This window comes from Grampus griseus, assembly GCF_964374135.1.
Source record: "Grampus griseus genome assembly, chromosome: 15".
NCBI classification, from domain to species: Eukaryota; Metazoa; Chordata; class Mammalia; order Artiodactyla; family Delphinidae; genus Grampus; species Grampus griseus.
In genome coordinates this window covers 14,476,425-14,598,320 of record NC_139009.1, presented here as the reverse complement: position 1 = coordinate 14,598,320, position 121,896 = coordinate 14,476,425, and the positions used below count along the sequence as shown (strand labels likewise).

The window sequence follows — 121,896 nt, the reverse complement described above, 5'->3', positions numbered from 1 at the left end:
ATTCATTTGAAAACAAACAAATTATCTGAATGGGATTGGGCTTAAGTTTGGGAAGGATTTCTCAGGGAGACCTGATGTGTGCGTTTGGCTAGGCGCAATTGGCCAAGGAAGCAGGAACATCATAGGATATATAAAATGACCTTGGAAGCACACAGGAATAGTGGGATTAAAAAAAGCATACTGGCTTGCTTAAAGTGGGGGCACCAAAGTAAAAACATTTTAAGACGGAAGGAAGATCTGATTTTAGCTTGGGTTTAGATTTAATAGGAAAGGCTAGTATCATTGTCAATTTTCGAGTATGCTGGGTGAGGCAAGAGACTTGGGTCAAAGGATTTGAACGTTATTTGCCTGAGATGGGGAAAGACTATAGGTGGGGAAATTAGCTACCGTTGCATAAAGTACACACTAGATTATACAAATCAACAGGCGTAGCCGCAAATATGGTAAAAGGTAAAACCAGAGACAAATTAAAAAAACAGATGAGACTGAATAATTTCATAGGAGTTTCTGCGCTATGTCTAAAATTGTGGTGGTGTGTAACTCTCCAAGCATTCAGAAAGGACAAGGAGAATTGAAGAAAGAAATAAGGTAGAAAAAGAATACAGTGGACCACAGGCAAGAAAATACTAAACACCTCAAGTACTTAAAAATGGGAGGCTATGCCCCAATGGCAATTATATGCTGTAACAGCCCACAGCTCACACATACTTTTTCCTTTTTAAAAATTAAAAAAAAAATTGAAGTGTAGGTAATTTACAGTGTTGTGTTAGTTTCAAGTGTACACACATTCTTTTTATAAGGACCCTTGGGCTGCAGTAACAGCTTAAACAAGTTGTTAAAAAGTACTAAAACAAACAGAATTAACAAAATCTCCTACCCCCAAATTGCTCCAGGGGGCTCTCCCATCCCCAAAGGCACAAAGGACGGTTTGCATGCTCTGAAAATGCACGTTTGTACCTTCATTTGGCCAACGGCGCCAGTCTACCAAATACAGTAAATAACTTTTTCCTTTCACAATATTGGGACTTCGGGGCTTACAGAACACCTCATCTTTACGACCTCATTTTAATGGGCGCCCTTACTGACTTGATACTGACACCTCAGTCGAGTTCCGCCGCGACCATCCGAGGTGTGGCCGGTCCTCGAAGCCCGCCCAGTCGGAGGGCAGCTGAGGCTACGAGCCAGGGCGCTGGGCAGAAAAGCCCAGAAGCAATGCAACCAGGTCCTACCCGCGACACCGGGTCTACCAGCCCCGCGGCGTCCGCGCAGGCGTACGACGCCCGGCGAGACGAGGTCGACGCCGGAAGTGTCCCTCGGCGCCCCGGATGCGACCCAGCGGCGGCGGTTGCCAGGGCGACCGGAGCTTCCAAGAGCCGCGGGTACTAGCGATTGGCGGCTTAGAAGAAGTTTCCTGTGTCGGGCTTTATCTGCTGGCGTCGTCCTCTCGGGGTTCCCAGAATGTTCTTTTACTTGAGCAAGAAAGTGAGTTTCCCGGGTTTCCCGGAGCCGTCGCTCCTCCTCTGGTCTCTCGACCTGCGGGCGATTCCCGCATCCTGCCGGAAGGGCCATGAGTGGTGATCCCGGCTTCGACGTCCCTCCGCCCACCTTCCTGCATGGTCCAGCCTCGAACCTCCGCCTGATGGTCTCCAAGACCCAAATAATCCTTGGCGGAGACAGCAGCCCTCTCGCATGATTCTTTCCCATTCCTGCCCCTGGTTAGGTCCTTTTGGGGGGCCTGCAGGGCTGATCACTTCGTGCTTCCCTATCTTTCCTCCTTCACCTGTTGCTTATCCAGGTGATTTAAACTCTTTGGATCATCACAGGCCTCTGGGCAGGAGAAAAGTAATAAAAAGGTAGCCAAAGTGTATGCAGAAAGGGAATATGAATTGATGATAATAGATTTATACTTCCGTTATCCCTACCCCCTTTTATTTATTTTTTTAAAAAATATTTATTTGGCTGCACAGGGTCTCAGTTGCAGCACGCGGGATCTTCATTGATGCCTGCGGGATCTTTTGGTTGCGGCATGCGGGATCTTTAGTGTGGCATGTGGGATCTAGTTCCTTGTCCAGGGATTGAACTCAGGTCCCCTGAATTGGGAGCGGGGAGTCTTAACCACTGGATCACCAGGGAAGTCCCCCTCCCCCCTTTTAAAAATCCATCAGGTCACTCCCCATTGGGTTCCTTTGCAGTCACTGCCCTTCTCTTTGTGGGCAGTCCTTTCTTTCTTTCCCAAATGGGCCCAGGGCAGTTCAGGGGACTATGCTCATTTTCATAACGGCTCACATTTCTGCAAGCCTGGCCGTTTTTCTTCTTCAGGCTTCGTGTCCTGTAGACTCATTCCCAACCCCTTGGTGAAAAGCTGTGAGAGTGGGTGTGGTTGCTTTTCAGATTGCCATTCCCAATAATGTGAAGCTGAAATGTATATCTTGGAACAAGGACCAAGGATTCATAGCATGTGGTGGTGAAGATGGATTACTGAAGGTTTTGAAATTAGAGACACAGACAGGTAAATGAATGCAAGCCCAAATGTTTGAACTTGATGGAAAATCATTTGGTCAGAGAGATTTGCCCATGGTATTTGTCAGTATGCAATTCTAATTCTTTCAAAAGGAAAAAGAACAAAACCCCAAATATTTTGGGGTGTTCTTCTAGAGTATTTTTGTAACAAAGTTCAGAAAATATTGAATGTAAACATCAGATGGCTTTTGCTGAAATTATTGATGGCAAATGAAAATGAATGAAGAATGAAAACTAAGTCATTATGTTGTTTTATGCTATGTGTATTGGTTGTGCTATATAAATAGGAGTCTAAAATAAATAAAAATAAAAATGATGTGAATCAGCATTTCAGTAAGGTCACAAAAATCTCACGTTTTGGTAGATTATTTACAGGCCTATGTTGTCCTTTCCACTTTTCAGATGTGTTAATAATTATGCACCTAGTTCCCAGGAACAGAAAATGGGATTAAAAAAACCATTTTTAGTAATAAGTCTCTTGTGTTTTACAGCTTGATTTCTCTTTTTCTAGTTCTCTGGGATCATAGCAAACAGTTTCCCATTTCTTTATTATCTAGTATTGCTCTAGGTCGGAGAGCTAGACAATTTCCAGTCTAAATTGGAGATTTAGATAAGGAGATTGGAGTTGGAACCTCAGCTCTGCCATAAGACTTCTGAATGTCTTTCAGCAAGTTGCTGAGTATATCTGGGTTTTAGTTCAGTCTTTTGTAAAATTTGAACTAAATTACATTTTGGATTCCTTACAGCATTGCTTCTCAAGCTTTATCAGGCATAAGAATCATCTGAAGAGTTTGTTGAAACAGATTTCTGGACCCAAGCCCCAGAGCAGATCTGGAATTCGGTCTGAGAATTTGCATTTCTAGTGATGCTGGTGTTGCTGAATCTCAGACCGCACTTTGAGTAACACTGCTCTACAGCTTTGAAGTGGTAGTTATAAATATTTATTGAGCACTTTCTATGTCTGGGGTGTTTAACCTTCACTATCTAATTTGACTTCACAATAATCTTGAGAGGTAGGTATTCCAGATGAGAAAACTAGGTGCTGATCAGTTAATAACTTGCCCAAGGTCACACAGGAAATAAGTGACACAGCTAAGATTTGAAGTAATAGGAATAGAAAAGAATTTTATTTGAGCCAAACTGAGGACTATAGCTGGGGAGGCAGCCTCTCAGACAGCTCTGAGGAACTATTCCGAAGAAGATGGTTTTCAGCATGGTTTTATCTCTTGTCAGAGCAAAGAACATCAAACACGACAGGGGTACACTCCTTCAAGGAATATATTTGCTTCCTACACAGCAAGTCAGTATGGCTTTGGCACCTGGGAAGGGAGCCTTATCATCGAAGGAGTACAAGCATTGAGGTCCCAGGAAGGGAGGCATTGATCTCTGTCTCCAGAATGGACATTCTTTACTTCTGGACAATGCACACTTTTCTTTAATGGTTAAAGCACATATACAAGATATGTGTGATAGGCTAAAAAACAGACTGTTCTAATTAGCATAAAGTTTAAGCTAAATAATATGTAAGCCAGAATGACTTCCCCATACCTCAATATGTGAACATTTCTTCCATCAAAACTTAGTTTGTTTCACTTTCAAAGCCTCGTTTTTACCCACTATGTGGAGGGCTCATGGCAGCCTAAGCAAAGAGAGAATAATTGTTTTGATGTGCTAGATTAACTATATGAAATAAAAGGCAAATTTGGAAGGTAGATACTTATGTACCAATCAGAGTTTGGCTTCTGATGTTTAGTAATTTAATCTCTCAACACTTTAGTTTTCTTAACTGTGTTGAAAGAAAATTTTTGTCTCTGTTATATTTCTCAAATATATGTAAGTATATGTACATATACATATTTTTTTGCCTTAAAACATGTGGGAAGTTTTAGTTACGTTAAGAAATGCATTATGTTTAATATTGAAGGCTTTTCAAGAAAAAAATTACTTCATTTCCTGTTCTGCACTTAAAAATATATATATGTGCTTTTTAAATTGGTATTTTATTTATTTATTTATTTGGTTGCACCAGGTCTTAGCCGCAGCAGGCGGGCTTCTTAGTTGTGGCTCGCAGTCTCCTTAGTTGTGGCTCGCTGGGTCCTTAGTTGCAGCATGCGGGCTCCTTAGTTGTGGCACGCGAACTCTTTGTTGCGGCATGCATGTGGGATCTAGTTCCCTGACCAGGGATCGAACCCTGGCCCCGTGCACTGGGAACACATAGTCTTATCCACCGCACCACCAGGGAAGTCCCTGTTCTGCATTTTTGATGAAGTGTGGTTAGAATATTCTTTGAAATTAGTGAGCAAGATGGAAAATAGTTTCTTGAGAGCCTTGGAATATGGAGTAAATTATTTGTTTTGGTATTTAATGAGTGTAAGTCATGTTGAAAGAGATAAATATGAGAAATATTGTTGGATGATTCTTAAAAGGTCAGTCTATTGTATTTAATAATAATAGTTGTGATGCAACAGATCCCTCCAGTAACAATCACCAGATACTGCATATGCCGAGTACATTTGAAGCACTACTTTGCATCCCCTGTGGTGGCATTCCCAGTTTTCACTCCCTTGCCTTATAAGGAAAGGAACTAGAATCAGCATTTGCCCCAGCTTCTTACATCAGGTTAAGATGGGGAGGCAGTATCCTTCTTCTCTCACAGGCCAACTTCCACAGGTTTTGCTGGAGCCCACCTCCTCTCACCTTCTCAGGGACCTCATCACTTTTTTATCCTCTCTCTATTCGTGGAATATCAGTCTGCTTTCTCCCTCTTTTTTCTCCCTCACCAGTGACTTTCATTTTCCAAATCTCATGGACAGCTTTTTTGGGTTCTTATCAGAATTTGACCTTTCCTTCTGTCTTGAACCATTATTTTTCAAGACAAAAGGAGAATAGAAATGTTTTAAATTATTGTTATATTTATACATATGGCTTTCCCCTCCTTTCCTTTCTGGTAAGTTCTCAGTCTCTTTACTAGATTCTCCTCTAACTGTACGAATTCCTGAGAACTTGGTTCTGGGCTGTCTTCGTTTTACTTTCTCTTTAGACTTGTTCTTTCATTCCCTTAGCTTTAAATGCCATCTATGGGGTGACGATTCCTAAATATATATCTGTAGCCCAGTTCTGATTTTTCAGACTTGGACATCTCCGCAAGAATCTTTCACAGGCATCTCATACTTACTTTGTTTAAAACTGAACTCTTGACCTTCTCCCATATATCTTCTTTCATTTCTCTCCATTTCAGTAAATATCTTAAATTTCACCCATTTGCTCAGGGTAGAAGCCCCTTTCTTCCCACTTAACATCACCTTCATCAACAACCCTATGCTTCTATCTCCAAAGAGTATCTGAATCCATCCTTTTCCTTTGTCCCGTGCTACCTCTCTAGTCCCAGCCACTATCAGCTCTCACCTAGACTGCTGTGAGAATCAGCCTCCCTCCCTTCATTGTTTCTTGCCTCTTTCTAGTCTATTCTTCACACTCCAGCTATTGTGATCTTAAAAAAAAAAAAGGAACCAGATCATGTTATTTCCCTGCTAAAAGTCTCTAAAGGGCTGCCAGCTTGGGCCAGAGTTGCTTGTGGTGGGGTTTGAGGGCAATGGCCCTGACTAAAGATGGCATCTCTTGCTCTTTCTGCCACTGCTGCAGAGGGTGCAGTCTACTCATCTTCATTAGAGGAGGTATCACCCTAAAGCAAACATTCGGGTCAGAGAAAAAGTGTTCCAAGACCATACAAGCCAACCGTAGCCACCTGCATAGTCCTTCAGGAACTGCAGGCAGTGGGAGTGCCTTGGCCTTCCGACGTGCCCATGTAGCGAGACGGACGTGGGAAGCTTCTTGCCTTTGTTCTAGAGATGTCCATAAACCACACCAACTCCGTACCTAAAGAATGTGCTGAAAACCCAAGCTCCAGAAATACCAGGTCAGATGTCCATAGCTGTACCCATGGATGTGCACATAGTCACTTGTAGCCCATCACGCAGAGAAGCAAGGCAGTCAGGTGATCCTGCCAGCGAGTCTGGAGAACCCATAGCAGCTCCTTCTCAGAACCCCACCCTCTCTTCAAGTGTTACCAAAATGTCTTCCATATATTTTGATCCTGCTTGTCAAACTTACTATGCAGCACATAACAGGAATTTCTCTTGGAGTTGGGCTGCTAACAACTTTTATGGATGCAAATAAAAGCTAACAAGTTTTATGAATGCAAAATGTAAAAACAGATATTTATGAACGTCAGCCGGGTTTTCCTAAGATAAAGGTGCTCAGAGATTTAGTGTGCGTGGTTACTGGTGTTCTGAGCAGGGTCTTCTGTTCTCCTTTGTTGTATCTCTCATTCTCAGTCACTTTATGACAGTTTAATCTTTTTTTTTTTTTTTTTTTTTTTTTTTTGCGATACTTGGGCCTCTCACTGCTGTGGCCTCTCCCGTTGCGGAGCACAGGCTCCGGACGTGCAGGCTCAGCGGCCATGGCTCATGGGCCCAGCCGCTCCGCGACATGTGGGATCTTCCCAGACCAGGGCACGAACCCGTGTCCCCTGCATCAGCAGGCGGACTCTCAACCACTGCGCCACCAGGGAAGCCCCCAGTTTAATCTTTTTAAATCCTTTGGACTTTTTGAGCTTCTGCGGGATACTTTGGATGGTTGGAATTACTGATTTCATTCTGAAATCCCTCTTCATGGGTTTCAAATGCCTTGTTTTTCTGGTGCCTCCTTTCATCATGCCTTTTAATTCCAAGGGTTATCGTTATGTGCTTTTAGAAGCACATACCATGCCAGTTTGGTTTGTTTATTGGCCATGGGGAGTTTAATGTAACTCAGTAGAGTCTTGGGATCTTGGTGGCTTTACTCCACCTCATTGAAAACTTTTGACTTTTTTTTTTGGACATCAGAACTTCCAGGTAGGTTTTGCAGATATTTTCTGCACGATCAAGTTCTGGAGTTGCTGCCAGCAAAAGACAGAGTTCAGATGTGGATGCATGTTTGTTCACCATGTCAAGTAGAATTTCAAAAACTTATTGTCATTTGTCAGAATATATTTTGTCAAGAGTCCTGTACTTTGTGGTTTAACAAAGAGAAAACATACCTGCCATGCAGAATTGTGAATTCAGACCATATAAACAAGTGGAAAGATGGAACTACTTCCTCACACTTTCACATATGTTAGGTCCTGCAAACCCTTGGAATCACATATCACTAATTTTACTTGGTTACAGTGACTATGACTATAGGCATTAGAATGGATTTTCAGTGCTATAAGTTAAGAAGAATGTTTGTATCAAATTTTTTTTAGAAGAGTAAATAAGGCTTAAGTGTGTAGTACAATCTTTAAAAGAGTCAATGAGTGAAAGAACCCTCTGTTAAAAGAATAATGTTCAACCTAACATGTATGTCAACAACATTTATTCTATCCTAATTGTTTGACAGATGATTGTGATGTTATATATGTGTATTATTGTTAATGTTACCAAGACAGTAACTGGATAATTAGAACTAATGGTTTTAGAGGAACTCAGGTATTTTTTTTTCCCTGAGATTGTTTTCAGAATAAAGAATATTTTTCATAATTTTTTAAGATACATGTTATCTGAAAGGAGAATTTTCTTCAGCATCAACTTTTATAATTCCCACTCTCACAAATTCTTAAGATTTTCATAAATTTGTATTTTTAAATGAATGTTTTAAATGTTATATTTTACATGTAACAATCAGATTTTCTAAGTGAAGATTCATTTACTGAGATGACATTTTATATTATTGTATTCTTCTCTATAGTATGATTAGTAATCAAGGAGAATAAGTCACTTCAAATAAAAAACAGTCTTTAAAGGCTTACATTGCACTTTGGATAAAATCTAAAATTTTTATCACTTCCTGCAAAGACTTTATCATTTTTTCTGTGCCTATCACTTCTGCCTTATCTTATGTCATTCTCCACTAATTCAACCACAAAGCCTTCTTTCAGTTTGCCAAAGGCTCTATACTTCTACCCAGGGGCCTTTGCACTTGCTGTTTCCTAGCCTGGAATACTTTCCCCCCTACCTGGCTTGGCTTTTCCCAGTTTCTCCTTCAGTCTCAGTTTAGATATCGTTTCTTCAGAAATCCTTCCCTGGTTCTCCCTTCAGTCTAAATTAATCCCCTTCTGTTACTGTCTCCTATTATGCCTTTACTTCCCCAGTTTATAATTTTATATATATGCATATATATTTTTGTGGGTGTGTGTGTATTTAATATCTGTCCCCTTAGTAGACTACAAGCTCTCTGAGGGCAGAGGGCTTTTGTTCATCATTTATTTTCAGAGTCTTCCACAGTGCATAGAAGAGTGTAGACATTCAATAAATATTTGTTGAATGAATGAATGAATGAATGAATATAAGATTCTGCAAAATCTAGTAAAAACTAGTTTCCAGGCTTCGGACGCACAGGCTCAGCGGCCATGGCTCACGGGCCCAGCCGCTCCGCGGCACATGGGATCTTCCCGGACCGGGGCACGAACCCGTATCCCCTGCATCGGCAGGTGGACTCTCAACCACTGCGCCACCAGGGAAACCCCGAAGTCTTTGCTTTTTGATCCCTCTTATGCTTTAGAATTCTCAATCTATATGTCATAAATACTTCTTTTTGTTATCTTTTGGCAAGGAATAAGTAGCAATAATAATTACTAATATATTCAGTATACTGAATAAACAGTGTTCTTTTATACATTTTGCTTTATTTTGCCAGAATAACATCTTTGCAAGGTGGTAGGTATTATTGTCCATGTTGAGAAAAACAGATCAGGATAAAGCATGCTTTAAAAAAATCTTTCTAGGGGCTTCTCTGGTGGCGCAGTGGTTGAGAGTCCGCCTGCCAATGCAGGGGACACGGGTTCGTGCCCCGGTCCGGGAAGATCCCACATGCCGCGGAGCGGTTGGGCCCGTGAGCCCTGGCTGAGCCTGCGCGTCCGGAGCCTGTGCTCCACAACGGGAGAGGCCACAGCAGTGAGAGGCCCGTGTACCGAAAAAAAAAAACAAAAAACTTTCTAATATTGTCCAGGAATAGGAACTCCTTTCAAAAAAAGCAAGAAATATCAAAATCTTATAATCTGTCACTTTTATATATTTTCCATAGTATTTTTTGTTTTTGTTTTTGTTCTAGATGATGCAAAATTGAGGGGTCTTGCAGCCCCTAGTAACCTTTCTATGAATCAGACTCTTGAAGGTCATAGTGGTGAGTCATGTAAATTTTTAAATCATATTTGAATAGTATTATCTTTAGGTATTTAGAAACCATCTACTTAATGCAAAAATGTCATCATTTTAAATGATGGTAATATTTAAAGTAATCATTTCTATTTAGCCATAATTAACACAGCCTAGAATCATTCAACAACTTTCACGTGATTAAGTAACATCTTCAATAGTTATGAAAAAAAGTAGCTGTAATTTTAAATATTAAAAATACTGTTACCTGTCTATGGATAGGATATAATCCTTTTTTAGAGTCTGTTTTATAGTCCCAGATAAAGGTAGACTAAAGAGACCTGACAACTGAACGTACTAGATGATCCTAGACTGGATCTTGAAATGAGAAAACCAAGTATCTATAAAGGACATTATTTGGACAATTGATAAAACTTAAATGTGGACTGTGGGTTGGAGATAATATTGTATCAGTGTTAAAATTTCTAATTTGTAAAATAGTTTTGAAAGAGAATGTCCTTGTTCTTAGGAAATATACAATAAAGTATTTAAGGATTAAAAAAACTAAAAAAAACACATTTGTTCCTATAACCCAGAGGTTTAAGAGCTGCTCAAGAGTGTGTTACTACTAGAAAGGAAAACAAGGTGTGGTGCAGGAGGCGAGATTAGGGGACATATTAATGACAAACAAATACCACCTCCCCCCAAAAACAAGTACTTAGATGATGTCCTTTGGGCATAATAATCTTGGGGAGTCAGGCAAATTGGGTAAATCTTACTTACATTTGTTTCGGTCATCAGATATATGGCAGCTCTTGCAGCTGATCATAATTGGTACCTTAGCTGGCATGAAATAGGAATAAACATGAAAATTAGTATTATGCATTATTGTAGAAATGAGTGACAATAGTAACTGCATCCTATGAACATTTCTGAGTAATATTAAAGACTCTTAATTGCTGTTTGTTGCCCAGGAACAGTATTGATTTTAACATGCTCTTGGTGTTTATTATAAAAATATAAATTTGAAATTAATTGTAGCTCTTTTTTAGTTTCTAAATTGTCTTATAATTTTTTAGGTTCTGTTCAAGTTGTAACATGGAATGAACAATATCAGAAGTTGACTACCAGTGATCAAAATGGTCTTATCATTGTTTGGATGTTATATAAAGGTATCTTAGGAGAGCTTATTTAATCTTTCCCAAATTGGAGTTTGGATTACAGTATTTGAATGGAGAAATAACATCTTTGAAACAGACCCTTTTTAACTGGCAGTAGGAGTTCACAGGGGTGATATTTCTGGGTTTATGGCTTCCTACTTCTCCCTTTAACCTTACTTCTTTTGAACGGTGACCTTGCATTAAGAAAGTGAATTATGTGACTGTTGGTTATCTTCAAACTGAACTTAGACTCTTGGCAGAATCGTTTCTGCTTGAGATAGCTCTTTTTTTCAGGTTTCCAGTAAGATTAGTTTCTCTGTGGTCAGTGGCTGGAGTTAGTTCAGCAGATAAAAACACATTTATGAAGGTGTCAAAGGCAATAATTAATTTCCTTTAATGAGTCAGTTAACTTCCTTTTCCTTCTTGGATATAGATTTTATCTCAACTCTGACTACTGGCTCACAATTTGTGTCTTTTGCCCACAAGAGAGAACAAGAGAGGGATTAATTTAGGTGCATCACTATTACCAGAAAAATAACTCATAAAACATGTTCTCTTGGGGCCTGTAGCCATCATCTTTAAAAGAACAGTGTACCTTAGTTTATGTGTTTTGTTTTAAAAACATTTACGGTGTATACCTTTTAAAAATTCTTAATTAAAACATGCTGTAGTACACAAACTCATTTATTTTTAAAGTTTATGTCTGTGTATATGTGTGTAGTGAGTAGAATGTGAAAATATAGGAGATTAAACTTTGTCTTTTTCCAGAGTAGGTCTTCTCTGAGCCTCAGTCTTGATGGATAATACCCTGCTCTGACTAGTTATTCCATGTTACATGATTACTTGCTTGGCTTCAGACCAGAATTCCCTGTACCAGAATGTAGTAAAGCCTTTTAAAAAACAAAAAGAAAACAGAATAGCCCTGTGATTTGCCTCACATTTGGTTACACCTTGAGACAAGTCACATCTCACTCCAACCCCATGTACAAGAACGTTTTTGTCACTCAGCATTAGTGATGTGATATCACTAATGTGATATGAACTGTTTAAAAATTTTTTCAAGCAGTTTTAGAGCTTTTACATAATATGCTTATATTTAATATGCCTATAATTAATCATTGGAGAGTTTGTGCATACTAATGAAGTAATTGTGGTTATTTTGTTCTTTCCTTGGTTATTATCTGAGGTGTACTCAAGTGGGAAAAGTCAGACTTTGAGAAAAATCAATTGTTTCGGCCTTCAGAAGCAAATGAAGTTTTGTTTTTTAATTGACAGAAAAGAAGGAAGAAAGAAAGAAAGCAAGAAAGAGAGAGAGAGAAGAAAAAAAGATGGGCATTTATTGTGTTTTCTGTGATAATCTTTGAAGCAATTATTAGTCAAGGCCCAAGTTTTTTTTTCATCTTGTTCTGTTGGATTTGAAGATTTCATAGTTAAATGTCTCAGGTTGTAGAAAGCTTTGCAGTTATTTATCCCACAGTGTATTTTATGGAATGTTTCAACTCTGAAGTACCATTTATTAGATGTGAAAGTTTTGACTTGTCATTTGCTTTTCTTTGTGAAAACAGGCTCTTGGTATGAGGAGATGATCAACAATAGAAATAAATCAGTGGTTCGAAGCATGAGCTGGAATGCTGATGGACAGAAGATCTGCATTGTATACGAGGATGGGGCTGTGATAGTTGGTTCAGTGGATGGTAATGCATTTTTGCACCCAGAGCTAAGATCAAGATTTAGCTGACATTTTTAATCTTTAGAGGTTTAAATTAATTATCATATGTTAGCATTCTGACAGAAGAATAAACATCAAAAGAGAAAATAGTTACTGTACAATTTGATGACATTTAAGAATTACTTATTTTTAAGTATATTCAAGTAAAAAATCTGTTAAAATTTTTTTTTCTACAGTAGGACTGGAAAAAAGTGAATTAATTTCTCAGAGTTATTTTAAATATGTCTACCTAATTATATGATTTATCTTTACACTTGTTAGACTGTATTGTAAATATGTAGATTTTAGTTTCAAAAAGTATATAGAGGGCTTCCCTGGTGGTGCAGTGGTTGAGAGTCCGCCTGCCGATGCAGGGGACACGGGTTCGAGACACGAGTTTGTGTCCTGGTCCGGGAAGATCCCACATGCCGCGGACCGGCTGGGCCCGTGAGCCATGGCCGCTGAGCCTGCACGTCCGGAGCCTGTGCTCCATAACGGGAGAGGCCACAACAGTGAGAGGCCCGTGTACAGCCAAAAAAAAAAAAAAAAAAAGTATATAGAGATCTATCACTTTTTAAAAATTGAGATAAAATTGACATATAACATTAGTTTCAGGTGTACAACATAATGATTCAGTATTTTTATTGTGAAATGAAATATTATTTCATTTCATATTGTGAAATGATCTAGTCTTTTTTTAGTAGAACTGAGCATGTCATTGTTTGTTGTGTTTTGTAACCTTCAAACCTATGTCTTTAAAATTCTAGTTCGTAGATAACACTGGGCCTTCTGAGAGTCTGTACCTTTGTTTTAGTGTGAAGTTCTCTCTATTAAAGAAATAATTTATTAAAAAATTTTCTTTGGTATGAAAAAATTCTGTTTCTGAGAGTCTGCAAAGTGACAGCTGTAGTTCTAGGCACTAGATACAACAAAAAAATATTCCAGATCTAGATCGGGAGAGATGGATAAGTAACCAAGCAATTACAATGCGTTGTGATAGGTACTAAGACAGGGAAAAGACAGCAACATGTGGAAGAATTATGTAACCTAGACTTAGAGGGACCAGGGAAGGCATCGTAAAGGAAATGATATCTGTGCTGAGGCATTAGCCACAAAGAAGGTTGGTGTGTAGAATGTCCTAGGCCTAAGAGATAGCATTTGAGGAGGTCCAGAGGAGTTGAACTTAGCCATGTTTTGGGATATTGAAACAATTTTGAGAATCAGTATAGTATAATGCTAAAGGAAGAAGAGCTGTATGTGATGAAATTAGAAAGATTAGCAGAAGGCAGATCATGCAGATTATAAGTTATACAAGGAGATTGGACTTAACTCTAAGAGCATTGGGAAGCCAATGAAAGGGTTTTTTTTGTTTTGTTTTTTGTCCAATGAAATGTTTTAAGAATGGGAGCAATGTGGTCAGATTTGTTCTTTAGGAACATCTCCATGTTTGCAATATGAAGAAAGGAGAAAGATAAGAAAGATGGGGGCAGGTGTACCAGTTAGGAAATTACTATGGTAATTCAGGTGATAGATCGTGGTGGATGGTAGCCTGAACCAGGGTGATGACAAAGAAGATGGAAGTAAGTAGACATATTCTAGAGATACTTAGGTAGTAGAACAGATAGGACCTTGTTATTGATTGGGTTGGGGATGAGAGGATGGAAGTGTCTAGACTGATATCCAGGTTCTTAGCTTTGCCACTGGATGGATGGTGGTACCTTTCATTGAAATAAGGGATGTGAGAAAAGACTGGTTTTGAGGGGAGATTTCAGTTTTCAACATGTTGATTTTGTCATCCCATAGGACATCCAAGTACATATGTCTAGACCACAGTTAGATATATACACCTGCAGCTTAGAAATATCTGGATTGAAGGCATAATTTTGGGAATCACCAGCATAGGGATGGTAATTTAAACCATTGGAATAGATGAAAAACCCAGGGGCCATCTGTAGAGTGAGAACCAGCACATTTAATGGATGGATAGGAGAAGAGAATTCCATAAAGGATACTGAAAAGTAGAAGTCTTGGAGATGTCATAGAAACCAAGAAGGAAGGAAGAGGTGGTCAAAACAATAAAAAAGACAGGGAGGGGGTGGGAGGGAGGCTCAAGAGAGAGGGGATATATGTACACATATAGCTGATTTACTTTGTTCTACAGCAGAAACTAACACAACATTGTAAAGCAATTAGACTCCAACAAAAAAAGTAAAAACATGAAATAAAATAATTTAAGTACTTAAAAAAAAAGGAAAGAAAAAGAAAAAAGCATCCATTGGATTTATCAAGAGGCCATCAGTGATCTCCACGAGGGCAGTTTCAGCTTCCCCACGGTGGAGTTATGGGGCAGAAGCCAGACTGTGTTGGGTTGAGGGTTGAGTGCGAGGTGAGGGAGCAAAGATTACAGTGTGGATAACTCTTTCAAGAAGTTTGGCTGGGAAAGGAATGGTAGAAATAGGGCGGTAGTTAGAAGGGAACTTAAGGTTGAAGGAAGAGTTTTTTGTTTGTTTGTTTTTATCTGAGGTGGTAGTTTTGAAGAGGAATAGACCTGAGTATGTTTAAATGCTTATAAGAAAGGGCCTGGAGAGAAGAGTTTAAAGAGAGAGAGAAGGGGAATTCCCTGGCGGTCCAGTGGTTAGGTCCGGGTGCTTTCACTGCCAGGCCTGGATTCAATCCCTGGTCGGGGAACTAAGATCCCACAAGCCGCGCTGCGAGGCCAAAAAAAACCCAAAACCAAAACCAAAAAAATACAGAGAGAGAGAGAAAATGTGAATAATCAGTAGAGGGAGATCTTTGCAAAGCTCAGAAGGGATTAGATCAGAGAATAGGTAGAGGGATTAGCTTTAGATTGGTGTCTGGTTGGGGACATACCTCTTCCTTTGTATTAGGGGGCAAAGCAGAAAGGATAAGTGTGGGTTCAGTTATGTTCTGAATGTTTGAAAGTGGGAATGGGGGATTTCTTTTTTGAAAGCTTTTATTTTCTTTCCAAAGTAAAAGATGAATTCATCTGCTATTTGGGAGTGAGGTCCTGAGTGAGAATTTAGAAGAGAAGGGAGAAAGTTGGAAACAGCTGCTATTTCAAATGCTTAGTGTGTGTTTGGCACATAGTAGGTGCTCAGTAAATATTTAATGACTGAATAAATTGAACAAATGCATGAATACTGTGAAGAATGTGAGAGCTCTTTAGGGAAACAGAGATTTCTAGAACAGTTGTTAGAGAATCATGACCTTGAACTTTTAAGGAAATAATTATGTTTTATGTTTGTTTTAGGGAATCGCATTTGGGGAAAAGACCTGAAGGGTATACAGTTATGTCATGTAGCATGGTCCGCAGATAGTAAAATCTTACTTTTTGGAATGGCAAATGGAGAAATACACATTTATGATAATCAAGGGAATTTTATAGTAAGTACATATATTCCTTACTTTTATTTACACAACTTTGTATGATTATTTTATATATCATTCATATATGTATACACATTCATTTATTATGATAGTTTGCGTAATCAAGAAAGTCTTCAATTCAGGGTTTTTTTTCCAGTTGTCTAAAAATTCATTTTATTAAAAAAAACCTTCTGGGTTGCTTCAAGGTAAATTAATGCTCTTAGTTCTGATTTCCTGGTAGCTGGGAAGGACAAGGCTTCAGTGTATTGAAGCTGAGGGATGATGGGTAGGATGATGTGCAGTTTGATCTTTGTGTCTTCAAATACCTGAAGCCAAAGGTGACATGAGATACCAAAGATATTTTTGTAGCAAGGTACTAGATTATAAAAAGGATGGAAGATTTAAACAGTAAGGGACAAAAATCAGGTCCTGGAAAGAAGGCAAAATAGAATAGGCTTAGGTAGCAGAATCTCAAGAAAAACTCTAGCTTTGTGAGATCTAGCTATGATAGATCTCTGATCTTACTTATGGGCCGGTTTTATTTTTAGTGAGGGTTAAGACGTCACATGAACCTATTCGTTGGTGGAAGTGATAGTAACCAACTTTTACATGACACTTTGCTATTTTCAGAGTAATTTTGTATACCTTTGATCATTTGAGTCTCATAAAAAGTCTATGAGCTTTTTTGAGATCCTCATTTTACAAATGGGGAAAACTGAAACTCAGGTGATTTGTCCATGGTTGGTAAAGCAGTAAGTGATGGAGCTTGTATTCAAAACCAGATTTTTAAATCCTATTTTCAGTGTCTTTCCATAATACTCTGTTCATACTAATCCCTGTTTTAAAATATGCAATACTAACTGATTTTATTTAGATGAAAATGAAACTGAATTGTTTGGTGAATGTCACTGGAGCAGTCAGTATCGCTGGAATTCACTGGTACCATGGCACAGAAGGCTACGTGGAGCCACACTGCCCCTGCCTTGCGATTTGTTTTGACAATGGCAGATGCCAAATAATGAGACATGAGAATGACCAAAGTATGTAATTTTTCTTTCTTTAATGTGGAGAATTAAAAAAAAATTTTAAATTATTCTTAAGATTATAAAGTTCTCTAGACTAAATATTTTACCACAGTTACTTTCTTTTTGTTGACTAGATCCTGTTTTAATTGATAGTGGCATGTATGTAGTAAGTATCCAGTGGAACCACACTGGCAGCGTGTTAGCTGTGGCAGGCTCCCAGAAGGCCATCACCCAGGACAAAGATGTAAACACCGTGCAATTTTACACTCCATTTGGTGAGGTAAATGTATTCAAGGTTTTGTCTTTCTTTCTTTCCATTTAAATATGCAGTGAATAAGGTAGGGGAAAGAAGAATGGAGGAAGGGGGTATAAACTTGTCACATTTTTTAAAACAGACATTTTAAGTAAAAATGATGAACTATCAGGTGTATGTCTTTGAATAATATCCTTATAAGCCTTCATTTTATCGTGGAATTTATTTTATAATCTTTACATTTAGAAAACCAGATGTTTCATATAAGAAATCATTAGGGAGTAGTTATTGAGAGTATTTTCTCTGTGATCTGAATATGCATCTCTTTACAGTTGATTTTTGAGTTGTTTTTAGTGTAATTTAGCTGTTTCAGATTAATCTGGGGGGGTTTTAATATGATAAATTAAATGTGCTGTCTATCCTTTTCCCAAACTTCTAATTGTTTCAATTTGTTGTGGAATAATAGATTATTTTAAGAAAATCTCTTTATAATTAATCTTAGGTGATGCTACATTAAAATATAAACATTTTTTCATAAATAACATATGGTATCCTTCTCAATAGTATTATTAATAAATTTAATTTTTGAAGAGAATTTTCTTGAAACAGCAGTGGAAAATATAAAATAGGAGAATTAACATGTTGTGCATTTTAAAAATTTAGAAAATGAGAACTTATTAGTAACTAAGCTTAATAATTTTTACCTATTTTATTTTCTTACTTTAGACTATATTCAGTCTCTTTTGAGTATCCTGTTGGTTTTTATAAATTCACCTTAGACTTCAATAATATTTATTTTTGGCTACACAAAAACCTATACCAGTTTCACTATGTTAATACTTTTTAATATATTTTAATAAATTCTGTTAGGGTAAGTAATGGTGTCAGCTGATGCTGAAAGTTACCCAGCAGAATGTGCTCTGGAGAGTATGTAGTCTCTGTACTTTGTCAACTAATAATATTTCTGGTAGATGTAAAAGCTAAGAAAAAACAAAAAGTATAGTTCTCAAGATTCCTAAATAATTAAAAATTTGAATTCTAGTTATCTCAATGTTTATAGCTTTCTTTTAAATTCATGTTCTTTATTCGTTATTTTTGTTTGTTGCCATTGGCTTATTTATCATTATATTATCTTATCAGCTTATTTTTGTTAGTTCAGTCTTCTCCAAGTATAAAAACATGCATTCAAAGGCCTATTTGCTTTATCTTGCAAATCAACTGTTATGTGTTAAATTGAAAACTGTAAGTGGTTTTTGGTATAGTTGTAATCAAAGGTATCTAGCATAGGTCCTCAGGGTATTTAGTCATAGTATTTTTTGAATGAGTGAATATATGGGGTATTTATTTTTGGATCTATGTTATTAGAAAGAACTTGGGAAGAAATTAACTAAAGATTGAAACTTAAGGAAAACCTCAGGGAAGAATTTACTTTTGGTTCTGAGGGCTGGGATCTTCTAGTTTTCTCAGTGTGGTCTTAGCCATGGGAGGGGATGACAGAGCATGGGGTTTGTAGTCTGGCTGACCTGACTTTGGCTTTGAATTCCGTTTCTACAGTGTGGTTTCACTTAGAGAAGTTATTTAACCTCTGAGACTCGGTTAACGTATTTCCTGAAATAAAGGTAACATCTCATGGCACTGTTGTAAAAATCAAAGGAGATAACTCTGGGGACATGTCTACAGTGTTCTTTCCCCGCTGCTGCCACCGCCTGGCGTGTTTCTCAGAGTTAGAAGATGGCCTTATTCTCCTCCTAGTATGGGTTGTCAGTACCAAGAGTGATGTTGTGAGACCCTGCTTTTTCCATCTGGTTTTGTACAGGCAGCAGGACAGATAGAGTGGACCCTCCTAGGTTACAACTTTTTTTTTCCCCTTTGGTTTCCCTGGCAAAGTGGAGTTTAATATATTAAATTTGATTTTAGAGCATAACTGCTTAAGAACGAGGGATACCAGTATAATTTATTAAAATTCTTGGGATTATACTGTTTTGTCAAATAAAACATAGATTAAAAATGTTTTCTTTCTTTGTCCACATTAAAAAAGTCTTTGTATTCATTTATTCACTTGCTAATTTAGCCATTAAATATACTGTTAGTATATGAAGAAATTCACTTGAAGGCATGATACATTTATTTACTTGATATTTTTTTGAGTACTTGTTTACCAAGGAATCTATTAAGGGATAGGGTAGTAAATGTGGACGTGATAAAGTTAGTGCTCTCAGGTAGCTCACTGTCTAAATTCTCCGGAACCGTAGAGGCGGGAAGAAGGCAGGAAGTAATATTTAAGTTGTTTCTTGACGGATGAATAGGAATACTCCTGCAGGACAAGGAGTAGTAGGATGAGGGAGTCTTGGGGAAAAGGAAAGGAGGATTTCAGGCAGAAGAGATATTATATGGGCCCAAGGAATGGAGGCACAGTAATTCCCTCATGAGGAGAGCACAGTAATTCCAGCTAACTCGTAAGGTGTTGAGCCACAGAGTTTTGGGCAAGTGGGGAAAGTCACTGTATACTATTCTAGAGAATGTACTGGTGGGGAGCTATTGATTTTTAAAAATTATTAAGCATTTTTTAAAAGCAGAGTAGGACATGATTAGATATGTCTTCTAGAATGATAATCATGGCAGTAGAGTGGAGATTGAATTGGAAGGGCAGGAATGAGAAAAGAGACAAAAGGGAAAAATTGCAGTTAGGAGGCTGTCACCATAGTTCAGTCAAGAAAGAAGGCAGTTGTAGTGGAGGATAGAAAGGAGTGAAAGCAAAATGCTTGGCATCTGGTTGGCTGTTGGGGGTGGGATGGGGCCTGAACGAGAGGAAAGACTTTAAGGATTGAGTTTATTACTCCAATATTTCATTGATTCTAAGAAGCACAATTCTTTACAACTCTAAATTGGGATGCATCTTAAAATCAAAGTTGTCCTATTTTTAGCTAGCAGTGTGTTTTTCTTTCCTAAGTTGTACATAAAAATAAAGATGCGTATTTAAATCTCTGGCATCTTAGATTTGATGAAATTTGATGTTGAATTCTTTGGCTATAGTTTGTAAATTTCTCCTCTCATATGTTTGCTTTACATTATAAAAATTGAAGGGAAATGATTTGAAGTTTGTAGCAACCTTTCATAAAATAATTTTTGTACCACTTTTGATCTCTGTGAAGTGATTGGTGGTATTTTATTTAATTGTGATACTTTAGGTTAAATATAATTACTTTTTTCAGCATCTGGGTACTTTGAAGATTCCTGGAAAGCAGATGTCTGCACTATCTTGGGAAGGAGGTGGACTGAAAATTGCACTAGCTGTTGATTCTTTTATATATTTTGCAAATATTCGACCCGATTATAAGGTGAGTATTAAGAGCAAATGTAAAAAAAAAATGTTTTTTATGATATAATTTTGTTATAGCTGAAAGTATAATGTGTGTTTCTTGCATATATTCATAGCCACATTGTTTTATAAACCAGTTGAAAGGAGGCTTTTTTCAGTGTGAAGGCCTTAGAACTGGTAAATGTTCCTGGAATACTATATTTAATTAGTAAAATTACTCCAACAGTGTCAGGGTCTCAGCAGGAAACAGATGGCAGAAAGGAGTAATTGAAGAGAGATTGATGAAGGGTTTATTACAGAGGGATGAGCAGAGTTAAGGGGACCAGAAAGGGATGACAAAGCAAGCACCCAGAGACTAGCAACAGTGAGCAAGAGAAGGAAGTATTGTTCCTGGAACCCACCAGCTCTGTGGCTACGCAAGAGGGTCTACTCCATAGGGGCACAGCCACTGCTAGCTGGCTGGGCAGAGACAGCCTTGGGGAGTAAATAATTCAGCCCATCTCACCACCTGCTGGTGCCTTCTGTTGGCCAAGCCCAACTGGAAAGCAGAAGGCAAGGTAGTCCTGGTAATGGATTTCATAGAAGTCAGCCTCCAGGGCACGGAGCAGGCCAGAGAATGGCGGAGAATGGATCAGAAGGGGAAAATGAGACTAAGCAGCATAATGACTAATCAATATTTTACCTTAAATTTAGCATTTGACCCATAACAAGCTGTGAAGTATGAGACTGAGCTGGTAAACTACTAAGGATAGTTGTTGTGAGAAGACTTATGTATCTAATTTTTAAAGGTCAAGCACCTTGGAGAAATGACTGATTCTAGGACTAGGGCAGGGAAAATGCAAGATAAGCCTGGAGCATCTTATAGTGCCAGAAAGTAAGGAAGTGCTCAAAAAACAAAAGGATGGGGTACGCCAAAGGGACAAGGGAGCCAGCCTGAAAGAGCTCCCGGTGGCCAAGGCTGGAACAATTGGAGCAACAAAATAAATGATGTAACATTGGATTGTAACCCAAATTATACAACAAATGTCCATGAGTACAAACTGATATCAATAAATTGTTTAAATAAACAAATGGGGGAGAAGAAACAAATCTTCCTTACAGAAGTATTCTAATTTACTAGACACCACCCTGCCAGCAGGTGGAGCAAAGTCCCCTACCTCGTTCCCCCAACTTGAGTGTGAGCTGCATTTAGTGACTTACTTCCAAAGAGTGGAGTATGGAAAAAAAGGGGGAAAAAAGAAAGTGACTTTACAGTGGAGAAACCTGGAGAACACCACCTTGTCCAGGCGATCGAGGTTAGCATCATCAGTGACGTCACATGGCTATCACTACCCCCTGATGTGATGTGATGAGAAGAGTTCTTCACCTGTGGGGTGATCTTCCTAAAAACTGGTAACCCCAGTCTAAGCCTGAGAAAAACATCAGACTAACATGAATTGAGGCACATTCTACATACTACCTGACCAGGACTCCTCAACACTGTCAATATCATCAAAAACCTGGAGAGACTGAGAAACCATCATAGCCCAGAGGAGCCTAAGGAGACGTGACGACTAAATATAATAATGTGTTCCAAAGGGGATTCTGGATTAGAAAAAGGACATTAGGGAAAAGCGAATGAAGTCCAAATTGAGTTTGGAGTTCTGTTAATAGTAATGTATCAGTGTTGGTTTCTTAGTTGTGACAAATGTACTGTGGTAATGTAAGATGTTAACAACAGGGGAAAATGAGTAAAGGGTTAGGGTACACTGTATTAGTTTTGCAACTTTTGTATAAATCTAAAATTATTTTAGAGTTAAAAAGTTTATTTTAGAAAGTAATCACCATATTACTTTGAATAGTAAACACTGGAGACTTCCCTGGTGGTCCAATGGTTGGGACTCTGCTTCCACTGTGGCAGGGCGTGGGTTCGATCCCTGGTCGGGGAACTGGGATCTCACAGCCCCACAGCACGGCCCCTGCCCCCCGCAAAAAAGAAGAGTAAACACAGTGTTAATAATGTAGACACTGAATATTGATTTATTCAAAATTACGTATAAATTTGTTGGGAGAGGGAAAGCTCTAAGTTCTGTAATCAATCCACATGTGATATGGAAATCAATACCAAAACAGTTACAGCTAAAATAGTTGGAAATGGCTACCCCAAGGAGGAAATTAGGCAGGGGGCTCCTGCATTTTGTTTTTGTGTTAAATAAGCCATGTAGAATTATTTGACTCTAAACTATGTGCATATGTTACTCTGATAAAAACAAATATAAAAAAACGTGGATGGGAGAAAAAAGGCAAAGCCGCTATTTCTGAATTTTGGCTTCAGGACTCAGAATTGAACTTTGGCAGGGATCTCTCTTGCTGTTGTCCCCCAAGCAACTGTTATTGGCTATTGAAAAATCTGAAATTTTCACCACTGAAGCTTAAATCTTACAAACTAAAATAAGGAAAGTTAAACCAAATTTATTTTTGTGGTACATTTTTTTAAACTGTCTTTATTACTTTTAGATTTGTTATTTTAGTGAGAAAAGAGATTAAGCTGAATATTCAGTCCTTCTCTCTTCCATTTCTAAAGAATTTATTTTGTCAGCACCGATAAACCACGTATCTGCAGTATTTCTAGAGGAAAAATATAAAAATATAATAATATGACTTTCCCAATGTTAATTGCTTGCTTTTTCTTTCTCCTTCCTTCCTTCCTTCCTTCCTTTCTTTCTTTCTTTCTCCCTTCCTTCCTTCCTTCCTTCCTTCCTAACTTACTTCCTCCCTCCCTCCCTTCCTTCCTTCCTTGCTTCCTTCCTTCCTGTCTCTCTCGTCCCTCCCTCCTTCTGTTCCCTCCCTTTCCTTCTTGCTTTCTTCCTAGTGGGGTTATTGCTCAAACACTGTAGTTTATGCTTATACCAGACCTGATCGTCCAGAGTACTGTGTTATATTTTGGGATACAAAAAACAACGAGAAATATGTTAAGTATGTGAAGAGTCTCATTTCTATTACTACTTGTGGAGATTTCTGCGTTTTGGCTACAAAAGCTGATGAAAATCATCCTCAGGTAGGTGTTCCTTGATATCTTAAAACTTAGAAGGGTTAACTACTTGGCAGAATTGGGCTATAGTTCTCTGTCTTTTCAAGCATGGCCTCTGTACTGGCAGGTATAGCAAAGTATTGGGTCTATTGGCCATGTCTGTCTAGACCTCTGTTTGGAAAGTTATATGACTCTATTGGTTCTGTGTCCCCTGATTTTTTTCTCCAATTAGTTAATCCATTGGCAGTTTATATTGACCTGTACTGAAGCTTTTTGTCTCTGAAATATATTTAAAATACCACAATTCTTTTCCAATTTAAAATTCCATAAGTAGAAATGAATAACCAGATGTCTAGTACAAATGCTCAAGAAATTATGTAACAATGGCCATTTATAACAATTTGGGTAGCTTTGACATTCAGAAATGTACTTTTATGTGGACTTATATTACTTTAAAAGACAGTGTCTCATAACATACAATAAATAAATAATGCCCTTTAAAAAAGTCTGTTAACAATTTAAATAGTTGCAGAAGTATGCAGATTTTTCAAGAAAGGACTACCAATGTCTTTGGCTGTGTTATAAATTATTTCATCCCGTTAAAAAGTATAGAATTTTTAGTTTAAGGTGACCATTGAACAGCCACATTTGGCTCTGTTCTCTCCTGAAACTGACTGAAACAACAGGAAAGGTATTTTTTAAAAAGCTATAAGCCCATAGGGATCAGAAAGGGAGAGGAAAAAGCAACATAATTTTGGAGTTTAGAGAGTAAGGAGGTTAGTGGTAATTACCTTAGCAGACCCAAGAAAATGGAACCCTCAGCCATCAGTGGAGAAAGGAAAGAAGCAATGAGTTTACGTCACAGAATCCCAGAAACATAGGACTTGGTGGTGGTACCTGGTAGGAGAAAGAATTGAACAGAAAAGGGATTTGGAAGTACCAGAGATTATGCAGGCAGGAGAATACTTTGGGAAAAAGAAAAAGGGTCATATAAAGGAGCAGATTTCTAGATCCCTTCCCACTACTGAGTCTGTGGGCAGCTGCCCTTCTAACCACGAGGGAGACTGGTTTACCCTCCAGAGAGGATACGGAGTCCCTGCACTGAAGGGCACCAAGCACAGGGAAGGGTGGTGGAACTCTTGCTGAAAACAGGGCAGTTAGATTAATGTTACCGCAGTCTTCATTTCCCACTTGGTTCCAGAACAGATTTCATGGGATCAGGTATCATAATGGCATTTGACTTGTCAACCTCAATACTTTGGAGAATTGCTTTCAAAATTCTGAGGGAAAATGATTTCCCACCTTGAATTCCATACCTTAAGCAAACTACTCATTAAATATGAGGGTAGAATAAAGACATTTTTAGATGTACGAGATCACCAAAAATTTATCTTCCGAGCTTTCTTAACTTAGGAGGTTACTTTGGGATATGGTTTACCAAAACGAAGAATAAACTAAGAAAGAGGAAGAAACCAGGTAACCTGACAACAGTGGTGTGGAGTGGTACCAGCTGGCAGTTGTGCACACGCCTAGGGAGTGAGTCATCAAATGAGAGCAGCCCAGGTGGCTCCAAAAGAAATTCAAGATGAAATTAGTAGAATAGTTAATGTGGTTGACCTCCTGAGGGGACACATAGATAACTGGGAGACAACTGGGGACTTGAGTTAGTAATAAACACAGAGAAAACTAAGCAAAGAGAAAAAAATAAAGGCAATTATCCACGCCAGGGAAAGCTTTAAAACATGCTTGAAAGGAAAACAAATCATGTTATACTTGCCTCAGCTTAACTGAATAGCATTTAGAGTCAAAATGATGTATTCACTAGATTTTTTAAAAAATTAAAATTGTTTAAAAATTGAACTATAATAACATTTTAAAACTTAAATTCTGATTTAACAAGACTGTAGTGGAAAGATGAAGTGATGGGAGTGTGCTCCTGTGTAATGGGAGGCTGGGAAGGAGGGGTGAAAGTAATGGTTACATGATGTCCTGAATTGAAACAAAATAGAACAAGAAGTAGCATTGTAAACATGTTACTTACATTTGTGGAGGTAAATAGCAAAAGAATGAATTACAGGAGCTGAAAGTAATTACTTTAGGGAGCAAGAAATGGGAAGTTGGGGGACTTCTGTTTTTAGTAAGATGTCTCATTTGATTCTTTAAGCTATGAGCATGTGAATAATAAGTATGTAAAACATTTATATTTTGTGGCAGTAAATAAGCTTGTTTTAAGTAGTGGAAGAGTAAATTATGATATTTTACTGTATTTTTTTATCATTTAGTTTACGTTTATGAAATTAAACAAGTTTTACTTGAGATACTGAGAAAAGAAGTCTGTGTAAATAGTACATTGAGAATTGGTTTATTTGAAATTATTATTCTAATCAAGAAAACATCTATGTAAAATATTATTCTTAGTACTAGATATAGAGAAGGTGACTAACAGCAAAAAAATTGAAATTACCATTAGAATAATCTGATGTAAAGTGTGCATTATGTTCGATTATTTTTCCTAATATTAATCATTGATAATTGTGTATGTGTTAACCACTGAGCATTTTAAGTTATTTTCATTGGGTTGGGTTATGTTTTTTTCTGAATTAACTGAATTTTTCTGAATTTCTCATGTCATTTATATATTGCTTCAAAGGAGGAGAACGAGATGGAAACATTTGGTGCAACGGTAACAAATTGTTAGCTCTTACATAGCTGGTTATAGGATAAAAATGAGTTTTGAGGTTATAGCTGACCAGGAATTTTAGAAGTATAAAAATGAAAAGTAGCCAGTGTACTTGTGTTTCTTAATTGGTCTCTTGAAAACCAGTGTTCCTCTCTATTGAGAAATCAGCCTTAGTTTAATTTTAGTGCATATTTCTTTACTTTTGTGCTGTAGATTATCTTTGCTGTTCTTTGTATTTAATTTTATCAATTCTTTCCATGTTAGTGATACTTGAAAAAGAGATAAGCATGGTATGTTAAGCATTATTTCTTTTACAATACATAAGCAGGAGTTTTGATACTTTCTGTTTTATTTGTTCACAGTTTGTGCTAGTTCTTTGTAATTCTATTGGCACACCTCTGGATCCCAAATACATTGATCTTGGTAAGGAAATGTTAATATTTACTCCCTCTTTAATCAAGTCTTATTTGTAAACTAATTTTAAACTGTAACAATGGTATTATTATTAATTAGAACGGTATTCTCTAAAACAAGGATGAACATACTTCCTGGTTTGCCAGGTTCAGGTTCAGTACCAGTCTATGGCTGTTGTCATGGTAAAATTATTAGTAATGCCCCATTTCACTCTCAGAAGGATCCTGCTTCATACAATAACTTTTAAGTTCACTCTGTCTAAAATTCACAAGAATCTCACGACTGCTGTACTGCCATCATTTGCTTTAAATGGGAAATATAATTGTATGAGAATTGGTATCCAGTGTAATGATTAGTATGTAATACACTGAGGATTATAGAAAGAATTCTGCCATGAAACCACTTTTATTATTAATAAACTGCCAAGTACCTCTCTTCCATAAAAAACACTTTAGCTGCTTGTTAAAGTGAGTTTGCCCTGTCCAGATTTTTCTGATGAAATTAGTTTATTAATAGGGACAACTTAAAAAAATTCCTGACTTTTTTGTTTTCAGAAGACATTTGTTTCTTTAGATTTACCCTTCCCTCTATCTAATAGCTATGAAAGTAACCATAAAAAATTCCAAATCTTATTCTTAGTATTTTGTCAAAAATTGTTACCAAATATTTTGTTGCCAATTTCACTATAACTTCCAAAATAATGCTTTTCTTTTAAAGTGTACATTAGTTTATTGGATATGGTGTTAGAAAAAATAGTAGGTTTCAAAAACTGAAAACCCATTGAATTATCTTCTGAATCTGAGGACTAGTCTTTTTTGTTTTTAGATTTCACATTCAGCCTTAACAATTAAATGTTAAAGTGTGCCTTCTAAGTATTTTGCTAAGGTATTTGGGTGATACAAGCAAATGTGAAGAATACTTACTGGCCTCAAAGATTTTAAACTGTATGTTTAGGGTCTTGGTAACTCACTTTTAAACATTGAAACTTTTCAACTTCTTGTCTTATGTTCAGTGTTAGGTATGTTTATATGTTTCTCGCAATGTATTTATATATGTACATAAATGTTAGTGTTCTTTGTTAATGTTAATATTCCTTAGCTTAAAATTATTATACTTATCACATGAATATCTTCTTTTTATTGGAAATAGAATAGTCTTAAATCTAAGGGATGAATTCTGTCAGTCTTCAGATTATATGCTTTTTCTTTTAATATCAAAAGTTTTAACGTAATATCATAATGATGATAGGGTTAGCCTCAAAGTATTTTAATCACATGCAGTCTATGTTTTAATAAAGCCAGATGTAAATCCTTTACCTTCATAAAATGGCAAATGCTTGAGGGCCTGATTATTTGTATTTTTGAGTCTTGAAACTTTTTTTTTTGCGGTCTCACTGGCTGAAATTTTAACAAACAGTTCTTTCACTGGTCTGCAGTAAACTCAGCCAAAAATTCAACATTTTTGCTTCACACATATCCTGTGAAATTCCTTTTTTAAGTTTCTATGCCAATTTTCATGAGGACTGGAGGCTAAAGCAAAAAAAGTGTATAACTGATATTGTTCTAGGAAATGTGATTTGTCATCTGCTCTTCCTGAAAATCTCTAGAGAAACTTTTAAAAAGAACATTATGTATTATTACAGAAGTTTAGTTCGTGAGGCTCTGTTGTACTGTACGTGTAAGAGTTAGGTACCATTTTTGGGGCCTCTTCCTTTGAGCCCTCAGTATACCTTTGGTGTGCTTCTATCCAAAGTACTTACTCTGCACTGTGATTATTGATTTTCTTATCTACCTTCCCTCCAAGATTTTGAGCTTCTTAAAGATCTAACCATGTTTATTCATTTCTGTATCCCCACTGCCTAACGCTGTGCTTGCCCCATAACAAATGTTTATTGAATGCATGAAAATATTTAAAATAAAATCTATTTATTTAGCAAACCATCAATGAGTATATACTGTTTCAGGTACTGTACTGGGTACTGGAAGTGATAAGAAATTAACTCTGACATTTCCTGTAGAATGTCTAAACAGATAATTAAAATATAGTTAGTCTATTGAACAATGACATTTGCTCCCCTGCTGTGTGCTAGGTTTTGGTGCTAGGTGCTAGATAAGTAGATGTCGGTGCATAAGGATGTCAGGGACATTTTTTCTACTTAGAGAAGATTTCATTTGAGCTGAGTTCTGAAGGATAAGTATTTCTTCAGGTAACACTTATAAGGAGAGGAAACAACATTTGCAGAGGAATGAAGGCATGAAAAGTGCCTGAAAAGTACCAGGTGCCTGTGCTGCAGCCATTTTGTGGGGAGCATGTAGGAGCTTTCTAATGGTGGCCGGTAGCATTTGCACTAAGCCTTCTATATAGGCCAGAGAGAGGTGATTTGATGAAAACAGTTCAGTGCAATTTCAGTTTAGCAGCTCTTTAAAGGGCTGAGAAATAGGTAGAAAAGTAGGGGAACATTACAGATGTAGACATTTATTTCAGGCCTCAGCATTAAAATATTACAAGCAGGTTTTACTTATATGTGAATTCCTAGATTGTCCTAAATTATTTTACATCCTTGCTTAGCTAGTAACTATTACCTATTAGTGTTACAAATTTCAATTAATGGAAGCATAATTACTTTCTTTACAATTTTTTCCCAATGATCTTTCTAGATATTTCAAATTTTTTCTTTCTGGATACTGAATAGTTGAGAAGGACATGGACTGCTTTTTTCCTGATTATATTTTTTTCCTAAAATATTCAGTCTGTTAAAATTTGGTCTTCTAACTTTTCCCTAGAGGCTTAGTTCTAGCAAACTAAGAACTAAACCACCTGGATGGGATAGATAATAAATGATGATCTAGCATAATTTATTTGGATAGGATTATCTGCCCATATGAATTTGCCAAAATTACTGCCATGCTGATTCAAAAGAACATGTTTCATATATATTGTATTTGTTTTTTGTATTGACTAGTGAATTTATATATTGTTTTATTATAAAAAGCAAAAAATAATAGCAACCTCACCTAACAGTTATTAACCCTTAATGAGAAGCAGTCTGCCGTAGTGGTTAAGAGCACAGATTCTGGAACCAGATTGACTGTGTTTGTGTCCCAGCTTCTACCGCTTTCTAGCTGTGCAACTTCAGTGAGTTATTTAACCATTCCATCCTTCAGTTTCTTCATCTGCTAAATGGGGGTAATAATAGTGCCTGCCTTAAAAGGTAGGTGTGAGTTATGTATGTAATACATTAATTATGTATTAATATTATATATCATAACTATATAATTATATAAAAATGCCTGACATATAATTTTTAAAATTCAATAAATATTGGCATTTAAAATTATTATTATTAAGCATTTATTCTATGCCAGGCACTGTACTATGGTTTATATTTGTTATCTCTCTTAATCCTTAAAGTAGCTCTATAAGGTTGGTAATATTATTATTATCTTCAATTTACAGTAAGCAAACAGAGGTTCAGAGAGAATACTTAATTTATCTAAGGCCACGGAGTTAGCAAGTGCCTGTGATATAAATCCAAGAAGTCTGACTTGCTATGAACCACTTTTTAATTTTGAATTAATTAGGCTGATAATAAACTTGTGATTATTTAGGATGTATCAAAAAAAAGGAAACATGAGTATAATTTAAAATTGTAGCTAAACATTGGTTAGAAAAATGCTTTTATATGCTTAGGAAAAACTATTTTATTAGAAAGCAGTTAAGGTTTGTGAACTTACTTCACATCACACTAAAGGCATAATAGTTACCGGCATCAGACTACCTGTGGTAGAATTTACTGAACATTTAGCAAATGTCTTACGATTTAGTGCAGATGGGATCAGCAAAAGCTCAGCAAAGCCTAGGCCTGGCCTGCTCATGTGTCCCACTCAGGGCTGCCCCTGAATCGGGCTCTGCCACCATTCTCAGGACTGCCTTCCAACCAGCTGTTCCCTACAGGAAGGATTCTCACTCCCTCTAGAGTTTGGTAGTGGGACACATTTTGAATAGAGAAATCTTGACAACTGTAATTAAAAACAACTTTTTAATATGATTCAACTATACTGAGCTATTTATTTAGCATATAAAAATTCTTGCGTTTGAATCTCGACTTGTTAATCTGTTCAGTTAACACTATACCATCAATCTAGTTTCTAATTCTTTGTTTAGTTCCTAAGTCTCTTACTGCCCTAAATGTCCTTTATTTGGGCTGTGGCAAGAACTCCATAAACGGTAGCTGTTATTAACACTGTTCCTTTATTCTGACTGTATTAATGATTACTTTGTACAGTAGTTTTGAATAGAGCAATATGTTTTGTACCATTTTAATTGTGAATTTAGAAATTAGCTACTAAAATGATCTTTTATGAAAGAGTTTTTTGTTTTTCTATATTTTTGTGAATGTGTGTGTTTAATTTTGTATTGTTTGTTTGTGACCTTGGGCAAGTTATTTTACATCTTTAATCCTCTGTATCTGTAAGATGGATTTGATGAGACTACTTCATCAAAGGGTACACAGTAGGAATTTAATTAAATATTCTCTAAGAAATGGAACAGATGAAAAAAATGTTTAAGAGACTATATTCCTAAATTTGGAGAATTTCATTTACTAAATTAATGAGGAAATATAACACATATGAGATCAGAGGGAAGGATAAAGGCCTGAACCAAGCAGTAATGGTAGTGGGGATGGGAGGAAGGAGTGGGATTTTATTTATCCATTTGGACATTTGGGCTGTTTCTATTTTTTTGACTGTTATGAATGCTGTTATTAATATTTGTGTATGAGTTTTTTTGTTCGTTTGTTTGTTTTTGCTGTACGCGGGCCTCTCACTGCCGCTGCCTCTCCGGTTGCGGAGCACAGGCTCCGGACGCGCAGGCTCAGCGGCCATGGCTCACGGGCCCCGCCGCTCCGCGGCACGTGGGATCCTCCTGGTCCAGGGCACGAACCCGTGTCCCCTGCATCAGCAGGCGGACTCCCAACCACTGCGCCACCAGGGAGACCCCTGTGTATGAGTTTTTGTGTAGACATATGTTCTCATTTCTCTTGGATATATACCTAGGCGTGGAATTGCTAGGGCATGTGGTAATTCTACTGATACATTTAACATGTTGAAGAACTACCGAGCTATTTTTCAAAGTGGATGCACCACTTACATTCCTACCATTTCTCCACATTTTTTGCAAATACTCATTATTGTCTGACTTCTTGATTCTAGCCATGCTAGTAGGTGTGAAATGTTATCTCATTGTGATTTTGCTTTGCCTGGTGGCTAATAATGTTGAGCATCTTTTCATTTGCTTAGTAGCCATTTGTGTATCTTCATTGGAAAAATGTCTGCTCAGATGCTTTGCCCAATTTTAAATTGTGCTATTTGTCTTTTTATTATTGAGTTACAAGAGTTCTTTATACATTCTAGATGTAATTCCCTATCATGTATATGATTTTCAAATATTTTCTTCCATTTGTGGATTGTTTTTTCACTTTTTTGCGGGTGTCCTTTGAAGCACAAACATTTTTAATTTTGATGAAGTCCAGTTTATCTACTTTTTCTTTTCTTTTCTTTTCTTTTTTTTTTTTTTGCGGTACATGGCCTCTCACCGTTGTGGCCTCTTCCATTGCGGAGCACAGGCTCTGGACGCACAGGCTCAGCGGCCATGGCCCACGGGCCCAGCCGCTCCGTGGCATGTGGGATCTTCTCGGACCGGGGCACGAACCCGTGTCCCCTGCATCGGCAGGCGGACTCTCAACCACTGCGCCACCAGGGAAGCCCTACTTTTTCTTTTCTTGCTTGTGGTTTTGGTGTCATATTTAAGAAATCATTGCCTAACCCAATGTCCCATAGATTTACACATAAGTTTTCTTCTAAGAGTTCTATACTTATGTCTGATTCATTTTGAGTTGATATTTCTGTATGGTCCTACCAACTTTTGACTCTTCTGAGTTCTCAGACTGTTTTTAGGGTATACTGTCTATAAGATGCGAGGTTGGACTCAGTGATCACTGAAGTCTTTTGCAGCACATTTTGCGATTCTAATTGTAACCTAATTGCCTTAATGTTCTTTTTAATAGTACCATTGTTTGTTACAATGACCAAAACCCATGTGATAGCAGCTTCAAAAGAAGCATTTTATACCTGGCAGTATCGTGTGGCAAAGAAGCTCACAGCATTGGAAATTAATCAGATCACCCGGTCTCGAAAAGAAGGGAGAGAAAGGTATAACTTTTGATGAACATTTTTTAGTAGCTCAACCATATCACATTTAAATCGGACATAGCTATTTACAAATTGTCATGCTTGAGAACTGTAAATTGTTTTGATTACTAGAAATAATTTTCCATTAATTTGAATATCTTTCAGATTTATGTGTTTAAATTTATCAAAATAAAAGAGAAGTAGCATGGTGTAACAAAAGAAAAGCCTTTAGCGTTAAAGACTGGAAACCTGTGTTTTTATAAGGGATGGCTATTCTCACTTATCTACTCTCACCGTATTAGAGTTATAATGCTACACTGACATATGATTGTCTAACCAAAACTTCATTCCTATGGGTTAGAGGTAGAGGTCTTTCCAGGACGGTGGGGTGATTCTAGTATCATAATCGTCACAGGAGAGGCAGGTCCGTAGACACAGATATGGAGGAGGTCTCTAGGTGGGGAGAATTGGTCACTTGCCTTCTTTCTCTTGCCCTGGATTCCAGGGGTTTTGGGGTTGGAACTATTTCTGATAACTGGGGGTAAAGATGGCTCTACCATGTGGAGAAATTAGGAGCCAGGATGGAGGGATTCTTTCTAATAAGTATAGCAGTGCATTTACTGTGTTTTGTAAGTTATATTGTCTCTGTTAGTGATATTCCACGTTTGCTGCCCTTTTGTTGTTATCCTAAGGCTTTAAGCAAAGCATTTGGTTGAGTAATTTTAACCTAATGATTGTTAATGAGGGCACAGGCCTGTGTTGGTGGTGGTGGGCAGCGGGAAGTCATGTCAGAAATCTCAGGTTGCTTTTTTCAAACCATTTTCCTTCACACATACTTGAGATCTTAATGCAATCTTCCCTTCCCTTTAAGACTCACTCGTGTACTAAGGTAGGTGATATAACCCCAGTAAAAGTATTGTGGATACCTGAATTCATGTGGAAGCAGGAAAGAAAAGAAGTGGAAAAATACTATATCTTGTATTCTCTGTAGTTCTGAAAGACCCAGTGGGAAGAATCTTTGGCCTCTTTGTTACTAGCACTAGTAACAAGAGACCTGCAGTCTGTGGGGAGAAGGTGGCTCTTAGGACAAGGTTGGAGCAGAATAGTCTAGCCTCTCCATGGAGTGACTGTGCTTTGTGAACCAGCTAAAGAGATTCTGGCTTCTGTTTAAATAAAGAAGGCATCATTTCCTTATATTTCTGTCTGGGGTATACTTCCTAGTTTTAATGACTTTGGGCCAGTTCTCTCTGAACTTCAGTCTCGTCATCTGTAAAATACCGTTGGTGATGCTGATAGGAACCAGCATCGATGGAGTACTACTTCTTGTGTGCCAGACACTGGGAAGTCTAGTTAGTACTCGTATTATTCCTGTTTCACAGAGAGGAAACTGAGACACACAGCGTAAATTATTTGCCAGAGGTTCCCAGCTGATAAGAGGAGATGGCACACAATGCCAGGTTTATCTGGCTCTGAGCCACTTTCCTCAGATTGGCCTTTCTTGTAGTACCCTACTTGTTTTAAGAAAGGGATTTGGGTCAGATGATCTCTTGAGAGACCTCCTATTCTAACCTTTGACTTATATTTTGTGATAACTAAGTAGAAATATTGACTGTATGTACTTAATAAAAATGTATTAGAAAGCAGAAACATGGTACCTCTAAATTAGTATACCTTTCTGTTTTTAATACATTTCTTTAAAATTTATTTAACATTTGATCTCCTTATTATATTGGTGAAAGTACAAATATGACTTTAATTTAACAATGATAAACTTTCATGATATTTTAAAGATGGAAAATGGCTTAATTTTCCTGTGATTATATTGCAGCTGCAGTGTCTTGAACTCCTTTTATGTATCAGGCTCTGTGCACGTGTGCTTTACCAGCATCGTTTTATTTATGCCTCTCAAAAATCCTGCAAAGGGGGAATTGTTAGCCTTCTTTTACAGATGAAGAAATTGAGGCTCAGAGAAGTTAAATAACTTGCCCAGGGCCTCATAGCTACTCAATGATGTGTCTTCTCTGTTCACCTCCGTTCATTTCAATGTTTTCTTCAGCAGACATTATAGAGCGCCTGACAACGTGTGGCAGGCACTGGAGATGTAGTCTTTGCCTCTAGGAAAATCACCGTCTAGTGGGAGAGACAAGGAAACTAGCAGCAATACTGTGGTGTGAATAAGTGTTACAGTAAAGGTATCCGAGAGATGGTACACCAGAAGTGGTGCATCTTCATAACACAATAGGCATAGGGGAGGGTTCTTTACTTCAGAACAAGAATTCCATTAATTAGAGCTTCCCAAATGCACTTACGTTTTACCTTTATTAAGCATATCGTTAGAAGGGAAATTAGGGAGAAACAACAGAGAAACTTGATGCTTTAGAAGTTGTTCCTGACAGATGTTCATTGGGGGAGTAAGGGAAGATAGCTCTTGGGGCTTTTACCGAAATTCACTGGAAATATATGATTCAGTGTCCAAATATATTTTTGGCATAGCTCTCAGGAGCACGGCACTTGCATAACTAGTAAACACATGGTAGGTAGTTTCTGCCTTTGTAAGATTGAGCTGTGTCAAGAACTCTTTAAAATAATCAGGACAGTAATATTAAATAACAGTATTCATTGGTGTCATCCAATCCTTTAATTGTTCTAGAGATCATGAAATAGTATAAACCTTACTTATACTATCATTGAAATTAAATTTTTTTTTTCAGAATTTATCATGTTGATGATACTCCTTCTGGATCAGCGGATGGTGTGCTTGATTATAGCAAAGCCATTCAAGTAAGTGCCAGCAAATGTTAATATCCATAGATTTGGAAATACTGTAATTTTATTTTGAGAACTGAAAATAATTTGTTTCCAACGAATAGCATTTTATTCTAGTAATTCTTTTAAAAATTTCTATTCTAATTCAAATTTTTCTAGATTTGTTTTTTCTTCTTTTGATTTTGAAAAAAAGTTTATTTTGACATGATCATAGGCCCACAGGAAGTTGCAAAAATAGCACATAGAGCCTCTTTACCCAGCTTCCCTCAATGGTGACATCTTACATAACTATAGTGTAATATCAAAATCAGGGAATTGACATTGGTAATGATGCTGTGAACTAGACTACGACCCAATTCCTATTCAGTTTTCACTAGTTTTTACATGTAGTTTTATGTAACTTCATCACCATAAAGGAATTGCCTCGTGCTACTTCTTCATTTTCACACCCACTCTCCACCCCCATCCTTGTCCTCTGGCAATCACTCATCTGTTTCCATCTCTATAGTTTTGTCACTCTGAGAATGTTTTACGAATGGAGTCATACAGCATGTAATAGCATGTCATCTTTTGAGACTGGCTTAAAAAAATAATCCATCCAGGTTGTAGCAGTGCCATGCCATTTGCCCCCTTCTTTATTTTGGCACACGCTGGTCCTTTTGCTGAATGTTCATCTTCTACAGCTAAGCTCAAGTTTTTGTCTCTCTTCCCATTTTGGTATAAGTTTATGCTCTTCCCTCTGTGCACTTATAACTCCTGTGGTTTACCTCTACTGTGATCATACTGTGCTGTCATTAGGTGTTGGTTCCACTGCCTTTCCCAGTAGACTTCTGAGTAATCCCCGAGGGCAAAGATTTTATCCGAGTATCTCCAGTGCTTAGTTCAATGTCTGGCATATAGTAGGTGCTCAGTAAGTAAATGCTGGTTAAGTTAATAAATATAGAGTTACGGTATTCTTCTTAGTGAATTGTATACTACCTTGTACCAGATTAGCCAGTCAATGAATATTTGTTAAAGAGTAATGCTGATTTATTTTAGGGCACAAGGGATCCAATTTGTGCCATAACTGCATCTGATAAGACATTGATTGTGGTAAGTTGTTAAAAGAAAAACTTATTCTATGAATAATAATCGTTTAACTTGTTAAAAATAGAATAAAGCAACATGTTTTGGATTTGAATATCATCTTGCGGGCACCTCAAGTTTTACTAGGTCCAACAAAAGAAATAAGAAAGTTTTAAAGATTGCCTCACAAATTGTTAATCATTTGCCAAAAATAACTTTGTGAAAGCGGTAGAATCATGGCCAGCTGGGGAGAGTTTGAGGCTGGGTTGAACAAGCCCAATAAAGGTTGGCAGATGTGGAGCAGATGGACGGTGGTAGCAGGTCTTGGAAAGTTTCCTCCTCTGTGTGGACTGCTTTTTCATATTGGAGAAAGTGCTTCGGCTCAGCTACTTCCATAAGAATTAGAATGAAGAGGTAGTGTGCTTGGTAGCCAGTAAAATAAAGAAGCCTGTGGCAAAATTTTGGTGAATTTTTCAAATAAAATCAATGTATCAATGTTGTTGTGCCTTTTCTTGAGCTCTGACATTTGAAAATATTAATTTTAGAAATAAGTGTTTAATATAATAATGCTGGTAGAGTCATTAAATTCGAATTATGTAAATAGATCCTTGCGTGTGTATATTTCCAGTTCTAGTTACATTCTTTAGACATTAGCTAAGTTTATGGGGGAAAAAATCTTAAGAACATAGTATTCATTTTTCCTCACCAAATAAATTTGGTATATGTTTTAAGGCAGTTTGTCTTACAGTCAGGTCAGGTTTTCTTTTTAGATTCTTTGCTATACAGCAGGTTTTTGGTTGTGTTAGTTGTGTTTCTGACATTTGCAGGAAAAATAAAAAAAACATGCAAGTCAGATCAGTCACAAAAATTGACTTAATTCCTAAATGAGAGTCTACCTCTACACTCAAATAGTTTTAATATCAGCCAAAAATTTTAATGGAAAAGGTATCTTCTGCGTTTAAAACTTTCCACTGTTGAAATATAAACAGCTTTTAGAACCTTGCCTTTTTCAAACTTTTAAAGCCACAGGACCCACTTTTTCAAAAACAAAATCTTATTGTGTACTTCAGTATAATCTTTTAAAGCCTATACCTCCTTTTTGTACATTAAAAAATATCTGCCCTCCTCACCACTCTCTTGCCCTCCCCAGCCTTTCTGATAGGCCTCTGTGGAGAAGCATGCTGGGAGGGCAGAGCTGCTGCCATTAGAAACGGGACAGGGAGTGATGGGCTGAGTGCAGCCTTCTGCTTTTTTCCCCGTGGCTGTGGCCGGAGGCACAGCAGGGTTTGAAAATCACAGCTCTCTCCTGTCTGTTGCTCTAACTGTTGATCTGTCAGCCTTAAGGCTTGCACAGAGTTGCATAGAAACTTATATTCTGTTTTATTTTTAAGCACATTTAAACTAATACTCATTGTATCACTGCTTTCTGATCATCTCCCTTTGCCACAAACTGGTATCACATAGATGGCTATAGGATAAAAACATAGACTTTCAGTAACAACTGTTTCCTATGGTGATCTTATATTGATTTTTCACGTATACGAAATTTAGTTCAATAAGTGCTTTATATTTTAGCCTTTAATGTACCCCGAATGTTAACCTAGACAACTGTAAATAACCCTAGATACATCTTCCTTGTGATGTAAGACTTTATGTATTATTAAAGAGCTAGGTTTCTGACTTCTCTCTTGAATATTACATGAAAAAAAATTAGATCACCTTCAGCCACTTTAAAAAGGTTTTAATTAAATTATGAGGTAAATTTGTACTCAGAACACGATCAGGATCAGGACTGAGAATTCACTATGACACCATCACTTTGGTTTTGAAACAAATGTATGAACATATAGAGAGACCTGTAGTTGTGATTTAATATTATTATGGTAAATATGCTTTAGTAATCAAAAATACTTTCTGTAGAGTCGTGAATCTGGCACTATTCAGAGATACAGTCTTCCTAATGTTGGTTTGATTCAAAAATACTCCCTTGATTGTCGAGCCTACCAGTTATCCTTGAATTGCAACTCCAGGTAAGTCTGAAAACTTTCCTCGCGTACATGTTAGACTTAGAAGTCATCCATTGGGATTGTTGTAATTATGTAATAAATGCAAAGACTTGTGTTTGTTTTAAACTTGTCTTACAGTTCAGTGTGGTTTTACTGTAGTATATTTGTATTTAAATATTATATTTACTGTGTCTAGATGTTTTCTCTCATTGGGCAAAATATAGAAACTCTAGTGTAATTAAAAAAAAATTATTTGCATACCAGTTGCTTTAATCCTTTGGATACTTTTTTCACAAGGAAGCAAAATGGAAAGCAGCCCATGTCTTCTATCAAATTTATAAATGTTAGTTTAAAGCCAGTTATTTATTTAAAGCCATTTCTACCTCATTCCCGGGTTCTGATGAACTTATTTTGAAGAATGGTGATAAGTAATTATATTCATGAACGCAGATAGTACTTTTACAGTTTTTTTTCCCCTTCTCCAATTTCATTACTTGTAGTCGTCTTGCTATCATAGACATCTCAGGAGTTCTGACCTTCTTTGACTTGGATGCTCGGGTAACAGACAGCACAGGACAGCAAGTTATTGGCGAGTTGTTAAAATTGGAGCGAAAAGATGTCTGGGATATGAAGTGGGCCAAAGATAATCCTGATTTGTTTGCAATGATGGAGAAGACAAGAATGTATGTTTTCAGAAACTTGGATCCTGAGGTAAAAACAAGAAATAAGCATTAACAGTACATAAATAATGAGCCAAATGCCAAAACCTGGACATTTCCCCTTTGTTTCTTCAAGAAGTTTGTTGGTGTTGGCTGCATGAATTCTGAAAATAAATAGAAACATTTCTGTGGAATTTAAAAATATTTGGTCTTAAGTGGGATTAATATTTATCCTTTAAATATTCTCCACTTTCACTGAAAGGCACTTTCTAAGCATTTATCTATTCTTTTTAAAAGATGGAACCATGCTCACTAACTATATAGTCTTTATTTCTTTCCTTGTCAAAGTTTAAAACAAATAAAGTAGTCTTATTACCAAAATTGCTTAAAACCACCAGCCAAAAAAATGTGGTTTTGGAATTGCCTCGCCCTTTCGTTCTCTTTTGCCTGTTCTGTGCTTACCTTTGTCTTATGTATATTTACATGAACTTTGTCACCTAGTAATCCATGTTCTTTATCCTCCTGATAATCTTACGAACAGGCAAATGTGGACTGTGATTAATAATCTGCTCTCTCTGGGGTGTCAGAAAGCTGCTTTCTCACTGATTTTAAAGTTATATTTTTATTTTCTACTTGTGGCTCACATCAGCTAATTTTTAGGCTCAGAATTTTCCTGTCAGTCTGCTGTGTATCAACTGTTAGCTGTTGTGTTTGGGAATTCAAAATAATTTGAGTGGTAGCCTAATCAAAGCATCATTAAGAAGATAAATCTTTTAAACAATTTTCGAATTATCAGTGGATTTTCAATTTGGAATTTTCAATACTCCTGTTATACTCCACTAGTGGAAATAATAAGAGATGACTTGATAAGTGCTTTATGTCATTAATTGATGTTTGTTTGGACCTGTGGTTTCCTTCTTGGGAAGAAATTACATGCTGGGTCCCCTGAGCTACTGAAGATCTTCTGTAATTATTTAGTGGTAAACTAAACATCTTTAATACCCTAAATTATTTTTACATTTCCCCATTTGAGCCCTACTCAGGATCTTTGGGTTGGTCAATGACCTGATGTAAATTGTTCTCAAAGTCTTTGTTAAAGCTTTTAGGAGTCTTAAGGATCTTTGTAATTTTCAGGCCCTGAGTAATGGCTCAAAGGAAGGGCATTCAGGGCTGCTGCATTTGACCTATATAAGCATGGACTTCTTTCAAGGGTTCAAAGAAAATTTGACCCTTGGTACAAAACAAGTGTGGAAATTTGACAGGTAACCATGGGATAAACTTGAGGATGGAAGTAAAATACGTTTTGAGTGTTAGCGTCCTTTTTCCATCCTTGGCCCTACTTGTATTAATTCCAAAATCATATGCCTGGAGAAGTGAGAGGATTATGCCTGGCATAATGGTCACACATGGTCAGTCTAGCACCAAGGGAAATCTTTGCCTGGTGGAAAATGTTTCTTAAGTAGTTTTAAAAGAACAACCTTTTATTTATTTATTTTTGGAGTTTGTTGTCTGGCTTGGCAAGTACTTCAATTTCTATTAGATCTAGAGGCAGGTGAATTTCGTATAACATTACCATTGACTGGATTTCTTTACAAACCATGGTGTGCTGTTCTTTTCATTCATGAGGACCCTGCCTGTGGTCCCTGTTTGGTTAGTTACTCTGCTAGTCACTCCTCTAGCATGTGAGGTCATACTCTTCAAAACTGAACTTACTAGAACTCCTTTAGGACATAGTATTCTGTGTTATTATTAGGGAGATAAACTGTTGTTTGATGGTTAATACCGAATACATTTTTATACGTTTGAGTGTTATTATGAATTCTAGTTTCATACCTTTCCTTAAATTGTAGACCTTTCTTCAGATTATGTGTGAGAAAAGGGTGCCATTTGTGTGTAAAATTCTAATTCATTGATAAAGCATATTTTCCTTGAGAATTGGGAAGTGCGTATTTAATGTTGATATTCCCTGCTTGATCATTTTCATCTCCAGTGACCCTCTGAAGGTACTGATTCTTTGATTTCTTTGTTGACCCATTGATTTTTTTAGTTTAGTTTAGATGTTGTTTAGTTTCCATGTGTTTGTTTTATTTCCAGTTTTCTTACTATAATTGATTTCTAGTTTTATACTGTTGTGGTCAGAAAAGATGCTTGATATCTTTTCAGTCTTTTAAAATTTATTGAGATTTGTCTTATGGCCTGGCATGTGATCTATCCTGGAGAATGTTCCATGAGCACTTGAAAAGAATGTATATTCTGCTGTGTTTGTGTCCTGTAGATAGCTTTTAAGTCCATTTGGTCTAATATGTCATTTAAGGCCACTGTTTTCTAATTGATTTTCTGTCTGGATGATCTTTCCATTGATGTAAGTAGGGAATAAAGTTCCCTAATATTATTGTATTACTGTCAATTTCTCCCTTTATGTCTGTTAATACTTGCTTTATATATTTAGGTGATCCTATGTTAGGTGCATATATGTTTATGAATGTTATATCCTCTTCTTGGATTGACCCTTTTATCATTATATAATGCCCTTCCTTGTCTTTTATTATAGAACCCAGCACAGGTGGGGACTTCTCCCGGGGCTTTCTGGGGCTGCTGTCTTGGCAGAAGGTGGGGCTGGAGCCGGAAGGGCTACAGCCAGGGCCCAGCGCATGCTGCGTCTTCTCCCATGGTGCAGTGGTGGTTGCCACCTCTGTGGGGGATGCTAGAGCTGCAACCCAGTGCAGGCTGGGAGACTGTGCTGGTGCAGTCTTGGCAGGCAGGTCAGGGTTCCAGGCACTTTTCAATCTGCTGCCTCTGCAAGCAAGACTGTGCTTGCACCCTTTAAGAGCAGAGTCTCAGTTTCTTACAGCCCTCTGGTAAGCCCCACTGGTTTTAAAAATCAGCCAAGGGAGCTTGTCTTCCCAGTGCTGGACCCCAGGGCTGGGGTGCTCAGTGTGGGGTGTGAACCCCTTGCTCCTTAGGGAAGATCCCCATGCTTGTGATAAGCCCTTCCGTCTCTAGGTTGCCTGCTAGGGGTGTGGGTCTCGGCTAGATCACTTCCCCTCCCCTCCTACCAGACTCGGTGTGTTTTATCTTTCTGCAGCCTTGGTTGTAGAAGAGCCATTCTGCTAGTCTTCAAGTCATCCTCACAGAGAGCTGTTCTATATGTAGGTGTAGTTTTGGTGTGTTTGTGGGAGGAATTGAGCTCAGGGTCTCCCTGTGCCATCTTGGTGCTGCCCGATTTCTCTCCTTATCCTTCTATTTCTCCTTTTCTCTTTGCTTTTGGTATTATTTTTTATCCACAGATCATCTTTTATGACTTTATCTTTTGACCCTCTTGCTTTGTTAAATTATCTAGCTAAAAATAAAAAATTTTCTAGTGATTAACCTTTTTATAAGGGTACACTTAGTTTACATGTAGTACCAAAATAAAGTATATGAAAGGCCCCTATAATTTATAAGAAATATTTTGTTACATGTGCTTTTTTTGTGAATTAAATTTTATTCTGATTTTTTCGGTTCATAAAAGCATACTGTTTGCCTATATGTAATATAATTTTTTTGAGGAAATTTAGGGATTTTATAAAATTTTCTCATATAATTTTAGTCAATTTCTACTTTTTAAAGAAAATATACATTTAAAAACCCAATAAACACATATAATGTGCCTACAAGAGCCTCATTATTAAACTTAGACATATTAAATGCAAACTAAATATGATTCAATATTTACTTCTTATTTTCATCTTTTTAGTGTCTTACCATGATAATAATTTTTGTAGTTTCTATTATATATGAAGCACTAACTTTCAGAGTTATAAATTTGATATGTTATTTCATTTGGATTTAGGTTACTTTCTATTTCACTATGACATCACACACATATTTTAAAAAATTGCATTCTGGAGTTATGTTCATTATCAGACAACGTTATCCTATTCTTTTTACAGTGTTCTTGGAGGTATTAAGTATATTGGGAGTGTATTTCTTTTACTAGGGATTTAGGACAACTACTTTACATTATAATATGCATTTACCATACTTTATTTCTACAAGCCTGTATAACGCTAGGACAAGAAACAGACATATAGCAGGCTCATGTGTTTCCATGTTGGCAAATTAAATCTTGTTATATAGGAAATGAATCTATCAAGGATGCCCTCTGGCTAATGTTACAGAGGACTTACTTTTCAGTATGGTATGGGACTTTGATATATGTGCTTAGATACAAATATAGTGTTTGTCAGTTCATTAAGAATTAAATTTAATGTTGCATGGCATGAATAAGAATTATCAAACTGTATAAACCATTTTTGGATTAATTCAGAAAATTTGAACTGATACTGGATCCTATTAGGGAATTAATACTGATTATGTTAAGGTGTGATGATAGTAATGTGGCCATGTAAGAGAACATCCTTATGTTTTAGAGATATGAAATAGTTAGGGGTGAAATGTCATGTCTAAATTTACTTTACTTTAAAATACCTTAGCCAAAAAATTGACTGAAGCATATTTCTAAAATGTGAATAATTATTTAGATGATGTGTATATGGGTGTTAATGACATTCTCTCTCCTTTTTTGTTGTTTTGAAAATTTTGATAATAAAAGTTAAAATCATGATATGGTAAAGAAGGAAACTTTTGTACAGTTAAACATAACATTTGTTTTTGTCTTTAAAGGAACCCATTCAGACTTCTGGATATATTTGTAATTTTGAGGATTTAGAAATTAAATCTGTTCTTTTGGATGAGATATTAAAGGTAATTCTTATTAAAAAACAATTATATTTCTGTTGCTGGCTTGACTGGGACTCATTTTTGTACCAGGCAGTGTAGTGTCCTGGTTAGGAGTATGCAGTGAGGAGTTCCAGCCCTTCCCTGTCACTTATACAACCTTTAGACAGGTTCCTTCATCTTTTAAAGTTTCATTTTTCCCTTCCTGTTTATGAGCCTGTTTTTACCTCTATAAAATGTGGATAGTAATAGTACCTGTCTTACCGGATTGTTATTTTATAAGATAATGAGTGAAAAACAGCACAGTGCTATGATCAAGAGCTCATAAATGGTAGTTAGTTGTTTTCATTATTTTTATATTAATAACAGAGATACTGAAGAAATATTTGATAATTTTCTTTAGTCTTTCGCTTGTTCTAGGATATTTGAGTAACTTTTTTATTTGGAGGACCACTGTTCTCCTATTTTATTTTTCAGGTTTTATAAAATAATTCTAATTCCAGATAAAGAATTCCAGATAATTTTTGAATCCCTACTTTGGCCTTCATTGAATGTTCTTTGAAAATATTTTACTCTAAGAATGTATTGAAAGTTTACCTTCCTTTTATCCAAAATATTTATTTTTCTATGTACTACATATGTGTTTTGGAATAGTGGATTTTAAATTTCCAGAAGTTAGTTGCATTTTGTAACATGTTTTCATATTTTGGTTTGACATGTAAATTGCAACTCTTTTATTGGGAACCAGTTGTTTTCTATGTCATGACCACCCTGCCGCAGCAGGAATGGCCCCCACCCAAAATTTGGTTTGCGTGTAAAGAGTGATGACACCACAGATACACCAAAAGGGTGTAAAACGGTCTTACAAACTTAATGAGTTTTTAGGGGAGAAAGGATAGGCTTCCCAAGCTGCTCCAAAATTGGTTTGAGAGCAGAGAAAGGAGACTGGCTTGGGTTTTTTGGGCAGTTAGAGGGTGGGCCTAGGGTGAGGGTTCCCATGGGTAGGTAGAGATATGTGTGGTTTGAAACTCCTGCGTCACCAAAGGATGGAACACTTATGCTTTCTTATCATGTCCAGATGTGAGGCAGAAGGGGAAGGGGGAAGGGTGAGGCTTAAAAGCTATCAGCAGTCAAAGTCAAAAAGGAAGGTCTGAAGTTCTGTTACAATCTAGGTCTCTTAATGATTAACATTAGATAAACATCAGAACATTATTCTGTATAGCTGTAACCAGTATGTGGAAAGATAGATTTGATAGATTAGATAAATAAACAGAAGTAATTTTATAAAAATGACATCACTGTACAATCTACTTGTTTAGTGTTTAATTTTAATTCAGTAATGTGACAGTGAATCTGAAGGAATTGTAGAACATTAATATTTTTTCACCACAAATGATTACAGCTTTTCTGGGTTAAGAAAAAAACTGAAGAACTAAGAGGTTATTGCTTTTAAACTACATCTTAAGTTTTAATAGTATTGATTGTCACTCTAAAAGATGGTGTTTTTACATTTTCTCCCTTTCTCTCTTCTTTTTGTTAGGCACATTGTTATTTTTATGTTGTCAAGATTTAGAACATTTACATTTTATTTTGTAACCCTAATTTTCCACATATGTAGTCTTATATTTAAATGGAAGCTATTACCAGTCTTTTTCTACATTTTCTCTGTACATGAGTTCTTAATTTTGATTAATCTTTTAGTTGGCTGGATTTCTTCGTTATAATTCTTTTCAAGAAAGACTCATAGTTGCTGATTGCCTTAAATTCTGGAGTGCTTAAAAATGCCTGTGATGTGTTGCTCTGATGATTATATTGACTTTTATGAAGAATTTTTTAAAACACATATTTAAACTGGTTAGATGTACTTTAAAATTCTTGATACACATTTTATGCATATCTAATACTAGGATAAAGAAAGTCAGAAAGAGAAAGACAAATACCGTATGCTAACACATATATATGGAATCTAAGAAAAAAAAATGTCATGAAGAACCTAGGGGTAAGACGGGAATAAAGACACAGACCTACTAGAGAATGGACTTGAGGATATGGGGAGGGGGAAGGGTAAGCTGTGACAAAGCGAGAGAGTGGCATGGACATATATACACTGCCAAACGTAAGGTAGATAGCTAGTGGGAAGCAGCCGCATAGCACAGGGAGATCAGCTCGGTGCTTTGTGACCACCTGTGGAGTGGGGGGGATAGGGAGGGTGGGAGGGAGGGAGACGCCAGAGGGAAGAGATATGGGAACATATGTATATGTATAACTGATTCACTTTGTTATAAAGCAGAAACTAACATACCATTGTAAAGCAATTATACTCCAATAAAGATGTTAAAAAAAAAAAAAGAATAACTACAGTACTGTTGCCCGGTTTAGTGGCAGGCATTGTTAAACTGTGAGGGAAAACCAGGTTCTGTGTGACAATTTTGTTATCTGTCTGACTTACTACATAAAAAGCCGTAAAGAAAAGAATATTGTCATACCTTAGTTCCCTCTGAGGTCTTGTTGACCCAGGAAATATTTAGCTGAACTGTGGATTCCTTCAAGCATACAGTTTTAAGAAACAACATGAGTGTTGTACACCTAAAACTAATACAATGTTACATGCCAATTATATTTCAATAAAATAGGAAAAAGAAATAACATGAGAAATTTCTTGGAGGACTAGAGAAGGAGGAGTGCAGAAGGAAAAGGACGGGAATTAACAGTTCTCTAAACTTCCTTTGTATGAGATGTTTGTTTGTGATTACCCCTGTACCTGGTAGATATTACACAGACCTCATTTTTAGGTGAGGAAGGCTCTTAGTGGCTGAAAATGATTTATCCAAAGTTCATCTGTTCACTGACTCAGCAAATATTTATTGAGAACCAGTAAGACAGTTCCTGGCTTCAAGTAGAGGAGTTGGGGAGATAGACAAGAACTTCAGCAACTGGAAGAGGGGCAGGGGTGCTGTGGTTCAGTCAGTAGGTGTATCTCTTCAAAGGTCTGAAGCAAGAGAGCATTGGGTCAGTTCTGAGACTGTGAATAATGTGGATAACACGGCTAGGCATTGTGCTCAGTGTTTGATACGTGTTATCTCACTTAATCCTCCCAATGCTAGGAAGTAAGTTTGATTACTATTCCATTTTTTCAGAGGAAGAATCAGAGGCTTGGAGAAATAAGCTGATTTGCCAGTGATACCGGTTAGCAGTAGGCAAAAGCATGGTTTGACTCCAAGCTTTCTGGCTTCAAAGCTGGTGTGTGTAACTGTAGTGCTGGCAGAAATGAGGCTGGGGAGAGGTAATGGGGTAGGGGACCCAGGTCATAAGTGACCTCGTATGCCTTGCTGTGGAGTTTAGACTTGATCCTGGAGTCGGTGGCGGAGTAATGCAGGAGAATGATATGATTAGGTTTATATTTGGGGAAGATGGCCCTGGCTTCCTAGGTGGGTAGGGAGTGGGGTAGGGCAGGTTCTAGAAAGAGCTGCCACATAACCAGCAAGGGATGGAATTAGGATTTGAGCTAAGGACTGTTTGAGTCCAAACCTCATGCTCTTTCCATCCTACTTTGCACGGTAGTTCCCTAAGAACTTTTCAGTTTCTAGATACAGGGGTTCAGTTGCAGGGTGGGGAAGGGGTATGTGTGGCTCAGTTAACCTTTTCAGAGAACTCTGGTCCATGGGAGCCGTTACTCTTTTACACACGGGGGCTCTAATTTTCTTGTATGCTTCACTTTTTCGTTACTTAGAATATGTAGAATATCGGTGAGTTCGTTATAACTGTTTTCTTTCTCTGGCTGTTAGCTAGTTCTTTGCTGCAAGACTGGCCTTTAAATTTTTTTTTCTTTGTCAGGCTGCTAAATTATAAAAGGAAAGTAGTGATGAAAACCAGCCCTTTTTCTTTTTTTTTAAAAAAAATTTGTCTGCTGCCCAACAGCATGTGGGCAGCACTTAAATTCTATTTAGCATTTTACTATACTTACTGTGTCATATTTCTGTCCATCTGTCTATCTGCCCATTAATCAGTCCTGTTTTTTAATATATTTCAGAGTTAGTACATGTATACTTTAGCATGCATATCATTAATTAAAGTTCACTAATTCAAGTTCAGTATTTGCTTATAGTTTTCTTTCACTTGAAATAAAATTTGCATACAATGAAATGCACAGATCTTAAGTGTACCAGTCAGTGAGTTATGACAAATGCATACGGTTGTGCAATTCAAACCCCTGTCAAGATACAGAACATTACTATCATGCTAGAAAGTTCCCTCATGCCTCTTCCCAGTAAATCTGTCCATACCCACCCTCAGAGCAACTGCTATTTATAATTTTTTTTTTCAATAATAGAAAAAAAGAGTAGACTAAGGAGTGAGGGGTAGAGACCCTGCACATAGTGTTTTCTGCTCCAGTGGAGGCTGGCAGCACTTGGGACGGGAAGAGAGTAGCTCCTGGGGAAAGACATTTTGAGCCAAGGGAGACAAGGCTGCATGATTGTAAGGGACCCCTTTGACGACTGTCCCCTTTTCCCCTGATTGCCTCAGGAGGGACTTCACTTGTGGACTGTGGATGTTTTCCAGATAATTCAGAAGACCCACACATGGCAACTTCTCTTTTGCCAAGTTTTGCTGATAATATGATACAGTTGTTTATTTGTTTGCTGTTTTTACTGTAAAAAAAAAAAAAAATACAGGGCTTCCCTGGTGGCGCAGTGGTTGAGAGTCCGCCTGCTGATGCAGGGGATGCGGGTTCGTGCCCCGGTCCGGGAAGATCCCACATGCCGCGGAGCGGCTGGGCCCGTGAGCCATGGCCGCTGAGCCTGCGCGTCCGGAGCCTGTGCTCTGCAACGGGAGAGGCCACAACAGTGAGAAGCCCGCGTATCGCAAAAAAAAAAAAAACATACTCTAAAGGCAACTATTTGAATTTCTTTCTTTTCATCTTTACTTTTAGAATCCAGAATATCCAGACAAGGATTATATCATTAACTTTGAGATTCGGTCCCTGAGAGATAGCCGAGCACTGATTGAGAAGGTTGGAATTGAGGATGCATCTCAGTTCATAGAGGATAATCCACACCCCCGACTTTGGTATTTAAAAATAAATAAATAAAACCTCTCAAGTTTTCAGGTGTAAAGTCTCAGCTCTGTCGTCCCCTGCTCTCATACGAGGCTCCTGATGGGAATAGGCTTCTGTTCTTATTCTTTTTAGATTTAAAATATAGAAATTTATTTTAGATTCGGAAGTATTCAACATAAGCTTAATATTATATGAAACGTATACATGTGTTAAAATAATCACTTTCCACCATGTTTCACTAGAAACAGTAGGTGTAATAATTGAATTCTGATTCAAGACTTGTTTATCCTTAATTTGCCATTGGCTTTTCTGTTTCTCTTTTTAATAAAGGCGCCTACTGGCTGAAGCAGCTCTTCAGAAACTGGATTTGCACACTGCAGAGCAAGCGTTTGTGCGTTGCAAAGATTACCAAGGCATTAAGTTTGTGAAGCGCCTGGGTAACCTGCAGAGTGAGTCCATGAAGCAGGCGGAAGTGGCTGCCTACTTCGGCAGGTTCGAAGAGGCTGAAAGGATGTATCTTGATATGGACAGAAGGTAAGTGATAAAGGTGCAGGCATCCGGACTAATTCCAGAATTTGTGATTTTTTTTTTTTCACAAATGAGGATTGTAAAATAGACTAAATGTATCATACCATCTCTTTCAGAAAATAATTTGTTTGGATTACAACCTAGATAGTCTACATGACCTTCATTAATTTATGCTTTGTAATTTGGGGCAACTTTCTTCTCTGTTTTTATGTAATATTAATGACTGGCCATGGGAGACTTTTTTCACTTGGTAGGAAAAACATTCATATGACTGCAGAGACTGGAGGCTTTATCATTTATTATGCCACTCATTATTTGGGTTCTCTTTTTTGGTTTAGGCCATTATTTAATTTTCACTTGTCAAGGAGCATGAAATAAAAATCAAAGTAGGGATTGAGTTTTACTCTTTATATGTCATTTTTATTTATATAAAATACTGTATGAACTTCATTTCAACTGTGAACATTATATCTAATTTTTATTATTTGTACTTTCAGGAGGTTGCTAATACAACTCAAGCCCTGAAAAGAAATATAAAACCAAACATGTAAACATGAAATAAGTCTGATTATGTCTTCAGAAATTGATGAAAAGAAGTGATTATTATTTAAGTCATTATTTTGCCAAGTAAATTGAAAGTCTAGGATAATAAGAGGCAGGAAATTGTTTCCTCTTTCCTTTTGCAGGTTCTCTCCATTGCCTCTTACCTGGTGAGGCTAAATTTCTAAAATGTTTGGAGGTACCTTATCTGTCTCTTCACTGTTGTGTATTCTCAGTGCCCTAGAACTGAACCTAGCACATAGTAGGCGCTTGATAGATACTTGGTGAATGAATGAGTGAATGTCAATTTTTGTAGAGATCTGGCTATTGGCCTCCGGCTGAAGTTGGGAGATTGGTTTCGAGTACTCCAACTCCTGAAAACTGGATCTGGTGATGCGGATGACAGTCTCCTTGAACAAGCCCACAATGCCATCGGAGACTACTTTGCTGATCGGCAAAAGTGGTAGGTAACCTATCTGGACCCCCTCATCCGTTCATTTGGCACTTAAAATTGTAACTGCCTGAGTACTTCCCTATGAAATAATGCTAGGGAAATGAAGACCATCCTTCCAGATCCCAAAATTCACATAGCTCTGGATTCACATTGAGGAGCAAGAGATCCTTCAAGCACTGTAAGACTTTGGAGTTTCAAAACCCAGAAGACTTATACTGTAGTTCCAGGTAGCTTTCTACTGTTTGAGGCCACAGTTTATATTTTCTTTTGTTATTATAGATTATTTTCAGAAATCATTGACTTTTATTGTTAAGTTATTTTGATCAGTATGCTTATTTATTTATGTCAGTGTTTGGAAATACAACTGTATATCAGATTAAAACATATTTCTTAAGAACATTCAAAGAATGTTGTAACTAAAATATGCTATGCAGTCTTTAGTTTAGTTTTGCTTTTTGTTCAATTTATATGCTTCAAAGACATGCTGTAACTAAAGATGATTGGAATAATACTAGTGCTGGCATTCTAATGAAAGAACATTTTTAGTAAAAGTGCTTATTTATGAGGAGATTCACATTAGTTTTAAAAGGGTTTTTTTTCTTTCCATAGGTTGAATGCTGTACAATATTATGTACAAGGCCGGAACCAGGAACGCTTAGCTGAGTGTTATTATATGTTAGAGGATTATGAGGGATTGGAGAATCTTGCCAATTCACTTCCAGAAAACCACAAGTTGCTTCCAGTAGGTATTATAAATTTCAGTTTTTGGAGTTGTTAGGTTACTTTATAAGGTTTTTATGTCGTAGTCTGGAAATGTCCACTGCAATATAGAAAATTAAAAATTAACTAAAACTTTACAGTTTCTTAGGCATGGAATGATGCTTTAGTTATTAAAACAATTTACCAGTATTACAGAATGCTTGAAACTGGAGAGGAAGAAACCAGTCATATTCCTACTATTTTAACATGATCACAGTCTTGTGTAGGCTTGTCAGTTTTGTAAACTTGCTTTAAAAAATTAGCTGAACACGTGAAATATTTACAGATGAAATGACATGTCAGAGATTCGCTTCAAAATGATCTGGGGAGTAGTGTGTGCGTATGTATGTTTGAAATTTGCTATAAGAAAAGTTTAAGATAGCTTAAACTTTTATTAGGTTCACAATAAACTTTTATTAGGTTATATTAGCAATAAAAGTCAAGAGAGCTTGACTTTTATTAGGTTATATTAATAATAAAGGATTTAATGTTGAAAAAAAGAAACTAAAAGCAGAGCTCTCTATAACTTTGTTCTAAGTTTTCTTTTTAAGGCTCTTTAAATTAATTGTTGAATAATGTAAGTGAGCTTGTATTTTATTTGTTTTATCAGAAAGGTAAATCACTGAGTTGTACAAGACCTGGAGAGGTAGTAGCTCTCAACTGCAGGGTCTGGACGTATATCAGTTGTGGATTCTGCTACAAAATTTTGTCGGTTACTTAATAGATGAGTATAGAATTCTGTTAATTCAGTTCTTTTCTCTATTGTGAATTAGGGCAATTATCCCTGTAATAATGGCATTTTTACACACCCTTATTCTCAATCTTATATGTTCATTTGAGTAGGAAAACTGAAATTACTTACAACCCTGGGATTAGGGACTGTGTATCTGACATTATACTGTCATCTGTTAGGTGTGTCTGATGATGCAGAAAAAAATGTTGCTGTACGGTATCCAGAGCAGTAATATTACTGATTAAGTACTAAGTAATTATAGCTATAATAATTAAATATTTAAAATAATTAAAAAATTTCAGTAGTACTGCAAATTTTAAATCAAGTTTTGGAGGATTTTTTAATAATATGGGAAAATGTACAAAATATTTAAGTGAGGAACACAGGATACAAAACTATATATAATATGATTACGATATATTCACAAACACACATATACATATATATTCACAGGATACAGATATTAGGAAATTACACCAGAATAGAGAGAGAGGTTTCTTATGGGAATAAGATTATGTGTACCTTTATTTTTTCATATTTTCTAATTTTTTTTACCATAAGAATGTATTACTTTATAATCAGGAAAATATAAGCATTACTTTGAAAAAGATAGTTGGGTACAAAATTGTACTTTTATGATATATCCCAAAATATTTTAGGAGTAGGGATGGGGAGAGAAAACGCTGACCAATTACATATTAAGAAAGAAAAAAAAGTGATATTCTGAAGATGGGAAGTACAGCCCAAGGAGTGTGATCAGTGGTTGTTGTGGTTCTCCTCCTCTGTTTTTGGTCCAGCTTCCCGAACTGATGAATGGCCAACTTGTCTGGGGCATTGCTTTATAGAGGGATTTGAGAGCCCTCTGAGTGTCAGGTTTCCCTTAAACCTCTAATTAATGATCGACATTGAGTATAACATCAATTGCCTTAAAGGGTTTTTTTTACTTGCTAGCGTGGGGTTTGTTTTGGAGCTTGGTATTTCTGTAAGCTAGCTACTGCACTGAGAGAAGGTAAGAGTGCAGTATCTTCAAAACCTGGTTGAAAATAAGATCTGTGCTGTGAGCCAGTGAAGCCCAGATTTTATAAAAAGTGATGTTTTAGCATCTCTTCTGGTTTGTAGCCCCTGCCCCTACGTCCATTTAAAAGAAAAATTACTGTAGCCACCAGAAAATGTAATATTCTTATGTCCCTATGGAGTTTTATAAGTTAAAATATAAGTGATTTCCTTGTTCTATGAGATCGATAGTATTATTTTATCCACAGGAAGTAGCACAAATGTTTGTGAGAGCTGGAATGTGTGAACAAGCAGTGACTGCGTTTTTGAAATGTAATCAACCAAAGGCAGCAGTGGATACCTGTGTACATCTCAACCGAGTAAGGAACTGAAAATTAAAGTCACCCATAGTGATGCTTTAAAGACTGTTGCCTGTAAGGGTTGGAGAGCTTGAGATGGATTTTGTGAAGGGAGCCAGATAGTCTCTTACTTAGTTGAGGACTGAGAAAATGTTGGAATTTGCATTTACCTCTTGAAATGCTACCATTAAGGGAGACCCGCTCATAACTAACTCAGTATGGGAACCTGAACAAACCCTGTGCTTTTAGTCTGGCAAGTTTTTGTCTGGAAGTAATTTCATAATTTTCTGCATTTTATTAGGCTTGGGTTTTGTTTCCAAAGAAGGACCAGTTAATGGTCATTGCAAGAGGAAGGAATTGAGTTACTTTATCAGTATTTATTTTGGCAAATCTATTTTCCTTTCCCCTTATAGAAAACACATATTTGATACTTTTAAGAGCTGGAATTTAACTAAAATTAAAATGCAGAATTGTTGAAATTGTTGACTATCAATGTATTCTTTTAAGTATTTTCTTGAAGTATTTTATAAAGCTCCATTTGCTTTATAAAAATAACTTTTAAATGTTAAATCTGATAGGACATTTTCTTAACTGAAATTGTGTATTTTTTTCTATAAACAAATGTATCTTTTTCTTGCTCATAGTTTGTGCAAAATTAGAATTATAAGATTAATGTGATTATAAACTTTGATGCTTTCTTTTTCAGATGTACTTCTTAAGCAAATCAGTCTCAGATCATTTGATTATTTTGACATGTTTGACTCCTAAAATTTATAATTGCTCTGATTTTAAGTGATTTTTAAAAACATATACCAGTTTTTTATTTTGATATAGTGTTATTTATTATTATAAACTTAAAGCTTTATTGTATGTATTTTAAGACATATCTGACTATAAATGCTTGGGTAATTGTATGCTATATATATTTTTTCCCCAGTGGAACAAAGCTGTTGAATTGGCTAAAAGTCATAATATGAAAGAAATTGGTTCCCTGTTAGCGAGGTATGCATCTCATTTATTGGAAAAGAATAAAATTCTTGATGCCATAGAACTCTATCGGAAAGCCAGTTACTTTTATGATGCTGCTAAGCTGATGTTTAAGGTAATGTAATAATCTTGGTGAGTATTTGGCTTGTTCTAGTTACCAATGTTTTCTTATAACTCAAGGATACATTTTCCGTTTTTTGGAAACAAATATTTGTTATAGCAAAATCCCTCTCATTTATTACTGCTATAACTATGTGTTATCTTAGTATTATTACATTTTACTAAAAAGGCTGTTTATTACTTTTAGCACCTTATTGATGCTTAAGCAGTTTTATATTTACTTAATACCGAAGTTAACAGGGAATTATAGAATTTTCAGGGACCATAAAGTACAAATTCCCTTAACTGGAATTTAAATCCTGATGATAACAAAACTTTAAGTCCTTTTAAATGTGCAAGTTTTAAAGACATTACACTTTTTTTTTTATTTAAGAAAGATTTTATTATATATCACTTTTTTTTTATACAGCAGGTTCTTATTAGTTATCTATTTTATACATATTAGTGTATATATGTCAATCCCAATCTCGACGTTACACTTTTCATAGTATGCATTTGGAGGGAACGTGACTAGTAACAGTATTAATGTATGCAAATTTTACATTCTAGTCTATACTTTTCCCATTTGATTTAATGACAAAGGAAAAATTTCCCTCCGAATCATTTAAAAAAATTTAAATTTCTGAAGGATATACCATGTTAAAGCCATCTTATCTCTGGGTACTTGGAACATTATTTTAAAAATCTCTTTGTTATATAAAATACTAGCCACTCTATGAAAGCTTTCTTCATTTTGATTTAATTATTTATCAGCATCTGTTATTTTCTTAAATTGTTTTGAGTTATAACTCTAATGGCTAAATACTAAAGAAAGAACTAAGTACTTATCAGTACTATGGAAAAGAAAATGAGTGGTATTTATATTCCACCCTACTGACTTTCCTCCTGTTTTTAGAGAATCGTATTTCAGAAATGATAATATTTGTACAAGTATAGATTGAGAAATATTTTCCCCCAATTCTTTAAATGTTTAAAGATTGCAGATGAAGAGGCAAAGAAAAGAACTAAACCTTTACGTGTTAAGAAGCTCTATGTACTATCAGCTTTACTTATAGAGCAGTACCATGAGCAAATGAAAAATGCCCAGCGAGGAAAAGTTAAAGGAAAGAGCTCAGAGGTAAGGTAGAACATTAAGTAACATTAAGTCATCTGAAGTGTTTAAGGAAAAAAGAACTATCAAACTTCTCTTTATGGACAGGCCATTTAATTTACTTGTTTGCATTTATTTTCTTAAATGATATGAGGAAAAGGAATGACTGATTTGGAATTACTGCTCACATTTAGACATTTCAACTTGGAAATATTGAAAATTATATTTTTTTACTAATCTGTAATCTTTGCTTAAATTCCTTACTTGGTAAATCCTTTCTAATCAGTGAGTTTTAAAAACTTTCCTAGAATATATATATTATTTTAATGTACAGATAAGCCTTACATTAACTTAAAGTTTAATCAATTCTATTTAAAAATTTGATGTTACTATGGGGAGGAGAGTTCTTTCACAATGTACCCGTATACAAATCACCACGAAGTGCACTTTAAATATCTTACAATTTGATTTGTCAATTATACCCCAATAAAACTGAAGAAAAACTTTGATCATATCACTTTAACAAAATGTGAGTTATAATGGAGACATTAAGTCTGTAGTGACAGTTTTATAATGATAAAATCTGCTAACTGAGCTATTTTAATGTATTGATATACCAGTTTCAGAAATCATCTCTATTGGAAGGACCATTGTTAGGGTTGTGCTGACAGAAAAAGTGGGTCTGCTTTACTTGTAGGCCACTTCTGCTTTGGCTGGTTTGCTGGAAGAAGAAGTTCTGTCTACAACTAGTCGTTTCACAGATAATGCTTGGAGAGGGGCTGAGGCTTACCACTTCTTCATACTGGCGCAGAGGCAGCTCTACGAGGGCTATGTTGACAATGCATTGAAGACAGGTGGGCATATTACCTAATGTATATAACATGTCTCAAAAATCATAAATTGTAGATGAAGGGCTAGCTCCTTCAAGGTGCCCTTATATTGATTTCAAATAACACTTTTTTTCTGTGGATTTATTTTCATATATTTGAGATTTGCTGTTTATGATCTGTTTTTCACATTCCCTTTTGAAGTTCTTTTTATTTTTTAATACATGGAAAGCAATATATACGGTTCACAGAAAAACCAGAAGTTTGAGATAAGCAAAAAGAACATTTATAGCATTCACTATCACTTAAACACTTAATAGCCCAGTTCATATCCTTGTGTGTGTGTGTGTGTGTATGTGTGTGTGTATATATATATATAAAATATAAACTATAAATAGTTACATATTTAATATCTGTAATATGTATTACATTATGTATAATAATTATATAAAATATATATTTAAATAAAAATAAGTATATATATTTAGAAATAATTTGTTTTTTAAAATATTGAGAGTATAACAAACCATACTTTTGTGTACTTTTAAAAAAACATAATGATATGTTGTAAAATATTTCGATATTAGTAGATAGATTTCTATAGCATTTAACTGTATGTTAAATGTTTTTTATAAAATTGATACTTACATAACAATTTCAACCAAAACAGAAAAAAATCAAAAAAGGTAAAATAATCTTATAATTCAGAGATAATCATTGCTAACATTTGGGTGAACCTCCTTTTAGACATTTTTTCCAAGCCTATAAAATTGTATACAGTTTTATTTAAAATAATATCACACAATGTATGTTGCTCCTGAGTTTGATTTTTACCCTCAACAGTATATTGCAGTTATCTTTCTACATTGATAAATGTAGATCTATGTTGTCATTTTTAATACCTATATAATGTGCCATCGTATTTATGTACTATAATTTATAGAAGGTTATTTACATGTAGTATCAGGATCTTCATTTCTGGATTAACAATATCTTCAAGTTTAGATAGGTTAACTCCAAAAGAGCATAGTTATGAGAATTATGTTATAAACCAAAGCATATGAATGACTAAATCGTTACAGCGCTTTCAGATGGGCCATGACAGCATTGCCGGCACTGTCACCACCCACCCTGGGTCACATTGGTTGGGCCACTGTGAAATAGCCATCACCAGCACACATCATACCCCAATACATCATCAATCTATAGTACAATGGCATCATCTTTAAAAGAAACCTTCTTAGAGAAATTCTTTTATTTGAATGTTTCTGGAATTCTATAGTGATGACTTTTCTTTTTCTTTATTCATTTTTTTGTAAGAGCTCTTTAGAAATTATATATAGCAACCCTCTGTCATATCTGTTGATTTTCCCTGGCATTTATAAGTTACAATTACTTAACCTCTCTAAGCTTCAGTTTCTTTTTGTGAAAAGTAGGGTTAATAGGATCTTCTTCATAGGGTTGTTTTGAGGATTAAGTGAGAAATTTATGAAAAGAAAATTTACTTATTATAGTGCCTGGATATTGTGAGCCCTCGAGAAGTGGTAGTCATGATGATGATATTGACAGTGGCTTTTTACATAGTCCTATCAATCAGTCTTGATAGGGGTCATGCTCAGGAAGTCCTTTACTTCAAGGTTATTAAATATTGTATTTTATTTTAACTTCTTAGTTATTCCAAAACCATTTATTAAAAACTTATTCATCCCTCATGGATTTGAAATTCTACCTTTATGAAACTAAATTCACACATTTTGTTAATCTCTTCCTAGGCTGTTATTTTCTAGACATGGACCTCTGTGTCTGTACTTCCTCTTATTTACCTTACTTTTACATTTTAATATCTGGAATTTCTGTTATCCTTCATTCCTCTTCCTTTATGAAAAACATTTTGGGTATTTGCTTGCATTTGTTCGTTCAGATTAACTTTAGAATCTTTTTGAAGGTGGGAAGAGTTTCAGTGAAGTCCTAGTGGATTTTGAATTAGAATTGCATTAATTTAATGTATTAATATTGGGATCATTGATATATTTATAATATTGAGTTTTCTCATCCAGAAACATCAATTTTTAAAAACGTTTTGTATATCTGTGTTTCTCTCTAAAGTTCTATAGTTTTATTGTATTTTCTGTACATTTCTTTTGTAGCTGATTCCTGTTTTTGTCATTGTTAGCACTGGGGAATGTACCTTTTTTTTCTAATTGATTATCAGCTATACATAGGAATCATTTTTATTTTTGTATGTTTATAACTTACCTTCATTGAATTTTAACTGATTAATATGTGATATAAGTTATGCACTGTTTAAAATAGTTGTATTTTTTATAATTTATGCACAGTATCTAGACTTACTATATTACAAGATCAGTTGGACTTTTAACTTGAGATTCTTTACCTACTGGGTGAAGGTATCCATATGCTTTAATATGGTTGTCGTTCAGTGATAAAATGATCTGAAACAATGTGTACTCTGTAAATTATTTCCTGTGAGCCTGTGAAATTAGAGGGTATGTTTTATTGTAACTCAATGAATTTCCTTTTTGTAAATTTCTTCCACTGAACTTTGTTGTAAACACTTGACCCCAGCACCAGTTTATAGGAATCTAGTTGTAAAATACATGATTATGTTGTTTTAAATTGTTTTGTGAAATTTCCAATATCATACTATAACAAGATATTTTTAAGATTGCAAGGTCTAGAGAATAAAAAGATACAATTTGGTTACCAATCTGATATTAATTGTGCAGTACATTTTTAAGAAAGAGATTATATCTCCAGCATAGAAAAATTGAAAATAAGGTATGGTAGCTGGCAAAATAAATTGTCTGAACTGACAACTTACAGTCTCATTTTCACTTCTTTTTTTCTCAAAGTTCTATTGTTTCAGTAAGACAAACAAAAGCAATAATCTGTTCAAAGAAACACAAAGAGAAAACATATGATTTCATGCTTTGCTTTTTTAACAAAAAGAAACATGATATCTTGAGAATCCACAGAAATTCTAACATATTTATATGCAACAAAAGATGGGTGTTTTGACACCAATTATTTTTGGTCTGTGTATATATTTCTAAGTGGCACAGCCATGTGCATCATTCGATGATGGTTATTTTTATAGGCCCTGAGCTGTTAGCTGGAGTTACAGAATGTGGAGATCATGGAGCCTCCTTCCTCCTACTTGTTCTCTGGGCACCTACCATTGTTTTCTTTAAGCTTGCTAAAGTTCATGTAGGTTAAACTGAAACAGCTTAACGTAGATTTTTTCCCATGCACGTTCAAGATACCATGATTGCTTTAAAAAATCCAAATTGTCTTCTCTTTCCTAGCTCTTCACCTGAGAGACTATGAAGACATCATCCCTGCCATTGAGATCTACTCTCTGTTAGCACTCTGTGCGTGTGCCAGTAGGGCTTTTGGCACTTGTTCAAAAGCTTTTATTAAACTTGAGTCTTTAGAGACCCTCAGTTCGGAACAGAAACAGCAATATGAAAATCTTGCTCTAGAAATCTTCACCAAACATACTCCAAAAGATAACAGAAAAACTGAATTGGACAGCCTTCTTGAAGGGTAGGCTAAATGTAACTAGTAGATGTCATTCTATAACACCTTACTAGAAGCTTGGATTTTTATATCTAAATAGTGTAATATAATAATTAAAGCACTAAATTTTGAAGTAATCTACCTTAACATTATACCCTATTTAATTTACTCTTATAAGTGTATTAATACTTGATTTTCTCATTGTAAGGAAAGTTTTTTATTTGAAACTTATCTTGAAATGCTTTTCATTCTTCATTTTTTGTAGTGTAATGAAGTTTTGAGGAATTAGAAGTTTCAAAGTATAATTGTCCCCTCTTATTTTACAGAGGGGAAGGGAAGCTGCCGACATGTGTTGCCACAGGAAACCCGGTCACTGAATATCAATTCTGGACATGCAGTGTGTGCAAGCACTGTGTCCTGGCTCAGGAAATAAGTAACTATAACTTCTGTCCCTTATGCCATAGTGCAGTGGGATGAAGAAATGACAAACTGCATATATAATAGGAGTGTTTATATAACAATGTTGAATTTATGTAAATAAGCATCATTATTTCAGTTGTCTTTTTATAAAAAATTCTATATATATATAAAATACATAATATATACATATATAAAATTTTGTGTAAAAATACAACCATGAAATAATGATGCTGATTGTCATATAAATGTATGGCAATGGACCATATTATCTGCCTGTCTGTCTTATTTATCTATCTATCTATCTATTTATCTATCTTGTGATTGGTTATATGATACTATGGAAATATTCCAAATAAGAAAATTTTTCTCACAGTGTCACGGTTACTAGCAGGGAGGGGTGGGGGAAACATGGGAATGGGGCAAAGTTGAATTTAGGGAACTGACATAACCTGTATTAGACGGAGGTTAAACAGTTGTAATACCAAAATGAGCACTGTCTCTAGCTGTGTTTAATTAAATAAGCATTGAAAGTCTTCTCTATTTTATTTTCAGAAGTGAAGAGAAGGCATTTTAAGACATAGATTTTTACAATTTGAATTGTTTCTAATAGCTTAATTTTTACATAGCTTGTCCTTTTTAATCTACCCTTTTAGTTTCATCTAAGAGATGACATTTGGTACTTTACTCTTCATGTTATTGTGCCAAACACTTAGCTGAATTTATAATGATATACATTTATACAAAAACATCTAGTTTGTAGCTGCAGTTTTACTTGAAACATTGTCACCAAGCTGGATCCTTTCTTTAAACAACTCTTGGGTTGTGGGGAGTGATTCTCAATATGCATCTGTTTTGACTTACTGTCATTAATTAAAAAAAAAAAATTGTAATCAGTAATGGGTAATTTCTTACCTATTTTATATAGCTAATAATATTCTCCATTTCTCACGATCTTACTTCCTCTCATTTTATGGTTTCAGGCCAGACTTAAGCACTATTCCGTCAAGATTATTTGCTGAAGTTTGGTTGATATTTAGCAGAGGCAACAAAGAGAAATATGCAAGGTTGTTATTGCAGCTTCAATACTTAGGTTAGTTAACTCTCTCAATGTGATATGTTTCTGGTCCTATAGAGCCAAGTTAAGCCTGATGCAGATGGAGAATAGTGAGCTATGAGAAGAAGTTTAGAGCTTAAATGAGCTCATAATAGATAGCAGGCTCCTGTCACTAAATAAAATGAGAAGACCAGAAATCTTCGAAGTCTCTGACTGTGTTCACGTGCCTTGTGGGAAGTTGCCTTGATATAATGGTAGCCTCCAAATACACTACCAAGCAAGGCATTCCAGAGGTCACGGAACAGAAAGGGTTACAAGCTCAAATCACATGGTTTATTGAATCAACTTGAAATATACAGTGAAGAACAAGGAGAAAGTGATGGGATAGATTAACACTGTTAGTATAGGATGCCGGTCAGGTAGAGAGAGCACAGTTCCTGATGCCTGAGTTGTAATCTGTTCTTATGCCCTGACTCTTACTCTGCCTCATCGCCTTCCCCCTGATAGTGTGGCTAGGAAGAGGACCAGAGCTGAGATTTGAGCCGGGGAACCCGATCAATGGAGTGTGCCCGAGGCCAGTGAGGCACATTTGCTCAATAGAAAAGGCAGTTTTACCTGGTCATAGCTGTAGGTGCCAGTGAGCCTGCTGAGCAGTTGTGGATTCAGTTGTATTTCCTGGGCAGAGGACAGACCAGAATAAGAGTCATCAGTGGGTAATTGAATTAAGACCTCCCGCGTATTGAGCACTTGGTAAGTCTTATGCATACCTAGTGTGCCGTGAATATTCAGTGCCTTGGTTGCCTTTTGTATTTTTAGTGCCTTGTCAATATTAGGTATAGTCACACATATATGCTCTATTTACTTTGTCTAACATGTCTCATAAGTTTCTAACTTATCTAAGTTTAAGACAGTGAATTTCATCTATCTCATTTGTTTTTGTCTGTAACAGAATGCAGTATTCCCCCAAATCAGAAAACAACATCCTAACTAAGATCTCAGCCCTAGGGAATATATCTCCTGTTGAACTTAATTACATCTTCCCACAAGACTTTCTCTTTTCAGGAATGAAACTATTCTCTGCTTCATCAATGAGAGAGAGGTTTTCAGGGATATAGGTTTAGGAATTCCTGCAGGACTGCATGTTCAGAGTTGTGATTCTTGGTCCATGGTCTAATGCCTGAATATCTCTTCTTTCCCTTTCTCATCCCAGAAATCAGCTGAGAACTCAAAGTTAGATTGTCATTCTCTAGCCCTTACTGTTACTTATTGATTACACTCCCATTTGCTTCAATTCCAAAATCAGCTGTTGACTCCTCAGACTTTTCCTAACATATCTTATGGGAACTCTCTTCTGGAGCCTTCTCATTTGCCACTGATTCCTTGCTACCTGAGTGCTAGAATTTTTCCTCCAACTAATTATTTCAGATAGATCCCGAGTTGTTGTCACTACTTCTTGTTCAGTTTAATCAAGAAACCAAAATCTCTAAAAACAACCTCTCATACCTTGTAGACCTAGATTATCACATATGTATATGTATGTATGTATGTATATATACTTATACACATACATATATCCACATGCATATACACATATATATGTGTGTGTGTGTGTGTGTATATATATATATATATATGTACACACACAGACATATCTTTCCGACTACTGTAAAAGCTTATGACTATTTGGGATTTATATCTGTGAATGTTTTAGGGATCTGCCGTAATGTCTTGGGGACAGACCTTTGTCCTCCTTGAAAATTGGTTTTATTCAACATGAAGGAAATTTCAGGATAACGACACCAACAAATTCTCCCCTGATTAAAGGGGCAGTGAGAAGCAAAATTGTCTATATACAACAAATACTTGGAGAGAATTTGGATAGACAGAATGAGGCAGTATATTGAAGACATTATAATAAAGGTTGTTCTCTTCTTGTAATAAACATGAGCTGACTCCCTTTAAGTAATGCTTTTCTTTATCGTAAAATTTGGCCTGAATTATGTTAAGTTTCAAAGTAGCATGGTAGGCCGAACTATTGAGATGATCGAAGTGATTGATAAAGCCATACAAATAAACAGTGTGCTAACAAGCAGCATAGCATTGTTGACCTGCTGTCATGCACAAATGCTAATTTTATTTTATATATGTATTATATATATATTACATACATGTTTTTGCTAACATACACTTTGAAATTATCTTTTTGTATTCTAAGAGCTGAGATCTTAGGTTTTATGTGGCATTAGTGAAAAAACATAAAAATAATAAATGTTGAGGTAAAAATTGTATTTATCCTGTTTTCTTTATCTATAACTCATGCTAACATGGTATTTGTCTTGTTTTGATGTAAATATTTTGATGGGGGTTGGGTCGAAGGGTATTGGGCTCCAGAGTGGATAAGGGGAGATAGGGACAGGAGATACAGTAGTTGTACAATATCACTTTTGCTACCTACAGGAAAACAACAACAATTTATTAAAGATACTAGGCAAATGTCTGATGACTGGAGGTTGCAGTGAATTACTCCTTAGAGATCATACAGAGTTCACATTTAGAAATGGGGAAACATTGTTTTCAGATTTTTAATGGAAAATCAAGAATACCTAATTTGATGATGTTATAGCTCCAAAATATTGCTACGGAGTTTCTAAAATGAAAATCGCAATATTACGTTGCCCCCTACTGCCTACTCTTATCATTTTCTCAGTTCGTTTTTTAAAAGAAATTAACACTGTTTTTAAAAAATAATAAATTTATTTATTTATTTATTGGCTGCATTGGGCCTTCGTTGCTGCACGCGGGCTTTCTCTAGTTGCAGCGAGTGGGGGCTACTCGTCGTTGCGGTGCACGGGCTTCTCATTGCGGGGGCTTCTCTTGTTGTGGAGCACGGGCTCTAGGCGTGCGGGCTTCAGTAGTTGTGGCTCACAGGCTCTACAGCACAGCTCAGTAGTTGTGGCGCACGGGCTTAGTTGCTCCGCAGCATGTGGGATTTTCGTGGACCAGGGCTGGAACCCATGTCCCCTGCATTGGCAGGTGGATTCTTGACCACTGTGCCACCAGGGAAGTCCCACTTACTGGTTTTTGAGTATAAAACTAACATATGTTCATGTGAGAAAATTTCAAAAGTACATAAAGAGTATAGATGAGAAAGTAAAAATAGTCTTAATAACCTTTTTAAAAATAAAAGGCATTAATTTATATTTCAGTTGAATTTAGGAGAAGAAAAAAATGAGGTGAAATGGGAATTCCCTTGTGGTTCAGTGGTTAGGACTCCACGCTTTCACTGTCAAGGGTGCAGGTTCGATCCCTGGTAGGGGAACTAAAATCCCGCAAGCCCCGCTGTGTGGCCGGAAAAAAAAAAAAAAGAGGTGAAACTGAAGAAATTGCTGTTCTGTAAGTTTTCTTCATAATAAGAGCTCTTTGTTTTTAAGAGATTTCTCAAAAATTAAAAGAAAAAGTAGACATTAGAGTTTCTATTTTATTTACTCATTTCTTATTTGGCACAGTTTAAATTTCTAGTTAGTAAAATATAGAGGAATTTAGAGAAAAATGGGAAACCTCTACATACCCACTATAATAGCTAGAATTGAAACTGACAAATGTTGGGGAAGATATGGAGTAATTGAAACCCTCATACATTGCTGGGGGAAATGCAGAGCAGTACACCCACTCTGGAAAAGTTGAGTTCTAGAAGTTCTCTATATATTCTGGAAATATATATGTATAGTGTATGTGTGTGTATACACGTACTTTTAAATTTTATTTATTTATTTTTACTATCCCAGTCAGTGACAGGGAAACCTTACTGAGGCCCCTAGCCATGGGGCTCAGGCAGGGGGCTGCCCTGCAGAGGAAGGAGGACCTCGTGGAGGAGTCTTATTTGACTTTCTTCTCAGGGCACAGGCTGTTGTGGTGGCCACACTTCTTGAGGCAGATGACGGTGTGGGGTTAAAGGCAAGCATGACTCTTTCAGCAGATCATCTTATAGTTGTATTGCTGGCTGAGCTGGCTGAGGGAAGTCTTGATGATGCCACCCTGCAGGCAAAGCACCGAGTGCAGGTGGACTGTGTGGAAGCTGGGCAAGAGAGTCGGAGAGGGACAGCAACTGAGCCTGGGCCCAGCAGCTCAGTCACGGGGCAGGGCCCTCCAGTGTCCTGTAGACCAGCGCTTCCCAAGTGTGATGGAGACGCCATGTCAGATCCCTTCGTCCTGTGAGTAGATGGACACACCAGCCCAAACCTGCTCCACAGAACCTCCATCTTTGCATTTCACACCCGTATCAGATACATGATTTGCAGATATTTTCTCTTACTCTCTGGGTTATTTACTTTGTTGATAGTCTTTTAATGCACAAAAGGTTTTACTTTTCATAAAGTCCAGTTTATTTTTTCTTTTGTTCCCTGTCTTTTTGGTGTCATAGCCAAGAAATCATTGCCAAATCCAATGTCATGAAGCTTTTGCTTTATGTTTTCTTCTAAGAATTTTTAATCTTTAGCTCTTACGTTTAGGTCTTTAGTCCATTTTGAGTGAATTTTCTAATATGCTATTTAGGTCCCACTTCCTTCTTTTGCATGTGGATATCCAGTTTTCCCACCACCATTTATGGAAAAGACTGTCTTTATGCCAATACCACACTCTTGATTACTGTGCTTTAGTAAGTTTTGAAATCAGGATGTGTAAGTCCTCCAGCTTTGTTATTTTTCAAGATAGTTTTGGCTATTTGGAATCCCTTGAAATTTCTTATGATTTCTAGGATGGAGTTTTATATTTCTGTAAAAACATCATTGGGATTTTGATAGGGATTCCATTGAATCTGTAGATTGCTTTAGTACGAACATGGTTTGTCTATTTATGGCTTTCTTTCATCAATGTTTTGTAGTTTTCATCTAACCAAGTCTTTCATCTCCTTGGTTAATTCCTAAGTATTTTATTCTTTTTAATGCTATGTTAAATGGAATTGTTCTCTCAGGACTGTTCATTTCACGTAATTTTTACTTGGATTAAACATATTGTGTTTAATACATTACTACATGGGTTTCCCTTTGGCATAAAGGGCCTGGCAATGCAAACTGACATCCTCGAGCCCAGACTATTAACACAAAATACTATTCAATTAATCCTTACACTATTCTAGAAGTTCAAAAAGGTTGAGAAGTTTGCAGTCTAGAGCCTTGGAGTTAATAAATGGTAGTGTTTGAAACTGGACTCAGGTCCATGTGACAACTAAGCTCATGGGATTTCGACATAAAATGTCTCAGTGTAACCACAGCCTACTTAGAACAACCTCTAGCAGGTGGACGCAGGAACCGGAAAAGTGCTACAACAAATCCGTGGGTCCTTTAGCCATTCATAAAACAAACCTACATCTTTTCCGCTTCCGGCACCGCCCCCCTGCCCCCACCATTCACTGTAACAAAGGGCAAACTCCTTGCAACATGTAACCACGGACTTGGAAACCAGTTTGGGACTATCGATCTACTGCTTTTCTGGAGACAGGTAGGCGAGACCAGCAGTAACAAGAGAACTGCACTTCACAGGGGTCTGTCTGCCCAAGCTTTCCTGAAGCACCTGCGCTCGCCACCAGCAGCGTCATTAATCCCGCGAGACGACGGGTCCGCGGAAGGCACAAAATTCCCCCTTTTCTAGAGCCCAGGTTTTTGCCGTCAAGTTAAATTCCGGGGTGCGGAAGTAGCTTTGTCGTGCCGCCTCTAATCGCTCAGAAATCAACCCCAGTTCTACAGGGAAAGCTAGGCCTCCGACCGCTATGGAAGGGCAGCAAGGGCAAGAAAAGCTCGCGACCCTAGCGCTTGCCCAAGCTCATTTCCAGAAGGGCGAGTACGCGGAGGCCGAAGCGCTGTACTCCGCTTACGTTCGCCAGTACGCCTGTGCGGCCTCCGAGGGAGAGGCGTCCGGGAGGTAAGTATCGCGAGAAGTGGGCACAGCGGGACCTCGGCAAGGTGGGCGGCAGGGTCCGTCTAGTCTGGTTTTCGGCTACCCGAGCTCACCGGCGCAGCGGGCAGACGTTTGTCTTTCCAGAAAGGCAGTGAGGGAGCATCCTAGAGCGCAGCCCTCGGCGCGTTCCTCTGGGACACCCATGAAGGTGTCCGGACACCGGGGCGCCGGCTGCCTTTCACCTCGAGTGTCCCCATTCTATGTTACTCTGATCCAGAGTCTTAGAGCGAGACCTGGTGAGGGCGAGGTGCCGTGGGGGCCACGCTAGCACACAGTACCGCAACTCCACGACATCACAGCAGGTGTTTTGTTTTTCACTGTGAAAAATTTAAATATATGGAAATGGTGTAATGAACCTCCAGGTAACCATCACAGGGCTTAAGCATTATCAGTTCATCCAGGGCATCATATTATTCATCCATTGATGTTTCAGAGTGCATTTCTAGATATTAAGGATTTAAAAAGGTGTAACCACAATATCATTAGCACATAATTGCTAATGTCAAGTTTTGGAATTTTCCTGGTTGATCAATAAAGGTTGTTTTGTTTTGTTTGCTTGTTTGGTTGGTTTTTAGCAGTTGGTTAAAGTCGGGTTGCACGTCAAGTCTTTTAGCCTTTAAGGCTCCCCTTCATTTTTTTGCCTTGCAGTTTATTTGGTGAGGAAACCAGGTCATGTGTCCTGAGAGTTTCCCGTATTTTGGATTTGCTGAATTCAACCCCCTGATGTCATTTAATATGGTCCTCTGTCTCCTACATTTCTTGTGAGTTGGTAGTTAAATCTTGAGGTTTGATCCAATTCAGATACAGAATTATGGTGAGAACACTATTGTAAGTGGTGTTGTGTCCTTCTGTCAGAGAACATGTAATGTCTTTTTTTGTGTGATGTTAGCAACCTTGATACCGACTAGGGTTCTTGGCCTTCCCCAATCAATAGAAACTGATGAGACTAGACAAGAAATTCCGGCAAGGCTTTCTTGGGGCCCCTGCTGCAGCGGGAGGGAGCAAACACAAGTAACAGATTCCCTTGCTCCCCGAGGAGGGGCGAGCTGGTTCCTTATAAGGGGTGAGGGGAGGGGGTGTGTCCGGGGTCCGGCTGGCCGGAGGGGTGGCTTAGGCGGTCTGCCCACCCCTTTGGGGGCGTTGAGTGCAGGGGGCATGCGCGATACCTTGCTTTTGCTCCCGACACCTTGTTTTTGCTCCCGGCTCTTCAGAAATGGCAGTTGGCGTTTGTTTTTGGTTTTGGTCTTGTATCTTGTCCATAATTTGCACCAACTTTTTAGTCCCGTATAGTTTCTTTGTATTTTGTTGCTCAAGGAGATGTTTGTCCAGGTGCAAGCGCTGCAGGTTTTGCCTTTGTTGTTCTTGTTGATTGTGTTGAGTGGTCCAGGATGAAAAAAGAAAGGGCAGCTGAATGAGCAGGTTTTTTGACAGTTCTGAGTTGTCTGCGCTATCACCCTCCTCTCCCCTCAAGGATTTGATTTTTCTTGACATGATGCCAGCTAGTCTTATCTGTATGAGGCTTATGATTCTTCTCCTGTTTGTTAAACTCACATGGAATTAAATCAGAAACATTTAGTGGCTTTCTTATTTCAGTCATACACCAGACTAATAGTTAATAGAAGTTTTGGGACAAGCAATAAGATGGTACCCACCCCCCCCAAAGTTAGTAATCATAGAAAATGTAGTTTTCTATTCTTGTTTCAAGCTCTATAAGCATAGACTTATCTAGTAGGTTAATTTTTTTTTATTTTTTAATTTTTTATTGAAGTATAGTTGCTGTACAATATTATATGTTACAGGTATACAATATAGTGATTCACAATTTTTAAAGGTTATACTCCATTTATAGCTATTATAAAATATTGGTTATATACCCTGTGTTGTACAATAATATATCCTTGTAGATTTTTTTTTTTTTTTTTTTCTCGGTACGCGGGCCTCTCACTGTTGTGGCCTCTCCCGTTGCGGAGCACAGGCTCCGGACGCCCAGGCTCAGCGGCCATGGCTCACAGGCCCAGCTGCTCTGCGGCATGTGGGATCCTACCAAACGGGGGCACGAACCCATGTCCCCTGCATCATCGGCAGGCAGACTCTCAACCACTGCGCCACCAGGGAAGCCCCCTTGTAGCTTATTTTATACCTAATATTTTGTACCTCTTAATCCCCCACCCCTGTATTGTCCCTTCCCCCTTCCCCACTGGTAACCACTAGTTTGTTCTCTATATCTGTGAGTCTGCTTCTTGTTTGTTATATTCACTAGTTTGTTATATTTTTTAGACTTATCTAGTAGGTTTCAAAAAGGATTCATCAGCAACAGGCATCGATGCCTCTAGTCTTCTTACTCCTCCTCCTTTTTTCATCTCAGCCTGAGAGCACAAATTTGTTGTGTGGCAAATGTAATTTCTGCCCCTTACCAGCATAGGAAAGAAAATCTGTGGAGGTTTAGCAGAAGGTTGCTCAGCATGCCTGCATGAGCCTTCTAATTTCCTTATAGTTCTGAAATTCTTCTAGGAACTCATGGTTAAACTGAATTCTGTCATTTCAACTTTCTTCCTTAAATATATCTTTTAGGGTTCGTTTATTTTTAAAACAATGGGTCAGTGAATCATTTTGAAACAGTATTCACAGTCTTTGTATGCCTGCCACTCTGAATGGTTTATAACGTTTTCTTTTAATATCCAAAAGTGCAGCCTTAGCCATAAACGTAATTTCCAATTTTTTTTTTCTTTGCTAAAGTTAGCAAGTGCAAAGAAAAAAAAAATCTACTTTTGGATTAGGTGACTTGGTTATATTCCATCCAAGTAAACACTATCATTACAAAATTCTCAGTATTAAAAAAATTTGGCTTTAACTGTTAGCCCATGTCTTTAAAATATGAAACGATTTCCATAGGGAGAGTAGGCTTTTAGAATTTGTTGTAATGAGATCTGATTCTAAATCAAACATTTGATGATCCTCTGATAATAAGACACTTATAACAAAGTTTTGAAGCTTAGAAATTTAATGACTAAAGCCTTACATTTTTCTTAATACTCTTTACTGGGCAGCAGTCCAGCTATATCATAACAGAGAGAGATAAGCGGAGCGTCCCTTCTTGTTCACTAGGATTTAACGGTGGTGCTGGCGGCATCTAGAAGTGTCCATGTACCCAGTCTCTCTCAGTCCTAGCTCACAGAAACAGACATTTTCTAAAGTTTCAGTGATTCCTTTCCATTGTTAGGAAACTTAAACTTGAAGGAGACCCCTAGGCTGTGAGTACCGCTCCTAACAGCAGTAATTACAGTCCCTGTCTGAGATCTCAAGGATCAAGATGTTAAGAGAAGTAACTTTTAATAACACTGACTGCGGTCACAAATATTTTCTGAGAACTAGACTTTGAACTGTGGAGTATAACAAAGAATGACAGCTGAGTTCAGCCTGCATCTTCCCTGTTTGGTTCAAATTTGAGAATCCTCTTTGAAAAAAAGAAAGGAAAACAGAATCATCTCTGACATGGAGCAGAGCCCACTGATATTCTCTGTGTACACGATTTGTCCAGCAGAGGCTGGCGTGTGTGTGTGTGTGTGTGTGTGTGTGTGTGTGTGTGTGCGTGTGTGTGTCCTGTTGAGCTGGTGGCTGGTCAGAGCTGCCTGGATGTCTAACCACTCACAGGAGGCTGCTCACTCAAAGCTCCTTGGACCACCTCTGGAGCCCTCAGATGCAGTGCCGTTTCTGCACACAGGACCCCCAGTGTGGACCAGAGCCATGATGTCCCACTAGCAGGAAGCCAGTCTGGCCTTGGGAAGGATACCTGCTGAGGCTGGAGGGAGGGCGATTCTGTCCCCAGAGAGCACTCCCTAGGGATCAGCGTGTTGATTTTTCACTTAGAGTTAACCTCTGTTTCTTTATTGGTGGAAAATGAGTTAAAATCTCAGTGTTTTGAGATCATTTAAAAATTTGAGGATAAAACTGATTCACTTTATGACAGGTCCGTAGCACACTTGAACTTCGGGCTGGCTTTCCCTCCTTGCTTCATTCAATTCTGAGCTGTCTTCTTTGCCTCACTGGCATGTGCTTTAGAAAATAAACATTTTCATATTATATTCAACAACACAAGTTGACAATGAACAGGGGCTTTGAACACACAGTAAAATGAATGTGCTTTTCAGATTGACATTGCAGTGCTATATAACCTTGCAAATGTAGAAACCAGGATTAAACAAAAATTGACTCCACTGCTTTATTTCCTTGCACTTTGTTTCTTCCGCTTGGTTTTTCAGTGTAGATACTGCATGTTATAGGCTATGAGTTTGACAACACCCGAAAGAGAATGAAAGGGGAAGCAAGAGGAATTTGGCAACACTGTGTTTTTAATGTGAACTTTTTGTTTAAAGCAAATGCAGCCCTGAGGATTTGGCTACTGCATATAACAACAGGGGGCAAATCAAGTACTTCAGGGTGGATTTTTATGAAGCCATGGATGACTACACATCTGCCATAGAAGTCCAACCCAATTTTGAAGTTCCATATTACAACAGAGGGTTGATACTATATAGGCTGGGTAAGGATCTTTTCCCCCCTTTTGTCTTTGACTGTATTCTGTGAATTCAGAGCTCTCAAACGTTGTAAAGCTAATGTAGCAATCATCCAGTGTGAAAGTGATGTGAAATTCAGGTTTAGAGCCTGGAGCAAAGGAAGCCACCTGAATTTATTTTAGGCTTTCAGTAGGTGTTACAGACCACAGCGGGGCACTGGGGTGGGAATTGGACCTGGGCACAGGAGTGAGAGTGATCCCATTACTTCGTGCCTCTGCATCCCCAGCTGCGAAATGAGGGTAATGCTTCTGATCCCCTGGGAAGCTTTTCTGAGTTAAAATCTTTGAAGGCATACAAGACAATATAAAGTGAAGGGGTTTTAGATTCTTGGACTAAAGGGACTGTTAGGATCGTTTCTCATTAAAGTGTTAAAAAGAATATTGATTTCCTGTTTCTTAATTTTACTGTAATTATATAAAATAGGTGATATGATTTTGTTGAAATTTTGTGATGATTTAGGCTATGTACCTGTTAAATCCCAGTACGTAAACCCATAACTAATTTTAAGTGTATTAATCTGTAAGGGTACACAAAGTTACTGTGATTCAAACATCCCTACATCATTATCAAGAGGAAAATATTCCTTTAGTAGGAGTGGTTGAAAGCTTGTAAATATAAAAGCAAAAGTATATGTATCCAAACTTTGCTATGAATAATATATAGAAGTACTCAGCGTTTTTTCTTTTCCATTTTTTGGGTTCTGGTACAGGATACTTTGATGATGCTTTGGAAGATTTCAAGAAAGTATTAGACTTAAATCCTGGATTTCAAGATGCTGTTTTGAGCTTAAAACAGACTATTCTAGACAAAAAAGAAAAGCAAAAAAGAAATTATTGAAAATTTTAACTTAGTTGAAATACTAACTCATGATCCACCTGGCATCTCATTGTCTTTAATTTAAAGCTGGTGTTAAGCTATTTTGATTTATATTTAAGATAAAGAGATTCATGCATCAGCACTGAAAGTTAAATGATGTACTTAAGGTAGTTAATTTCAGATTGAGTAACTATGTTGAGTGAGTATGCTTTTATGAAGTGTAAATAAGTAAAAAGAATGTATAATTGTATATTATTACAGTAAAATATTTAAAGAAATGTGTGGTGTTTTCTTCAGTAAAACTATTTATTTTGCTATTTTTTATTCCCAACTTTTTATTTAAAAAATCTTACCTCTACAGAAAATTGGAAGTATAGTACAATAAACACTTATAAACTTTTCACTGAGGTTCACCAGTTGTTAACATTGTGTCACATTTGCTTTTTCTCTATACTTAAATATATAACTTTTTACTGAGCCACTTGAAAATAAGTTGCGCAGATATCACAATACTTTACTCCTAAATATTTCAGCCTGCATTTTCTAAGAATAGAGACAGCCTTCTTTATAGCCACAATACCGTTATAATACCTAATAAAACTAATAATTCTGTAATATCATCCATACCCAGCCCATATTCGAATTCCCCAATTGTTTCCAAAATGTCTTGCGTAGATTTTTATTTCTGGATCTGGAGTCAATCAAGTTACACTGCATTTTGTTGTTAAGCCTCTTTGTGTTCTTTTAATCTACAATAGTCCCCTGCCCATTTTCTCCCCATGGTATTCACTTTGAGAGCAAAGCTATTTTATATAGCTAGGCTAGAGAGACATAACGTTTGGGCTTAAAAATAAACACATGTCTTGCATGAGAGCAATTTGAAAGAATTCAACTTACACTTGATTTTCTCTAGTAATCGTTGATAAGGTAGTTAAGATTTAAATATCGAGCATCGTTTTTTGTCTCTGGATAATGACACTAATAATCCCATCATCAACATTTACTGAATACTCACGATAAGCCAAGAACTGTTCACACTCTATGTAATAAATTGTGAGTGGAATGGGGGTGATTAGAGAGGTGAGAAACTGACAAAAAGCACTTAGTAAATAGAAGGCTTTTAAAAAATCTATTTTATTTGGGTGCTGCAACGCTCGATTAGGCTATGATGAAGCTTTCGAGAGCTGGGAAGGATTTGAAGGGAAAACGAGCCAGAGACACCATGTCTCACCTACATTTTTGTGTGTGGGTTTTTATTGTTGAGGTTTGGCTTTCAAAGATTCAGAGCCTGTATCTGGGGATCTCCCAAACTAGTTTATTATTGCTGTGGAAAAAAACTGTTCTGGGGTGGAAATTGCCCTAATCAGGAGAAAAGAGTATGTTTGCCCAGTGTCTCCAGAGGAGGGCTCAGCGTAACTACTGTGACCTTCTCAGATGCAATCACCATCATCACCCTTAAAAGGGTGTTTTGTTCCGTTTTGTTTTGTTTGAGTTTAAGTGATTTCATAAAGCAGAGGACGTAATTGCCTCGTTTGTAGTTCATAAATAATATCTGGCAAAATACATGAAGAATTTGGGCTGCAGGTGAATGAATATTAAAAGGAAATGAAGTTTGAAATGAAACTAAAATCTCTATTTCTGGAATGATTCACATTTTCCAATATGACTTATCTTATGTTGGAAATGTCTTTGAAAGAATTTATAAAGTTGCATTAAAATGTAGAAAAATTCCTCTTAAGATAACTTCTTTTAAAAACTTATTTTACAACTTATTAAAAAAATAAAATAAAAAGCAAAGTCCGTAGACCTTGGGAAGGTTTGAAGCCAGTCTGTCCTGAAAATCAAATACTTAAAAAATGCTTCGATAACTTTATTTTCTCTTGGCTTATGTTCTCTTTTTTTTACTCTTGACTGGGATCAGATGTAATATGAAAAAAAGCTTATTAAAAATTTAATTTGGTTTTGTAGGGCTTTATTATTCAACGTTTCTTCATCCTTTATCAGAAAAAAGTCACTCAAGTTCAGAATCAGCAATTGCTGATTTGGAACCCAGACACTTACTTACTTTTCTCAAGTTACCGGAAATAACTAAAGAATAATATATTTTCCTCATGTATTTTCTTCAAAACTTCCGACATTACACATTCAGATTCTAAATTTCTGATTGACTAATACCTTTGCTATCTGCCTTTTTAAAAAAAATTTTAAATATTGTTTTGATGTGGACCATTTTTAAAGTCTTTATTGAATTTGTGACAGTATTGCTTCTGTTTTATGTTTTGGTTTTTTGGCGGCGAGGCATGTGGGATCTGAACTCCCCGACCAGGGATCAAACCCGCAACCCCTGCATTGGAAGGGGAAGTCTTAACCATTGGACCACCAGGGAAGTCCTGCTATGTACCTTTTAAAAAAGACGTTATTTTATGTTTGCTGTTGTTTATATTTCCCACATTTCAGTACTTGTTGAGCTCTTTTTCTACTAGAAAAGTGCCCAAACTATATTGTTTTCCAGTTTTTTTCTCTCTACAAACAAGGCAGAAAATTGTAGTTTGTTTTAAGGTTTGTCCTTTACAAAGTAAGGTAAGAGAGAATAAATGGATATAAATTACTTTTGAGCTTAGAAAATAACTTTTAACTCTTAAGCACGGAGCTTTTTTTTTTTTTTTTTTGTCTGAAATCTGGAACTGAATGAAGCATGTGGACTTCCTTTATGATAACAAACCAAGCCCAGCTGCTGGATGAGCAAATGAAATTTCCAAGTCAGCTTTTGATCATTATCTGTTTGCCCTTTTCTAGATTTTTTCTGGTTTTTCTGCCTTTCACTGGCCTCTCTACCCCTTCCCCCCACAACACTATATAGTCTTAGCCTTCCGCTGTTTTGCAGGTCTTCGTCTTTCTCAATGGGCAGAATATATTTCAGCCCTGCCACTCAGCACAGATCAATTCAGCATACGGCAACACATCTCAATATCTCCATCTCTGCCAAGTCTAATCCCCCTTAAACATCTGACTCTAAGCTTCAAATAATTAAACCCCTATCTTGCTTAACAACTTTAATTTATCCTTGAAAATGCTTCTGCTAAGTGAAAAGCCATAACATGAAAACATTTTACATTCATTTTAATTGGAAAAATTACAAATTCCATCTTAGCCCAAGATACCCAAATACTTTTTGCAGATAGAAAAATATATCACGAAATAATGCCATTTGCAGCCACATGGATGGACCTAGAGATTGTCACACTGAGTGAAGTAAGTCAGACAGAGAAGGACAAATATATGAAATCACTTATATGTGGAATCTTAAAAAAGGGTACAAATGAACTTATTTACAAAACGGAAATAGAGTTACAGATGTAAAAACAAACTTATGATTACCAGGGGGTAAGGGGAGGGAGGGATAAATTAGGAGATTGGGATTGACATATACACACTACTACATATAAAATAGATAACTAATAAGGACCTACTGTATAGCACAAGGAACTCTACTCTGTAATGGCCTATATGGGAAAGGAATCTAAAAAATAGTGGATATAAGTATATGTATAAATGATTCACTTTGCTGTACACTTGAAACTAACACAACATTGTAAATCAACTATACTCCAATAAAAATTAAAATATATATATATCAATTGACTGATAAAGACAAGTTTATATAAGTAATAATTTGGAATTACATAATTACAACAGTTACATAAACTGTAATGGCATGAATGCTTCCTTTACTCATTATTTTTTCTGTACCATCAGTTTTATTGAGATACAGAGTGTACAATTCAGTGGGTTTTAAGTATATTCAGAGTTTCTGTACCATTCTCAACTTTTTCAAGCTTTTCGGGTCTCATGGTCTTCTGGCATGCAAAATGCACTTAATGAAGTTATAACACAGAAAAGCACTTTTGGGCAAATTAAAGGCTAAACATGAGAGTGTTTCAAAACACCTAGTAGCACACACACAACACAGATGCAAGAGTCCTAAAAACTGCTGCCTCTTCTGCTTCCATCCAAATAAGTAGCCTGATTCCAATTTGGCTCATGTGATGTTCTCTGACAAGAAACTTGTGTGGAGTAAATGGGAGGTGCATCTCTGCCTGAAGCCGTGATGTGGACCTTTCACTTCTTATGGCATATTTATTTAATGTGTTTGGGTGAACAGGTTGTTATTTTAAAAAACTAATTATTGACAAACATATGGTGTAACTTTCCAAGAACCTAGTGAAGAGCTAACAGAACAGTTGGTACATGAGCTAAGTGTGTAATTTTAACAGCTTCTAGATAAATGCACGTTGTGTTGTTTTCTATACTTCTCAAAAATGGGACACTAAATTATGAGAAAGGGATTCCAGTTAAAAATGGCATTTAGAGAGAGACAGAGAGGAGATTGAGAGAGATTGAGATTTGTTGAATTTCATATCTAATGCTAAGGCTACTTCAGAAAACACCATTTCATTCTTGACAAAAGGAAAGAAGGATGAGAAATACGGGTAAAACTTTTTTTTCCCTTGGGAATAAAAAAAAAGCAATTGGTAAGATTAAAAAACCTGAATTTTAATTTTTACAATCACAAGATGAAAGGACACATCCATGTAGCAAAAGACATGATAAAAAGAAGAAACCTACAATAAAGCCCAAAAAGCAGAAGTTATGACCTGTGAATATGCATTTAACAGAGTGAAAATGAGCACAGCAGCGTAATCCCAGCTCTGTGTCTGTCAGCACAACCACATGTACAACAGTGAAGTGATGAAGGTTTTATTTTTCAGAGGAGGAAGCTGAGGCTAAGAAATTCAGTAACTTGCCCAGAGTTATGCCCCAAATCCATATAAAATTCAAAACCACAGTTCAATTAGTGTCAATTAGTTTTTTTGTTGCTGGCTTCAACTCAAAGCAGATATGTGTGTATTTCTTTGGTCCTGATACAAAATTTAAATCGCTCATAAAATGTTTTAGTATCCATAAAGGTGAGTATCAAAAGAGTATTAAAATATACTTAGTTTTTATAATGGAGCATTATTGTAATTCTAGAATTGCTTGTTAATTTTCCTGCCTGACTGAAAACAGACACAGAAGATGGTGAAAAGCAGATTAATATTAATAGCACACTGCATTTGGAAAATTGAAAGCCACAGCTGCCAATATGTAAATTTGTGTCTTATGTTAAGAAAAAGGGTCCAACATTTATGAAGAAGGCAAAAGGAGGATTGCATAGCCTTTCAGTATCATACTGAGCACAGCCTAACAGACCTACCCACGACCTGTTTAAATTCTCCAGGGTTGCATCTTTCTTTTATTTCCTATTTACTCTTGATTAGGGCCTGGACCCTGTGAGATTACACATAACTTGAAGTTTTGTTTTTTTTTTGTTTTTTTTTTTTTTTTGCGGTACGCGGGCCTCTCACTGTCGTGGCCTCTCCCGTTGCGGAGCACAGGCTCCAGACGCGCAGGCTCAGCGGCCATGGCTCACGGGCCCAGCCACTCCGCGGCATGTGGGATCCTCCCGGACCGGGGCACGAACCCGTGTCTCCTGCATCGGCAGGCGGACTCTCAACCACTGTGCCACCAGGGAAGCCCTAACTTGAAGATTTTTGTCCAGAGGAGATGCAAATGATTTTAGCCTGGTAGAAATGATAACCCCAAATTTTATGGCCCAGAGGACATTAACCCGTTTTGATTTTAACCCAGTAACTTTATGCCCAGGTAAAATTGGGACCTTCCTCAATGACTATAAGTACTCAGTGCCTCAAAGGCTCTCATCCTGGTGGGTCTCTGGTTCTTCAGTTAAGTAAACACTTGTTATGTGAGTGTTTGAAAGCATGCAGTGGCTCATCACAGAGTAAGAAGCAGAAAATCTTCTGTTGAGGAACTTCGTACTTGCTGTATCCTGTCTGCACCCCTCGCCCCAAGGCCAGAGCCTCGCGTCCTTCAGGCCTTTGCTTGCTTGTCACCTCCCCTGACCACCCCACTTAAAATGCAAATCCCAATCCTCATTTCACTTATTTTCCCCTCTCAACCCATACCGCATTTTTATTGATTTGGTCTGCTTGTCTTCTCGCCCCCCGGCAGGTAAGCTGTACCAGGGCAGAGGTTTTTGTCTGTTTCGTTGACTGCTGTATCATCAGCACCTAGAACAGTGCCTGGCACACAGAAGGGCCTCAAATATGTTGAATGGATAGATGAATTCGTGATCCTAGTCTGCCAGTGGACTTGCTGTTTAGATCTTGCAGATTCATCCCTGGCTATTAGGTATGGGGTGGACAGGTGTTTGACCTATTGTTTCAACATTGTTCTTGAGAAAGGGCCTGATTTATAGTTGTTTTCATTTAAAACAGCTTATAGTTCTAGTTTAATTTAGAAGACAGAAGCTCTCTAAAAGACAAGGTCAAATTCTGCAAGGACTTTATGTTTTCATATGGCTTTGTAACAGGGGCTTCTTGTTATGGGCTGAATTGTGTCCCCCCCGCCCCCAAGATACGTTGAAGTCTTGAGCACTGGCACCTCAGAATATGACCCCATTTGGGGTTTTGCAATGTAATTAGTTAAGATGAGGTCGTATTGGAGAGGGGTGGGCCCTTAATCCAGTACAACTGGTGTCCTTGTAAGAAGGAAATTTGGATACAGACAGACACAGAGGAGAGGGCCTTGTGAAGACGGAGACGGGAGTGATGCCGCCACAAGTCAAGGATCTCCTGCAGCTACCAGAACCGGAAGAGGCAAGGAAGGATCCGCCCCAGGAGGCTTTGGAGGGAGGATGGCCCTGCCGACATCTGGATTTCAGACTCTTAGTGTCCAGAACAGTAAGAGAAAAAATTTCTTATAAGCCATCCAGTTTGTGGTACTTGGTTACGGCAGCCCTGGGAAAATTAAAAGACTACCCAGTAAACATTAGCTCCATTTCCAAACTTTCTACACGTATGCCTTCGTGTTCCTGCACCCACAAAATGCAGCTCTGTGGGAACAGGGTGAACATTTTGTTAGAACAAGGGAGGGGAGGAAAGAGAGGGCTCTTATTTCCTTATTTGGTCATGACCTTGACTGAATCAGGAGAGGGACCCAGGAGTAAGCTCCCTACAAAAACAGGCTGGTTTGCTCCGGCTGCCTGCTGAGAAGTTCCTAACCACCCGCTGTGCCTTTGAGACACTCAGCTCTTGGAGGACAGAGCCTCCTCTGGCTCGAGAACGGAAAAGAAAAGTGGGAGTTCCTTCAGGCTGCCAAACAACAAGCCATTACAAGCCAGGTGACAGGCATCCAAGTTGGCCAAGCTGGCAGGACTGGGAGCTGTCAGTGGGGCCTGCAGAACAATAATCATTTCCATTATGAAGACCAGCTGCTGGTAGACTTATTGCAATAGGAACAGCCTCTTGGATGTGGAGGGTGGGGTGGAGGGTGAATGGAGCGAGGCGCCTTCTTGCGGAGCCCCAAGCCTCCATCTGTCACTGATGCCAGCACGTGACAGTGGCCAGGGGCCACTTATCTACCCTGGTTATTCTCACTCCCACCTCCCTGCTTCTACTCTGGCATTCTCTCCCAGAATGCCCTCTTGCCCTCATTTATTTAAATTCTGTCCCTCCTTCAAGTCCCAGCAAATACCATTAACCCTTCCCTGCCAAGATCAACCCAAACTCATCTCCTTGTTCTCCCATTTTCCATGATGGTCTAGACGGAGCACGTTTGCCACTGGATGTGGTCCACAGGCCAGCAGCATTGGCGTCACCTAGAAGCTTGTTAGTAGTGCAGATTCTGGGCCTTATGCTAGACCTACGGACTCAGAATTTACATTTTCAAGAGCTCCCCACGTGCTTCAGCTGGACACTAAGGTGTAGGGAGCAAGGTGTAAAGTGGTCTGTTTCGCTGGTTCTCAGAGTGTGGTTTCTGGACCAGCAGTGCCAGCATAACCTAAGAACTTGTCAGTACGTAACATGTGGGCCCCAGCCCAGACCCGCTGAACCTGACTCCCTGGGAGTAGGGCCCAGCCTTCTCCAGGGGGCTCTGATGCACACTCGAATTTGCGAACTGCTCGTCTGTATCATTCAGTCCAGCATCTAATTATGCTCTTTCCCTTCCTGTGTGTTTGTCCTTCCCCTCAAGCTGGGGACACTCAGGACAGGAGCAGTGTTTGTACGTCTCTCTGGCACTTAGCCCAGGTCTAAGCATGGGATGACTGATGTCCAGAGTAACCGACCAGTGTCTCTATTCAAGCGTGTGGGGACTGGAGAGGAGGCCAGAGGGTGAAAGGGAAGATGCAGGGAGATTTCCCTTTGTTCTCCTGAGTTTCTCTAGGATTTTAGTTTGCGGGGGGAGGGCATTAAGCTTCTTCTCTCAAATTGGAGACCAAATGGATACCACGTAATTGTGCATAATGGGTTAATAGCACATCAGGGCCTGACTGGATCCAGAATTCTACTTCCAACAGTTTTATGTGGGTTTTCCTCCCTGGAAAAAGTCATTGCCATTGAGCAAGTAGAACAATGCTGGCTGAAGGCTCCTTTCCCTGGATCAATTAAGTCCCTCATCTGGGCAAGTGGCGGTGGCTAGCTCTTCTGGCACACAGTATCAGCGAGAAGGATTTTCAGACATGACTAATGTATAGCCTTCTTGGGCTCCCTACTCCTGGGCTCTCATAAAACACTGCTGTGTCCCATCACCGTCAATTACCACCACAGCCGGCAGTCCCGGGTGGGAGCAGAATGTCCCAGAATGTTTCCTTAAGTGCTCTTCCTCCTCAGGCTGGCTGCTGGCTTTCAAATTTCTAGACATAATTCCTTTTGAATTGCCTAATGGGCCTTTTTTTTTTTTTTTTTTTTTTTTTTTTTGCGGTATGCGGGCCTCTCACTGTTGTGGCCTTTCCCGTCGCGGAGCACAGGCTCCGGACGCGCAGGCTCAGCGGCCATGGCTCACGGGCCCAGCTGCTCCGCGGCATGTGGGATCTTCCCGGACCGGGGCACGAACCCGCGTCCCCTGCATCGGCAGCATCGGCAGGCGGACTCTCAACCACTGCGCCACCAGGGAAGCCCTCTCCCTCTTTTTGTCCCCAGGCAACAGGCATCTTGGCAGGAGCCATCCTGGCACCACAGGGCCTGAGCCTGGCCTGTCCTGCCAGGCGCCCATCAGCTGGGCAAGAAGATCCCTGCTTTGGGGTGGAGGTGGGAGAGGGTCCATGGCCCCAAGCTGGCTGCTTCTCCGCCAACCGGTCAGGCTGCAGTTCACTGTGGAGCACTGGCCAGCAGGAGGCGCTATCCACCTGGTTCTGCTTCAGCCCAGACTGAGAGGATGACAAACAGGGAGACTAGTGGCTCAGCCACCGAGGAAGCCAATCCCTGCCATTTCCACCTGGGGACAAATTTAGGTGCAAGGATCAAACACTTATTCAGATTCAACTCATGTCAAAAGGGACTTTATTTTAAGAGTACAAGTTTCATGGGATCCAAGAATGAGCTTCACATGCGCTCTTGGGGAGGAGGGAGGATGGGAGTGGCCACCCCTTGCCAGCTGCCCCCAGTCTTGAGGGCCCAAGGAAATAGCACTGGGCTTTGAACCAACTGGTAGTGCAGACAGGCACATTTAGGGGGGATGCTGGGCTTCTCTGGGAAGCCCAATATATAGGGCTTACAGAGAGTGTAGGCTGTGTCCTCCAACCAGTGACTTAGAATTAGGACAATTTATTCAACCCTCCGCTGCTCTGCCACATCGTTGGGGAAGACGTAGGTTGCTGCTGCGGCCCAGGGAAGACTTTATGGCCAGGAGGAAACCAGAGAAACAGAGACTCTGAAACCCAGGCTACTCCCAGGAGAGGAAGGAAGGGAAGGGAGGCCATGTCCCAGCTGTGCAGTTTGGTTCTTTATCCCACTAAGAACCCCAGGTTGGGGAGGAGGGGGTAAGGGAGTGGAGAAATGTTGTGTGTCACTGCTATTAGAGCTCTTCCCACACAGAAGGAGGCATCAGGCGTGGGGAATAAGCCTTTCCTCTCTCTCCCAATAGTCCAGATGCAATGCAACAGCCTTGGCTCACAGCCACCATCCACCCTACGGGCACATTACACCCGCTGCTCTTCAAGTTCAGAGCCCCTTCCCCTTCCAAGAAGGCTCTGGGTTGCCACTTCCTTCCTGAAGCCTTTCTCACTCTCCTCGGAGCTGTTGTCCCTTCTCTGAATACTTACGCCCGTCAGTTTATACACACTACTTAGGGGCTTTTGCTTTCTAAAGCACTTCAAGTTTTAGTCAGTGGTTACATGCAAATCCTGTCTTCTTAGGGGCCCTTTAAGGGTCTCCTTTATGTGAGCCAATACTTACACTTAAACTGTGTTCTTCCTCTTTGATGCTCTTAGTGTTTCTAAAATCCTCATAATGAATTGGGGGCCTGAGATCCTCAGTGGGGAGAAGCCAGCATCTTGAATCGGCGCCTGTGGCCCAGCAGGGGTCCGGCCACCAGCAGGGACTCTGCGGCCAGGGCTGTTTATCACCAAAGCCAAGAACCACACTCCACTCACACCACCCTGGCTGTTATAGCTAGCCAAGCCAGAACATTCAGCTAGGTTAACAGGACGGACCTCCCATTTCTACAGTGAGAAACATTGCCCACCTGAGACCATTACGGGGGCCAGGAAGGGGAGAATGGGCCGAGCTGAGGGCTCAGTCCATTACGGCATGTTCTGGAAAGGAGACAAGCTCCATAACTGGGCCCAGGGGAAACATTCTTGCCGCCCTCCTCAGAGACTGCTGCAGGACCGGCCAGGAAGGGCTCCACAACTGTAGGCCTGCATCTGAGGCCATTAGATCACACGTGGAGGAGGAAAGAGCCATGCCAAAGATGACCTCCAAAGTCAGACTGCGTTCCGTGAACTCCCACAGTGGGATTCATATTGGTCCCTGGGGGTGAAGACAGTCACGTGGTCATCACTGGAAAACACTCTTACCTGGAGAAGTGGGCCACTGGGCCTCACACGTGCTGCGATGGACATGTGAGAAAGTGGGGACAGACCGACTGGAGCTGTTGAAAATGCTTGTGGAGAACTTAGTTACTGAGCAGCTTTTCTCCTCCACAAAAGGACTCTGCAGGTGGTGATTTTCCTTGTCTCTAATGTTTTTTCTTTGCCGACAGGAAGCCAGACAACCGGGATGAGGTCATTCATCTCATGTCATAAAACACGTTCTAAGGTAACAAACTTGGAGGGCCCCTGCCTGGCGCGCTGAGAATTCTCCCTGTTTTAAGGAAGGGTGCAAGATCCCCGAACTGGAACACCAGTGTCGGGGCAGCGGGGCTGACACGCCCTTGGTGAAGGGCGTTTGGAATTTGAAACCTGCTGACATTTATGGAATGACTTACAGGTCATCCTGGATAGTGTGGACGCGGTGGCTACCTCTGTGACGAGGAAGCAGACAGCCGGGCAGAACCACGGCCGGGAACTTTGGGTGCCACCCTCTGAGGAGGAAGAAGGTAGGGTCGCAGGTGACATGTGTTCCAAGGTTCCCTCTCAGATCATGACTTTCTGGCCCCATAGAAACTTGCGTCCATCAACACCTGCCTACAGCCCTTTCCGGCCCCTTGTTACACATGAGGAAGCCTGCGTGGGGCTGGAGGGAACAGCTAGGAAGTCAGTGGAAGATCCTGACTGAGAATCCAGGCCATAAGGTTAAGTACACTTTCCTGGCCCAAGTTCAAGGTGTGTGCAGAGAGGGGACATCACCGAGGCAAGGAAAACTAAGGTTTCTTGGCTCATGTGGACTTTGTTCCAGGACTACCTTCTTCTAGAAGGATAACCAGACTTGTTAAATGTCTCATAAAATGCCTGAAAATGAGCATAACCAGACACTAGAAAAGCCTGATGGGTGAGGGCCAGGTGGTTTGGGCCAGAGTCTTTAGAAGATGAAGCTGTTCATGGGCAGAAGCTGTCTGAGAGCACTTACCATTCACAGTGATGTTTCACTGTGTTCCAGTGTCAAATCCTGCTGACACTGACACCCAGCACTTGCCCGGGAGTAATTCTGCTGCGATATCCACCAAGCACATCCGTTTCATCTCAAAGGACCCCGACTCTGACGTCTGACTCACGGTGGTCATTTTCCCAACGTAGAGCTCAGTGAAGGATTCATCTTAGGAGGGGAAGCATTTGGAGAATTTTCTCCTCTGCCCTCCTTCCCCCAGAATACACCCTGGAATAGCCTCACCTTTAGCCATCCTTGTCTGCATCTCCAGTGTCTGTCTGCCCCCTCATAGGCCCTACTGAGTGAGAATGCCAAGCCTAGAGCAACCAGGTAGAAATACTTAAGGAAAGTTCTCCCTCGGTCCCCCACTGACCTCTAATCTGGGTCTGCAACACCACTGAGCCATCTCCTGGTGGCAGAACAGCTTTCTCCTTGGCCTGTCCCCATGCCTGCCCACTTGGGTTCTGTTTCTTTACCCAAGTAGCAGCAGAATAGCATTGACCTAGGATGAGTGGACAAATATTAGAATTTACTCATTTTCACATACATTTTAGGAGTTGAATGTCAAGCCTGAATGCTACCAGAGGCAAAGATCATGGGTCTTGCCTTCAAGGAAATCCATTTAGAAAGGAAAATAAGGACAAACAATAAGGGACAAATGACCATACACGGCAGAATATAGTTATGACTCTGATCATAAGAATTTAAAAGAAAGAGGGTTGGGGGAGAGGGAAGGGAGAACCAGAAAGGCTTTGTGGAAGAGGCAGCATTTGAAATGCGCTCTGAAGCCTGAGAATTCACATAGGAAGAGATGGGATAATTTTCACGAAGGTGTGGAAGTGACAGGGGGTGAGTTTGAGCTGTGACCGTCTCAGTCATCTTCCACAGAGGAAGTGAGAAATCAGTGAGTCTGGAAAGGGATTCCACCAAGGCAGACGCTCAAGCTCTTCTTTACTCAGGACGGAAGCAGATGCTGTGGCTTCAGATTCGATCCAGCAGGAGGCCTAAGACGGGGCTGGAAGGTGGAATGAGGCAGGCAGAGTTCACAGGGAAGACAGGACACAAGGCTGCTGGAGGCCAAGGAGCCCTCCTGAAGCACTGAGCAGGGGGCCACGTGACTGAAGCACCGAGCAGGGGGCCACACGTGACTGAAGCACCGAGCAGGGGGCCACGTGACTGAAGCACCGAGCAGGGGGCCACACGTGACTGAAGCACCGAGCAGGGGGCCACACGTGACTGAAGCACCGAGCAGGGGGCCACGTGACTGAAGCACCGAGCAGGGGGCCACGTGACTGAAGCACCGAGCAGGGGGCCACGTGACTGAAGCACCGAGCAGGGGGCCACACGTGACTGAAGCACCGAGCAGGGGGCCACACGTGACTGAAGCACCGAGCAGGGGGCCACGTGACTGAAGCACCGAGCAGGGGGCCACGTGACTGAAGCACCGTGCAGGGGCCACACGTGACTGAAGCACCGAGCAGGGGGCCACGTGACTGAAGCACCGAGCAGGGGGCCACGTGACTGGAGAGCCCAGAGGCCTGGCTGCTCACGAATGAAGCCTGAAGAGGGGTGAACACACTCTGTGAGAGGTTTCTGAAGCCTTCTTCAGAGCCACCTCAAACTGGGCTTGCATCCTCTGCAGGGAAAGGTTCTGGGACTCACCCCACGGCTGGGTTCAGCTTCCTCACCGGAAGAGGCAGATTTGGCAACACGTGCATGTTGGGCCCTGGACTCTAGAGTTGTCTGCTAGCCTGGGGGCCTGGGATCTGGAAGCCACTTCTGTCTAGGTCTAGGGGTTAGATGGCAGGAACCCAGGCCTGCAGGTTGGTAGGCTGTATGCAGTCACTACCGCCAGGTGGCGCCCTGCTGTTGCCTGGGGCACAGAGGTGGGGTCAAAGCCGGTGCCCCAACCAGGCCCTTAGACCTGAGGATGTCTCAAGAGAATCTAGGTCCCAACAAGAAAGGCCATTCCTATGGTGGACCCGTGGCCTTGGGCAGATGCCCTGCTCTGGAAGATGTAACTGGGTGTGGATATTGGCTGGGCTGGGTCCTGGGAATGTGTGTGGACCGCACAGTCCCTGCAGTGACGGTGATGCGTGACTGTGGGCCAGGAGGGCCCATGAGATGCAGAGCCTTGCTCCCCTTTGAGTGTACCTGCCACATAAAGAAGCCTACTTGTTGACAGGTGTCCATGAAGAGAAACTCGCCCACGGTCTCTGAAGCCCAGGCCCCTGACCAGTGGCTGTGGGTGCACTGGCCGCCCTCCTGGAGGGAGGACCCAAGACTGACCTCATCAGAGCTTGCTTCCAGGAAAGGATCTAGTTCATGGCTAATAAGGCTTAAATACAAAGGGACTGTGTTCCATGTAAATACCGAGTTTGGCTTACATTCACAGGGTGAAGGAATGAATGAAGTAGTTTCAGGCCTGGAGACACGCATTCTGACTGGCGTTCCTCACGCTTCCCAGGCCCTGGTGGCTCACCTCCATGTCGGGGGGCGGGCAGGGCCCACAGATGGAAGGACAGGCGATGCCGGAGGCCCCTCAATTCACTACCTCCCCTGCCCCCGGCCAGGCCAGTCTTACCCTGTTGGTCAGGGGTGTGGAGTGAGGGACAGGAGGTTACTCTGGGGACATGGGGCCATAAGAAGCCGCAAGAGCTCTTCCCCTCCCACCAATAAGTGCTTTTTTAAAAAAATTAACTTATTTAATTTTATTTATTTTTGGCTGCGTTGGGTCTTCGTTGCTTTGCGCCAGCTTTCTCTAGTTGGGGTGAGCACAGGCTACTCTTCGTTGTGGTGCGCGGGCTTCTCATTGCGTGGCTTCTCTTGTTGCAGAGCACAGGGCTCTAGGCGTGCAGCTCAGTAGCTGTGGCGCACTGGGCTCAGCAGTTGTGGCTCGCGGGCTCTAGAGCACAGGCTCAGTAGTTGTGGCGCACAGGCTTAGTTATTCCGCGGCAGGTGGAATCTTCCCGGACCAGGGCTCGAATCCGTGTCTCCTGCATTGACAGGTGGATGCTTAACCACTGCGCCATCAGGGAAGTCCCCAGCAATAAGTTCTAAGCGGTAGGCTTTGTTTTTCAGAAAGCCCAGGCCAGCCTCATCCAGAAGATTCTGGGCAAGCAGCTTGGGAAGACCCGGTGCAGGGTCAGCTGGAAAAGGTGGGCCCGGTGGCTGCCCCTACGGGAACTCCCCGCGAGCACTTCCATTCGATCCTTCACTGACCCGGGGGCAGCGAGAGGTCGGTTTGGGCGCCCCCCGGGCCCGGCCGTGGGGAGAAGGTCCGGAACAGCAAGGACAGCCTGTGGCAGAGAAGCGGGCAGGTGGGGAGGGCGGTGAGGAGCAAGGGGCAGGGGAACTGGGGCCACCTATCCCGGGAGCACGCTGACCTGGGTGGGAGGGCCGCGCAGGCAGGGGCTGCGCGCTCAGCTGGGGTGAGCCGGGTGGGCTGCGCAGGGCGATCGCCGGGGAGAGGACGGGTGGCCCGGAGGGGCAGGTGTGTGTCGCGTGCCACCGGCCTTGCAGCTCCGGGCGGCCGCCCCCGGGGTGATGCGTCGGGGGAGGCTCCTTGGCTGCAGAGCGACGCCCGGTCCCCGTGCCTGGCTTCCCACGGGAGGGTGAGGGGCGCGTCCTAGGAGGCAAGGGCGTGGCCCGGGAGTCAGGGTCATGACATTTTCACCTCTTGGGACCTAAAACCTAGGGACCTCCTTCCATTCATCCTCGCTCAGGACCGTGTGTGTCAACAGCTGTGGACTTCATGGAAGTACAAAGAAATCGCTGCTGATTCATCTTCCAGTTCTGGGAGCCCTTCAAGTCTCTGTCCCAGATGGAGTTCCGCTTCTGGGGCAGTTGGTGTCCTAACGGTTCTTGGATTTACCTCTTAAAAAGGAAAAACAAAACAAAACAAAATGAAAAAACCCCAAACAACTATATATCTGTCTATCCATCCATCCATCCTAAAATGCGATTTAAGTATAAAAATGCTTAAAACAGATGCAGTTTATGACATAATTATAAAGCAGACACATCACGCTCTTGCTCACCCACAACTAAACACGGCTCGCATCTCTGAAGACTCCCTTCCCTCATCCTCGGTGATCCAGATCTATTCACCTTAGCTGCTTTCCTGGTTTTAAAGTTGCGTTTGTGGCTGCAGAGTGTCCACGCAAAACTCTTCCCATTCTCTTGAAAGTGTATGTTGTTTGCAATATTCAGATTTTGTAAATAATGTGAGACAGACATTTGTTTCCAAGGATGATTTCCTTAGGGTGAATTCTCAGCTGTGGAATTTTCAGCCAATGGACATCTTTATTTTCAAGGTTCTTGGAACATGTTGCCACGCTTTTTCCCACAAGGAGTTTTGCTAATTTACATACCCACCTACAATTCAATTCAATTTAATTCGTGCCTCCCTTTCTTTCCCTGGGAAGAAATGGCGGGTCCACGTGTAAGTCCCAGTTTCATCACGTCCTTGCCAGCGCTGGGTTTGCATTTTCTTAGAATAAACACATCTAAGACTCGTCTTGGTTTGCATCTCTCTGACATTAGGAAGGCAGGGCATCCATGTATGTCTGCTTACTAATTGGAGTATCTTCCAAATTGTATGTAAAAATTGTCCATTTACCTCTTGCGATGTTGATTTTTTTTTTTTTTTAGCCTACCTGGATGCATTAGAGATATTGAAATAGTTGCCCTTTGACATTTTTGTGTCAGAGTTTTAGAACTGAGTGAGACCTGGAGTTCATTTGGTCCAGAGCCCCCCTTAGGCAAATATGCCTAAGACCTAACTCTCAGCACCTGTGAATATGACCTTATTTGGAAAAGAATCTTGGCAGGCGTGACTAAGTTAAGGCTCTTGAAATGAAGAGAGCATCCTGGATTATTTGAGTGGACCCTAAATCCAATGATAAGTGTCCTTTTAAGAGAAGAGCAGAGAGAGATTTGAGACGGAAGAGGAGAGGAGACCGTGTGGATGGAGGCTGAGATTTGGGTCATGAAGCTACAAACTGAGGAGCTTCTGGAACCCCCCAAAGCTGGAAGAGGCAAGGGAGGAACCTCTCCTGGAGCCACTGGAGAAAGTACGGTCCCTACTGACGCCTTGCTTTCTGACTTCTGAATAAATTTCTGTCGTTTTAAGCCACCAAGTGTGTGGTCCTTTGTTCCAGCAGCCCCAGGAAACGAACACACCCCTCCTTCTACAGATGATGAGTGAGAGTGGGGACAGGGCTTGCCAAGGGTCGGGATCTTGTCTCCCAGGCGAGAGACCACGTGGGAAGTTTGCCCCCAGGTGCCCCCGTGGTGGAGGACTCGGCCTTCCTAGGGAAACCTAAGGTTGCAGGAAATGGAGTTGGTGAAGTTGTCTCACCTATTAGCTCAGAATTGAGCATTCGAGGATCTGGGCTCCAGTGCTGGCTCTGCCACTTACTGCCTCTGTGGTCTGGACCAGTCACTCTTCTGTGTGGGCCTCCGTTGCTGCACAGCTGTCTGAGTAGCAGCGTGGCCGCTGGATGGCATCTCCTCTCGGGTCTCTCGAGTCTGTGAGATGTGCAGACTGGACTTATCCCTCTGATTCTTTACAAGCGTGGACTCTTTGGGGCACCGGTTACTTCCTCAGAAGTTGCGCCATATTCCTTTCTATTCTGTGGATACCGATCTTGATGCTTTGTTACACATACCCACGGATCGTCAGGAGGGATTTGGGACACACAGCCAGCCCAATAACGTATGAAGGTCAAAAACACTGAGTTCCCGGGCAGAGCAAGAAGAAAAAACGTGGACTTCGAAGGGCTGTGTCTCTGGGTCTGGATTCATTTAAGAATTACTTGGGAATTCCCTGGTGGTCCAGTGGTTAGGACTCCACGCTTCCAGTGCAGGGGGCACAGGTTCGATCTCTGGTCGGGGAACTAAGATCCCTCAAGCTGCGTGGCCAAAAAGAAAAAGAAAAAAAAGAAAAAGAATTACTCAAAGGATCTAGAGCTGTGTTGTCCAACTTGGTAGACTAGCATGTGTGGCTGAACACCTGAAGTGTCACTGCTGCTGCTGAGGAACTGTTTATTTAATTTTCTTTGAATTAAGTTAAATTTTTAAAATACTCAGTTCAGTTATTGGAAAAATGTAAAAGATGTTTAGAACAACAGATTCACAGATCAAGTACTTTTGATGAAAATTTAGTGTCCAAATTGAAATGTGCTGTGTTAAATATATACCAGATTTTGAAAACTTAGTACCAATAAAATAATGTAAAACATCTCATGAATTATATTTCATGTTGACTGTGGGTCGAAAAGATAACATATTTGGGTAGATTAGGTCAAGTTAAATACACTTAAATTTAATTACACCTGCTTCTGCCACTTACTGTTTTCCTTTATCTAAGATCACTGAGTTGAAAGACCCTCTGTGCTCACCCCAGACTGCGGCCAGCTCTGAGGTCGGAGGGCTGTTGCTGACATTTGGTGTGGGTGTGGGATGGTCTCCAGTCACACAGGGAGGCTGGACTTGGACAGGGGTAGAACCCCCAGCCCAACAGGAATACCCCTCTCCCACCCCCATCAGAAGGGGGTTCCTGGATGGAATGCAGGATGGGATCAATGTGGACTTGACCCTGAGGCAGTCAGGGAGTGGTCTTGGGCCTCGTGTTGGGTGGGAATGCGCGATCAGGGCTGGGTGGGGTCTGTGGCCGAGAGGCTCTGCGGAAGGGCAGAGGAAGTAGATGCCTTCTCTGATCTTCCATTACTTAATTCCATACTGAGCTGTCTTCGACACGTGCCGTAGAGCTGAGGCTAAAAGAAGAACCCTTATTTTATTTTCATGTTATATATATTTTTAAAAGAACCCTTATTTTAAATAATAAGAGCACCTGTTATGGGAAAGGTACAGTGTGGGGTGCTTTCCATATACTGTATCATCGAATCTTCTTGGTAACCCTGTGAGGCAAGTTCTTTTAAAAGCCTATTTTAGATCAGAGGAAAAGGGCTTTTAGGAGCTAAGGGACTTGCCCAAGACCACAGAGCTGGTTAAGGGCAGAGGCAGGATTTGAACCCAGCTCTGCCTGGCGCCAACAAGGCTCAGGGTCTTGAAAGTAAGTGGCTCACAACGACCCAGAGGGCATATGAGCTGCAAATGCCCTCAGAGGTGCTTTGCTGTATCCCCATTGCGCCCACACTTCAGGGATGGGCTGTGCGAGTCCCGGTGGGGGTGAGGGCTTCCCGGGTCCTGGTCCAGAGCCAGGCCTGGAGCCTCGGTCGCCGCTGAGTTCCCCCTGCTCCCTTACTCCAGGCCTGCTGGGAGGTGCCTGGGAGCCCTGCTGCGGGTGTCCCTTGGGGAACAGAACCCTGTTAGAGGGTCAGCTCGACTGTCCACAGCTGGCACGAGTGGTCTGAATAGGAGGGCTCAGCTGCCCCACTCTCGTGCCTGGTTTTGTTCTTTTAAATATTTGTGTGGGCGGTCAGATGGCCCTGTGAAGGTGAAGGAGACCTTGCTGCCCCTCCTAGGACTTGGCGTCTCAACGTGGAGTCCGGAGGATGTGGGACGCAAATCTGGCAGAGCCGCTTGGGTAAACGTGGTGGGGCGGCTTCCCTCTCTCCTGTCCAGCCACTGGGCCTGAGCATGCCATTTTCTAAATGACCACTGGGTGTCGCCCTCGCTCCGCAAGTGGGTTTTCCCTCCTGCAGTCTAAGGCTCCTTAAGGGCTTACCAGGTGCTGGCCAGTGATAGGGGCTGGGGCGGTGTGTTCCCTTATCGGGCTCTGTTCTGAAGGCAGTGCGTGGGCCTGACTTGGGCAGAGATAGTGCTATTCCTTCCTGGTTGCACAAGCTGTTTGCAGGCAACATCAGGAATTTACTGGGATTGTTCATAGAACGCTTTTCTGTGGAAGTCTCTGCCTTGTGGTCCTTGAGGCTTACCCATTTAAGAAGTCTCCAGGGCACTTGGTGTCAGGCCGTACTTTTGCACCTGCAGTGTCCCAGCTCCCTCATCCCAGGGGCTTGGGAATCTTGGAAGCTGGGCCCATGACCTTCTCTGAGGGATGGAAGGGCCTCGAAGATCTAGGCAGGCGAGGCTCTGCTGAGACCTTGACACTGCCCTGGTGCCTGCAGAGCACGGGCCCGTCCTCATGGACCCTCTCAACATGCTGGGAGGCAGGTGGGAGGGACCCACCATCCACATACCATAGACTGAGGGTCAGGCAGGGGAGTGCCTTGTTCAAGTTCTCTTAGCTGGTCACGGCTGAGTTCCCTTCTACCACAGCTCCATCCTTGAAGAGGTGCCTCTTTTTTTTTTTAATTGGGGTATAGTTGTTTTACAATGTTGTGTTAGTTTCCACTGTACAGCGAAGTGGAGTTGCCTGTGCTATACAGCAGTTCTCATTAGTTATCTATTTTATACACATTAGTGTATATATGTCAATCCCAATCTCCCAATTCATCCCACCACCTTCATTTCTCCCCTTGGTGTTCATACGTTTGTTCTCTACATCTGCGTCTCTATTTCTGCCTTGCAAACCAGTCCATCTGTACCATTTTTCTAGATTCCACATATATGCGTTAATATATATTTGTTTTTCTCTTTCTGACTTACTTCACTCTGTATGACAGTCTCTAGGTCCATCCACGTCTCTAAAAATGACCCAATTTCATTCCTTTTTATGGCTGAGTAATATTCCACTGTATATCTGTGCCACATCTTCTTTATCATTTGTCTGTTGATGGACATTTAGGTTGCTTCCATGACCTGGCTATTGTAACTAGTGCTGCAATGAACATTGGGATGCATGTGTCTTTTTGAACTACGGTTTTCTCTGGGTATATGTCCAATAGTGGGATTGCTTGGTCATATGGTAGAGGTGCCTCTTATGGGTTGAATCGTGTGCCCCCAAATTCACGTGTTGAATTCCTAACCCCCAGAAACTTCAGAATGCGACCTTATTTAGAAATACGCTGTTACAGATGTCATTACTTAAGACGAGGCCGTACTGGACTAGAGGGGCGCTGATCCAATACGATGGTGTCCTTTATAAAAGGGGGAAATTTGGACACAGACAAGCACTCAGGAAGAAGGCCATGTGCAGGTGAAGGCGGAGGTCAGGGTGATGCTTCCACACGCCAGTGACACCGAAAACGTCCAGCAAACTACCAGCGGCTAACAGCTTCTCCCTGACAGTCCCCAGAAAGAACCAACCCTGCAGACACCTTGATCTTGGACTCTGGCCTCCAGAACAGGCAGATGATAAACTTCTGTTGTTTAAGCCCCCCAGTGTGTGGTACTTTGTCACAGCCGCTCCAGCACACTAATGCAGTGCCCAAATCTAAGAGGCTGTTTCAGACCCTCATTTCTTCCTGCTGGGCCTCTGACTGATGCCGGCTCTTCTTTTATCTCCTTATTCGACACTCTGGCTGAACAAGTCCCCTTTCTCTCCTCTGCTCTCCCCAGCCTCATACTGTGACCCTTGCTCCAAAATGACCAGCCTGTATCAGTCCTCCACTGAATCCATTCTTTCAGGAAGTTGAATTCTACCAGAGGCAGAAGATTCATACTAAGGGGTGAGTGACTAACACCTCAGTGGTGTGAATTTGGGGTAAGGCCTTACTTAGCTCTCCCAGGGGCACTTAGGTATTGGAGAAAAATTTGTTAATTCCCTAAGAGGACCCTTTGTTGAATGAAGAATAATTTTGTCATGTGACATAGAGAACAAATGTATAGATACCAAGGGGGAAAGAGGTGGGGTGGGAGGAATTGGGAGACTGGGATCGACACATAGACATTATTGATACTATGTATAAAATAGACAACTGATGGGAACATACTGCATAGCACAGGGAACTCTGCCAAGTGCACTGTGGCAACCTAATGGGAGGGACGTCCAGAAGGGAGGGGATATCTGTATGTGTATGGCTGATTCACTTTTTTTTCTCGTTTCTGTGTGTTATATATATAGTATATGTTTATGTATATGCATATTTACATATGTGTGTGTAATCTCATCAGGACATTTTCGGTAATTTACTAGACTTTTTAGAATTATTTAGGTACTTGGGAAGGTTTGCCAGGCAGAAAATTGAAGTTTGTTTTTTTTTTTATTCATTCAAACAGAAAGTCACAAAAATTATAATCATCCTCATCAATGGCTGATTCATTTTGTTGTGCAGGGGAGGCTAACACAGCACTGTGAAACAACCATACCCAATAAAATGAATAAACAAAAACTTGTCATGTGAGTGTTTGCCCCGTAAATAATCCATGAAACATGTTCTGTGTCTTCCTTATGACCAGGGTAGAGTCCTGGGGCCTGTGTCTGTGCTGCGGACCCAGAGGCCTGGGGTGGGCTCTGGCTTCTTCGCAGGTGGGGGGCCTTGTTGTAGGCCCACGCCTCACCCCACCAGGAGAGGCAAGGGACAGTCTCCCACCTTCCTCCTCAGTGGGAAGGACCAAGACCAGAGCTCTTGCCACCCTCCTGCCTCTTCTCCCCCCTCCCCTCCCCCTCCCTCCCCTCCCCCTCCCCTCCCCCTCCCCTCCCCCTCCCCTCCCCTCCCCTCCCCTCCCCCTCCCCTCCCCCTCCCCTCCCCCCTCCCCTCCCCCAGCTTGTAAAAGTGGGTTTGCTCACAGAGCTAGGGAAGTTTTCAGATGCTCTGACCAGACAGGTTGCCCCTGGGGGTGGATGGTGCCAGCCGGCAGGCCTAGCTGACCTCCTGGGAGTTGGGCTGGCTGGACATGATGGTGGCCAGAAAGTGTTGGCACTGGGCGGGCCACACTGCCTGGCTTTAATGAGTGCTGACTATGCTCTCTAGCTGTGGAGTGCTGGTGAGGTCGGGTGGCTGGGTGTTCTGTGGGGAGGCGCAGAAGGCAGGGCTGCCCCCTGAACTGGGTACAGGAGTCTCTTTCTACAGGAGCCTTGAAGTCCTGGTTCCTGGGTCAAGGGCTGGGAAGGCAGGCAGGGTCCCTGCAGGGTGGGGAAGTGGGGAGGGGCTAGGTTGGCTGGATCACCCCCTCCCAAGCCAGTCTCCCTCAGGATTGGTAGGTCCCTCTCTGTAGTCCTGTGTGCTCAGCCTGGGTTAAGTCACACCACGGGGGCAACTGATGGTGTAGGAAGTGGCCCTTCTTCCAGTAGAGCACTGTCCGCTGCGGCAATACTGTCCCTGAAATGCTTCCTCCGCCTTGTCACGGCCCTAAACTGATGGCTGGCTTGGGCAGAACAGACTGTGCTCAGTAGAAATAGGAACAGGGGAGGAAGAGGAGCATTATTGCCTTTTGAGGAGTTCAGGGAAAGCTTCCTGGAAGAGGTGGAGTTTGAGCAGGGCCTTGAGGGATGGATAGGTTTATCCTAGAGGAAGGGGTGGAGAGGCCATCCTGGCTGAGGAAACCCTGCAGACAGAAGCATCCAGGAAGGAGCGGGAGTGAGATGTGCAGGTGGCAGGCTGCCCCTCCAAGCCGTCCCAGAGCCCTTCTAGCACAGAAGCATCACCATGGGTCTCTCTCTCTCTCTGTTTTTTAATGCTTAAATTTTTTTTTTTTTTTTTTGCACTACGCGGGCCTCTCACTGCTGTGGCCTCTCCCGTTGCGGAGCACAGGCTCCGGACGTCCGGACGTGCAGGCTCAGCGGCCATGGCTCACGGGCCCAGCCGCTCCACGGCATGTGGGATCTTCCCGGACCGGGGCACGAACCCGTGTCCCCTGCATCGGCAGGTGGACTCTCAACCACTGCGCCACCAGGGAAGCCCCTAATGCTTACATATTTTATTTATTCTTCTTAAATGCATTAGCTAGTACCTTCAGTACAATGTTGATAAATTAATAAAAATATAATACAATTAAATGACCATTTATGATGATTATAAAAAATCCCTGAGCATACAAGGAATATAACAGAACTTCCTTAATCTTATAAAGGATGTTTATTAGATATTGCCAGGGATGTCTTTATCCCAACTGCTGCATCCCTGATTCCTTTCTCATCTCCAAAGCACTCACCGAAGCGACGTTCCCACTCTTCCTTTACCCCCCGGCCCCACCCCTTAGCTTTGCCCTGTGTTCCCTCCACCTAGTCTGTTCTCCCGCCGGCATTGCTGAGATCCTACCCTCGTGTCCATACCCAGATCCCACCTTGTGTGTTAAGCTTCCCCGGTTTCTCTCAGCCCTCCCTCCATGCCTGGCACCACTCCCTCTTTGCCTCCCTGAAGCCATTTTCAAACCTCCCTTAGTGATCATTCTGCAAACATTGGTCGGGCCTCCAGCTTGCTGGGTGTCGGGGGTCCGTGTCAGCCATCAGCAGAAGGTCACAGTCAGGGGACAGGCTGACACACCAACCAGTCCCCGCACCATGTCACCAGGCCTGGTTCACAGCGGGGTGCAGACCTGGTGTCTGAGGAATGGCCCAGATGAACGGCCCCAGCCTCCTGTCCCAGCATCTCTGAAGTGTTGTCCCCCTCGTGCCAGAGCCGGGCAGTGGTAGGGGATGCCCGTGTCCCAGGAGCAATGAACAGGCCCCTCTTACTTGGATGTGTCCTTGTCCTTTCCTGAAGTATTAGTTCACTTGGGTTTCAGCAGGGCCCTTATTTGGAGAGTCTGGCTTCCTGGTATGAAGTGGAAAACCGAGCAGGGTCAGGCCTGCTGGCCTCAGTGGCCACGCCATCAGAAACGAGATCGCGTTTCTGTTTCCCCACAGGCGCTGGGAACTGAGCTGTGTGCGGAAACACGATTCATAAATCGATGGACTTTATTTCCACTGTTCCCAGGCTTTAATTTCCAGAAAAAAAATGTCAGTGTTATGGCTGAAATTCTCTTAGTTTTAGGAAACCCATCATAACCCAGAAATGTTTATGCATAGTTCATATATTATATGACAAGAGTGGCTTGGAGAGTAATGGAGGGTCATGGGATTGTGGTTGCATGGAAACAAGACGATCTGAGTGTGGTGGTCCGTTATTTATATTATCCAGATCCCAAATCCAGCCCTTACACTCCCACACACACGCCCGGCCCAGGAAGCATGGAGGGAGCCCTGGTTCTTCCGGAGGCCGAGGCTGTGGGTGACCTGCCGCCAGCCGTGCCAGGGTCTGTCACTCAGAGAGCCCTGCACACGCATGCCGGCAGGTGTGTGAGTGTGCCTGTTGGGAGGTGTGTGGCTGTGTGCGTGTGTGAGAGTGTGGTGTGCACACACACATGTAGGGAGACCTACTCAGGGCGAGAACCCATCTTGGCCTCTGGCAACAGTGCTCGGGACGCGGTGACTGATACACCGAGGTTCCCTCTCACCCAGATACAGGACCATCCTTTGGAGCCAGAGGCCCATCCAGGTGCAGCCAGCTGGGGTACGTGAGGAAAAGGGTCAGAGACCCCTCCCTGCTCATCACAAGCTGTCCAGGAGCACAACTGGAAAGCCAAACAAGTCATAAAGGAAGTGGACCCCGAGTCTCTTCTTCTGCAGCAGGCTGGAGAGAGTAGCAGGCAGAGAGGCGGGAAACTTCCAGGTCACGGGGCTGCATCTCACCAGCCCCAAGGGCCTCACACCTGGCGACTGGAGAAGAGTCGCTGCACTGACGGCAGAAGCGTACACACAGCAGCCGTGGAAGGTCTCTCCTCTAAGACGCATCAGCGGCTACGTGCTTGCCTCATGCCCGGGCGTGGTTTTCTGTTTTGATTTACTGTTACTTTGGGGAGTCTGGCTTCCCCTTGAAAAACATGGAATGTGCATTTTTAAATAATTGCAACCACAATCTTGCCCTGATAAGGACTTTCTGGTTTCCTGGATATTGGGCAGCCGTAGTTTGGGGTCAGGAGATAGTCACCCTGCAAAACATTTTCTCACATGTTCTTCCAGCCGCTTCCACCGGATGCTTGTCAAGAGCAGGACGGTGATGCTCCCCACACACAGATTTCTTTATCATCTTTAAAGCTGCCCGGGGTCCGATGGAGGGAGATGGGGGCCTGTGGGTCTGGCCGGGACAGGGGTCTTGGCTGGACCACAAGGCAGTGTCAAGAGCCTGCCTTGCTGGTGCCATTCCGCTATGATCTGCTCTAGTTGGAGTGAACAGGGAGAGAGACAGTCAGGAGGTGAGGGCACATCTGTGTTCTGTGAAAGCTGAGCAGAGCTCCTCCCGCAGTGGGGTCTGCCTTCCCTTCCGTCCTGCAGTTGCCATTGATAAAATGGGTTACGGAGTCATCCTCCTGGTGAGGCCCACGGTGTCGGAACCTGTGCAGGGGCCTGGAGGTGAACTGAGGCAGGATGCACGGCTGTCGATGCGTTATGTCAATGGGGCTCTGCGAATCGGGAAGGTGTCCACAGCAGGGGCTGCGGGTTTTCAGGCTGAATGGTTTGGGGAGTAAAGTGAGACGAGAACCCATATTTTTAAACGTGAATGCAAGGAGAGGAAACAGATAAAGAAAAGAATTTTTTGTTGTTGTTGCATTTTGCCTTACAAGGTAATTTGGAAAAAACAAACAAACAAACAAAAACACTTTGAAAAGTTGCCCGCACTGAACCAGTGAGAGTTCAGAAGTTAGAGTCCTACTCTGGTTTCAAATCAGGTACTTAACGGTCCTTTCCCATCATTCAGCACAGAGACATATCCCCAGAATGTCTCCAAAACTTGATATCGTTCTCCATTTAAAGGAAAAAAAGTGTCGCGAACAGCCTGAGCCTGGTTTCCCTGGCCGCGACAAATTCTCCTGAAACCAGCGCACGGGAACTGGATTTCCAAAGCTGTTTTCGGAGGGGCTGTGTGTGCCCATGGCAGTGGTAGGGAGCTGCCCCTGATGTGGGCTTCTGGATGGGGACGTGGGGGCAGCTGGATACAAACTGGATTCGAATATAATTGATATTTAAGTCTCTCTCTGGAAACTTAAACGTTGATAGTTTACATCTCTGCTTAATAGCATATTAAATCATATTATAACTCTTAACAACTGTTTAATCTTTTCATTGTTGAAAAATGAGGTAGTTGATCTAAGCCATGTCAGAATATGCCAGGAAAAACTTATTTAAATGTACCACCCTTCACCATGGCATCCAAGGGCTTCGAGGAACCCATATGTGTTCCAGGGGGGCCTGCCTCTGTTACACTCGGGTCTCACCCTGAATGGGGTCAGAGAGGAGGAATCCTCAGGGGGTGGGGACTGCAGGAGACCCGTGAGGGGGGTGGGCGGGAAAGGCTGGAGCCTGGGATTTGGCCCTTAGGCTATGGTGTTGTCGCCATCTAGGATTTTGGCTCCTAATGGGGCATTGTTGAAAACATGTTTTTCTGGCTGACAGCATGTTCTATGATCTTTCCCTGTGTTCAGCAAGGTTGTTTGTGCACCATCATAATTAGAGTGCTCACGGCTGGGAGAGAGAGGGAGAGGGAGAGAGAGAAGAAGAAGAAGAAGAAGGAGAGAGAGAGAGAGAGAGAGAGTGCTCTGTTCTTCCAAAAACAAGTATGCCTTCTCCTTGGGAATGACACCAAAGAATACCTTCTAAATGAAGTATGTTTCCTTTCAGAGATTACAGCATCAGTTGATCAAAGTCCCCTGGAAATAACTCTTGGCAACTCTGAAGTTCTCTGTAACTCTTCTTTGACTTGAGCAGGGCGGCCCTAGGCGGGGAGCAGCAGCTGTCTTGCCTTTGGAGGCCAAGGAGCCCAGAGTGGGGACAGAAGACAGGTGTGCTGTGTGTCTGCTGACTGCCTTGCAAACCCTTGCGGCCTCACATTGGTTTGGGGTTGGTTTGGTTGGAGATGGTTTTGTTTCTCCGGAAAATTGATTGTGGTGCACAGGCTGGCTCTCTCTGTCCAAGTAATGCAATACAGGCATCTTCTAAACTTAAACAGGGCCTTGGCAATCCTGGTGAAATGTATTGTCGTCGGCTCTGTGTCCTGACGTCCTCTGCAGAGCTGAGGAATGTTTGGACCTCGGCCCCTGAGCCCTTTCTGGTTTAAGTTTAATGAAAGTACAGGCAATCCAAACGTCTACCTGGCAGCGGGGAAGAGGCCCTTCACGTTAATCATTGCGAAGCTCAACTGTCCCCTTCCAAGCCCTATATGCAGTCCCGTACATTTGTATACATTTTGTATGGTCTATTTCCACTATAAATTGCCCATAAATTAAATACAGATTTTCCTGGGAACATCTTAAAAAAAGGGAAAGGATCCGAGTGATTCATGTTTCTGGTATTGGAGGTGACGTGGCTGCGGGGGGGAGGGCGGGCCCGCGTGCGGACTCCCCAACATGGAGGTCACGCGTCTGGGTTAAGGCAACCTGAGTTGCGTGTGAACGGGTACGCAGTGTGTATTTTTCTCCATCTTTCATGTTGTGAGCTGCACATCGTGATTTAAAGAAGGATGGAGACTGATTGATTGACCTAGACAGGCTGGAGGGGGTCCAGGAGGGTGACAAGACAGTGAGGGATGTGAGCTCCCTTCTCTTCTCCAAGGAGAGGGCTGTGCTGGTTGTGCTGGTCGCTAGGAGAGCGTTCTCAGCACGGTGTGGCACTGCCCTGGGGAGTCGTCTTCATTGTGAGGTGTGTTGCCAGCATAATCTGTTGCAGATAATAAAGTACTAACGTACGTTATAAAAGAAATGAGAGCGAATTCAAGGTTCATCTCCGAGACGTCCTTCTCATTCCCCTGCGTTCCCGTTTCCTTGTTGAGTGAAACGCTAAGGGTGGAGTTTTCCGCAGACTCCATAGAATCCTGCCTGTCCTGAAGCCCATCTGTGCCCCAGCCTTTGCTGCCTCAGGGCCTTTGCACCTATCACTCCCTGTGAATGACTTGCTTGCTCCCTCCCCCCTTTTAGGTCCTTACTCCATGCGGCTTTCTTGACCATTCTATCTAAAACCTTACCCTGAGTACTAACCCCCCTTCCGTGCTTTGTTTATTTTTCTCCTTATGTCCATTTGACGTACTGTGTATTTTATTTATTATTATTATAAGCAATACTGTAATAAATATAGGGTCTGTGAGGCAGGAGTTTTTGCCTTTTTCACGCTCTCTTCTGCTCCAGTGCCTGGCACCTAGTAGATGCTCAGTAAAATGTGTTGCATGAACGCATGCGTGAGTGCCCATGAGGCACATTTGGAGGCCGGCAGTTACATGTTATGGAGGAAGAAAATGTGGCAAAAATATGCTATAAGAGATTAGACGTGAGCTGGTTAGCAGAAATTACAAAAAGGCAGTTTCTAGTCGAATTTAAAAAAAAACTTTCAAAAAATACAAATTTGAACCAAGGAATGAGCAGACTTCTAGAGGTGTGAATGCCCTTGGTGGAAGTAGTTAAGGTGAGTGAGGATGGCTGCTGAGAGGACCCTGTCCTGGGGTGGGGAGAAGTTTACCATCACAGATGACTTTCTCCTCCTCTCTGCGATTCTGTTTAAGGACATAAAACGTTCCATCCTGAGCTCTCCTAACATTCAGTTCCCTAGACTTCTGGGTACTTTTGGGGGTTCGGATGATTCTGGGACTTGTCCCAGATCACGCAGCTCTGGCTGGGCCAGGCCCAGGTGGCGCAGGTTTCTTGCTCAGAATGTGAGCACCCCCGGACACTGTCATCCTGCCACAGCTGGGGTGGACCCTGCACGTCCAGCAGGTGGTCTGGCCCTGGTGGTCTCCGGCTGCCTTCCTCATGGCCTGCAGGACTTTTACCTCAGGGCCCAATGGTACTGCAAGTTTATTTGTCCCCAAATGAGATACTCATTCATTTATTCTTCATTCAAGCCACCGGTCTGTGTTTCACCCTCCCCTGGAGTCTGCTCTGAAGGTTAGGGCCCCCATCCCCCGGGTGCCAGGTGGGACAATTCCTCCCTCTTGCTTCCCATGTCTCTCCAGCCCTAGCTCAGACCCTCTCAGTGTGAGCCGTGCATGGGGACGTGATGGAACCAGCTTCACGAGGAGCTGGGGACTCCACACGGGCACAAGAGGGACCAGAAACCAGCTTCAGTCCCATCTTTCTTTAGGGTAGGCCGTGCATCCGGGTCTGTGTGGGGCTCAGGAATTAGACAGGAGGCACCCCGAACCTCCCAGCTCCAGAAGGGGTAGCAAATGCCATCCCGAGGGACTGGTCACCTCAGGTGGTCGGAGGGCCTGGGCTCCATTACAGACCAGTGGAGTGACCCTGGACTAGCCACTTGGTCTCTCTTCCTGCAGTTTCTGTATCTGTAGAGGGGACTAGATTCTACTCATGAGATGATTATTTCAATGTCAGGTGGGGGTTTTTCTTTTCATCGTGTTAGTTTCTGCGCTATTTGACTTTTTAACTCTATACAGTCATCGCCTTGATTTTAATAATGAGATAGATATCTGGAAAAACTTTCTGGAATTCCACATGAGTATGCCGCAGATCCTGGGGGCAGCGATGGTGATAAGTAGCCCTGGGGTCCCTGTGCGTCTGCCCACGTCCTTATTCTGATGCCGTGACACCCGGGCCTTCACAGGACCGACATAGACCCCTGGGTTGGGACTGGAAGCACGTGCATGAGGGGAGGTCCCCTGTTCCAGCCTGGGGCCCGTGGAACTGTTGGGGAAGGACCAGAAGACCCTATGCTTTATGGCCCTGGGTGAGGGATGAAGTCTTCCCCACTTGGGCTTCGTAAATTATTCTGCGGGGTCCATTAGAGCTCGGTGGGGAGCAAGAGAGAGATTTTATGGGTGATTTACACATGGCCTTTGTTCGAGATCCCACACGTTGCCAGCTGGACGATGGTTTCTGGCTGATTCCACGGCAAAGCCCCAGCCTGGGGTGCGCCCATGGTGTGAAATCGCACCACACGACCTGTGGCTGAGCAGAGGGGCCCCGGGACCCCGCAAGGAGGTTGGCTCCAGAAAAGCTGGGAGGGAGGTAAAGTCATGCAGCCCTGTCTCCCCGTCTGCTCTTAGGGGAACTTGGAACTCAGTCCCCAAGGCTAGCGTGACTTGTCCCACTCGAGGAAGAGTCCTCTCAGGAACAATCATGATTTTGGAGACAGCAGTGCCTCTGAGATCATATAACCCAATTTTGGATTTTACTGTGGAAGAAATAAGCTGGGAGAGAGAGGGGAGCCGTGCCGAGGGTCATGAAGTAGGTCGGCTTTGGGGCTGAGACCAGACCTCCTTCCCCACCTCAGGTTGCAGCTTTGGACCAAAGAGAGGGGGAGCGAGGGGTGGGAATGTGCCCTGAGCTTGTGGGGATGTGGTCCTCCTGGGTGGGCAAGGTTCCTGAGCCCTTGGGTACCGTCCCAGCCTGTAACTTCCTCCCCCCACCCCTGGCATTGAGCCCGCTGCTGCTGAGATGTCCTAGTGCCTCCCCTGAGGCTGCCCAGTGCCGCCCAGGGATTGCCAGAGAGCTCAGCCCTGGCGGCCTCTTTCCTGGCCTGGCCACGTGACAGTGACTCATTCTCCTTCACTCTGTTGATGGCGGCAGCCCCGGGTAGGTGGTGGGTCTGAACCTCACGCCTGCACCTCCGGGGCCTCCACGGGGCTGAGCTCACGGCTTCACCTCCCCCAGCATCCCATCTGACACGGGGTGCAGGGGGAGGCCTGGCCTCGGGGGGTGCAGTGTGCTATGCCCTGGCTGTGAGTCCCATTGGGCCTCTCCAGGAGCTGCTGCTTTTCCTGGGGGTGTTTTAGGAACAGGGTGCTGTGACTCAGCTGCAGGGGCTCGGAGACCCCGTGAGAGGCTCTCGCCCCTGCCTGTACCTCTGTCTCGGGACCTCCCCACTCCATGGGTGTCCGTGCTTAGAAGGGCCTCACGCCATCACCATCCTGAAACTCTTCCTAACTTTTGAACAAGAGGACTCATGTTTCAGTTCCCACTGGGCCCCCTGAATTATGCAGCTGCTCACGTCTCCACCCTCAGGTGGTCTCTCCCACCCCTCACGCAGCTCTGACGGATGAGCCGGGAGGGCTGGGGAGGGGGCAGAGCAGAGGGCATTTCCAGGTGGTGGGGGATAGCTGCTGGCTGAGATGGGACAGGGCGGGATTGACCTCCAGAGACCATGAACTTGGCAAAGTTCCCCTTGGCAGCCCCCAGGCCCTGCTCTCTGTGGCTTTTCTCCCTATGTTCTCCATTCTCTCTCCATCCTGCTGATTTCTGACCCTTCCCCCAAAACTCCTGTTTTTGGGACAGGTTTTATGGGGTTGGCCACTGTAGTAGTCAGGCTAGGTTAGGTTAGCTTGCAAATTAACCTGGAAATCTCAGGGGTTTAATACAGTGTTTTATTTCTTGCTCATGCTTCCTGTCCACCACAGATCAGGGACAGAGACTCTGTTCCATGCAGTCATTCGAAGTCCTGAGCTGCCGGAAGCTCCGTCACTTGCATTAGATCGTCTGGGGCATGGTCTCTCTTGATGCTGTGGTAGAAGGGGATGAAGGAGGGTCCCCCAACCGCTCCAGCCCGGAAGTGACACTCATCACCTCTGTTTACAGCCCATTGGCTAGAATTAATTGCGGGGCCCCCTCTAACTGTGAGAGGGTCTTCTACTTCCAGGAAGAAGAAAAGAAACAGACACTGGTGAGCACTGGATGTGTCTAGTGAAGCGACCCCAGAAACTTTGGTTGAATAGGTGAATACACGGAAGGAGGGAAAAAGCCACTGCCCCCGACGGGAGGGTTCTGTTTCCTCGTTACCTGGGAGCACTTCAGGTGTTTACCAATGGCTTTCTAAATGCAAAGGCCTCAGCCAACCCCCAAATTTCGCTTGTGGCAGAAAGAATCTGCCCATCCCCTGTTGCAGGACCTGGAGTGTCAGTGAGCCCGGGTGTGTCGGGCATCTGCTGGGGCTGAGCAGAGTCACAGCAGAAGAGCTGATAGAAAAACGGGTGCTGAGTATCTGTGGGTGTGGACAGCTGGCAAACTTTAAGTTTGATACACTTAAAACAAGTATAACCGGTGTGAATTAGATCTGTGTCATTTGGGCATAAGAAATGTCGCATTTATTTTTCTAAATCAAGTTTGGCTCAGTCCCCAGCCTCCTGGCCGCTGGCCGTCCCATCTCTCTCTTTATTTGTGTCCCACTGCCCCTGCCCCCATGCCTGACCCCCTCCTGCTCTTTTCTCTTCCTTCACTTCTGCGAGGCTGAGCGAGGACGGGCTGTGGTCTCCGGCCATTTCTCCTTACCAGGGGTTGTGTGGTCCATTCAGGGCAGTGAATTCCCCTGGTGCTACACTCAGAATGGGGGCCCCACTGTAGCTCAGGACGTAGCGACTCTCAGTGCCCGGTGTTGTGAAGCAGACCCCGCAGGTGGTAGCTAAGTTCATCCTGTCCTGCCTTCCCGAGCCTCCCCATCCCAGACCACTGGTCTGAACCCCTAATCTGTGCAACATGCTGGCTCCCGGCCTGACGGCCACCACTTGATTGGGGTCCCTGCCTGCCTGTCTATCTCTGCCGACACTCAGAGGCACTAGCCTTCAGCCACGATATAGCCAGAAGATTTAAGTGTGAGTTACCTCATTTTGTTTGCATTTACATGGCCAAAGCCCATTGCAGACAAAACACCAATAAAAGTCCAGGCCTGGAGAAACACAAGGACATAGAGCAGATGAAGTGGGTTGATCTCATGGCCCAAAACTTGTGTCTTTTTTTCCCCCCTTTTTTGGCAAAAGAGAAAATGAAATAAGTTTAAAAACAATGTACAGTCTACATTTGATGGCTGTAGAATGCGTATGGCCTTCAGCTGCTTCCAGCAAATTATTCATGATCTATTTGCGCATTAGCTAGACGCTGACACCATGTCTCCTCCTGACACTGACTCAGCCCCGCTGGGGCCCTGCCTGGGGCCTTCTCGTCTGGGGCTTTGAAAGATTCCGTACCTGAGCCAGGTAAATCCCCTAGGATTGTCTCCATGCTCAAGTTCACGGACAGGCTCAGGAAAGTGAAGCATTTACCGGGCTTTGTGATGGCCCTGAAACTGGGCCTGACGATGTGGACGCCATCAATCTGACCTGGGAACAATCTAGCACGGGTACCTGCCCAGGTCCCAGGTGCTCTGTCCAAGCCTGGATTGTGTGTGGTTTCTGTGCAGGGAAAAAAACCCATCCATGTGCACTTCTTATGCTCCACAATTAGAGAGTAATTGCCCCTCACCTCTCACTTTCAATATTCCTATGTAGTGCCTTTTCCCTTAAAGTAGCGCTAAAGTTTGGGTGAATTGCATGAAAAGAACTTTGGCTGGACACTCAGGAGATCATCACATCCCATTCGGTGGCCTTTGCCAATTCCATTCTCTCTTTGGGCCTTGGTTTTATTTTCTCTTGTAAAAAGCAAGAAGTATCCAAAAAAAAATTTTTTTTAAGGATCCGTGAGAGCCTTTTGTCAAACGAAAAGCCCCGCACATAGAATAGATAAGCTCGGAATGACTCTTGTAAGGTGGGGTGGGGGGTAGCAGGGCCCTACCTTGCCCCTTCAGTCTGCTCCCCAGCGCCCCTTACAGGACCTGTGCACCCTGGGGCTCCTTCAAGCATAGTTTGAAAACCACCAGGCTGGGTCACCTGTAAGGACATGGTGATAGACGACATTCTGATTCTCACCCCATCCCTTCCTTGACAAAACAAAATAAAACCAAATGGCTATATAGTGTCCATAAGCCCCAAGAATTAAGGCAGAACTGAGGGGTCCTGTGTCTTCATGAGAGCTTCCTCCTTCTCCTCTGCGGTTTGAAGCACTCTTTGTGGACCACCGGGCTCCCTCCACTCCCTGGGCTTGGACTATACTGGACCCCAGTGCCCCTTCTCTCTCACCACCCGTAGCACATCTTAGTGGCCGGTCTTAGAATCCAGAGAGGAGAGATGGCCCACTCTGGCTATGACAAGTTCCTGGACAAAGTGACTTTCTTTGTCCTGGGAAATCTGCCTTTCTCCTCCCCATTTAGCCTGCTGAGGACCAGCCTAGGGAAATCTCTGCTTGCTAATGGCGTGGAGACTGAACAGACAGAGTGTGTGTCTTGGGAGGCTCAGCCTGGAATGCTTCACTGCAGGCACCAATCACAGGGAGCCCCCCAGTGGGTGGCCTAGTTCTCTCACTGGGTCAATGCAGTAGGTTCTGCTCTGCTAGACGCACGTGGCAGGTGAGTTTCCAATTTCTGGGTTGGGGAGGGAGGCCTGGCCTTTCCAGGCTGGGGAGTTGCAGCTAAGTTGTTGGACATACCTGGCCTGGGAGGTATCCTTTTGAGCCCCATAAAAGCAACCAGCTTCTCACTGTGTGATGTTTGGGGTTGTCCGTCAGTGTCCTGAAACTCTGATGGAGCTGGACTCGAATCCTCTGATGCCTGGAAGGCCTCTCTGGGGAGGACCTCAAAGCCACCTCCTTCCTCTCTTACCCATTGGAGAAATTCCTAGCATAGTCTTTGGCAGATGGTGCTCCTCTGCTAAGATTCATCTTGGGGTCATCATGGTTTTTTGTTTGTTTGTTTTTTGCGGTACGCGGGCCTCTCACTGTTGTGGCCTCTCCCGTTGCGGAGCACAGGCTCCGGACGCGCAGGCTCAGCGGCCATGGCTCATGGGCCCAGCTGCTCCGTGGCACGTGGGATCTTCCCGAACTGGGGCACGAACCCACGTCCCCTGCATCAGCAGGTGGACTCTCAACCACTGTGCCACCAAGGAAGCCCAAGAGTCATCATGTTTTGAGAGGGCCCATTATACTCCGAGTTGAGAAGATAGATAGGAAGCATGTTGTAATGCTTTTTATATTGGAAAGTGGTATAGGCGTGGCAGGCACGATACTCCCCCGACCTCCCAGCAGCCTGTCGCTGCCCTAGGTCCTGGCTCTGCCTTCTGGGGCCACGAAGCTTGTGTGCTCCTCCAGCTCAGGGAAACCCTGCAGGGTCCACGGACGGCAAGGGCACCGCCCAGGTCCTCAGCCACACGTGGGGCTGTGCGACGCTATGAATCAGGATTCTCTCCTTCTCAGGGAGGGCCACCAAACGAGGAGGGGTCTCCCCTATTGGTACTACTATTGTGATGGATTGGAGCACAAGGGGAAGGGTGATGCAGGCTTTGGGCTCTAACTGGAAGGAGGGGGTCTTCCTGGAATCTTGAGCTCCAGCTGGCCTTGACCCTGGGAGGGGCTGAGCTGATGTGCTCGCATCCACTGGGTCAGTCGTCTCAGGTTGGGCCAGGTCTCCAAAGCATCATCTGACCAAATGGTCAGGAGGAAGCCAAGGCTGTGCTCGGCGTGGTGGAGGAATGAGGAAGCAGGAAGGGGCAGACCCTGCATTTATGAAGCATCTACTCCATGCTGGAGTCTTCCATGTAGCGTCCTGTTTAGTGCTCACCTAACTCCGTGGGCTAGTGGGGTTCTTATTTCACCAGCAAGGATGCTCGTTCTGGAGAAGCCGGTGTTGGCCCTTGGCCACAGTGGGGTTTGGGTTGAACTCAGGACCTCCTATCTCCAAAGCCTGTGTTCTCAGTTGCTGGACCAGGCTGGTTTCACGGCCCAGCTCTGCACTGCTTTGGACAGGACCGTCTTCTCCTCTGGCCTCAGTTTCCCATTCAGAAGATGAGGTATTGGTTTATATCCCCTTCCAGAACCAACATCTGTGATCATCTGTGAAGACCAACAACCCTGGAGTTTTCCCAAAACTGAGCGTAGCTGGGAGGTGTTTAGGGAAGCATCAAAGCCACCTGACTGGTGGCTGGTTCATGTTCTAGAACTTCCTGGTCTGGGGAATAGATCAGCCAGTTGCTGAGTTTGACTCTTTCCTCTGTCACCATCAGTGTGTTTCCCATTCATAAAACGCATCCCCTCCCTAAGCTGGGGGTAGGGGACCTTGTCCTTTGGGAATACCCAGGCTGGCTCGTCCTTTGCGCACACAGTGGGTCTCCTGGTTGGTTGTAGACTGAGCCCCAGAGAGCTCGGAAGTCCTCCACCAGCCAGGCTGGGCCCCAGGACAGATCTGATGGGCTTATCTGCAGCCTGTGAATAAAAGCGTGTGAAGGGGGGCTTCCCTGGTAGCGCAGTGGTTGAGAGTCCGCCTGCCGATGCGGGGGACACCGGTTCTTGCCCCGGTCTGGGAAGATCCCACATGCCGCTCCGCGGCTGGGCCCGTGAGCCATGGCCAGTGAGCCTGCGCATCCGGAGCCTGTGCTCCGTGGCGCGAGAGGCCACGGCAGTGAGAGGCCCGCGTACCGCCAAAAAAAAAAAAAAGCGTGTGAAGGCTGGGCATCTGGGGTACAGGCACCCCTGGCTGGGAAAGGAAACACACTCAGGCCCGGCTCTGCTCAGAAGTCAGGAAACATGGCCCCTGATTGGCTCTCGGGAAAGGACCGTCTAGTAAGGATCCTTTGGTGGGAAAATGCGTCTTGATGCTGGACTGTGGCTGGTTTTATGCCTTTTCCAGCTTTAGGATGATGCTTAGAAAAAGCCACCAGGTGAGCTGTGTGGTGCCCCTTCTTTGACTTCCCAGAGGTCACCCCTGACCTCCAACGGCCAGCTCCAGAAGGAACTTGCTCTTCATCTCTGTGTGTCTGAGGGCTTTGGTGTTTGTACGTGTTTGCACATGTTTGTTGCCACAGACACACACCTGGGGCACAGGTACCAGCTGCAAGGAGCCATCGCAGCGCAGGGCCTCGATGAAGAGACTGTGTCCTGCAGGCGGCTGTGGAGAGCAGACGCACTTATTCCTACTCTTAACCCAGATCGGGGAGTGAACTCCTGGCATAGCTAAGATGGCTTTTCCTGGAGACGGACTCTTAGGGAGTCTGTGTGTGTGTGTGTGTATGTCTGTAGCAAGAGTGTGTGCATGGGTTCAACAACCAGTTCACAGGGAGCTTGGGAGTCAGTGGTGTCCCAGCCACAGGCAGGGACAGAGCTCGCTGGGCGTGTCTCGCCAGCAGGCAGGAACGGTGGCCCTTGTATGTGAGTGTGAACCAGTGCGGGGGGAGGGGCTGACGCCCACAGGAGGCTGGTTGTGTGTGGTACTGTCCACGCTGTCGTTCATACCCATGGTCACATGTGTCCATCACACCTATGTCCAGTCCCAAGGCGTCCATTCTGACTTTGACTCCTTGAACCATTTGTCCCTGTGTGATCTCTGTCACGTGTGATCCTCTGCAGAGCTTTCTTCTGGCTCCGTGGGGGGATGTTATCCAGCAGAAGCAGCTTCCTGGGAGGCTGCGCGAGGCTCCTGCTTCAGGGCCTCTCTCCTGGCCACCGGCCAGCCCCAGGACGGAGGGGAAGGGGCTTTGAAAAGGCTCTTGCCTGTTGGCCGTTCAATACGCCTGAAAGGATACCAGCCTGATGAGTGAAGTTGTAATAAATCAAGACCATGTGGCTGGCTCCCCCGTGAGATTCTCCCAGTTAAAGAAACTGGGGGCTGGGAAACATTTTTGGCAATCAGCCCCGAAGCTTCTCTTATATCCCCTTTCCCTTTGCTCTTCATTCCCCAAATCTGAAAGAGTCATGTGGTTTATTTGTAAAACAAAAACAGCCCTGGACCCCTGTGTCTCCAGGGCCAAGACCATCTCTTCCCACCATTCAGGTCTAGTCTGGGAGCAGAATGCAGCCCCAGTGTGAGTGCTGGAGAATTTGGTGTCATGAGGATTGTGGTTGGGGGAGGGGGAAGAGAGGGTATCTTTCACGCTTATAGTGGGTCAGAAGATGGGGGAAAGCCTGGCATGTGTGTGCTTGGCATCGGGAAGGGCACACTGAAGTCCAAGAGGAGGAGGAACTGGCTTGGCCTCATCCGGGGAAGCAGTCCCAGCATGCTCCACCCTCTGGGTTCCTGCTCTCAATTCAGGCTTCTTTCTGTTGAGGAGTCTGGGATTTGGAGGTTGGGTTGGGGCTTGGTTTAAAGGCGAAAAATCTTAGAGAAAGAAGTGAAAGGAGAGCTCTTAGGTTATAGAATTGGGAAAGGGAATTCTGGAAGGATGGAGAGAGAGAAAAGTCTAAAGGACCAGGTTCATTTGCTTAATGAGACGTGAGAGAATTTCAGGATCTTAGAGTCACAGGGTTGGCTGAAGTGGGTGTGAGTCAGGAGGTATTTGGATCAAGCCTGGGGCAAAAGGGCCAAGCTTCAACTCCATAACATGGCCATTTCCTGAGTTGAGGAAGGCTGCAGTGGTCTGGGCCTCTGTTTCGTGGCAGTTTCCATCATGGGGAGCCTGGGAGCCTGGTGTTCATGTTGGGGAGATATTGGGCTGTTAAACAGATCATGCCTTTGCCCCACTGTTCAGGGATGTGCTCAAACTCGACAGTGGATTGGAAAGAACTGGCCTGAGAAGTCGTGAACATTCCTGGCTCTTCCTAAGTTGTGTCTAGCTCTCCTGTAAAGGAAGTGGGTGTGCAGGGGAAGCACCCTGGATCCCGGGGCTCAAGTTTGAGCTCTGCACCTCTCTCTCCCAGTGACCATGACCATGGGCACATCTCTTCCCTTCCCTAGGCCTTCATTTTGTCATCAGTGGTTGATGATGGCCCTCCTTGCCCTTGGTGGTCCCTGTTGTCTTGTCTGCTCAGCTCTCCTTCCCCTGTTCTTTGATAACAACTCTCCCTTCTCTAGGGGGTGGCTTCTCCTCCATGCTAATCGAGTGGTTTTAGTGGAGGCTGCCAACCACACTCACTCTCCTCCCACCTCTGCCCATGATTATCATGGAGTCAGTTGATGTATCTCACTCTTCTGGCCTCAGTCATTTGACAAGAGTGTGTTATAATAGAACATGACCAGAACTGTTCCTGAACACATGTGAGGCACCCATTGGGGAAACTGCTGCCATGAAATAACTGAGGGAGTCTTGGGAGGTGGGGCTGAGTCCCTGTACAGTAGGTGGAAACTAAGAGCCATCGTACTGTTGTTAATGTGACCAGACGTCTGCCATGGACTGGTGAGACCTGAGGTGGGTTGAGTTACAATAGGATTATATCCATTTGGTGCTTTTGTTTACCAGGGACAGAAATCCCAATCCAAACTACCTTAAGCAGAAAGGGAACTTATCAGCTCACTTCTCTGAAAAGAGCAGAGGTCTTGTAAAAAAAATATCTTAAGAAAAATTTTGGACTTTATTTCAAGACTGATGTGAAGACATTTAAATGGTAGAATGACGTGATCCAGTTTGTGTTTTAGAAGGATTGGACATGGACTGGAGGGGCCACACCAGAGGCAGGAGATCAGGTAGGGAGGCTTTTGGTTAGATGCTGCTGGGTGATGGCAGCATGAGCTGAAGTAAGGGTAGTGTTGGTGGAGAGAAGTGTATAGATGCTGGACAGTTAGGTGGGAGCACGGACTGAGTCAGTTTCAGGTTTTGATTGGGTTAGAGATGAGTCAAAGGTGGATGCTCGGATTCTGATTCAGGGAACTAGGTACGCGCAGCCCCTAATCACTGAGATAAGAATCATCACAGCAGGACCATGTTGAGGAATGGAGACATGACAAGTATCTGGGTAGGACACCCAAGTGAAGGGTTGGCTAGTGTAGCCTTATATTCTGGAGAGAGATCATGATAGGAGATTTGAGAATTATCAACATGGAAATTAATTTCAGCCATGGGAGGGGTGGTATAGGTCAGAGAGAGAGGTCCAGTGAAAAGAGAAAAGTTTTAAGATGTTTTCAGTCCTTTCAGGGCCACAGAATTTAAGGGCTGGGCAAGGGTCACCATGGAGAATGGGAAGAAGCACTTGAAAAGGTAGGAGGAAAAGGAGGTGGTGTCATGGATATCAATGTTACTGAGTATTTCAAGAAGAAAGGAGTGGTCAATTCTGTCAATTATGAATAAAGTCTCAGAAGTGCCAGTTGCATTTAGCAACTAGTAAGAATATTTTTGAGGAAGTGGTGGTGGCAGAAATTAAGTTGGATGGGCTAAGGAGTAAACGGGGACAGAGGAATGAAGATCATGCTCTTAAGAAGTCTGCCTACGTATCCATGAGCATCCTTATCACCAAGACTGTGACCTTGAAAAATCGTTTCCCATTAAAACAAATCAAGGCTTCTTGGATAAATGGCTAATTCTGCGTCTGGGATAGAAAATATAAAAGATAAGCCTGGAACATCTTGTCATATCAGATAGCAAGGGAGCTATCAAAGACTGTTAAAGCTATGTCAAAGGGACAAAGGAGCCATTTTGAAGAGGATTCCACTGGCAAAAGAGAGGAATCCATGAGTTCATAATAATACTTAAAAAACCCCCAAAACTACTTGTCTTCTTGAGAGGATGTTATGGAACAAATTTATTATCTTAACAACTGGGTAAGGAAAGAATCAAACATTTATCCTGTCTGTCCCATATCAGCGATACCACCATGTAACCAAGTTGGAAAAGAGGAGACACATCTTTTACAGAAGAATTTCAGCTACAAAAGGAAATGATAGAATTAGGGTCTAGACATTGTGCCTCAATGATTGCTAACATTTAAAAAGAAAGACAACCAGACTTTAAACACTTCCTGATGAAAGAAACACCACAACCTATAGTCTTGTCGAACGGATCAAAATTGAGCCTGAGCAAACCTCCAGATCCAGGGGCCAATGTACAGGAAAACGGAGGACAGAGGACCATGTAGAACTTCACCAAGAGTATGCAATCAGCAAAATCCAGACTGGGAGAAACTCTGCAGGTCAAATGACTAAGGTTCTTTAACTGAAACATTGTGAAGAAAAGGAAAAGAAAGGGATCAAGGGGGAACATGTAGATAATAGATATTCAAAAGAGGTATCAAAGAAACCACGGGCAAAACTAAACTACAGTGTCTAGGGACACAACTATGGTGATACAACTATAAAAACACGCCATAAAGTGTGTTTGACTGTGAAAGTCAAAATGGTGATTACGTTTTGGGAAAGGGGAAATTATGACTGACATGGAGCGCCTGGATGGCTTCTGGGATGGCTAGAAAAATACCATTTCTTGAACATCTTGGCAAACTTATTTACTTTGTAATAATTCATTACATTATGCATTTACATTGTGTTTCTGTATCTATGTTTTATTTTATAATAAAGAAGGTTAAACATGACTGACTATGACCGGGGAAGAGAGTCTGAGAAGGGTTGAGGTGGTACTTGGGGTTGAGGAAGGTTGTTTTATCTTTGTTTAACGTTAGGCAGACTTGAGCATGTTTAAGTATTGATGGCAAGGAATTAATAGCAAGACAGAGGATTTGGAGATGAGAGCAAGAGTGGACAGTCCATAGAAGGAGACATCTGAGGTGGAAACAGATCAGAAGAAGAATAGTGGAAGGCTTAGATTTGAGCAAAAGAAGGAAATCTCGCATTTTAGTGAGAGGGAGGAAGGTAGGAGGCAGAGAGGACAATTGGTAGGTTTGATGGTAAATATCTGGCAAAATTCCTGCCCACTGGCAGCTGTCTCTTCCGTGAAGGAGGCGAGGGAGTCATCTCCCTGGAGTAAGAGGTGAAAGAGCACGGAGGCAGAGGCAGAGGTTTGAGAGTGTAGAAGATCTGAACCAGCTCTCTGGGAAGATGAGAGCAGTGTTGGGTTAGTTGGTGGCCAGACATTTATAATGACTCCAAGCCTAGGGTTGAACTAATTTCATCAGTAGGGTTTAGCTGCCTACATTTAGGCACAGGGAGTGAATCGGTCAAAATGACCCAGGGTTGCAGTTCTGTTGGGTGGATGTGGTGAAACATCAAAGGGACAAGGGTTTGATTTGAGGGTATTGACAAAAGAGGGATTTTGATGTCAAACCATGAAATTTCAGGTGGGTGGGGGAGGAAGTGAAGAGTAGAAGGAAGGAAGGGAGAGAGGGAGAAGAGGCCAAAGAAATGAGGGCAGAAGGTCCCTATATGGCTGAAGAATGCGCAAAGTAGGAGGAATGTATTTGTATAGCAATAGTGCATAAAAATGAGTGAGCTGAAAGAATTCAAGCCTGTGGTCGGAAATCAGGGTGACTGAATTCAAGATTTCAGAGGTGAAGGAGTACATATGAAGACAAGGTCTAGGGAGTCACAAAAGGAATGATGGTTAAGGTGGGTGGAGGTAAAGGCCACTGTTGATTGGAAGGTCAAGAGAGCTAGAAGCAGCCCAGGCCAAGTTCAAGTGGATGCAGTATGTGTGTGCGTGTGAGTGTGTGTGGTACTGGACTGGAAATAAAACAGACAAACTTAAAAAAAAAAAAAAAGCAGCCCAGGTGCTGGGTGCAGATGTTGAGGTCAACTAGGGACTTTGGTTGGTGGAGGTAATTGTTCAGCTGACACTGGGGTCTCTGATAAATGAACAGTGATAGGGAGTGGTAACGGGTAGATTACTTGAAGATATGAGCCTCCAGAGAGCTGGGATTTGCACAGAGTGAAGAAATGTCGCTTTGGAAGAGCCTGAGACCAAGGAAGATGTCAGCTTCACCTCCTGATCTTGAAGATAAGCAGCTTCCTTTGGGAGATGCAGCGGGAGAAGTATTATTCTTAGAGGAGAACCCTGTGCACCGTGACTGTTCCCAGATGACCACAGCCTTGGGACCAGACACACTTATGGAATAGCAAGTCTAGCCAAGTGTGGTCAGCCCTTTGAACATCCTCCATGGATACAGTGTTCCCTGCACCTGTCTGACATCTCCTCTGTGCTCTTGCCAGTGGCCAGGCCCCCCAGAAGTCCCTGCACAATGTTCCTACATGTTTGATGTCCTTGAAAGAAGAGGGAACACATAATCATGATTTAAAAATAAACAGCAGAAGACGAAGTATTTCGGTTCTTGGCTCTACCCTGGGCTGGTGAAGTCATCTCTTTGAGCAAACCCTTGCCACGGTGCACTTGGAGGCGGTTGAGGTTTGGCAACAACTGGGCTTTGTCGACAAAAGGCTGGGCCTGTTCACAGATGACAACCTCTATTTCAACCACAGCCATGACAAGGAGGCTGGGGTAAGACCTTGAGCTGCAGAGTCCTGCCATGGGCTTTCCCTTGCTGATCTTCCTGTCTTTTCTTCCTTTTTGGGATGGAACCGAGCAAGTCCACTAGCGACCGGAGAGGCACTTCAAGGGGTTTGCCATCCAACACAGGCCAAACATATGCTGTGATTCCTAAGGATTATTTGAACGAATGCACAAAGGCAGAGGGCTAGATTCCAATGCTAAGACTAAACTTCTGAAGGTACATCAGCTTTAAAAAGCAGGATCCGGGCTTCCCTGGTGGCGCAGTGGTTGAGAGTCCGCCTGCCGATGCAGGGGACATGGGTTCGTGCCCCGGGCCAGGAGGATCCCACATGCCGCGGAGCAGCTGGGCCCGTGAGCCATGGCCACTGAGCCTGCGCGTCCGGAGCCTGTGCTCCGGAACGGGAGAGGCCACAACAGTGAGAGGCCCGCGTACCGCAAAAAAAAGAAAAAAAAAACAGGAGCCTTGGAAGGGGATGATGATGCAGATGGCTTCTATTATGCCTCAGTGAGAGCTTTGGAAGTCAAGGGGAAGAGGCTGGGAAGTGAAAAGTATAGAGGCAAGAAGCACAGTGTCATCAGAAGACATTTAATCAACATCTTACTGGCCCCAGAGCTTAGATCATTGCTCCTGGAGGGAAGGTTGCATTATCTGTGGGCTATTTAGGAGGACATGGATCTGAGTTAATGTAAATATTTAATCATGTAATCAGAAAACCCTATAGGCTCCTAATATGTAAGTTTCATTTAACATCTAACATTTAACAAAAGCATCTGCCCTGTGAAAATCAGATTAAAGATTTAAAGCCAGATGACAAACTGGGAAAGATATTTGCAGCATTTCCAGTAGGGTTAATAGGCTCAGTATCTACAAGACCCTTAAAAAATAAAAAGAGAAAGAAAAATAAAACCCACATAGACAAATGGACAAATAGATTGAATAGGCAATTTACAAAAAGAAGAAATAAAGTGGCCAGAACATATAAAAAGATGTTCAACCCTCATAATGATGAAAAAAAGCTAATTAATGATTGAGATATCATGTTTTGCCTATTAGTGAAAGTGAACAGATTCCATGGAAAAAAGTAACAGTATTAGTTGAGGTTTTGAGAGATACTTAGTTCAGAAGAGTATAAGTTAGTAGAACCCGTTTATAAGGCAGTGTGACAAATACCAGAACATAAAATGCCCATATCCTTTGACCCAGCAGCTCTGCTTGGAAAATTTACCATAAGAAGGAGATGGTTCCAGTGAGGAAAGTTGTATTAGAATGAACTGGAATATTCATTAATTTCTGATTAATGGAAAACTGGAAAAGCCTCTTAACAGCCGTTATTAAGGGACCAGTTAACGGAAGTATGGCTCATACTACAAAGGAAAATGATGCAGTCATTACAAAAAGATAAAGTATCTTCAAATCAATTGGAAAAAAAGATATTCATGATATATTTTTGAGTGAAAAAAATAAAACAAAACAAAACCACCTCGATTATGTAACTACTCTTCTAGGTGGATCTTGCTCCAGTGTGGGCCCATCCATTGGCTCCCGAAACCATCCTGGGATGCCATGGTCCAGGAGAGCAGCCAGTTAGTGGCATTTTTAGGAAGAGTATGTTCTCAGAGATCCAGGGAGAGAGGGGTTGCTGGCTTTGGTATACCTGTAGAAGGTAAAGTTCAGAGGAAGGTGAGTGGTGTGAGGAAACTCTGGCCCTTGACCTACTTCATCCATGGTGGGAGCAAGTACCAAGTATGTCTCCTGTGTTTTAGCCCTGTGATTTTGGAAATGCAACTCTTTTAGAGGTCCTCATAATATATGTTTGCGTAGTTTGTCTTTTCTTTTCTTTTAATTTCAACTATTTATAAATAAATTGCTTCAAGTGTGTCTCCTGTAGGTAGCATATAATTAAGACTTACTTAAAAAATTCACTCTCTCTTGACCTTTTAATTGTAGTGTTTAATACATTGGTATTCTGTGTAATGATTGATATAGTTGGATTTAGGTATGTCATTTTGCCATTTGTTTTGTATTTGTCACATCTGTTTTAAGTTCCACTTTTCTCCCTTTCTTTCCTTCTTTTGGGTTAACTGAATATATTTTAGCATTCTATTTTTATTTCCTATTGAATTTTTAGCTGTATACTTTGCAATATTATTTTAGGGGTTGCATTTTTAGCTTTATTGCTTTAGTGGTCGAGTTAATAATGTATGATTTCACGTAAAAGGTAGGTCCCTTGCTATAGCAAACTTCTATTTATCCAGCTCCCTTTCCAGACAGAGCATAAGTAACATCTACCTTTTAAGGGCAGCGTGCAGGATACTCTTGCTTCCTGATACAACTAAGCATGATTGGAATCCTGGTCTTGGGTGGTGATGGGGGAAATTCACATGGTATACCAGCCAGTTATGATATGGCAAGTACACAAAGACCGCCAGGTCACAAAGTGGGGTCACTGGAAAATGAGGAAAATTATACGTTAGCTACATGTGAAATGTGTAGAAAATCGAGGCTGAGAAGTTCTGTGGTAGAGTGAATAAGAAATTTGGATATTCTTTCTAGAATGGTTTTGTCATTTATTTTTGGTGTCAATGATTAAGTATTTACTCTATCATTTGGTATTTAGAAATTTGGAGAGGGGAACATAATCTCTGTAACAATGAGTTCAAAAACCCCAAATATATGCTTAATACAAAATAAAGAACAATTTTTTTTCTTTCAGGAAAGTGAATGTTAATGTATAACTTGCAAAAAGTTTGTTGATACCATCGGTGTAGTTATCCCACTGACCACATGGAAACTAGAAGACACAAATGAGTCTGTTGAAGGGACTAATGCCTCTGAAAAGTTTGTAGTCAAGTCTGTGCTCAAAGACAATTAGGATAAATAACTACAAAAGGTGTGTTTACATATCATTTCATGACTCATTTAGACCAAATGCCTGTTTTACTAAGTTAATTTTACTCAGTTTCAACTCCAAGTTTTCCTGGGCATGGATGGAAAGTGAAGTGATAGTAGTGGACGTTTTGGCTGTACTAGCAGAAGAATAACTTTTCCAAGAGTTGTATGAAGCCAGCATTATATCAGTGTCATCAGATGCTTCAAATAAAATCTCCACCAAGTTAATTTTTAACACTGGTTCAACTTTTCACCCAATTTGTGGAATCAAAGTAAAGCTTTTGGAAGTTAATTCTGTCAAAGATGAAATAGCTGAAATGAATACAATTGAATTTGTCAAGAAGTTGAACATTGAAGGGTTTTTTTTTCTTCAGTGATAATAAAAATACAAATTTTGATGGAACACAATATTGTAGAGCAAATGATGTTCTTACTAAATTAAGACGTTTATAGACTAGGAATGTTCTTGGAATTGGTTGGGTGTACACATAATTAATAACTGTGTTGTTCTATCAATTGAATTATAAGCTGTAGTTGTAAAAAATGAAATCATTTTATACATGCTCAGAGAAACGGAACTACAAAAATTTTGTGACAAAACTGATTTTGAGTACAAAATACTACTTCAGCATGGCAGTATAGACTTTCTCCTTTTGCTGCCTATCATTAATCAGATTTTGAGTATCTGAACTTTTAAAGAACTCCTTTGCGAACCAACTTGAGGGTCCTAAAATTTGCTGAGGTTTTGTGTAAACAAACCCTCTAAGTTTTGGTTCATTTTGTTCAAAACCAGCTGGAAATATTTAATCAAAATTAAATGAAGGGTTCACCCCATGACATCAGGTTTTCAATCTTTTAGTGAATTGCAATGATTGAAAACAAAACCTGCGTGCTTTATCTCTACCAAAGGGAGGGAGATTTCTCTCTATGAAAGAGAAGGAGGAGATGAAAAACATGAAATAATGAGAACTGAAATGCTGCACAGCATCTACTATTCAAATTCTGTAAGAGTGTCTGGGATATCTTGGTTCACGGAATAGTCTTGTGGTGGTGCTCAGAGAGTAGTAAAGTGAATTTCTACTCTCCTCTGCAATGGAGTGAAATTGAGCAGGCCTATAATTTTGCAGCATTTAAAACTAGTGAACCATTCAAAAGAGTCATAAATAGAGACAACTTATTTGACATGTTTTGTCAAGGAAAACTACTCTGAGGCAAAAGGACAGCATCTGTGAAATTATTCAAAGTGAAATATTTACTCTTTTCCATTTGAAAAATAATTGAAATTGACAATATCCTCCATTTGGCCAAATTTTCTCCAAACTTACCAGATATCTCTGCACCAGGAGACAGAATGCTGTCTCAATTAAAAAACTGTAGTCTACAAAGAAGGGTCAATCGAGAGAGTCAATAATTTCAGATTTATTAATCATAACATGCAACACTGAAGGAAACTGCAGACAATTTTATGGAAAAATCGAAAATGATAAGATCATATTGAAAAAATTACATTCTTCAGAGAAATTCAGAGATACAATATTAAAGAGTGGTATGTCTAAGAAACTGTGTGGATATAGACCAAGAATAAATTATTTTGCTTACATTATTTTTTAATGTTCAGATTATCAACATAAAGGTTTTTAAATTTGATGTATGCAGCTATATATATTACAGTTTTAGAAAGCATTTTATTTTATTTTATTTTCTGGGGATGGATGTGTGGGGAGGGAAAGCATTTTATTTTTGAAATTAGTTTTAGAGTAAAATAACTTTGTGGCCCATCAATAAGATAAAATCAATTTGTTATTTAATATATAAATATTTTACAAATTATGTAAATGTTATTATTTTTAGTTCCTTCTTTCACTCTCAAATTTATCTCTGGTTTATAATTTATATTCTGGTTTTTCGTCTTTCAGACCAGTGGTAGTTTTGTCTGTCCCAGCTCTTTTTGTAATTAGTCAAAATTACAAATTATGACCATGTGACTTATTTTGGCCAGTGAAATGTGAGCAGAAGTGAGGTGAGATGTTGTTACCTCAACCCAATACACAATTTCTCCTCTTTCTCCCACTGTAGTCATCATGGAAGCATATGTCAAGGAGGAACTTGGGTCAGGTTGCAACTTTGAACAATGATGGCCTGGAGCACAGCTCCCAGTGATGCTGTGTGAGAAATAAATGATGGGAGTGTGAGAAATAAATACACACATACATACGACATAGATCTTTGTGGTATTAAGTCACTGATATCTGGGGGATTATTTATTATTGTAGCAAAACTTAACCTACCTTAATTGATAAAGCTATGAAATAAGTTAATCTATTGCTTAATTGATTTATATCTCTATTTGTCCTAAAAGAACTTAGGGCAGTTTATAAACAGCAGGATAAAATTAAAAGATAGGGATTGAGTAAAGGGAAAGTAGGAGCATAAAAATAAAGTCAGAGAGAAAGTTACTCGAAATGAAATTCCTAGTGGTGGGTGGGC

General features: G+C 41.3%; 2 protein-coding genes and 1 pseudogene across 4 annotated transcripts; all 3 read left to right on the top strand.

The window, feature by feature from the left end:
- Window positions 1-1,358: 1,358 nt before the first annotated feature.
- Window positions 1,359-60,517, top strand: WDR35 (WD repeat domain 35; the record flags this gene model as incomplete). 2 transcript variants are annotated; one of them, XM_082672525.1, is made up of 28 exons in its annotated part: window positions 1,359-1,482; window positions 2,392-2,509; window positions 9,649-9,720; window positions 10,772-10,864; window positions 12,418-12,546; window positions 15,832-15,965; window positions 16,822-16,987; window positions 17,107-17,252; window positions 20,438-20,563; window positions 23,396-23,581; window positions 26,205-26,237; window positions 26,597-26,657; window positions 32,716-32,860; window positions 35,551-35,620; window positions 36,644-36,697; window positions 38,591-38,700; window positions 39,177-39,387; window positions 44,001-44,081; window positions 48,985-49,121; window positions 49,441-49,644; window positions 50,495-50,641; window positions 51,242-51,374; window positions 53,387-53,497; window positions 54,414-54,578; window positions 55,560-55,700; window positions 56,371-56,527; window positions 59,827-60,067; window positions 60,367-60,517. In XM_082672525.1, the coding sequence occupies exons 1-28, from the start codon at window positions 1,459-1,461 to the stop codon at window positions 60,515-60,517; spliced, it is 3,546 nt and encodes a 1,181-aa protein (XP_082528651.1). In that variant the 5' UTR covers window positions 1,359-1,458. The 2 variants fall into 2 exon arrangements, with proteins under 2 accessions (XP_082528651.1, XP_082528650.1); XM_082672524.1 differs by lacking the exon at window positions 26,205-26,237.
- LOC309833692 (E3 ubiquitin-protein ligase RNFT1-like) lies at window positions 6,113-7,678 on the top strand (annotated as a pseudogene). Its single transcript has 3 exons — window positions 6,113-6,706; window positions 6,752-6,867; window positions 7,100-7,678. The product of its transcript is annotated as an E3 ubiquitin-protein ligase RNFT1-like (transcript).
- A 6,421-nt stretch (window positions 60,518-66,938) lies between the features above and the next one.
- TTC32 (tetratricopeptide repeat domain 32) lies at window positions 66,939-73,080 on the top strand. The gene is made up of 3 exons (XM_082672530.1): window positions 66,939-67,430; window positions 71,840-72,006; window positions 72,750-73,080. The coding sequence occupies exons 1-3, from the start codon at window positions 67,279-67,281 to the stop codon at window positions 72,875-72,877; spliced, it is 447 nt and encodes a 148-aa protein (XP_082528656.1). The 5' UTR covers window positions 66,939-67,278; the 3' UTR covers window positions 72,878-73,080.
- Window positions 73,081-121,896: the final 48,816 nt, after the last annotated feature.

Excerpts from the sequence above, each read along its gene's own strand:
- TTC32 (XM_082672530.1), top strand. The coding sequence starts at position 67,279 with ATGGAAGGGCAGCAAGGGCAAGAAAAGCTCGCGACCCTAGCGCTTGCC. Across the intron at positions 67,431-71,839 it reads GAGGGAGAGGCGTCCGGGAG|CAAATGCAGCCCTGAGGATT; the intron begins GTAAGTATCGCG and ends TTTTGTTTAAAG. Across the intron at positions 72,007-72,749 it reads GTTGATACTATATAGGCTGG|GATACTTTGATGATGCTTTG; the intron begins GTAAGGATCTTT and ends GTTCTGGTACAG.